Raw genomic sequence first — 144,179 nt, forward strand, 5'->3', positions numbered from 1 at the left:
AAGACACCACAAATTGAGATCCGGTAATATAAATTGAGAATTCTCTAACTTGAAAAAATAACTAACGTATATTGTGAGAATGCATAACCCTAATTGAGAATTCTTTGTTTAAGAAAAAGACACTTGTCACAAATTAAGATCCAGTAACATCAGTTAGGAATTCTCTAACCTAACTTGGGGAAATGCTTAATATATGTTGTAAAATTGCCTAACATGACTTAGGAATTCTTTATTCAAAGAAAATACATGTCACAAATTGGAATCCAGTAACATCACTTAGAAATTCCCTAACCTAACTTAGAAAAATTCCTAACGTATGTTGTGAAATTGCCTAACATGACTTAAGAATTCTTTATATAAGAAAAAGACACTTGACATGAATTGAGATCCAATAACATCACTTGAAAATTCGCTAACCCAACATAGAAAAATTCCTAACGTATATTGTGAAATTGCGTAACATGACTTGAGAATTCTTTGTTTAAGGAAAAGATGTCACAAATTAGGATCCAGTAATGTTACTTGAGAATTTCTTAATCCAACTTGGAGAAATTCCTAACACATGTTGTGAAATTGCCTAATATGACTTAAGAATTCTTTGTTTAAGGAAAAGACACTTGTCACAAATTGGGATCCAGTAATGTCACTTGAGAATTTCCTGACCCAACTTGGGGAAATTCCTAACATATGTTGTGAAATTGTCTAACGTGATTTGAAAATTCTTTGTTTAGGGAAAAGAGACCATAAATTGAGATCTAGTAATGTTAGTTGAGAATTTCCTAACCTAACTTGAAAAAATGCCTAACGTATGTTGTGAAATTGCCTAACGTGACTTGGAATTCTTTATTTAAGGAAAAAATACTTGTCACAAATTGAGATCCAGTAACAAAACTTAGGAATTCCCTAACCCAACTTGGGAAAATGCTTAACATATGTTGTGAAATTTCTTAATGTGACTTTAAAATTTTTGGTTTAAGGAAAAGACACTTGTCACAAATTGGGATTCGGTAACATCACTTGAGAATTCTCTAACTTAATTTAGGGAAATCCATATCACAATTGTACATTTAAGCAAAAATCATGAATGGCTTGTCAAATTGCTTGTACATTTAGCCAAAATACTTTGGATTAATTGTTGTACCATATACATTGAGCCACAGAAAATACTTAGGTATATAAAATTATAATCTACATCATACATATAACTAAAATATAACTTATGTAAGTCCATATTACAATTGTCTAATATATGATTTCAATCTTTTGGGTCCTGCATGCCTAACATTTTAAATAGATGTCATCATTTGAAAGGCTACTCTATTGTGTGGATGAATAATCAACCAATACAATAGCTCACTCCTCATTTGACTCAATTGTTCCTATACAATCAGAGAAAGTCAATTAACAAAACACAACATTGTCAAACATGAATTATATCTTAAATTTCATCGGCTAGCCATTATTAATGAAGACATAGTATAACCACCCTATTTCTTTCATGCAGTATTATTCTACTGTCTAAGGCAAATGATAACATACACTACACAATCAAATCTACACCAAAAATTGGCAACATAAAATCTGTTAAGAATTCATAAGGAAATTTACACAAAATTACATGTACACTTTCAGATCTTTTACTCACATCATTGGTTGCTGGTCTATAGGCATGACTTTCAATTCTAGGTCATAATTTTCATCAACAACTTCAAGCTTCAGTTTCATTAATATTTTGACAAAGTTGTTTTTCTGAGAATAATAACAAAGTGAATGAGAAGCTTTCAGCAATAAATTCTTATGTGATATTATATGGGAAAAGGCATACCATGAAGTAAGTCATTTTTCTTTCTCATTTAGTAACAAAGCTTCCTTTAATTTCTTTATATTCTTTTTTTCTTTAATTCTTTATTAGATGGTAGCATTAAGTCCATCACATATATTGTGGTTGTTTTCAGCTCCTCAACATAACAAAAATAATGTAATGCGAACACTATAAGGAAAAAAATGAAATCGCAATCTCCTACATTATACCCAATGTTATTTGGCATAATGTCCTTTACATAGTTATCCAAGTCCCATCTTTTTTGTTACTGAATTATGATTCCCTATAATGCAAAATTTAATACTTATAACTTATAAGTACCTAATAAAATAAAGGAATTAAGCTATAAAACAAACCATAAAATTTGAATAAAAAATGTGTCACTGCACAACTTGATCCTTTTCCTTTTGGGCATTCACTAAAATTCTTGTAATCAATGTTACAACGTGCATATAAATAATAGTTATATTACAATTTTACTATAATTTGTTCTATTTTAACCAACAGACTTTCTCACCAAATTACTGGTCCATTTTTTAGAATCTAGGCACTTGCATTCATATCTTGTCAGATAATATTGTTCAATCTCCACAATTTTTTGTCAAAGAAAATAAAATTATATCAATAAATGGCTAATGAACATATTAACTAGTAAATTCAAGATCATACTTATATCTTTCATTTGGTGAAATAGGCTTTGTATAGTATTGGTAAACTTTTCTCTTTGTACATTTTCCTTTTTCTACATGTCCTTTTTTTTCCTTCCTTCTATCATCCAAAAAAGGTGAACGAATTGTGCTGACTATTTGTCGCTATGACTTTCTTAGTGTCATTTCCCCTTTCCAATCTTGTTTTATAATTTCTTTTTTGCTTCTTCTTCATCTTCTCTGAATTCTCCTTCCTCTTCATTAACACTTGCTTCTGCTTGTCCTTCCTCTTCTTCCTTTTCATCTTCTCCAGATCCCCCTTCCTCTTCTTTGTCATCATGTTCTAACTCTTCCTCCTATTGCTCTTCATTATCATGGTTGAACAACTTTCTCTCCTCTTCTTTTACCTTGGAGCTTAAAAAATCTTTATGCAATTCCACGTGTGAAGTTCACAACATCTTTATATAGCTCTTTTATGTCCTATACCATATAAAACGCCATATGTTTAAAATTACTTAAAACATGACTTTAAAAGATTAACAATCATTATTTTGCCCTTACCAGATCATAAAATGAATTCATTTTTAGAAGCTCTATGGAGAAGTTGTCATTTCCTCGAGGAGGGTGATATTAAGTGCCATGATCATTTGCCTACTCAAGTTTGACTCATGCTGTCACTCTCTCCTCTGTCCAATGTTTTAAAGCAACTTTTTGTGATGGCACCTTAATTGTCTCTAATGGAAACATTTAAAAATAGAAAATTTGCATATTTACATTAATGTCATATAACCCATGGAATTTCATTCAAAATAATTTAACATATAACAAATTTATCTTCATTCACATACCACGAGAACAAAGAAGCATCTTCCTATAGTTTTTTTATGCCCATCCTTCTTCTCCCATGCTTTATAGTCCGCTGCACCTTTTCCAAGCTCAGAGTACAAAAGATGACCAATCATAACATATAGTTCCCAAATTTAATCCAAACATAACCTTCAATAATTTGTCACTTATCTTGAACTTAGACAAAGAAAATTTCCTAAGCAATATAGAATAAAGAGAAGCTCAAATCTATCATTTTATTTTCCTGAGAGTATCTTATCATTTATTACATTGTACGATACTTTTTTAAAGTCCTTGTTTAAGGACTTTAGCCTATTCTTATCCCCGTTGATATTAACTATCTCCACATCATTAAGCAAGCCAAATAAGACATGAACTGTTTTGTCATTGATTACTTTCTCTTGACCTCTAATGAAAAGGGATGACATAAGAGGATCAAATGCCTTCATCACTTCCTCACATAAATCTCTTGCTAACTTGTAATATTTAATATTTAAAAGCTTGACAAAACCTATTCTATCAACCCTATTCCTTAAGGGTTTTTACTTTTTGATATAATCAAAAACTTTCTTCATCTTTGTCAGAGAACACCTTATCTCAAATGGAATCTATTTAAGAAAAATAAGTCAACACTATTACTTAAATTCATCACATTTTTCATGCTTGAGGTAAAAAAAACATACCTCATATGCTTTTACACTAGCATTTTCCTCCTTGGCTAGACATTTATAGTGATATTGTTCTTTTGAGGATAGCTTTTTCCATGCTGCGATTGCTTCTATGCTTAGTTTTTTCAAATCATTACCTTTGGTTGTATATTTGCCACAATATACCTCTTTAAACTTTCTTAAGCCAAAACAACTTTTTTACCACAAAGAATTTCCTTTTGTTTTAGCCATTGTCTTGTATACAAAAAGAACGAGGGTAAAAAAATAAACTACTATTAAATATATTTAACGTCACTAATGAATACACATAATAATACTATTGAATTTGCCTTACATCAAATCTAAAATTTCCTTATAGAATTTCTCACTACAAAGGACATAAATGTCTTGCCTCCTAAAAAGTCTTGATTGCAAGTTCAATCTATTACACAAACTCCAATCATGGTCCTCCCTATCTAGCTATTTTCACAGCAAGTGATTGTCAAGTATTGGCTTTTAAGGCTTTTATCTCAATTTGATAATTATTTTTCATTTTATGTACCCTTCATTAGGTGCTTTAAACATATTTAAGGTTTTCACCAACACACATGTAAGATGAAGCGTATTATTAAACTATAGCTAGGTTGCTTAGCAAAATCATTTTATTCCTAACTTTGATTAATTATGCTAATCAAATGCATTCACTAATCAATGAGTATAAATAATTAACATTTTTGAAGCATATAATGGAGCAATAGAAGGAAGTCTAAAATTAGCAAGGAAGAAAAGAAAGAGAAAGTATGATTAGTTTAGATGAATTTGTATAGGAGGGACTTCTAATTTCTAGTGATTTTTTCCCCTTTCCTTGATCTTAATCTACATGCCTTCCTCTAAAAGAGGAAATTTGTAGCATGAATGATAGAATTGTGAGAAGTCATGGGTACAATTATGTTACAATTTGCCAAACTTTAATGTCTTTTAGCATATGGAAATATTTTTTAATATAAGTAAAAATTCACAAATCAGAACATGATCAAAATAGAACATAACAACAAAACCCCTATATATATATATATATATAACTGAATGCTCTTTTTGAATATATGTTAGGAGAAAGAACCCAAAAGGGTCACCAAACTCTAATGAAGGGAATATCACTTGCATTAAACATGTAAGTCAAATAATATTTATTAAGTTTACAATTCAAATCTTCATGGACTACATACCACTCCTCCTAGCCATAGGTAGCACAAAGATGACATCCTCTTGCTTCTGAACTATAGGAGCAAGTTCTATGGATGATTTTGTTATTATAATATATGATGTATCAAATATTAATATTTAAATTTTTTGGTATACATAAGTATAGGGAAAAATATAAAATCATTTGCAAATCAACCATCCAAACCCATCACTACATATCAAACAGTTCTAATGACTTGAGCATTTCATTTGCATAATAAATAATAATTGAATTGCTCCTAGTACCCAAATAGACTAATATTTTTTCATATATTTACTTATTTTCAAACTTCAAGGTGTTGGATTTATTTAGGAAAATCTACAAGTCATTATGAGTTTGATTGGACAAGATTACATGCTCAATATATCAATGCCAGTACATATTTTATGTGATTGTGTACAAATGAGTGCATCAAAGGGGGGCAAATTGATATCCTTTGGCTACTGAGAAGAAATCATAAAATCAAAATCAAAATCTTCATTATAATGACAGATGGTTCGCAGGATGAAAAAATAAATTCTTATTATGTATTGTCAATTTGTACACACACATGCATACAAAAAGAACTTGTGATGGTTCAATTTTCTACAAGAATCTAAAATCTTGAAACTGGTGTTGATATAAAGATTCAGATGACACTTGAAATACCTAGTGACTATAAATCTAATTTGTTGGAAAGTAGATAGAAATGAGAATTTGGGAGGGCATTACAATTAACTAGTATTCTAGCAATTATAAATAAAAAAACAGTTATCAATTTTTTTTAAAAGAACATGTTATATTCCTAAGAGTGAAAAGAGATCCTAACCTTATGAAAAAGAATATATTGATTTATCATTCATCATAGTTTGAAATTAATTAATGCCAGCATTTTCAAAGCTCAGAGACGTTTGCTTGGGAAATAAGAGATAATTCAAGTAACTGTTGGTATATTTTTCATTTAAATGGTCAATTTTCTACCTAAAGAAGGGAAGAAAAAAATCTTTGCAACATGAGAATTTTCTAACATTACAAAATTGTTTTGACTAATGACTAATCTATGTCAATCATAAATGGAATCTAAACAATAACTTGCCAATAGCTGTTCAAGCATGAAGTTATATTCTCAAAGGCATCCTCAGTGCAAGGTATTGTAAGGCCACCTATTCGATGATCAAAACCAAATTAACAAGAGGTAACAATTCCCTAAGAACATAATTTTCATGAATCACACATGAGAAGGATATGGCAAAAAAGGAAGCCATCATCAAGACTGGGTTTATACTCAATACAATATTAAGAACCTAGCTCATTCAACTTTTATGCTAGAACAAAATTTTTAAGTTATAATTCAGAGAAAATCTTAGGTAGATGGAAATCCTCACCTTTACAATTGCAAAGTACAGGAGACCTCAAATGCAACCAATGGCAGTTAGAGCTATGGCAAAGAATGTGAGGGAACAACGGCAGAGGGTGCGACGGAAATATAGGGACCAATACTGGAGCAGACCTATCATCGACAATTGACGCAAACTGTAGAGCTAATTTGGACATGCCAAGAAATGACAAAGAACAAGAATGAATGAGAATGATAGCAGCAACAAGACACAGAAACATAGCAAGAACAACAAGAACGAAAGCAGCAATGAGACGCCAAAACAGAACAACAACAACGAGAACGAAAGTAGCAACTTAAAACAAAGTGACAAGAACGAGAACAAAAGCAACAACTCAAAATAGAGCAACAAGAACGAGAACAAATAGGGTAAGAATGAGAACAAATGTGGGTATTTAATATTTTTTCTCAAGGGTATTTCAGACAATCTACATTTGTTTAAACCCCAAAATTGGGATTTCTATATTTTATGGTCCCTAACTAGGATTGGAATCCTTAAGGGGTTCTTAATTGTCATTTTCCCTAGTAAATTTTGGTACTATCTATACAAGGAATAGAATCATCAGTAATGTTAACAAAATCAGCCATGGACTATTTCTGTGAATGTTAACACCAATAGAAGTCAACTCAAAATAATATATTTGCAAATCATTTTTGTTTATATGGTATCATCATTAGCAACTAGGTGTCTTTTCTTCAAGAGATTAGTATGAACCACAAGATCAAATTGAGGGAAACATTGATAACAAACTACAAACTGTTTCTTGTTTAAGTATTTTAACTTTGAGGAAAACTTATATACTTACACAGGTTTCTTGTTTAACAAACTACAAACTGTTTCTAAAATATTTGTAAATATTTTAACTTTGAGGAAAACTTATATACTTATACAAGTTTCTTGTTTCCAATTAAATTAAGATAAGTGTATCATTTATAGATTATCTTGATATTACTATCATTAACATATTAACTCACGCTGATTTGATTGGATTTAATATAAGTATAAATCCACTTATTTTGATTTGAGTGGATAAAAGTATAGTAAATATATAAGGCTAAGTATCAAAGCTATGTCCTTGGCTTTAATTATTTTTAATGTCATATACTTTTAATGATTCATAAGTTTACCATTTTATGTTTGGCCATGACAAAAAGAATAATCACATTTAACGACCTCTCAAAAAAATTATTTATAAATAAAGACCAACAATAAGTTATCATTCAGAAAAAACAAGTATATGATACCATTTTAACAACAAATAATTTTATATTGATCTTTGTTTACAAATGATTCTCTTGAGCTTGGATATGTTTCTTCCAAACAAAAATTTACTACTGTATTTGTTTTTTTTTCATCTTTTCTCGCCTTTTATCCGACCTCTTCATGGGTGCAGGGAAAAAATTGCACCGCTAATGTTCCTTTTTCCGTATATCTTCAACCAGAGGTCTAAATGCTTTTAGTTATATAAATTATTAATATGGAAATAAAAATACATATAAAATTTTAAATTTTAAATTGATAAGAAGTTTTAGTTTGTCATCTGCACGTATTGCTTTTGTTATGAACCTTATGAATTGGCAAAAATTGCATTTCAAGCCCTTTCTTTCAAAACCGTGGTGGACTTAATGAACTGGCCGCGAGATCAAAGCGTCCGAGTTTATCCAATCCAAGTTTGATTTTATTATAACAATAACTGGGTTAAAAAAAAAACAATGAATTCATTTTTTAAAAAAAGAAAAGGAAGTTTTATATTAAAAAAAGGAAAATAAAAAGCAGTTAATTTGTAACTCTGGGTATGTTAAAAATATAAAGAATAAGTTTTTATTTTAAAATTTGTAATCCCTACCTAAATTAAAAATAAAAATTAATAGTTAATTTTAAAAGAACATAAATATAAAATATGTTAATAAAATATCATATATTTTAAAAAATGTAGCAACCCATCTGGTAAGATAAAATTGTTTATTATTGTTGTAATATATTAAATTTTAAAAATAAAACATAAAATTTTTTTAAAAAACTTAACCATGACAACTCTAATTTACAAAAAAAAAGGTAATAAAAAATAATTGTTTCAGATGGAACTGTAGAAATTCAGTGCCATCAGACGCCACTTACAAAGGATGGGGATTAATGCATTTAAAATATTTTTTAAAAAAAGATGTATGGTGACAATTACACATACTCATTATAATTGATAGAATTCATAGTAAGTTTGAACACAACAGCACATATTTGTTGGACAAAAAAGAATACACCATTCATGCCAAGACGAAAAGATCATAGCAACATTTTTAAAGTCGAGTGGAGAAAGTACTTGCAAATAATATGTACGTTATCAAGAACCTGAAGTATGTCCTCTGGTATAACAGGCTATCTCTGAAATCTCTTCACCCTCTTCTTAATTCTATAGGATATATTAACAATTACTATAAGGTCAATAAGAGTTCGTCAGGTAGATGAGCTTTAATTTCAATCAAATTACAAGTTCAAAATTTGGTTGCAGTAAACAAAGGCCTTATTATCTCGCCGTGGAAAGCTGTATAGCCTCTTGATGAGTGGATTCATCAGCCCAAGCAAAGTGATGAGAAAGTGATGAGAATTCCTGATTACTGATCTCTTCCAATTGCTCCCACTCAGCCCATCTCTCTGCCAAACCCACACCCTGAAGCATATTCACTACCTCTGACATGCTTGGCCTGTCCTCTGGCATCCCTTGTGTGCAAAGCAATGCTACTTGAACTATTCTTTCTACTTCTTTTGGATCGTAACTCTCCAGATTCCTATCCACTATATTCTCTAGCCTGTTCTCTCTCAGTAACTTCTTTATCTGTTCATTCAGTATCAACATAAGTATTATGTCCTAAAAGGGCAACAGATTTGGTAAATGACAAGAGAAATTCTTGTAAATAGACACGTAAGTGCTGTTAGATAGAAACCTTACATGATCAAGCAGAAGAACATCCTCCTCCTCTTCAAGCCGAGACAGGTCTATCGCACGCTGACCGGTGACAAGTTCAAGAAGTGTGATGCCATATCCAAAGACATCAGTCTTCTCTGATGATTTTCCTGTGGACAGGTATTCTGGGGCAATATGACCCATCGTGCCTCTCACCTGAGTGGTGACATGTGTCAGCCTTGTATCAACAAGCTTAGTCAAACCAAAATCTCCAAGTACAGCTTCAAAGTCATCGTCTAATAAGATGTTTGCAGCTTTCAGATCTCGGTGTATAACCTTGGGAATACATTGCTCATGGAGGTACTCCAAGCCATGTGCTGTACCAAAGGCCACGCGCTTCCTTGTTGGCCAGTCTAAGCCTTTCTCACCAGGTTTCAAATCTGAAGTAGCATTGAGATATAACGTTATTAATGTGATTTGTCAACAATGGATGAAAGAAGACAGGCCTAACATGTACCTCTCAAGCGATGCGCTACGCTTAGATTTTCCATGAAAGGGTATACAAGGATTCTTTCGGTAGGGGTTGTGCAGAATCCGATTAAGCGAAGGAGATTCCTGTGAACTGCAACACTTATTAGTTGAACTTCTCTTTGGAATGCAGCCTCTCCACCAGGGTTATTATAATCAACCAGACGTTTGATAGCGACTTTAGTGTTATCTAAGAGTACTCCTTTGTAAACTTTTCCAAAGCCTCCTTGGCCTATCACATTGTTCTCGCAGAAATTCTTAGTGGCGAGTTGTAACTCTCGGAAAGAAAATCTTCTCAGTTGCCCCAAGGAAATGTTTCTTTCATCTTCACCTGCAAAATTTTGTTAAGTATATATTACTTTTAAAGCATTAGAAACCTAAGAATATGCTGACAGTTTTTAGGTGCAAAAATTACCTGAAACATCAAAAAAGATTTCATTTGCGTATCTTCGTACGTATAGGTATCTATGTGCAAAGATAGCCCCAAGACAAAGAAGTGCTAATGCACCACAACTTGCAAAACTCACAACCGCTGCAACTATTGATTTGTTGGTACAAGCTGTAGGAAAAGGTCAGGTTCAGGTATCTTCTTTCTGACTTAGACAGTAAAGTTATGTGGTAAACAAAAATAATGCTAAAATAGAAAACCTGGGATGGCAGAATTAGAAACACAAGGCCTCTCCAAGTGTGATCCGCAATGAAGGGGTGTATTTGAAAAGCTGAAATTGATGATTGCAACAAAAATAAACCATGAATAAACAAAAATCAATAGAGTTTGTAACTTAATGAGCTGTGCATGGTTAAACAGAACTCAAACTCTTCTTGCACTGAAATTTACTTGAAGCTTGGAACTGAAAAGAGTTGCATTGGGATATCTCCAGTTAGAACATTAGATGAAAGATCCCTGTCAAATGGAAAAACTAATCAGAACAAAGAAGAACCATGTTTAGAAGCTTTGGAGTGGATAAGAATGCTTTCTAGCCAAAATCCTGAAAATAAAAATACTATAAAGAAATGACGTTCATACAATTCTGCCAACCCACTAATATTAGCAAGAGTGTCTGGTACAGGTCCGGATAAGTCATTCCCTCTCAAGATCCTGAATCACACATGATATCATCTCTTCCAATCAAACACCATTTTTCATTCGTATTATGAGGCAAAGGAACGCAGAAATGGAAAGTTCAGCCTTACAGATTCCTTAGATTTCGAAGCTTGCCCCAGCTAGCTGGAATAGAACCACTAAAATGATTATCTCCAAGGTTTAGATATTGTATCTGTGTCAGATTGGCAATATAATCAGGTAAGGGGCCTGAGAACTTGTTGTTCTTCAACTCCCTGTGCAAAGAGAGTAATCAAAGATCAATATTGTCCATATATATGAGATATGACAAAGTTTTACATTAGCTGTAATAGAAGATCAATATATATATATATATAAAATTTTTCATGCAATCTTCCAGTTTGAGAAGCATTTCTTTGAACATTTATTTTCTGCAAAATTATAACTGGCATGTCTTGAGAGAATGAACAACTTAAAATATGCCTATTCAAGTTTATAGCAGGGAATGAGAACCTAAAAGAAAAGTTTTCACTTACGGGTTCTCAAAATCAATATTCTCTGAAATAATGCACTCTTAAGATTCTTATAAACGAATTTTAAATATCCCATTCCATGTACTAGAAATGCTAGAAATTGGGGGAGGCACAAAAGAAGGGCTTCACATGCAGAGAATCTCAAACAAATCCACACACAGCTCGAACTTTGATGGCAACTTTTTCCTTTATTTTTTAAGATAAAATATTCAACATGTTTATCACACGACTACTGACATTCTGGACAAAAACAGAAGCATTATCAAATTTCACAAATGCAATTTCAACAAGACGACAACTTACAAGCTAGTCAAATATTTCAATCTGGTGATTGAAGGAGATATTGCTCCAGAAAGTCCATAAGAAGCCAGGCTCCTGCAGATTAGTACATTAATAGGCTAAATTACAAGCCAACTTCGGGGAGGAAAGAAAAAACTTTGATGTTAGCCATAAGCATTTTCTGCCCTGCTTATACGTGAATGAACTTACAGGCCTATGACGTGTCCGTTTCTACAAGTGACATGGGACCAACTAACGCAAGCAGACACAAAAAAATAATTCCAATCTGTTAGTTGATGGTTGGGATCGTGGAGAGCCTTCCTAACTTCAACCAAAGCTTCGCCTAAATATTGTCAGACAAGAAAGGTCTAAGAAACAAGAAGAAAAACACAAGGGGGAAGAAATCAAAGATTCAGAAATCACAAACAAGGAACAATAGAAGATTGTTCAGTAAAGCAACAACACTGCATAATCTTCAAACAACATATGCTTCTCCAACAACAACAGCAAAAAAAAAGAAGGTAAAGTTTAACACACCTTCCACATCAGGATCTGTGATTGCAGAACTGAGTCTCAAGACACTGAGCAATAGCAGTAACCTTGTCATTAATTTTAGAGTGTCTCCAATAAATTTTGGGCGAAGCATGTTGTCAGGCTCTTTGATATCCAAGAAAATTTCAGCTGGAAACTTCCTGCTTTCTTGGAGTAAAGGGAGAAACAGAGAAAAATGTATGATTACACTTCAGAAGCTTTAAACTCCATGTAACCAATTCCGTTATAAGCCGACCTTCTAGTACCTCACAAACATTATGACAAACATGAAGCAGACACAAAATCTTCATAAAAGCTCCCAATCAAATAATCAATCAATCACATATCAATCTATGTACTCATTCGAGTATTAGTATAAGAAGAAACAGTTATTACTTCTGGGAAAGCAGAGGAGAAAAGAACAGGGTGAGAAACTTACAGGCTTGAAGCCTGGGCGCTTGAGTCCCCCATGAATCCTGGAAGGAGAGAAGCAAATTAAGAACTTTATTGGTGTCATGATGATGAGTATCAAGATTAAAATGAACTGAGTGATGGGGCTAGTGCAAGGGACCCACAGAGCAATGAGAAACACGATTGAAAAGGGAAAGAAGGGGCAAAATAAAGAAAGGGGGAAAAAAGGAGAATTTGTGAGGAGCCTATGTGTGGGCTAGCTTGGGTAAGAATAAGAGGGCTAGTTGGTAGTGGAAGTGGTGGGATGGGAATGAGAATCCCACTAAATTGTGATTTGGGTGTTCATAATTGTCCCTCCCATCCCTTTTAAGCAATTAAAATGCTCAAAGAGAAGTGGCATATATGATATGGAGAAATATAGATGTGCCTGGTTGTGAAATGAAGGTTCCACTAAAATGACTTTGGATTATATTCCCCTGTTTTTGATAATGCCAATTCGATTTTTTGGCAAAAGGTCAACACAGAAAGAGGGCAATAAATATTTATTTTTTGAAGAAACCAATAATAGTAGGTTCAAAGAAAAACCATTGAAATAGTGAAACGCAAATTACAGGAATACCTCCATTTATTATAATCATATCACAACGTGCAATGATGAGGATAAAGTTGACTCAAAAAAAGCATATATTAATAAAGATGCGTGATTATACTACTATTTTTTATCAAATATTTTTTTATTTAGATTTAAATTTTTATTTTTATTCCACGTGTCATTTCAAAATGTTTAATCCTTATCATCTAATAATGTAACTTGGTTATTCCTTTTAATATACAGGATTGTAATAGAACCTTTTTTTTTTTAGCCTACTTCATTCATAGATAGCAAAGATTAGTCTTCAAATAAATATTGATGAAATCCTCCCTCCATTCATAAAGAGGTAAAGTATTTTTGAAGAATTAAATGTTTAAAAATATAAAATATTTTTAAATCTTTTAAAATATAATCATTGCCTTTTTAATAATGACTTTATATTTATTATAGGGTGTTTAATAAAAATAAATATGAAAAGATAAAAGTTAATTTAAAAATAGATAACTTATTTACTAAGGAGTGAAATTTAATTAAAAATATTTTATATTTTTAAAATAAAGGAATATATTCCTTCAATTAAGATCATAATAATAGATGTTATCAAACGTTTTTCTGTCGCCCCATTTTTCTTTTTTGGCAAATTAAACTAGGCCTAATTAGTTAGGTCTGTCAGTCCTGGAAATAATATGGCACGTTTATTTTTTTTAAAAAAAATTACAGTTAAACTTATATACAGTTTAATATAAATATAAATCCTATATATATATTATGAAATTATGGGGGCATAAATTCACTGTTATTGGTAAAGCAGGGGATTATACACGTGGGAAGACGTAACAGGTAGGTGGAAGTACAAAAAAGGCCAAATAGTAAGACCAACCAATGGAGAAATAAAAACCATTCAATTCAACCCATTTATTTAGTATTCATTCATAAAAGTTGATAGTCAAAGTACTTTATGTTCAAGGAGGTGAAGCACGTGGTGTTGGATAATTAGGCGACAGTGAAGTTTGAAGTGCATGTCGAAATTTGGATTTTTCAATATTTCAAATCCAAAGCATCCCCAAACGACAACAGCCAGCATAAGGCAATAGGATCGCCATGGCCTCCTTGGACCGCAGTGGCTCAATACGACGTCGCATCCCCAAACGACAACAGCCAGCATAACGGCAATAGGATCGCCATGGCCTCCTTGGACCGCAGTGGCTCTAACGACGTCGTATTTGCATTTGACAGTATTTAATTTGACCTCTTCGGTTTTTTTTTGGGCCAAGAATTTGACGTCTTTGATTTGGTCCTTATATTGGCTCATCTTGTTTGTCCGTTTATGATTTTTTTTTTTTTCGCCGAAAAGAAAAGCCATTTAAAACTGCCAAAATTAAAAGTATATACACTGATATATTTTTGATTGTTTATAAGTATTCTTTTATTAAGAACAAGAATATTCAAACACATGGCCTAATACTAAATGTTGGAGACAGATTTGACTACCGGTTTGCTATGTTGAATATGTATTGATATTAAATATAAGAGTTAGTCGAGAAGTTAATTTAGTTTTAAATGTGAGAGTTTAATATTTTTAGAGAAAATTTCACTAAGGACCCCTCAATCGTAGATAATGAAAAAAAGGACCCAAGATTTCTAATATCTCACTGCAAGGCTCGAGGCTTGATTTGATATTAAATTTCAGAACCAAATGACAATATTATCCCTCATTGTAAGAAAAAAAAAGTTGAAATTCAGTGAAGAAAGGTAGAGAAAGAGATGAATGAAAGTGTAATATTATCCCTTATTGTAAGAAAAAAGAAAGTTGAAGTTCAGTGAAGAAGGTAGAGAAAGAGATGAATGGAAGTGTGAGAACACTCTTTTTCTCTCCTTCCCCCTCTCTTGCTTCTTTCGCAGTGAAAACTTATTTGACTTTGTCTAACACCTCAGTTTTATTTTTCAAAGTGCTTCTACTCATTCTTTTTCTTTTCATAAAAGATTATTAGCCTCATGAAAGTTATTCAAAGTGATTCCTTAATTGCAAGTGACTTCTTTATAGTTTTACTTGAGCCATTTTCTTTAAAAAGTCAGACATAGGATTAGAAAGAGAGTTGAGAGGTTCACTCATATATTAGGTTGAGGTTTTTTGGTTGAGAAAGTATTTAGGAGATAATCAAGGAAGGAATTTGGTTTTGCTGAAGAGATGATGATTATTAGGTTGAGAGAATATGAGTTTCCTACTTGCAGGGATTTCGAGGTACAGGAAAGAATGAGACAGAGGCACCTTATAACACATAGACTCATACCAAATGTTACCAATTTTATATGAACAGATGAGATTAAAAGATCAAGATAGAGAAAATAGGTAATGTCTCTAATGTATCGATATGTGTAGTCCATACCAGTATGTACTAATTCTACCTATGAGTATTGGTTTCCATATCATCAGCCTCTGTGATACCAGTTTGTTTGTGTTAATACTGGTACAAGTTATTTATACTAGTATGTACTAGTTCTATCAATATGAGTATGGGTTTCTATAACAAACTTTGTCATACCATTATTCATACCAATATGTATTAGTTCTATTGGTATGAGTTTAGGTTTCATCTAACTAAAAAAATTTCAAATGACTTGTTTGTCGCCCTACTATGTGCGATTTATCACCTACGGTATCTTGTTAATTTTCTTACATCACTTGTTCGTTACATTTGTGAGTTTCTACAATAGCCTTATCATACTAGCATATGTGTTTGAAATCGGTATGAGTTATTTATATCAATATGTACTAGTTCTACTGATATGAGTTTATGTTTCACATAACTTCAAAAATTCTAGTGACTTGTTCGTCGCCTTACTTTGTGTAGCTCATCACCTTATGGCATTTTGTTAATTTCTTTATGTCACTTGTTCATTACAATTGTAGGTTTATATAACAGCCTCTATCTTATCGGTATATTGTGTCAATATTGGTATGAGTTATTCATGCCAGTATATACTATTTTTCGAGTATGAGTTTGGGTTTCACCTAAGTTAAAAAATTTCAAGTGATTTATTCATCACCCTATTATGTGTGGTTCATCACCTTATGGCATCTTGTTAATTTCCTTACCTCACTTATTCACTACAATTGTGAGTTTATATAATAGCCTCTGTCATATCGATTTATTATGTTGATATTAGTATGAGTTATTATATCGATATGTACTAGTTCTATCGATATGAGTTTGAATTTCACCTAACTTAAAAATTCCAAGTAACTTGTTCATCGCGCTACTGTGTATGGTTCATCACCCCATGACATCTTGTTAATTTTCTTACCTCACTTATTTATTATAATTATGGGTTTCTATAACAGCCTCTGTCATACCAATATGAGTTATAGCATGGCATTGTGTTTAGAGTTCTTCTCGTGGTTCCCATCTATAGAGTTGTCAAATCCCATGTGAGCTTCTCTTTTCAAGGTTAACTCTATCATTACTCGTTACTTTGTCCACTCCTTGGCCACTTTTGCATAAGACAATTCGCCCCTTCAACCAATGGCAATTTTTGCAGAAAAAAAAAGCTACACAGAAACAAGTCAAACAATACAAATAAACACTGTAGCAAGGGGATCAATAACTAAACATAAGGAAATGAACAAGTCTTCATACATATCATTAACAAGTATACACAGCCACCAGTGTTTCTTATGCTTTTGGGATGACATGCCTTTAACACTGTTAATGCTTTCTCTATCTCTTGCTTAGCTCTTCCATCACAAGAGTTGCCTCATCAACAACTACTGTTCAAGTAATGAACAACACACCTAAGCAGCAATCCAATTTGCTGATTTAGAAATCAAGACGTTAACTTTCATTATTTTGCCCAATCTAAAACAAAGATTTCACAAATGACTATTGAAATCAAGAGACAATTAAACTTGCATCGTTATGCTTCTACCAGTTTTTCATAGTTACTGGTTCTTCTTCTATCAAATGCTTAACGAAACCCTCTTTTATGTCCAAGCTCAAGAAAAAACAACCCCAACTAAAAGAAGCTACAGGGTCAGAGGCAGTGACTGACCTAGTGATGACTCGTTGAACGAAAATTCTTGGGTAAGAAGTTTGGTAATGGAGGGTTTGTTGATAAACTTTATGAACCTCACTACGTGCTTGCAATGTTTGCAAGATGTTTTTTCTTCCTTCTCTACATGTTTTTTTTTTTTGCAATGAGAGCAACTTTATCATTTAGCTTTCAAAATTAATCAAATTAGCAATGAGATATTAGAAATCTTGGGGTCTTCTTTTTGATTATCTACGGTCAAGAGGTCCTGAGTGAAATTTTACCTATTTTTTATCTCTCACATTTATTATTTTTTTTCCCAAGTTATTCTATTGTTTTCTCAACTTTTTAATTTTTCTATTTCAATGTAAATAATTTAAAGGATAGGTATTTAAGAAAATCAAAACACATTTTTTTACAAATAATTGATTTAAATAATTTTTTTTAAAACATGTGTGAATTAATTAATTAACTTTTACATATAAGATCAAGTAGAGTAACACATCAATTGATCTTATCCTTCTACACACTTGTTGAAGAGTATAGTTGCCACAACAATTAAGGGGTATTTCATTCAATAAGTTAAGAGAGTCAAATTATCTTATTTTAAGATTTCGAGTTTAAATCATATATATGAAAGAATGTTAAATAAAAATGTTAAAAACATTCTCGACATACCCACGATCTTGCCATTGGTTAAAAATGGTTCAACACAATGAGAGTCATCAAGATTAGCCTCGACAGGTATCTCCAAGCTTCTCATAATACCAGATGACAAATAAAAAAAAAAAAAAAAGAGTTGCCACACCATTAGGAAAATGTCTTCTATTTAAAAAATCCTTAAATTTTTTAGCAACTAAAATATGAATGCGATCGCATTTTGTAGAGTGGAATAATTTGCAATTTGTTAGTTGAAAAATAACCCATTGATGCAAGAGTGGCATGGAGGGAGGGAAGCATATAGCACAACAGAGAAAGAATGAATGAGCACATCTTGTTTGTCCGATAAGTTTGTGAATCTTTTGAAATTCCACCATTTGGAATATCTGCATTATTCAAAATGCTGCAGATGCTTTGTTCTCTTTGATGGGACTCAACACCCTTTTATGTGGGAAATATCGTCCTATATATTTCCATTTTGATTCACTGCCCAAATTTATTATTCCTTCTCTTTTTGGCATCTATTTCACATTTCAATATTTGTTTCTCTTGTTTGTCTTTTCCCTCTCTCTTTTTCCCCAACCCAAAGGAGACAAATTAAAGCAAATCCAATCCAATCTTAGCTTTATTTTCCCCCCTCAACTTTAATTGTACGACTTTATGGCAGGGTTGAAAAGGTAATAGAAGTGGTTGGACAATTTGAACTCCTAAAAAAAGTATAAGATTACGAATTGATAGCATTTTATGTCAGTAAAGCAAAATGGATTTTCTTTTGATGGTAAGAAATTACAAGTATATCATGAAGTGAAAAGGGACTTTATTTGCATTGTAAAAGATAGATACGGAGAATAATAATAAAAAAATATCATAGATACTTGAAAAATTAAATCCACCACAGTAATTTTAGATCACTACAGGATAAAAAACAAAACACCAAATAAACAGTTAAATAAATTTCGTCCAGAAAAAGAATAGTCAAATAAATAGTGGTGACACTGTGAACAAAAGATGAAGACATAAACGTGTTGAGGATGTGGTCAGAATGTTGCTTGATTTTGATTCTTGGCCATTTTATTTTAAAAGGAGGGCTATAAATAATTAAGCCCATACTATTGTTGTAAGCATGAGACATCTGGCCCAGTGGATCAATAAAGTTTAGTATTCAGATTTTAGCCGCACCACAAGACGGTGTCAAAAGCCCATTGCTTGACCCGATCCATTTTCATTGATCCGAGTTTCAATTTGATGCCCTAATCACACAGCAGCTCTGCATCTTCGTCATTTCAATCGCCCTCTTTCTTCCGTCACAAAATCATTAAGTGAAGCATCGAGAAGCAAGCAAACATGAACGAAGTAACAGGGAGTTATAGAAGCAACCTGGACAATGAGTTAGTTTTCTTTTCTTTTTTTTTTGGGACCAATAATGAGTTAGTTGAATATTAGACTGGAGAATATAAAAAGATATTAATTCTTAATACTGTGGATATTGCATTATTTTAGTTTGGTTTTGGTAGTTAGATAGTTAAAAAGTAATTGGTCAATACCAAGTGAATGATTTAACATAATTTAACAATTAAGGATCAAGATTTGTGTGATTTCAATCTTAAAAAATACATGAATTTGCAATATAATTGTAACATTATTTTTTAATAAAAATATCTCAAATCATATTATATACATGAGAAAATTTTAAAAAAATAAAATTTTACGAACGTAGTTTTCTGAAAATCGTTGCAAGGTTCTAATTAATAGTGGCTCAATTTTGATTCCATCCAACTCAACAATAAAAATGATTTTATGATTCAAATTGAACCATTAACGATTTAGGTTGACGGCACAACTAGTCAAACTATCCGAACCATTATATGCTCAATTTTTTGCAGTCAGGTTCCTTTTACTTCACCCCAGCAAAAAAAAAAAAAAAAAAACACACCACACACACACATTTAAAAAAGAGAATAGGAAAAAAAAAACAGAGAGAGAGAGAGAGAGAGAGAGCATATATGTAAGCTTCAATGCGAAATTCAGATTGTTTGGGCTCTGTAGTTCGTTTAAATTTGAGCTTTGACCCTAATTGGTTGCCAAAAGAAAAATAAATAAATAACAAAGAATCAATCTGCGTTACCTATTTCATGATTCAGCTAAGCTACGTCAGAGGACTTGAGTGGCACCACTAGATGCTAAAATTCCATGGTGAGTGGTATCGTCAGAATATATACTCAGCTTCTCTCCATCACCCCACAACGCATAAGCTTCTTCTCCGTGAACGGCGTCGTCGCCGATCTGCAATTCCTCCTCCGACATCCTCAGAGGAATTATGAAACGTATGACGACACAAATGATGGATGTCGCCACCAGGTTCCATCCTATGATGAACAGCCCTCCCACGATTTGTTTGAGGATTTGGACTCCGCCGGAGCCGCCGTACACGCCGCCTTTGGAGTTGGTGACGGGAAGGAAGAGAGCGCTGAGGCGAGGCTCGGCGAAGAGGCCAGTGAGGATGCCGCCGAGAAGTCCGGCGACGGCATGAGTGTGGAAGACGGGAGAGTGTCATCGACCATTTGGAAGATCTTGAGTTTCTTGCCTAATACCATCATACTGAGCCATGGTACGCTACCTGATAATATTCCCATAACTATGGCTGCCCATCCTTGAACCAGACCTAATCCACCCCAGTCAACAATCCACGTACGATTAATTAGTCATATTTCAAAAATTATATATGGCTAATTAAATTTGAACAAGATTTTTGACCGTGCAATAAACATTGAAAACTGTGATTAAATTTTAAAATTTGTGAAGAGTATTCTCTAATTAGTTAGCATATCATTATTTTATTCATTAACATAAATGATATTATTTTAAATTTTCTGAGATTAGTTAATTATGCCTGACTTAATTCTAAAAATTAAAATCTAAGCTAAGCTAACTCTCTTAAAAACTAAGTATCACACAATTGAATATTTGAATTACATATAACTAGGTTAAATATAATTAAGATTACGGATATATATTTTTGGGTTAAATAACAAATTAATTCCTAAATTATAGATTTAGAAGCGAGTGTCTAAGACCTTAAACTTGTTTTGGAGTAATGTTTTTCCTTTAATATTTTCAAAAGAATGCAATATTATCCTTACCATTAACAAATGTTAACTCTTATTGTTAGTTAACAAAAATAATTAAAAAAAGATCTCAAATTATAAAAATATACTAAGAAATTTCTTGGTCTTTTTATAATCTTTTTGTCATTATATATAATTTTCAGGTTTTTTTTGTAATTTTTTAATCAACTAAAATTAAAATTAACTTTTATTAAGAGACAATCACGAGGGAGAACATTAAAACAAAAACAGAGAGTTCAAGATCTCAAACTTTTGAAACTTATAATTTAAGAATGAAATTACCATTTAACCCTTTTTTTTTGTAGTGATTGACAAAAATATCTGTTCAACTACAGGCCAAAAAAGAGATGCTAAGCAAAGAACATATTTATTTGGAAGGCCAGCGAGTAAGGATATTTCTTGATTTTTTTGTGACAAATTGCACAATATTTTGGATGCATTGACGTTAATATATAAATTATAATACATGGAAATACATATCTGAGGAGATAGGTGTGTGTATGTGTGTGTATAACAAATCAGGAATGGTCAGTATTAAAAATTCCCAATAATTAAGTCGTGGGCAGCGTGAAGAAAGGCATACAATTAATTACTTAATTAATTAAGTAGTCAACAAGTAGAGTACAAATTAATGCTACTATTATTATTTTCTAAGGCAGCATGATTACTATTTTTTGAAATTATATATCATAGAAATTGAAGTGGGGTATCGTCGATAGGAAAAACGCCCAACCATGTGCAGAAAAAGCCGAAAAAAGGTCAACTATGGAATGTAAGAAGAATTGCATACCCATTTCCAACTAATAAAACAATGAACACAGCCGCCAGAATAATACCAAGTCTTGCGTCAAGTGACTATATCATATATAGTCAAGTGTGAAGGGATCCACAAATTATTTGATATTTTTTATATTTCATATTATTAAAAAAAAGTTAAATCACATATAATAACTAATCTGACGGTACTCCATATTTTTATTTTTTATTAAAATGTTAACGTTCATAGCTTGTCACTTGGAATAGTATCTATCCTCTACAATCTTCATACACATCAACATGTTTCTGTTTGTCTGCTTTTAAATGCTTTTCACACCCACTTGTCATGTGAGTATTAGGAGACATGGAAGAAAAACTCGATCCCATAAATTAACCATGGATATAAAATTTGTCAACACATAATTGTCAAGTTTGTGTTAAAAATACGTTTTTAGCATGAAAAGGAAAGAAAGGAGGGCGGGTAAAATAGAAGCGGACATACCGGCGCCGGGAGTGATGCAGACGAGACCGGTGATCATGCCCTGGACGGCTCCGATGACGGAGGGTTTCTTGAAGAAGATGACGTCAAGGCACGTCCACACCAGCAGACTGGTGGCGGCGCAGATGTTGGTGTTGAGCACCGCCATGGACGAGTCGGTGTTTGCCGAGTAGGGATCGCCGCCGTTGAAGCCAGCCCATCCCAACCACAGCAGCCCCGCCCCTGCTAGCGTCAGCAACACATTGTTCGGCGGAAACCTCTCTCTGTCCTTCTTCGACCTCGGTCCCACCTACGCCATTAATTACCATACCTTCATCAACATTAATGTAATCAATCGAGCCCCAGCATCATCGTCCTCCACCACATATTAATTCCCCTGTATCTACTTCTGTTGCCACAAATTAAATATACCTCCGCATGAAATAAGGGTTTTTAATGTGCCCGTCCCAACTTTTCAATTTCATTTTTTATTTTTTTTAAAATATTTACTTCTACATAAAATAAAAGACATTTAGATATCTTGATATTTCAAAATGATAAAAATTTATATTTTTTATTATTTTTTAAAAATTAAAAGGGCTTATTTGTGATATTTTTTAAAAAAATAATAAAAAATATAAATATTTATAATTTTAAAATATTAAGATATTCAAATGTTTTTTATTTTATGGAGAAGTTAATGATTTTAAAAAAATTAAAAATAAAATTAAAAAGTTAAAATATTACAAAAAAATATTAGAAAAGAGTGCGTTAAAGGCCCTATCCCACCTCCGCATGACTTAGTCGAAGTATGTATGAAACTCATATATTCATTCACATGAAACGAAAAAGTTAGAACTCCGTTTATATTGTCACGAGCATCTTCATGCAGGTCATCTTCCTTTTCCTTCCTTAATATCCACCTCAACATCACCGTAATACACTGTCAAATTTCCATACTAGCCTATGTGGATACATTGAGTACTGACACCAGTTCTGTCAGAAGGGTTAGGCGGTGTAGTGTAGTGTGTAGTGTGTACTGTGTAATAATTACTAATAACTATCTTCATTTTGAATCTTCAATGACGCCATACTTTAATTTGTTTAGAAAATGAAGTTTGTATTTTTTAAAATTGATAAAATAATAATAATAATAATAATGATATGACAGTACAGATACAGCCTACTCACCCAATAAGCAGCGGTGAAACCGGCAATCCCAGAAGAAAGGTGAATGACGTAGCCGCCGGAGTAGTCAATAACGCCCCAGTGAAACAAGAACCCACCGCCCCACAAGCTGAAAGCTCCGACGGTGTAGGAGAACGTTAGCCACAACGGTACGAACATCATCCACGCCTTGAAGTTCATCCTCGCCAGCACCGATCCGGCCCGGCCAGCAGAACCACCGCGATGGCGGCGAACACGCACTGAAACCACACCATCGTCGCCATGGGGTAGAACGGCTCTACCTCCGGCGTCTCCGGCTGCCCGTTCTTGTAGTAATGCGGCGTCGCCGGCAGGGCGGCCTGGCTGATGAGAAACTTCTGGCCCAACGCCGGCCCGGCCTTCCCCAAGAAGGGCAAGAGCTTGTCGCCGAAGGACATCTTGTAGGCCCACGTGACCCAGCATATGCTGACGGCGGCGAAGGCGTAGAGAGCCATGAAAGCAGAGTTGACGGCCCACTTCTTCTTCACTATGCTTCCGTACAGAATCACAAGCCCCGGCATGCTCTGAATACCTACCAGAGTCGCCGAGATCATCTGCCACGCGTTGTCCCCTTTGTTCAGCCAGTCCGGTACGGCGAGACTCGTCCATGCCTGATACGCTATAGGTAAAGAATTCACCGGAGGGGAAGCCATAGCTCTCTCTCTCTCTCCTCTCTCTCTCTCTCTCTCTCTCTCTCTCTCTCTATTTCCCACTGTATAATTCTGTGCGTCCGAACCAGACTTGACTTTGTATGTTTAGATGTATAGTATAGATGATTGTAGGGTCAGGGTGTTGTGCTAAGAGGACGCAGAGTGATGGAGGCCGTCGATCAGAAAATGGACGGTGCAGAGGGGTTTAGTGAGAGTGAGAGGAATGATAGAGGCTTGTTTAAAAACCTATTTTAACAACAGTTTTCTGTTTTTTAAAAAAATAAAAAAAATAAAAAATTGATTTGATAATGTATTTTTAAAAAATATTTTAAAAAACAAAAATATAAAATATTATTTTAAAAATAAAAAAATAAAATAATTTTTAAATATTCCGTAATTATTGTTTTATATAAAATAAGGAAAAATGAAAAAAATATTTATTTTTATTATTTTTTTATTATTAAAAACATGTTTTATAAAATATTAATTTTTAAAATAATAAAATAAAAACAGTGTCAAATAGCTTCAAAAATTTCAGATTTTGAAATCTGAACGCCCACAGAGAATCTGGTATCGGTGGAGAAAATATTATGTGTTGGGGTGGCTGTGTGTGTGAATGACCAAACTGAATTCGAATATTTTGCTTCAAATTGGGCATCTTCTGCCATTTTGAGGGTGCGAGCTGATTCTGAATCTTTTCCTTTTTAAACTCGGATCTTGACGGACTTGTGTGTTAGTTGACTTAAACAAATGAAGCAGCAGCAGCATCATCTTAATTATCACTTACGCGCGTATCAATACATAATCAAGAGAGAGGTCATTAACATTATAAGGGGATTAAAAGGCGTAATAACGACTGCTAAGTGCATAGTATTTAAGTTTTACCCAATGGCTTTAAGACTGAAGGGAAAAAAATAAAAGGAAAAAAAAAACTGTGGCTGCTGGGATTCGAGCCCAGGTCTCCACGGCCACAACGTGGAATTCTTACCACTAAACTACAGCCACGGGGTTGGTACGCTTTTTACATAACGACGTATATTTCTTTACTTCAGTGCTAACTACATACCAAATCAACGTATTGCCTCTTTCTTTTTGTTTTGGGCAGACTAAATTCAGTATGTATCCTAATAATTTCATTAGGTGTGATGCACAGGATTCAATTTTTGAAGAGAAGTCATGTAGAAAACTTCAAATAAGAGGAGCCATACTTTGTGTGTATCAATTTTATTTTTATATTAATTTTTAGCATAGTATGTGCATGCATGTGTGTGATAAATTTTTATTTTATAAAATTAAAAGTTCTTAATACAGTTTTCCAGTCCCAATCAAAATATCCCAGGTATTTCGGGGAAAAACCACTCCTTGTATCACAAAATCATAATCACTCATGTAATTAACACAATACAAACAAAAATCCGCATGACCGTCATATGTGCATCCTCATTTGATCGGAAGCTATAAATTATTTACTGCAGTTAAATAATAGGACCAAAATTGAAACTAGATTCTCTGCCGTGCAGTAGAACATTAGAACTTCATTTAAAAAAAACAAAGAAAGAAAAAGGGTACAACCCCAATTTAGCGAGCCAGATCTGTTCAAGCCATAAGCCATGCAGCATCAAAGCCTCTCAACTTACAAAGTCAGAGAAAATAGCAAAATTGATAGATTCTCTGTACAAAAGTATGAAAGTCCCCATCCCCCATTAACTAATCAGTCTGAAAAATCACATTAGCATCCACCACGTGGTCAACCCCAGAACCAGGGAATTTTCTCCATTGCACGTGTATTGGGGAGAGTGAAAGAGACACCACCCTCTCTATGCCTGCACAATGTAAGTCTCCTGCTAAACCAAATTGATAGAACATCGTAACACGGCTTGAACCCCATTGGCAGGATGTCACGGGATGGGCCTGACTTTAAGCAGTTTAAGTCTCTTACTGTCACTTAAAATGGTCTTGCCGTACTATTGTGATCAAATTAAATGGTGCTCCATCTTCCTCCTTTTGTTTCCAAGGTTCACCATTGCCTTGGACATACCTTTTCACTTTTGGAGACAATGGTGTGTACAAATCTGCACGCCTTGAGAATACCTTTTCACTTTTGGAGACAATGGTGTGTACAAATCTGCACGAGGAGAATAATCAGAAGATAACTTTTCCGAATATGAAAAAAAGATAAAACTTTATTGTAACAAATTCTCTAGAATTCGATACAAATGCTGAATAAAGGGTATCCCATAAGCAGTAAGCAAAAAGATTTACAGAAAGATCAGTCAAATAAAACAATAAATTATACCATTCCAACTCAGCAAAGCAAGAACGGAATAAAGATATGGAAGACCATTAATTACCTCTGATACATAATATTTAAACACAACCAAAGTGCTCAGAGTTAAAAAAACAAAGTCCATTTTTAGTTACGTTGCCACAATTTGAGCTTAGTTTATATCACCAATCATTTAATTAAGATTACTCCTAACAAGTTACTGTGTAAACAATTAATTCCTCACTGATTGAACCATCCAAGGTCCCCCTTTCTTTATCTTGGTTGTGGCTCAAATGGTAGTGTACATCGCCACATTTCTGTTGACATCATCCTGTCTACTCACGGGAATTTCTTAATCTATTACGTTACTCTGCTAAAACTGATTAATTTGCAAACATCCTTAAAACTATGATAGCGCAGAAAGTGTAGGTAGTTAAGAAGCAAGGAGTGCTTTCAATGAATATTAATTTCTTTCAAGAAATCAATTAGCAGTTGTATGATAAACGACTGATTCATATCTCCAAACCCCTTCAGGAATGAATAGACCCGAGAATTCACAACTCCCATTTAATTTTACTAGGCCTCTAATCTCCTTCACGGCATTTGACTTCTGTCATCAACAGCTGAGCTTCAATAAAAGAGCGAAACAGAATGGTTACAGTTTTGAATGGATCAGGACAAGCACGCATTTCTGACATTTTGTTAAAATCTAGGTATTCCATATCAATGTCTGTGTCTAACAAACGACTGTCTAATGACTTTTCTATGTACAAGATATAATTAACGTATTTACTGATTTTACTCTCTAACATTTTAGGAAAAAAGAAAAAATACAATCATCAGTCCCTATAGTTTTATTGGGTTTGCTTTTAGTCTCTGTAATTTCTTTCGAGTGTTTTCAATCCCTATAGTTTCAGTGAGATTGGGTAACATTTGCCTTTCTGGTCCCCATAGTTTCAATGTTTTTAGTCCCTACAAGAACTGAAAACACTGGAAAAAAACTATAAGGACTAAAAACAAAATTCGATAAAACTATAACAACTAATAATTGTGTTTTCCCAAGAAAAAACTATCAAATATTTTGTGGTAATAAAATTACTCATACATATCAGAATGAACCAAGTGGCCTACAACAGGGAATTTAAGAGCAAACTTCCACATTATTAAAAAAGTTAATAATGTTTAAACCTTGAAGGCACTGATAATATACCATAATCAAGCCAACCAATGATGTTAGTAATGATAGTTGCTGAATCCTTGTTAACGACACATGTCTATGAGAAATTTACGTTTTCCAAGTCCTCCAAACTAAAGTAAAAGGCATGAGGTGTTACCTATATTGGCTGGAGGATCAGGTTCTCTTGTACTGTGCAATACAGTTGTTCCAGATAAAACAGTAATAAAACCACAAAGCTCGGATGCAATACTGCTTGCACTTTGACCATTATAGTCCTATTAAGAAGGGAACATATGGAAGGATTGTTATTCGATGAATGAACCATAAAATCTCTCCTTTTCTACACTCTAGTGTTATGGTAAATACCAACCTTAAACATGATTGCACTGGCTAATATGGTAAAAGATGTGAACAAGGCATAATAGATGGGAGAAACAACTGCTGTGTTAAAAGTATCCAGTGCCTGCAACCATGCAAGAGTTGGCTACATCAAATCCAAGTGAATGGTGACAATTGAAGGGCAGGCAACGACACTAGTAATTTTAATCTTAGGAATTCAAATTGCTAAGCATCAGTCTCTGCAGATAATCAGATTAAGCATAACCTGATTGATTACAACTTGAACACCTAGAATCACAACCACTAGAAAATGTTTCTTCCTTCCATTGGCAACTTAAATTTAGAGTGAAAATAGATGCACAGAAATAAGAAGGGGAGTATGATGATAGGCAGTGGTCAAAGTATAGAAGAGTGGCTAAAAAAGCTTATAAAAGGTAAGATTACAGCCAGCAAACTAGATTGCTTCCTCACGTTAATATATCAACACATGATTAGGAAAGCAGAAAGTCAATCCATTAAGCTGGAAATTTACTATAAAAGTAATTGTCACAAACATTTTTATTCCAAACACTTGAACAAATAATAAGAAACTACAATGTGGCAGTCTCTTCTTTAGCTACCTAGTTGATATATAAACTTCTTTGAGGCTATGGAAAAAATTTTGAGCGCAGTATTATTTCACTATTCACCTATTTAAGTAAAAAAATTCTGACGACTACTGAAAATAATCTGAATCACAATGACCTTATTGTTGACAAGTTATTTCAAATTAAACTACTTGTTCACCACAAATGTAAGAAAACCAAACTGTTTGATGTAAAAGGAAGAATACAACATGAGGAAGGGGGGAGAAACAAGATGCAAGAAGAAAAAGAAGGAAGAAAGTACATGTATCTGCAGCGGAGTAAAAACGGGGTTTCAAAATTATCAGCATAGGCAAACGAGTTCTGGGAAGTTTTGAAGTATTTTCGAATGTGGTAATGTTCATTTATCACCTTGAATGAATTGAATGAATCAGGTTACTTTTTGAAAGAAAAACAAATATAAAGACACAAGGTAAGAGAGCATATATTAGCAGGAGATCTGCTAACAAGAACTGAATTCTGGGATAGTTGTTATTCTCATTTTTTTCTCAACAACAACAACAACAACAACAAGCCTTTATCCCACTAGGTGGGGTCGGCTACATGGATTGCAAGACGCCATTGTGCTCTATCATTTATTAAGCTTTTAGAAATATTATTAATTAAGAGATCACGTTCACACGGTATTCTTCATTAATAAAAATGCATGAAGTATTAGCCAGAATCATTTCACACGGCTAAGACACAAACAAACTGACACGCCTTAAGAGATCATCTACTTCACTGGCATAAATTGTTAATCTACAATACAGAAAAATGCAACAGAGTGCCAAAAGAGCATATGAAATATGCAAAATTAATATTCACATTAAAAATCCATCATACTACAAGAAACTGACCATATTAAGATAATTTAACTGAATTATGACACAGGTAACAGCAACCATTGCAAAAATCCATGTTTGGAAGTATACAGCCTGGTTTCTTCCCTCTAATGTAAGTTTGATGGCAGTGCCAATAGCTTTTACACTCATGACCTGTGAAATATGGGATCTCGTTAGCAATGTAAATCAAACAATGGACTTCGGTATGAGACTTAAGATAATTCAAATAATAAAACCATTAGAGACTTTTTAAATGAAAAAAAACCATTAGATAACGCTCATAAGATACTTAGTAGAGTCACTTACTGTCAAGGACCCAATTACAGAGCATATCCCAACATAAACAAAGACATTAGTTTGGCCACATCGGGGGGCACAATATAAGATCAATACCAGTGATACAGCTACAGCTGAAGCCGTATACAAGAGGAAAGCTGTATGCCAGAAGAAAATATTGATCAGGAAAAAATATCCCCTTGTGACTCGTGCAGCCAAGAGACACTACACTGGATAAATGAATCAAACCTCAGAAGTATACCTGTTTGAGTGGCCAATTCCCATATTTCTAGTACAGAAGTAATAGGCCGCTCTTGGGGTGCATGGAGTACAATAATAGTGGATCCAACTATGCACAGAAGACACCCCAAGATGCCCATTTTTCGGAGCTTCTCATTCAACAAGAAATGTGCTAAGACAGCACTACCCATATCCATAATAGTGTTTACCAGAAAGAATAAGCCGGTAAGTAAATCCAACAGGTTATAACAAAGTTAAAAGCAAACAAGAATCAATCATGAATCATTGGAAATAAATATTACCTGACAATAATACTCAAAGCACCAAGTGGTGTCACAAGCACCGCAGGAGCGTAAATATAAGCCACAAAATTGGCGACCTCTCCAACAATCACTTTAAGTAGTAACAACAAGGGAGAAAAAGAGACTCGAAATTACTAACTAGTAACGCATCAATTAGGGTTCTTGACTTACTAGTAATCAATTACAAAATCAAATACGTACAGCAACTTACTCGTAATCATTCCGACCCACCAGAGAGGCTCGAGCAGATAACCATATCCTCCAACACCTAACACAAATGAAGAACGACAAAAGGTCATGCCCAGAGCATAAAGATCTGCAATATGCAAAAAATGCAATCTACAAGTTTTCAAGAGGACTGACCGGCAGGACGGCCGTTGGCCGCGGCTCGACGGAGGCCCTTTTTCTTAATAATGAAGCTGGAGCCAATAAAAGCACTGGAAACGACGGCCAAGATAAACCCCTTCAAATTGTACGAGAACATCTATGTAGTCTATCTATGAATATAATCACATCCGGCGATGACAACTAGGACGACGAAGATAAAAGAAGCTCCTCCTTGATTCGCTAAAACTCGTATCAAATTCATACAATTCGTAACCCTAGATAACAAGTAGAATCGCCTAAACTCTTTGTAGATTCCTTGTTGCTGGCTCTCAGCGCACGCAACGCGACCCACGGTACCCTCTTTCACCGTTCGCTGATTATCTTTGTTGTTTTTCGTTTTTTTTTTTTTGAAAATTGGACGAATTTTTTGGTGAAATTGAATCTGGCGGTCTTATCTCCAGGCGGGCCAATGATTAGGAATCGAGCAATTGGGAACGTTGAGGAAGTTAGGAACAGTGGAGCGTGAACAATGTAAAGAGAAAAGACAAGGTCGTTATGAGAAGTTTTGGTTCCGGTAAAACCACAAGGCTCAATGACACGTCGTCCCGTCTTGTTCAGTTCTCACCTTCCAGTGTTGTTTTTTTCATAAACCTACTTTCTTGTTTCATGCGTCTTCAAGTATAACATGGCCATTGTCTTGGCATGGGATTTTTACTGCATTTTTACTATAAATCTAATTTGTTTAAATTAAATTTGTATTTTTAAAAATTATTAAATCTAAATTTTAAAATTTAATTTAACAGTTTAAATTTATAGTAATTTTTCCTCTATTCTCCTTCCTATAGGAGAAAATTTAACTCCCATTATCTTTGCAAATAGAGCTTCGACATGTACAAATTCCTCACATTCACTATATTAATTTACAAACGAAATAAATTTCAATTTAAAACTTAAAATAAAAATTACAAACCTGAATTAAAAAAATTACTCCTTGATGCTGGTTGATCCAACCTTGTACAATATGTACATGAACTGCTGAGTGAAGATGCAATGACACGCGTAAAGATTGAAAATGATAATTTGGATTTGATTAAAAAAAATGATCGATTGGAGTATTTGAAATTGTGAAATAAATTCAAATATTATTAATACATAAAACAATTATGCAATAAAAAAATCTCTAAATAGCACACTTAAAGGCCCAAACATAACAGACTAAAGGAAAATAAAAAAGAAAACAAACAAATTCAGAAGAAACATATAGACACCATACACCGAATTCTATACAGACATTGTACAGACATGAAAGATAAGCAAAACCCAAAGAGGCAAAAGCTCAAAACTTGATTATCTTCTTGGTGCAAATGTTGTCAAGTTGAACTTGCAATAATGACGTGAAGAATTAATCTGAAAGCCAATTCACGAAGACCTGATTTGAGTGCAGCAGGTAAATTACTCAATCATGCAAGTCTTTTTTTTTTTGGGGGGAGGGTAATGGAGACATTTTTTTAAATATATAAACATTACATAAAATTAAACATCAGCAGCACAAAGGGACTGACTTCCCATACATTCTTTAAACACAAGGTCCCTCAAGAAGGAAAAAAAAGTCGAATCAAATAAAGAAAAAATCAAAATTGCTTCCTTAGCTTGGGAGTTCGCAACCATATTAATCTTCAGAGGAATAAAGTTAATCTGCACAAGGCTCTTAATTTCCAACAAAACTAGACTTCCATTATGCAAACTTGTAAACTCTCCATTGAGTAAATCCACCAAGTTCTTGCAGTCAGATTTAACGACAACCTTCTTAAAGCCCATATCCCAGGCCAACCAAAGCATTCAGCTTCGAAAGGGGAACAAATATTGAGGGAGATGGAAAGGCCTACAATCTAAACACTTACATTGTCTCTTAAGCATTAAGATCAGATTGATCCAGATGGTTGGACCAGTTGAACCGTCATCTGAGGAAGAAAATAGTCTAGATCAATCAATTAGCCTATTTTGACAGTTGACCTAGGTTAGCCCGCTTTGACCTAAGTGGTTCTTGAAGACTTGAAGCAATAACTCGAGACCTGAAGTTGTTTAATTTTTTTGACCCTTTTTTAATATATATATATATATATATATATTATTTTTATTTAATTATTATGTTACCGGTTCAACAAACCGATCTCATCAATTAAATTATAAGACTCGTGACTTATTGATCTTTTTGATTCATTGTCTGATTAGGCTTTTAAGACATTGCTCTCAAGACACCCCTTATCCTGCCTTACCCGAGGTAGATGAAACTACATCCTCCATATTGAACTTAACCTATTCCTCTTGCGTGATAAAGGATCGTCGTGAATTTAGCGCAGCATCTATAAGATTAATTGGTTTGAGAAAATCATGTTGGAAGATAGAACAATTTCTCCATTTCCACAAATTTCCAAATGGTTACACCCTACAGAAGATTCCAATTAGAAGATATACTGGTATTGGTGGGTGGTTTAAAATTCCAAGTCATCCGCTCCTTTAAATTAAGAGAGAAAAAGATTTGATGAAGTCTATTCAGAACCAACTTGCACTAGATCTGTTTTGCATAAGAGCAGTCTTTAGTGATATGAAGAATATCTTTAGCCTCAAGTTCACACCAATTACTTAAAGGGGAACAGCCAGCCTATGAACTTCTCCATTTATTAGTAGGTAGCCTATTATGATAAGTAAGCCACAAGAAAACACAAATTCTCTTATCCCTCTCCATTTTCAGATAATTTTGAACATAGGGTATATTAAATTTGAAGGTGGTTTTTCAATCATAAAATAAGCAATATTGGTGGTAAAAGAACCATCAATAGTTCTATTCCACATCATGATATCATGACCTACAAACAGGGAAGGAGGTAACAAGGATATAAGTTCAGATAAGACCCCTTGTGGCATGATGAATGACAATCTAATGAAATCCCACACTTCAAAGCATCTTCAGTTAGCAACTTTAAACCCTATCTCTTCTTCAAAAAATGGACGCAATACTAGATCCTTAATCTTTTTTATCACAAAATAGCCAAAAATCTTTGAAAAAAATTAATTGACTCCCCATTACAAAGTTACCATCTAGTTCCTTCATCCACCAAATCCTTGTTTTGGCATATAAACTTCCAGGTAAGTGAATCATATGATTTAGCTTCTAGTTAATCTTCTTCAAATTTGAACATGTACTTGTTCTACGAAAAGATCAACTTATAAACCAGTTGAACCTAGGATTAATTTCCATGCTATTTTGGTGCCACAAGCTTTATTAACTTGAGGATAATTTTTTAAAATGAAGCCCTAGGAAGTGTTATTCAATTCCAACTCAAAGGGTGGAAGCCTCTTGAGGTTGCACTACCTTAAATAAAATTCCTTTGGAGTCTTTTAATCTCATTACAGATAGTTGTTGGGATTTTTGCAACCTATATGGGATAGAGAGGCACTGCACTAAAGACGGACTTAACAAGCACCACCTATCCAACAGAAGAAAGGCAACTAGATTTTCAACTAGCAAGCTTTGATTTGACTCTATCAATAATATATTGTAATTTTTTCATTGTTTTCCTTTCATTAGATAAAGGAAAACTAAGATACCGACCAATTTTCACAGAGACCTTCATTCCCACAATCCTCTTGATTTTTCCTTTTAGAGTAAAACTCATATTCTTAGAAAAGAATAGTGAAGATTTAGACTTATTAACCTTCTCCCCAAATGCTTTACTAAAGACATTAAAACAATCCATTATAACATATGCTTGCTGTTTAGTGGCTTCTATAAAGAGTCAAAGATTGTCTGCAAACATAAGGTGAGAAATGGAGGGGCCCTAATTTGTGATATGGATAGGTAATCAAAGTCTTGAATAAACTTCATCACTGATAATATGTAACAGTCTATCCATACACAACATAGATAAGAATGGTGAAATTGAATATCCTTGCCGAAGACCCTTTTAAGGAGAGAAATACCTATTTACACCCCGTTCCATAAAACATTATAAGATACAATAGTAATACGGCTCATAATTAAAAGAAAAAAAATTAGAGCTCATACTAGCATTAATCAAAACTTGCTTCAAAAAGTCTCACTTGATTCCATTGTATGAGTTTTTCAGGTATACTTTCATGGCAAAGAAGACTTTTTTCCTTCTTGCCTTCTTCATGATGTGTATTATTCCTTGCCCAATAATGATGTCATCCTGAATTTGGTGTCCTAGCACAAAGCTAGCTTGAAAAGGGGATATAAGAGTATTCATGCAACCCTTCAATCTATAATTCAGGATTTTAATAATACTCTTGTAGTGGACATAGCATGAAGATAGAGGTTTGAAATGACTTACCAATTTTGGCTTTCTCTTTTGGGTACAAGAGAGATGGGGGTTCTATTAGCTTCAGTTAATGAACATTAGCCCTTGAAAACCTCTTGCACACAATGACAGAAGGAGTTCCCCACCATTTCCTAATTTGCTCTGAAAAAGATAAGTGAGAAACTATCATATCCTGGTGTCTTGTATGGACCCATAGAATTGAATTTCATCCTTGGAAGGGATTGATGCCAAACTAGCAAGAACATCCTCACTAATAAAGGGGAAGGAATTCTTAATATTCAACTAAGCTTCTTCTAAGTTCTCAAAGGAAAATAACTGTTTGAAATGCTAAGTAACGAGTTCTTTCAATTCCACCCCATTCTCAATAGATCTTTCCAAATCATTTTTAAGAGATAGAACTCTATTTCTCCTCCTCTTCATAGTTGGTTTAAGATAGTACTATTTAATGTTTCTATCATTACTATTTATCCATTCAGTCTAAGCCTTTTGAAACCACTTTGTTTCTTCAAATTTCAGAATTTCTTCCAATTCGTGCTGCAATGAGGTTTCTAATTTGCACAGAAAATATATGCATGAATTAAGGAAGCAGAACCCAACACAAACAAGTAACTCGCTTGAAAAGCCAGTTGACCACCAACTCTAAAAGGCCCAAACTTTCTCCAAGAACAAACATGAATTGGTTTTATGGTAATGTTATAAGAATCAATTCCATCTGTCCAACCATGGTTCAAAAATGGTCTAACCTTTTAAATCATGAATTGGTGTCTTAGCAATTTCAGTAGCATATATGATTTTGTTAATATTGGTGAGGATTTCAAGGCAAATATAGATAGGCACGCGCATAAATAAACAAGTGTTTTGTTTAGTGGAAAACACCAAGATTAAAAACTAAAAGAAAGTATTTTTTAAAAAAATAAAGGAAGAAAAAAGAAGATAACAATTAACAAGCCAGTGATGATATCTCTACATATATAAAACTCGAAGGTGATGAGCTGGCCGGAGCTTGAACATGGCGACCAATGATTCTTCTGAAACATGATTTATGAATCCATGCATCAAGCTATCATCGTTGCATGTTCGGAAAGTCCTTTAGTACGTCGTCTATGGCGTGCAAAATGAATTAATTATTTCTTTTTCAGAAAAAAAATTACTTTAACATTGCACAAAAAAGTACGTACAATATAAGATTAGTGAAATGACTGTGAGATCTCAAAATGATCAATTAATTTAAGTTAACTCTCAAGTGTTAAATTTTATGAATTTACAATTCAGTCTTTCAATTTTGTAATTCTGTTTTGAAAAATTTGCAACTTATCTTTTAAATTTTAACAAAAAAATAAATTTTTGTTATTCTTCAATCATGTTAAAATTTAAAAAAATAAGTTACAAATTTATCACAATACAGTTACAAAATTAAAAAATTAAATTATAAATTTCTAGAGTTTGTCACTTGAAACCTAATTTGAATACTACTAGAAAAATAAAATTTAGCGAGGAACAAATTCCTCACTAAATGTCATTTTTCTTGTTAAATAGTGTTTTAGTGATATTCTTTGCTAAATTCATAGCTAAAAAAGTATTTGCTAAATTTAGCGAGTGATCGAATTTTTCTCTTTAATTAGTGAGAGATTTAATGAAAGATTCATTCTTTTGTTAATTTTTAGCGAAGGCCATATTTCTTGCTAATCCAAATTCGATAACTTTAGTTAGGGATAATCTCTCATTAAATATGCCTATATTTAAAATGGTGATGCCACATCACTCAGAGTGTGTGCGTCAACTTGAGGCATATCACCAACATCCCTCATAATTCGTCAGCTGTCATATCACCTACCATCTTGTACCCTATCACCCGCCACCTGTGCAACAACTCCTAACATGCCATTGTCTATTTTGCGCCATATCACTTGCTCCTTACTATATTACATATTATTCCTTATGTTTATGCTAAAATTAAGACTTGAACTCTTGACCTCACATTTTTCATTTTTCAAGCTTCATACTTTTCTTGTTTACTAGTTGAATTGAAAGGCACCTATAGTTATTTTATGAGAAATTAAATATATATTATTTAACTATATAAATATATCAAACAATATATTATAAATATACACACATATATACATATTAAATTTTATTTTTAATTATTAATATGTTAAAAATATTTATATTTTACTTAAATTATTCTTTATATTATATTTTTAATAAAATATTATTTTATTAATGAAAATAACTTAAAATAAAGAAATTATTAAATATTAAATAATTTTATTATGAAAATTTACTTAATTTTTATTTTTAAATAAAAATAATTAAATATATAATTAAAAGTCATTGTCCAAAGTTAAATTTTTTTTATAATAATTAGCTAGAGATAGAATCCCTTGTTAATTATCTTATTTTAGAGAAGGATTGATTGTCACTCGCTATTTTTCTCACTAACTGTCTTATTTTAAAAAGAAATTGACAATTCCTCGCTAATTATTCTATTTTAGAGAAAGATTGACAGTTCCTTATTATTTTTCTTGTTAATTGTTTTATTTTAGAAAAAAATTGACAGTCCCTTACTATTTTTCTCACTAATTTTAAATCGAGCTACGAAATCAACATCCCTTACTAATTTAATATTTTAAATTAGAATAAACGATCCCTTACTAAATTCTCCCTGTAATTTACATTTTTCTAATAGTAAAATTAATTAACTTTTTTGAAACCTTTTTATTATCCTTTCTATAAGATTTAAGCGTGCGTGTGTACAATAAAATAAATACTCGTTATTGAGCATCAATGTGTGTTTTATTTTTAAATCTTACCAAGGTTATTGAGAATTTGGTTTGACTACCTGTGTTTGGTGAATTAAATATAATATTAAATACTATGGGATTGGAATAATACTTAGATAGTGATAAATTAAAGATTAATTCAATTGACAAGTATTTAGTTAATAATTTATAAAATCATAATGTGTAAGTTTAAATTCTACTATCAATATAAAAATTTTATTATGAGTAATATGCAAGTATTTTGTAAATGGCTAAGCATTTTTTATAACCCAAAAAATTCTGACTCGTCTAAATTTTGATTTTTTTAATAAAAGATGCACTTGGTTATGTGTTTACTCATTTTCATTGGACGCATTGTTTATTATTTATTTTTTCCGCTAACCTTCTTTTAAATTGTCTCGAATGTAGCCCAAAAAATCATGATAACACAGCAATTTATATATATATATATGTGCCGAATCATTGAATGGTAAACGATGTCTTAATTGGTTTATTGGTTTAGTAATTGATTTGATTTTTATAATATTAATAAGAAGTTATACAAATATGCATACACATAAAAATAAACAAACAGTTTTTTAAAATAGTGTTAAGATTTCTCAAGTGATTAATTTCATAGTTATTAATTCTGGAGATGCTTTAGAAAAAACGAACAAGCGTGATAAAAACTAAAAAACAGAAGAAAGAAAATAACACTATATGAGTATATTTCAATTTCAACACAATTCAAGGTGGATAGACCTTCACTCTTAAATGTAATTATATATAAAGATTGTATCTTAAATGTAATTACATGAAATTATAAAGATTGTATCTTTATTCAAAAAATTATATATATTATTAAGAATTTATAATTATTAATTGTACATATATAAATTAATTAAACTACTAAGTACTAATGCTCTGAAAGCTCCATTACCATTTACAAAATCACGGAGTTTTACTGTTTTAGGCTCCATCTTGGCATATTGTACGGAGCTAATTCAAAAGAATAGAGTCAAACGTGAAATGGACGCTGTCTCTCTGACATGCCAAAGTTTGGCGTGGATGACCCACTTGGATTCGGTCCCAACCATTTGGACGGCGTGGCCTAGCCGGGATGAGAAAGGAAGGACGGAAGAAACAGTAGCGAAGATGACGAGAAGACTGTGAAGTTTGGAGAGAAGATGACAAAAAAAAAAAAGAAAACCAAATGGTTGAATCCTTGAATTTTGAATACTGTTTGTTTACGTTGTATACAGAGGAAAGAAGAGAAACAGCATTTTCCTCGCCTGCCGGGTAATCCCACGTCGCCTGACCTTTAAACCTTGACCTTAACCCAATCCAGCAATCTTACTTCATCTTCCTACTTTGAAATTATCTTCCCTTGTTCTCTTCCTTATTATATATATATATATAAATATAAATATAAATATAAATATATATATAATATGATTTCCCTTCTACTCTTTCTTTGGTGTTGTCTTTTTATATTTTCTTGGCGCCCAATGGGATGTTTCCCGTGGACCTTTTCTTCTTCGTTTTCCAAGCGGCCAGCCTTCTTCCAAAGGTCTAATTCCAACCCCCGAGGCACACTCTCTCTCTCTGTCTCTCAGTCTTCGTAGTGTTTTGTACTCCCAATCAACCCCAGTATCAAGGAAGGTGAATACAGACAAATTTCGGATGTTCTATATTCATCGCTGTTATGGATGACCTGTGTCAAAGTGCCGTTTGTGCTCTGGTTATCTGAAGCTATGGGGGCTTTTTGTTCAAGATCAGGCAATGATGACAAAGTGCCTGTCCAGAGGGATGACCATTCTGAACTTAATAAATCAAATGAGGATGCTCGGTCTAGTATGCCTAGTGAGCTCGCGACTTCACCTCAGAGTGTGGAGAACTTGCAAGAACCTACTGAAAATAGAGGGATCAATGCCGAGACAAGTCCGTATGAATTATATGACGGAATTCCACGATTTGCCGATTCTTTTCTGCTCAAGTCTTTGTCAGTAAGGTCAAGGCAAAAGGTCGGTCTATCCATGTCAATTTCAAATGTTTTGGTATACTGTTAGTAGTTTTAGAACGTTCTCTCGTTCGGTGTAATTGGTGATGAAGAAAAATACGCAAGTTATTGTACTGCACTCCGACTATGAGGTAGTCGATGATATCATATTTGACAATGGCGGTTAAGTATTATGACCTTTCTATTTCAGGTCTCAGAGGTGAGCTCACGTCTAGGCAGGGCTGGTACAATTGGAATTGGTAAAGCAGTGGAGGTTTTGGACACTCTTGGTAGCAGCATGACGAGTTTAAATGCTGGCACTGGATTTACTTCTGGAGCTTCAACCAAAGGAAATGAAATTGGTATCTTAGCATTTGAGGTTGCAAACACTATTGTCAAGGGTTTTAATCTTATGCAATCTCTTTCTGATGAAAATATAAAACATTTGAAAGAAGAGTTGTTTCTTTCTAAGGCTGTCAAAGATTTAGTGTCAAAGGATATGGATGAACTTCTAAAAATTGTTGCAGCTGACAAGAGGCAAGTTTGTGGTTAAGTCAGATTTCATATGAATGGCTTTTTGTTCAAACAAGTAGGTCACTTATCATGACTCTATAAGATGTTAATTTAAGTGTTTGTTGGATCATCTTTATAGGGAGGAGCTGAAAATTTTTTCTGATGAGGTGGTTCGTTTTGGAAATCGTTCAAAGGATCCTCAGTGGCACAACATGGACCGTTACTTTGAGAAGTAATATAAATTGCACCCACTTAGTTGTTTCGAGTTCTTTCCTTTTTTAACTAGGATTCTGTTCATTGTATATTCCAGAATCAGCGAAGAACATAATTCCCAAAGAGAACCAAATGATGAGGCAGAATCAATAATGCAACAATTGATGACTTTGGTTCACTTTACTGCTGTAAGTATTATATTCATCTAAGAAAAGATTTGATTTATAATCTTGATCCAGAGCCAAAAAGTTACTTTAGAAGTTTTTTTGAAAGGAAAAAAAAAATTAAATCTAAGAGTGCTTTTTATGTCCCCTATTTGCTGTAAATCATAATAATAGTTGATAGTTTGTATGAAATGCGAGCCATGCTCATAGATAAATGGGGAATTACTGCATTCAACTACTTTCAGCTATGAAGTTGCTTGATTTAAATACCTAGATACTGTGCTTTGTATCATCTCCTTGACGCAAGTCTTATATCCTACGCATTATGGAAAAAAAGAAAAGAAAAGCATATATTGCATGCTAGACAAAAGGTGTTGACTCCAGAACTTCACGGTGATACCAATACTTCTGAAATTGAACAAATTGAACAGTTGAACCTGCTATCTGCCTACGTTGGATTGAATCACTCTGTTCTTTGTACAAATTGCTTTCTATTGCAGGGATAAACTAAAATATCATAAATTTCCAATATATATATGATAGAACCCAACTCTAAAATTAAATGCACAACAACAGAAAACTATAAGACAAGCAATTAATGACGGAAATGCTGAGGTTTTGCTATTAATGACTGAATAACCGAATCAATGTTACAAAATGACTTTCACTGATTCTGGCCAAAACCCTATTCAATAATTAGTGCTAAGAATACAAGAACACAATGCTGAAACAGCCCCTCGCTGGTTTCCGAGAGACCAGGACTCTCCTCACTTGTATCTTCTCTCTAAAACATTCTGAATGAGTCCCTCCCAAGACAAAGTAAAATATTAAAGCAACCCAAAAGTAACTCTAGCTTCTACACTGAGTCTATAGCCACTCTACAAGCATCATTACTTACTCCCTATTATCAGGACCCTTAGTACAATAGTCTTAAACTGCTGGATCTTTCCTCTCTGACCCTTGTCTCCCCCTCAATTTCCTCTCATATGTCTTGATAAATTTTCCAGCTCTATCAATATATATATAATAATTGCAAATGCATTATACTCTCATTTATAGTTTGATATTTGTATTAATTAATCTGAAAAGAAGGGGATGGGAGCTGTATTTTGCTCACCTTGTGTGTAGTCTCCCTGTACGTCACTGATAAGCTTTTTTGACAAACCAAAGAGGATTCAGTTTCAACTTTCAAGATGCTAGTTTCTATCTGCACCGTACTATTTTTAATTAATTTTGTTACCAATAATTGCCAAATGTCCTGACTAAATAAACTCTGAAGTGATTGGAGTGTTTTATGTATTGTAGTTTCACTGTTTTCTACATACGTTGTTCTGGTGCCACTCAGTTGCTACCATCTACTGTCTGTCAGTTTGAATATGCTGTAGTTTCTGTCACTTAAAATAGCAGAACTCTTGTTACATCTTGCATTTTGTTCAAATAAATCTTCCAATGGTAAAATACTAGGAAATTTTGTTTGGTTAAGTTATTTACTAGTAATTTAATTATAGAAGGATTTGGAATTATTTTTATTTTTATTTTTAATGGGGACAGGAATTATACCATGAGCTACATGCTTTGGGTAGATCTGAGCAAGATAGTCTGCGTAAACATCTTGAGGAGCAAAAATCAGGTGCAAGTCAAAGAGGTGATTGCAGAATACCAATGACCTATATGCAGCTCTTGTTTGTGGAGCTCTCTAGGACCTTGCTTTCAAAATGCAATGATTGACTTTATTTATTGAAAAATTGTGATAAAATCATATAGGTGATAAGTATGCAATCTCAAGGGCAGGACTTAAAAGTCAAAAGAAGCAGGTTAAACATTTGAAGAAGAAGTCACTTTGGTCGTGCAGTTTGGAGGAGGTAACTTTTGGTGGTTTCTTTAGATGAATCTGTATCTCACATTCTCCTTTGCTCTATATCTGTCTTTCGTGGGTTCAGTTCCATTCATAATCTTTTGGGTTACAGATAATGGAGAAGCTTGTAGACATTGTCCTTTTTTTGCATTTGGAGATAAACAATGCCTTTGGCACTGCAGGTTCACCTACTTGCCCTTGTGTTCTGTAATGAAAGCCACTTTTTTTTTTTTTTAAAGAAAAAGCATAATTGTAATGGTTTTTTTCCATGGACGCATGCAGTTGATCATAAACCAGCGATTGGATATGTAAGCAATCACCAAAGACTAGGTCCTGCTGGCCTTGCTTTGCATTATGCAAATATAGTGCTCCAAATTGATACTCTTGTGAGTTAATTCTTTCTAAGATTTATTTTTCATTGACTGTCTTCATAGTACTGTCTTCATAGTTTTATGGTTTTGATATCTTCAGCCAGATGAAAATATGACAGGTTTCTGTAGCCTCTTCTCTCATTGCGTGTTAGGATCAAATTTCTTCCTCCTTTCTTCTCTTTTACCTACTCATTTTTTGCACCAAAAGTTGACGCCTGGTATTTTCTTTTCACCCAGTTTATCCTTAGTTTTAAAGTTTGTTCATGAATGTTGGTGCTCTTTTTTATTCATGGCAGTTACTTTTTACCCATTAAGGGATCTAAACATAACAGTGCTATGTATATATATTTCCGTTACTTGTTTTGGCTCGCATGCTGTGCTTTACGAATATCTTTAACTAAAAGCACAATAAAGTAATTGGGAGCTAATTCACTCTCTATTTGGTTTATGATTTCTATCCTAAGCTTACACTAGGCTCTACAGCAGTTTTGACTGTTTGATTATGATGAGTGGGATATAATTTACTCAACGTGGAATCTCAGTGTACCTTCCTGGTCTATTGGGGTTAGTGCTTCAGGGCTTGGAAACAATGAGGGTTCTTAACTAATCAAGTTGTGCCTTAAGGTGTGGAAGAAGTGAGAGACTTCAGACTAGCTACTGTGTGCTGGTGGTGAAGAATAGACTTCTACCTGAAGGATGCTGTGATGTGTTTCTCTCATTCCCTTTCTCTCTGCCTACTTCTCAAGTGGTGAAAATATGAGAGGAGTGGAGTTTCCTCAGATTTGACCTTTGTGCTGATAGGAATGTGAGAGCGTGACGTGACATGCCATTTGTAAGGGGAGATTAGGTGTAAAATGGCTGTTCTTTTGTTTGTCATAAATGTTGCATGTCTTGCACAAGTATCTGTTCCTTAGGTATTGTACCCTTTAAATTTAAGGTATGAGGATGATATGCTTATTACTAATGGGCATGCTTTGACCATTATAGACAAAACATCAACTGGTGCCTTTAAGCTAGATCTTCCTCTTGGCTCACCTCAGCTTTTATCTCCTTAGCAAAGCCAGGCATAATGCGGATAAAACAAATCTGGTGGCACATAAAAAAGTGAAGCAAGAATATTTACTTAAACTACTTTGGTCACACTAATTCTAATTAACACATTTGCTGCCTTGTGTTATTGCGCTTTATAAATAGAGCATTGTACTCAGTCAGTGTTGACACTGTCAGGTAGCCAACTCTAGTTCGATGCCTGAAAATACAAGGGACGGATTATACCAGAGCTTGCCTCCTAACATGAAATTAGCTCTGCGATCCAAATTACCATCTGTTCATGTTGCAGAAGATGTATGATCTCATCTGTTACTACTTCATTTTAGTATCACTTTAAACATCATAATTACTTCAGTGCTAAGGAAAGTCTTAAAATTTGTTATTTCTTATGCTTCCGGCTTTCCTCTTCCAACCTAAAGTAGAAATGTAGAATATCTTCCATATTAATCTTCCTTGTGTTCGTGTTTGTCCTCATTTCCCACAGCGCACGGTAGAAGATATAAAAGAGGAGATTGAGAAAACATTGCATTGGCTTGTTCCAGTCGCCACAAACACAGCCAAGTAAGATGCCTGGCTTTTCTTCAAATGGCTTTTCAGTGAGAAGTTTCCTTTAAGCATCAATTTAATTCGTTTCATTTCTAATCTACTCCTATTCATGTTGCTCCAAAATTGAGTCAGAGCGCATCATGGTTTTGGCTGGGTTGGGGAGTGGGCAAGCGCTGGGTGAGTAACAAATAATTGCTTGTTCTATTATGAATGTATATTATCTAACTTTGTACGTCTTTCTTCTGCCTCCATTTTCCATTCCGTTTCTCATACATCAATCTTGCAGCTCTGAGACAAATTTGAAGACTGCGCAGACCTCTGCAATGCGGATTGAGACATTCCATCATGCAGACAAGAACAAAGTAGAAAAATATATTCTTGAACTTCTCTTATGGCTTCAACGCTTGGCCATTCAAAGTGGAGCTGGCGTTGATGTCGGTGGAGTGAGGTCTACCACGAAGTCTACTCATCTGGCTCCCCTGCAAAAAAAACGTCAGCAACCGAGAACTGCCAACACGCCGTATCTAACAATCAGTGAGCAAAACTTGGTGCAACTTGTTAGTAAGAAAGTATGGATTAAAGGGATGAGTAAGAGCTGGGACTTTGACAGGATGGAAGCTAGGTTGAGAGAGAATAGCAGACTCACCAAAAGTTGGAGCCTTTCGTCAAGCAGAAGCATAGATATTTCCTTCAACAGGATTTCATCCAAGCTCCCTGTGATTGATTTTGGTGCCGACAAAGAGAGAGCATTGGATGTTATTGACAGAGTAGGGGTTGTGAGGTAATTTTTAGGAACGCTTGATTGTCTTTGAAACAAAGGGAAGGATGAGTGTTTTTGAGAGCCAAGCTTTGCAATCAAATCACCATTAGTACCCTCTTACCCTTGATGAAATTAATCCATCTTATTTATTTTGTTAGTTGGGAAAATGGCCAATTGGGCATTCTTGCTTGACATGATTGCTAAAAAAAATTGAAAGATTCAGCCTGTGCAAGATCAGGAATAGACACTTGAGTAACCTAGATGTAAATCATAGGAAAGAAATTTATGACAATTTTCCTTGTATTTTTTTAATTGTTCTTATTTATATTTTTCCTTTAAATTTGAGCCGTTTGAAACCTCTTTAGCCATTGCACTTTTGACTTGGATTTTGATTTCTTTTTCTCTTTTAATTGAAAGGAGGCTAAACTAGCCTTGTGAGAGATTAAACTCACCTCCTACTTTATATAAAGAAATCATTTTTTTTCTTTAGTGAGAATCAAGAAATCATTTTGTTACTAAAGCAATGCACCAAGTGCAGTGACTTCTGATCTCTATTGTTCTGAGGGGGTGTGTCACGTGTGTGTGTGTGAACCTCATTCATTTTCAGCCATAACACAGAAGCAACCTCCTCCTCCCCCACTCAAAAAAAACAAAAAACAAAAAACAAAAAAAAAACAAAAAAACAAAACAAAAAAGGAAAAAAAACACACACACACACACACCCCCACAGAGACAGTTTTATGACCCCTGACTCAGGGGTGCAATATAATTAAAAAAAAATAATGTTTAAAAAATTGTTATGGACATTTTTTATTTGATATATGAAAATGAAAAAAAATGGCATATTCAATATAAAATTAGTGAGTTTAAAATTTATATTTAAAGTTTATTAGGTTGTGAGTTAAATTATAACACACACATATAAATTATGTATAAAAAACTATTTAAATAAAATATATTTAGATATAAATGAAGAACAAATGATTTCAAATAATAAGTGTAAGGTATGCAAATATTAAGAACAAGAAATATAAATACTTATATCTTACAAAATCTGATAGTAAAATAAAATATCTGCATTTTTTAATGTAAAATAAAGCGTATCTTGTAAAATGAATGGAAATAATGTGATTGTAAGTGGTCTCTTGAGCAAACACAATAAACTAGCCAAGTGAGGTGCACAATTCAAGCTTTCTCTTCCTTAGGTGGCAGGAATATATTCCTAGTTTCGCTCTCCATGGTCACACCTCTTCTACACGTTAAATTGCCACCAGTGGAGAAAAGGAGAAACAACTGACAGAAAGCAGGTGAGAGGGATGTTGGGCCATTGTTAAAAGACCCTTGAAAAAAAAAAAAAAACATGAAACATGAGTTGATGGGTTAAGCTTTTCTTTTCTTTTCTTTTTTGGACTCATGCCTAAAAATATCAAGAAATTTTAGTATAATCAAGTTTATGGGTTCAACCTTTTAAGTTCTATAAAAACAGGCTCAAGTGATTGATTTTTTGTTTTATTCCTAAAAAAATAAAATATTAAATTTATATTTTAAAATTTATATTTATATTTTAAAATTAGAATTTGTATTACTTACTTTTAATTTTTAAACATTATAATTTATATTTTAAAAAATATAGTATTATAATTTCAAAATTATAAAAAAAGGATTCATTGGGCTGACTCTAAACTTGATCAATAAGGATTGAGTTTAAAAAAATATCACTTTTAAGGTAAATAAGATTTTGGGCTAGTACTCATATAAGCCAAGCCCACAAGAGCTCACCCAATTATTGGCTCTATAAAAAACATAGTTTATATATAATATAATATAAGGCTGTGTCACTTTTTTTATTCCAATTTTTCTGAAATATAGATCCTTATCAATAGATAGCCAAGTTTTGATACACACACATCAATTTCATGTAATATTAGTACCATATATATTTGATATTTTATTGCAAACTTTATAATTTACATGGGAGATGATACCACAATAAAAATATACAATAAACACAAACCCAAACACCAGCCAATACTTCTTTTTTTTTTTTAAGTACAATAAGTAGATAATAAAGATTCTTTTCCCCAAATATTGATCTCCTAACTAAGTAACCAAACGAATACTTCTTTGGGGAAAAAAAAGGAAAAAGAGAGACGCAAATTGGTCATGCAAATTTAGCCGATAGCCCCCTAGTAGGGGATTGTTGAAGCAGGCATCAAGGAGGGCATTAACTTTGGTGTATTTGTAGTTAGGATATAACTGTGAAGCCTCTACATCTTGAGCACTCAATTCAAACATCGTTTCTGTCCCTTTCACGAATACGTTGTGAAGTATAGCCATTGCTATATTGTCTGGAAAATCTAGTGCTGCAGAACGTCCATTGATTTTTTATTAACTAACTTCACTGTCCCAAGTAATTTGCAAAAAACATAATAGCTCAAACATATAATAACTATTATTATATCTTACTTTCACATAGCTTCACCATTTCCTGCTTAGTTATATGTTCCCGTTTAAAGGCACGATTTGTCCTATTCTCCCATAAAGTTATCAACTCCAACTGGGAAATGATGTTCCCTTCAGGTCTAATGATAACCACTCGATTTTCTGCTCTTTCATCTGTTGCTGCTTTCATAGTGTAAAATGCCACATCTTCCTCATAATTCAACACAGCTGCAACATACATATGCGTGTGTGTCCCTCAAGTTTCGCGATTACTTGGAAACTTTTAATCTTGTATGATGTGTGTGTGTGTGTGGGGTTTTGATTATAATAAGAACGTACCCTTAGCTTCACCAGTGCCATAAACAAGAAGGTGTTGGAGTTTGAGGTCATGTGGGTGAAGCAGATAACTGAGGAAGTAGGCTGCAAAAGAGTTGGCAGAGACATAAGTGTAGGAGATTCTTGCTTCTTCTGTTGCCCTTCTTATCTTCCTCTTGTTTTCAAGAAGGGCCTCGAATGGTGGAAGCCCCTTTACTCTATCCACTTCACTTCCATATTCTGAGGGAACAAATCTCTGTCACAACATAATATAACAAGACATGATAATCATTAATACTTGTGTTTGTGTATACACATATGTTACGGTTGAGAATATTGTTTGAAAAAGTAACCTTAATATTGCCGGCTTGTTTGATGGCCTGGATTATCTTGAGTTGCTCCAGATGCTGAGGAACAGCGAGCGTGGAAATGACAACATCAACCTGTTGAAGACAAGAGACTAGCTTCTCCTTCTGATCTAACTCCCCCTATATTTGAGAAACAATGAATTTTACACACACACACACATATTATATGATATGAACATGTAATGTAAGAGAAGATTAAGGAGGATAGGTTACTTGAAATAGGGTAAGGCCCAGAGATTGAAGATGGTGGAGCTTGGAGAGGTGAGTTGAAGTATGAATGGGACGAACATAAGCAAAAGTAGGATGACCCAGGGAAAGGCTTGCCTTCACCATGTATTCCCCAAGATAACCTGTTGCTCCTACTATTAGTATTTTGCTCTTCTCACTATCCCCCATTATTGCCTTTGTTATTTTGATATAAAACTTGATTATATGATTTCTTAATGCTACAAGCAACTCTTTATACAAGAGCTACGTGAACAACAGTAAGTTTAAAAATTCAAGTCATTCTCTTGACATGGACCCTACAGTAAGGTGTCACAAATTGTCAGCATTATCGTAGGTATAGATTTGGAGTTTAGTGCATATTTAAAATTAGGTATATCTTTGGGAGAATCTCACTTAGGGCCTTCAAAACACAAAAATTTACACTGCAGGCCCAATAAAATTCAAAAACACATTACAAGTCTGGGAGTTCTTCTTACAAATTTTGTTGTGGACCAAAAAAAAACACATTTGCCTTTGTCTCAGTAGAATTTTCATGTATATACAACGCAATATCCATAAATTCTCAATATAATGTTCATAAATACACAACACATTGGTAGACATTAACTTAAAGTATGTTGTTTCAATGAAAGTATGTTGTTCATTATATATTTTACGTTTTACAAATGTTGCAAGTTTACATATGTTCATTATGTTGAGAATTGATAGACATTATGTTATGTATCATGGATATTGTGTTGTTCATCATTTTCTTGCTTGTACATTTCACTTTAAATTAAACCATATTTACTAGATGTGTTGTGCATTCATGAATATTGTGTCAAGAATTTGTAGACATCGTGTTGTGTATACATAGACATGCCCTTAAAATAAGGGCAATTGCATCTTTTCATTCACAATAAAATTTGCAAGAAAGGTCCTTAGACCTATAATATAAATTTTTGTATTTTAGAGGCCTTAGTGAAATTCTCCTTATATCTTTTCACAAGCTCTTGTGATGTTACATCATCAATATCACCAATATATATTCTTAATAGTAGTTCCACTGAGCCAGGAGCCTAAAATATAGCTTCATGGCTCTAGACACAATTCACCATTCATAAAGCCAACAACTATTTTTTTGGTTTCGTGCCATGGTGGTTGATATTTTGGGTTTGGTAAGGATTGTTAACATTGGGCTTTTTGAAAAAGTCTACTTCTATCTATTGTCAACATCAAAAGTATAACGTTGACCTTATTTTCAAAATTTAAATTAATTTTTTAATTCTTTTTTGTTTTATCACTTCCTCATTTGTCTTGGTTTTTTTCATTTTGAAAGATCCTCTCACTCATTGGTTTGGGTGCTCATCACATGATGGTGTTTATCATGTGATGAGCAAGGACCATCCAAATTCATAGTTTTTATTTTATTTTTTGATTAATATTTATTAAAATTAAAATTTATTTATTTTTAATCAATCTACCTTATCAACCATTTTAATAATACAAATTTAATTTAAACAAATAAAAAAATAATGAATATCCAATTTAATAATAAAAGATTAATTTTTTTAAATTTTTATTTTAGTAATAATAATATTAAGAATAAAGATAATATCTAAATTGATACTCTAAAAAAATTTTAAAAAAATTTGTGAGTTAAAAATTTTAAAATTGGATTGTTCAGAGCAATTTTGGATAATTAATTTATAAAAATTCTAAAAACTTTTAATATTGACTTACACCATAAGATTAAATCTATATTGTCTAAATTAATAATAAAATAAATTTATTATTTTTATAATTTTTATTTTAATTATTATAAAATAAAAAACTTTGATTTGAACCGTCTAGATTATCTCGATAGTTTAGATTACTTATCACATGATGTTCACCCAACCCAAACCCAAAAAGAAATATAAATAAATTGTTTGGTTGATCTAATATGGGATTCACGGTGAAGAAGGGACTCAAAAATTATGTTAAATAGCTCTGACAAGACCTTCTTCAAACCAAGGTTTCGCCTTTTCTCTTTCTATTTTTCTACTTTTGATTCTATTTCATTAATCCTTTGTTTGGTTGAAAGTTTTGCTCCCTTCTCTTTGGAAATTGAATGGCGAAATATCATCTGGGTTCGATTTTATGAATTTTCTCACATTAATGTCAATTTCCTTTTGAGGATCAAACTAGGTAATCATAGCAAGAGTGTTGTTTGGAATCAGCGATGTAGTGTCTCAAAAGCTAACGGGCACACAAAAAATTCAACTTAGACAGCTTCTTCTCAAAGTGGTAAGTCTGTAATCTCGAGTGTTCATCTATAAGAGACGCATTGGATTATTGAGAAGTGACAAAATGAATTGGGTTGGAAATTGAGTAATTAAAACAAAGTGGACTGCATGAACATAAATTGTTTGTAATAATGCCAAACTGAGTATGTATATGACATATTTTGTCCCTTGGGAGATATTTGTGCACCTTGTGGTTACATTTTAATTTATGAATGAAGAGCCAGGACAGATATACATGAAAGTATATCACACGTTTTCTATCTAATGAAGGTAAAAGAATGTGTGAAACTAGAAAAAAAAAACGTTATAAAAGAGTCTAAGACAAAAAAAAAATGTTATAAAAGAGTTCAAGACCAAGGGGCTTCGTTGTGATTTTTGTGGAGAATACGTGAACTTTGTTTCCATTATAATTTTTTTTCTTCTACTGAAATGCAAAGTTACTTGTAATATCCTAAATTTTAAATAATAAATAAATTATAAAATTTAAATTTTTGTTGAGAATTTAAAATTAGAAATTCATATTATTTCAAAGTTTAGAATAAATAAATTTGTATTCGAGATTACTTGAAGTTAATAGCATATTTAAGTATTCAAATATGAATTAATTTAAGTTCAAAATTATATAAAAGATGTTTACTAACTTGAATTATGACCAAATATATATATACATATATAAAGGGAAAAAAGTCCTCCCTTAGTTTGAAATAATAATAATAATAATAATGAATAATAAATAGTTGTAAAATTTATTTTCTATTATAAATATCTCTCCTCCCCTTCTCGTTTTTGCACCCTCAATCTTTTTTTCTTCCTTCTCCTCCTCTTCTTTGTTTCCCATCTACGTGGGCTATTTTCAAGTTAGGTTTTAACTTTTAAAATGATTTAGGAATTCATAATAACTCTTTTTTGCAAAAAAATTCATTAATATTTTCTACTCATTTAGAAATGTCTAATAGTAGTATTATTTTGATGTATAGAGAAAATTTTTAATTTAAATTTTCTTATAAGATAGTTAATATAAGGTTATGATGATTTAAAAATAAATGTTGAGGTTGCTGAAAGTATAATAAATACTATAAAATATTTTTGAGGTTAGAACTTAAATTTGAGAATTTTTTAGTTAAACTCTAAACTTATATGGTTGAATTTATATTAGATATGAGATGTTAGGATATTTTTTTTATTATTAGATATTTATTTGAATATAAATAAATATTTCTAAGGCTATAAAATGGTAATTTGAGGCTTGAGGGTAAATTTTAAATTTCAAATTTATTTTTGGATGAACTTTTGAAAAAAAATAAATTGATGAAATTTTGATATTATGATTGATTTAAGACCTAGATATAGCCTTTTGAGATATGAGAATTTTAGAAAAGAATTTAGAAAATTAAATGAGGACTAATTTTAAATTAGTGTTAATATAAAAATTAGGCTTAAACTTTCTAACTATTTAAATTAAAATTATTTATTAATTTTTAATATAAAATTAATATTTAGTATAATAAAATTAATATTATATATATATATATATATATATTATTAAATGGCTGTGCAAATTGTGTTTTCCAAGAAAATGACGAAAGAGACGTTGTACAGAGGAACGTATTATTCAAAATATGAAATAATCATTGTTAATGTATGTAATCTATCTTCGTATATTATCTAACTTTGTAGGTCTTTCTTCTGCCTCCATTTTCCATTCCGTTTCTCATGCATCAATCTTGCAGCACTGAGACAAATTTGAAGACTGCGCAGACCTCTGCAATGCGGATTGAGACATTCCATCATGCAGACAAGAACAAAGTAGAAAAATATATTCTTGAACTTCTCTTGCTGGCTTCAACGCTTGGCCATTCAAAGTAGAGCTGGCGTTAATGTCGGTGGAGTGAGGTCTGCCGCGAAGTCTACTCATATGGCTACCCTGCAAAAAACACGTCAGCAACTGAGAACTGCCAACACGCCGTATCTAACAATCAGTGACCAAAACTTGGTGCAACTTGTTAGTAAGAACGTATGGATTAAAGGGATGAGTAAAAGCTGGGACTTTGACAGGATGGAAGTTAGGTTGAGAGAGAATAGCAGACTCACCAAAAGCTGAAGCCTTTCGTCAAGCAGAAGCATAGATATTTCCTTCAACAGGATTTCATCCAAGCTTCCTGTGATTGATTTTGGTGCCGACAAAGAGAGAGCATTGAATGTTATAGACAGAGTAGAGGTTGTGAGGTAATTTTTAGGAACGCTTGATTGTTTTTGAGAGCCAAGCTTTGCAATCAAATCACCATTAGTACCTTCTTACCCTTGATGAAATTAATCCATCTTATTTATTTTGTTAGTTGGGAAAATGGCCAATTGGGCATTCTTTCTTGACATGATAGCTAAAAAAAAATTGAAAGATTCAGCCTGTGCAAGATCAGGAATAGACACTTGAGTAAACTAGATGTAAATCATAAGAAAAGAAATTTATGTCAGTTTTCCTTGTATTTTTTTTAACTTTTTTTTATTTATATTTCTATTTTAAATCTGAGCCGCTTAAAACCTTTTTAGTAATTGCACTTCTGACTTGGACTTTGTTTGGGGTTTGGTGGATTCTGATTTCTTTTTCTTTCTTAATTGAAAGGAGGCTAAACGAGCCTTGGGAGAGATTAAACCCACCACCTATCTTATATAAAGAGATCATTTTTGTTTTGTGAGAATAGAGAGATCATCTTGTTACTAAAGCAATGCACCAAGTGCAGTAGATTCTGATTTCTTATGTACTGAGGAGGTGTGTCACGTGTGTGTGTGTGTGTGTGTGTGTGTGTGTGTGTGTTTTTTTTTTTTTTTTTTTTAGTGTACACACACACAGACAGTTTTATGACCTCCGACTTAAGGGTGTAATATAATTAAAAATAAAATACAATAATTAATTTCATATCTTATAATTGTGATTTCATATTTAAAAAACATTGAATATGAAATTAAAAATAAGTAATGTTTAAAAAATTGTCATGGACATTTTTTTTGATATATGAAAATGAAAAAAATGGCATATTCAATATAAAATTAGTGAGTTTAAAATTTATATTTAAAGTTTATTAGGTTGTGAGTTAAGTTATAACACACACATACACATATAGCATGTATAAAAAACAATTTAAATAAACTATATTTAGATATAAGCAAGTGACTTCCAATAATAAGTGTAAGGTGTGTAAATATTAGGAACAAGAAATATAAAAACTTAAATCTTGCAAAATCTAATGGTAAAATAAAGTATCTGCATTTTTTAATGTAAAATAAAGAGTATCTTGTAAAATGAATAGAAATAATGTGATTGTAAGTGGTACTTTTGAGCAAACATATAACACACTAGCCAAGTGAGTTGCACAGTTCCAGCTTTCTCTTCCTTACGTGGCTGAATTATATTCCTAGTTTCTCTTTCCATGGTCACACCTCTTATACATGTTAAATTACCAACAATTGAGCATTTGGCCCCCGGGTATCAACATACACGCCAAGGAAATGAAAAACAAGTGAAAGAAAGCAGGTGAGAAGCACGTTGGGCCATTGTTAAAAGACCCTTGGAAAAAAAAAAAAACATGAAACAAGGGTTGATCCGTTAAGCTTGTCTTTTCTTTTGTTTTTTTTTTTTAGCACTCATGCTTAAAAAAATCAAGAAATTTTAGTGTAATGAAGCTCATAGGTTCAGCCCTTTAAGTTCTACAAAAACAAGCTCAAGTGATTTATTTTTTATTTTATTATTAAAAAATAAACTATTTTTTAATGTTTAAATTAAATTTATATCTTAAGAAAAAGTCATTCTGCCTCAAAGTCGCACCTTGAGGATTGAAGACTTTTAACCACACAAGTTTGAGCAAGTTCATTCCAGTCACTATCATAGTTAATAAAATTATAAGTTTCCACAAGTATATGGACTAGAATCCATGCACTTGCCACGTGGGGGCTATGCTTAGGATATGTGGTCTAGATCCTACCAGAAGGTGTCACAAATTGTTAGCATTATGATAAGTATAGATTTAGAGATTATTGCAAATTCAAAATCAGGTGTGTCTTTGGGAAAATCTCAATTACGGCCCTTAAAATACAAATATTCACACTACAGGCTCAATAGAATCCAAAAACACACTACAAGCCTGAGGGTTTTTTTTACAAATTTTATTGTGGACGAAAAGATGCAGTTGTCTTTGTCTCAATAGAATATTCATGTATATACAACATAATATTCACAAATTCTCAATATAATATTCATGAATACACAACACATCTGGTAGATATTAACTTGAAGTATGTTATTTCAATAAAAGTATGTTGTTCATTACAGATTTTGTTGTACAAATGTTGTAAGTTTACATATGTTGACTGTATTGAAAATTAATGGACATCATGTTATATATTCATGAATATTGTACTGTTCATCATTTGCTTGCTTCTACATTTCACTTCAAGTTAAATCATGTTTATCAAATGTGTTGTGCATTCATGAATATTGTATTAAAAATTTATAAATATTGTATTGTGTATACATAGACATGCCTTTGAGATAAGGGCAATTCCATCTTTTTATCCACAATAAAATTTGCAAAAAAGATCCTTAGACCTGCAATGCAAATTATTTGTGTTTTAAAGGCTCTTAGTAAGATTCCCCCAATATCTTTTGACAAGTTCTTATGATGTTACATCATCAATATCACCAATATATCTTTAATAATAGTTCCACCAAGCCATGAGCTTGAAAAATGACTTCATGGCTCTAGATACAATTTACTATTCATAGAGCCAACAATTATTTTTAGTTTTCGTGCCATGGTGGTTGATATTTTGGGTTCCACAAGGATTGGTAACATTGGGCTTTTTGAAAAAGCCTACTTCTATTTATTATCAACATCAAAAGTATAAAGTTGACCTTATTTTTAAAATTTAAATTAATCTTTTCATTCTTTTCCCTTTAATCACTTCCTCATTTATCCTGGTTTTTTCATTTTGAAATGTCCTCTTGCTTATTGGTTTGGGTGCTCATCACATGATGGTGCTCATCATCTGATGAGCAATCTAAACCATCCAAATTCATAAGTTTTATTTTATTTTTAATTGAATATTTATTAAAATATAAATAAAATTTTTCTAATCAATCTACCTTATCAGTCATTTAAATAATACAAATTTAATTTAAACATTTTAATTTTAATTTTTATTAAAAAATAATGAATATCCAATTTAATAATAAAATTTTTATAATTTTTTAAGAATTTATTGCCTAGATGTACGCAAAATAGTTTAAATTTAAGATTAATTTTTTTAATTTTTTATTTTAGTAATAATAATATTAAAAATAAAGATAATATGTAAATTGACACTTCAAAAAAATTAAAAAAAGTTGAGTTAAAAATTTTAAAATTGGATTGTCCAAAGCAATCTTGGATAATTAATTTATAAAAATTTTAAAAAATTTTAATATTAAATTACACGATAAGATTAAATCTATATTGTCTAAATTGATAATAAAATAAATTTATTGTTCTTACAATTTTTATTTTAATTATTATAAAATAAAGAACTTTTTGATTTGAACTATCTAGATTATCTGAACAGTTTAGATTACTTATCACATGATAATCACTCAAATTGAACCCAAAAGGAAACAGAGAGATTGGTATAGGTATGGTGTTTCTCAACTACAAACTAAGCTTCCAGTCATACCTTTCAGGCCAAGATGGGATCCATAGCGAGGAAGGGACTCAACAATTATGTTAGACAGCTCCGGCAAGACCCTCTTTGAACCAAAGATTCACTATTTCTCTTTCTATTTTTCTAATTTTGATCCTATTTCTATTGAACCTTTGTTTATTGAAAGTTCCGCTCCCTTTTCTTTGAAAATCAAATGGTGAAATATCATCAGGGTTCAATTTTATGAATTTTCTCATATTAATGTCAATTTCCTTTTGAGGAGCAAACCAGGTAATCATAGCAAGAGTGGTGTCTGGGATCGGTGATGTAGTATCTCAAAAGCTAATGGGCACATAGAAAATCCAACTTAAACGGCTTCTTCTCAAAGTGATAAGTCTGTAATCTTGAGTGTTCATCTGTAAGAAACGCATTAAATTATTAAGAAGTGACAAAATAAATTGGACTAAAAATTAGTAATTAAGACAAAGTGGACTGCATGAATATAAGTTGTTTGTAGTAATGTCAAATCGAGTATGCATATGACATATTTTGTCCCTTAGGAGATATTTGTGCACCTCATGGTTACATTTTAATTTATGAATGAAGAGACAGGACAAATAAGCATGAAAGTATATCACAGGTTTCCTATCTAATGAAGGTAAAAGAATGTTTGAAACTAGAAAAAAAATGTTACAAAAGAATCTATGGCCAAGGCTTTGTTATGATTTTTATGGAGAGTCCATGAACTTCGTTTCCATTATAATTTTTTTTTCTTCTATTGAAATGAGAGGTTAATAACTAGATTTTTTTTCTTCATTATGATTTTGCACAATTAGGAACAATATAAAACCAAATACCATATGTGCAGAAACCAAGAAAACCATGACAGTGTGATCAATTTTGTCTTCTTCATGAGATCAACATCTTAATAAGTTCAACATTTAGATCTTTCTATTCTTTCTTACCTTGTAACTAATATTTGCCTCACCTTAAAACATGATTTACTTTCCTACATTGGGTCGATAGTTTATCCATCCATGCTTTTACTTCTTTTATTTTTCAGAAAATATTCAAAAACAAAGACCTTGCTTTTGCCTTTGGGTTTCTCAGCTAATTGCGTAATATCGATGCTTAAACTTAGATCAACATATTCAATTAAATATATGATTAGATTAATATACATTTTAATTTTTTTAATACTTTTCCAAATACATTGCAATCAATTTGTGTCATTAAGGCTGAGACACTTCACATGAGTCTCCTTACTAGATTTAAATATTACTAAAAGAAGTGCACAATTGTCAAGTGGTGTAACTATGATGCAGGTGAATGTACTATCCTCTAATAATTAATCAATTTTGACTTGGCTCAAGTAAATGCAATATTTATGTTATGGTTTAGGTTAGAGAGCAAACTAAGATTGAGCTCAGAGAAAAGAACTTGAGAGTTGAAGATGCACTAAATGCTATGAAGGTAACATTTTACTTTCCAAACTCCTTTGGTTTAGACATGAATTAGCTATTATGTTGATATATAGACTACTGTTGAAGAAGGCATTATTGTTGGTGGTCCATACATGCTATTGCGACTTGCATCTAAGGTGGATGCTATTAAGGAGGGCCTTCACAATGATGAGAAAAAAGTAAGCCACTTGAATGATTTGAGAAAAATTTGAGTTTCTTAGGCATGGAGATATTTTTGTGCATGTGATTTGAGAAATATACACAGTTGTTGTTTTTTTGTTCAATAAATGTAAGTTTTCTATTGTTTAACTGAGTATGTGTCCAATATAATTTTTATTTATTAGAAGTTGGTGCAAATATTGTGAAAAGAGATTTTAGGTGATGTGAAGAGTGTACTCTGTATAGGGTAGTTCTTTTTAGAGAAGAAAGTAGAGTGATGTAAAATAGTATAATAACACACACACTGCCCAAGTTTCTTTATTACTATATATAGGACCAGGGTAAAAACCCTAATACACAAGAATAAGACATGTGGTAAGATAGGAAAACAATTACAATTATTTACAATAAATATCTAATGGGTTAGCTTCGGTATTGTAACATTTGGGCTTTATTGTTGTTTGGCTTCAATATTTCTTTAATAGGTTAAATAGTTGATATCTTCACATGCCCCCTCAAACGAGAGGTTGGAATCTGAGATTTAGAAATCAAGAGTGTGACATAGCCTTTGTAAATATATTGTAATGTTATCAGATGAAGGAACGTAGAGAACATTAAGTTGTTGGTCCAGTACTCTGTCTCTGATAAAGTGCACATCTAACTCAATGTGCTTTGTTCTCACATGAAATATAAGGTTCGACGCAAGAGCTACAACACTCAGATTATCGCACCAAGCAATTGGGATTGGATCAATCTTCAGACCAATCTCTGAAATTAAAGATTGAAGCCAGGCAATTTTGGTAGAAAGTTCAGCTAGCGATCGATATTCAGATTCTGTGCTGGACCTGGCAACAACTCTCTGCTTTTTCCTGAACCATGCAATTAGAGAATTTCCAAAGTAGACATAGTAACCTCCAAAAGACTTCCGATCATCTACACACAGCCCAGTCTAAATCAGAAAAACCTTATAGATTCAGGTATTTACTTGATTTGATATGCAAATTTAGATGTGATGAACCTTTTAAATAGCGAAGTAGTCTTTTTACTGCTTGCCAATGGCTGTCCGTTGGGCTTTGAAGAAACTGACTGAGCTTATTGACTGCAAACATGATGTCTGGGCGAGTCTTCACTAGATATTGCAATGCACCAATAACTTGTCTATATTTTGTGGGATTAAAAAGAGGAGTACCATCGTATAAAGATAAGTGTTTATTAACCACCATAGGGGTAGGTACAGGGGAACATCTTGCCATGCCACACTGTTTTAGGAGCTCCATGTAACATCCTAATTTTTAGATAAAAAAAATTTATGGAATTTAAGTTTTATTAAAAAATGATAATAATAGGAATTTATATTATTTGAGATTATTTGAAAATAATAATATGGTTAGGCATTTAATTATGAATTAAAAACTTATGTTTAAAATTATATAAGAAATATTTTGTTAAGATATAATTTTAAGATTTAAAAAAAATTTATGTGTGTGTGTGAGTTAAAAAAAAGAAAAGAAAGTAAAAAAAAAGGGGGAGAGGGGCTTTAGTCCCACATCGATTAGATGTGGAAAGAGGAAAAGTTTTCTCAAGTATAAAAAAGAAGCGAAGCACGCATGGTGAAGCAAAAGGGACATTTATGCAATTTGTAAAAATTACAACTAATGGCCCAAGATGCAATTTGTAAAAATTGCAAGTAATGGCTCAAGATGTAATTTGTAAAATTGCAAGTAATGGCCCAAAGGTTTGAATAATTAAATTCAAACCTATAGTTTTTTAAATATAATTTTGGGACCCACAATCTCATTTTTATATTATTTTTCTCTCTTCCTCTCACGTTGCTCGGCTTTTTCTCGCAAGGGGGGATTATTTTCTTTTTCTTCAGGTATATTCCAACTTTCTTGTTTAGATTAGCATTTAAAAATTTATTTAATTACAAAATTAATTTTATAGTTATTTTCTAAATAGTATTAGCTTTCTAGTGATATGATTATTTTTTAGAATAGAACAAATATTTTGATTAAGATTTTTCTATAGAATAGTTAATCTGATGATATGATGAATTAAAAATATAAGTTGAATTTTTTAGAGGTATAATAAATATTATAGAATATTTTCTTGAGGTTGAAACTCATGTTTAAAATTTTTTGAGTTAAACTCTAGATCTATATGGTTGAATTTATGTTGAATCTGAGATGTAGGGATAAACCTCTGATTATTAAATATTTATTTAAGAATGAATAGATATTTTTGAGGTTATAGAAAAGTGATTTGAGGCTTAAATATGATTTATTAAGGTATAAGAATTTTAAAAAAAGAATTTGGGAAGTTAAATGAGATATAAATCTTAAATTAGTGTTATTATGGATTTTAGACCTAAAACTTTCTAACTCTTTAATTTAAAGTTATTTATTAATTTCAATGTAAAATTAATATATAGTATTGTGAAATAATTATGTAGATTATATTGACAAAGATAGTGGTGAAAGAGGAGTTGTGAAGGGGAACTTGTTATTCAAGACACAAGGTAACCATTATTAATGTGTTGTGATGAGTGTGTTTGTGAATGGTTATGTGTTGACGACTTGTTTGGAAAAATTATGAATTATTGAAAATAAATACTGTTATATACTTGTTTGAAATTATTGCCAAGTGGATCAAAAATTTATTTTTATTTATCATGATGAAATATTATTGTTCGGATATATTCCTATTTGGATAATTAAATGATGCATGACTTGTCAGGGTATTTTAATGTATGATGTTAATGGGAATTTCTGTTCGGTTAATTATTACCACGTGGTAAGTCTTCATTGGACCCAATGAGTGGCGTGTTGCTTGGTCCAACTCACCTTTGGCCGGGTGATTTGGCGTCCGAGCATGGCGAAAGGAGGATATAAGGTGCAGTCATGTAATTAAATACTTGTTCGATTTGTTTGGAAATATTATTCGATTAAATATTTTTGTGTGCCCACTTAGCAATCGCATGATTAGTTACATCCGCATGCATCATTACATATTAATTTTTGGTTACTGAGACTTTTAAGTTTCATTCCCCATGGTTAATATTTGTATAGGAGAGAGTCTGGCCGAGAAAGCATCAGAGGCATAACTTTGGTGTATGAGACACCATCTTTTATGTTGCCTTTAATTTGGATTATACAATGTATCTTGTACCAACTTAGGACATATCTTATTTGTGAAGCATGTAAACTCTAATCCTTTTTATTAAAAGTATTTATATGACTAAGAGGATTATGTCTGTCCCTCTTGATTGATGATCTGATTTAAATATCATGCCATGAGGATTATGTCTGTCCCTCATGGTTCTAATTGTTTTTTTTAGATATTTTAAGACTTGTGGTATATTGTCTTGGATGTATTATGGTAGAAATTTTTCTACCATGATAAGGGTATGATAAGGGTTCAATAAAAAAATAATTTATTGAATTAATAATTTGTGAAAAATCAGTTTGTAAATTTTGAGGGTGTTACACTCCAAAATGTATTTTTCCTGCTTTAGATATAACCCAGTATGATCCCTGTAAGCTTCTACTCTAAGGAAGTGATGAAGTAGACCTAAATCTTTAAGAGGAAATAGATCATTAATCTTTCTAATGAATGCCTGAAGCATCTTAGGATTATTACCGGTGATAATAACGTTATCTACGTAGATTAGACAAAACATTATACTATTTATCAATTTGAAGAAAAATAAGGAGCTATCACTCTTAGAATGAATAAAATTCCAGTTGAGAAGAGTGTGCTTCAACCTCTCAAACCAAGCTCGTGAAGCTTGTTTCAACCCATCTATGGCCTTATTTAATAAGCACAAATGATTAGGATACCTTTTGTCAACAAAACCCTCAGGTTGCTTTATCAACACCTTTTCTTGAAGTAAACCATTTAGGAATGCATTGTTGACATCAATCTGTCTAATTGACCATTGAAAAGTAACAACAATAGTGAGAATAAATCTAAGGGTAGAAGGCTTCAAAACAGGACTAAATGTCTCATCATAGTCAATTCCAGGATATTGTTGAAAACCCTTAGCTACTAATTTGGCTTTAAGTTTTAAAAACTTACCATTTGGACCACACTTACTTTTAAAGACCCATTTACAATCTACAGGTCTTGTTTTACCAGTTTGTAGAACTAAAATCCAGGTCTGATTTCTAATCAAAGCATTAAACTCATCAATCATAGCTTTCCTCTAAAGAGGTGAGTTAAGAGCTTGCTGAACACTTAATGAAGAGATGAGTTAAGAGCTTGCTGAACACTTAATGTTCACTTACAATAATATCATTGACAGTAGTAACTACTCCCACAAAAGGTACCTTAGGTTTGAAAATTCCAGATTTACTTCTTGTAGTCATTTAATGCTGATTCTACACATTAATATATGGAAGAACATTTAAATTTAGTGCAAAATTTTCCTATTCAAGAATTAAAACTTCTGCACGTGAATCATCATTAATAGCAAGTGATAATGAATCAGAACCAGATAAAAATGAATTAGATGTGGGAGTGATATCATGATCTTACTATTCTAAAATTTCTTCTATGTGAACACCAGAATGAGAATGAGATGGGCTGACAGAAGCATTAGTTGTGACAGGAACAGTGGAGTCAGACATGTGGCTTGCAGAGTTAGATTTGCAAAGAATCCTATATGCTGGAGGCACAGAAGCTAATAAGGACTTGAAGAAAGCACGAGGATGAACCTCTTCCTCAGTTATAGTTCTTTTATTTAGAAAACCATCTACAAAGGGAAACATGTTTTCGTTAAAATCCACATGTCAAGAAATATAAACTCTCCCTATAGGATTGAGACATTTGTACCCTTTATGATGATTACTATACCCCAAAAAAACACATTGTGTAGTATGAAATTGTAGTTTATGTCTATTATAAACCCTTAAGCAAGGATAGCAAGCAAAACCAAATACCCTTAGGCTGTCATAATCAGGAAGCTTAACAAATAACCTTTGAAAGGGTGAAATGCCACTGAGAATAGGAGTAGGAAGCTTATTAATAAGCTTAGTAGCAGTGTGAAAAGCTTCCCACCAATAAGAGAGTGGCATGTGAGCTTGAGCTAAAAGAGTTAAACCAACTTCAACAATGTGTCTATGCTTTCTCTCAGCTCTACTATTCTAAGAAGAGGTATGAGGACAAGAATTTCTGAAAAGAATTCTAGAGTCTTGTACAAGCTTAGTAAAGCTCCTATATTCACCTCCCCAATCACTTTGTATAGCTTTAATTTTTTTGTCAAATTGATTTTCCACAAACTGTTTAAACTTGGTGAACATGATTAAGGCTTCATCCTTAGATTTCAGTGGAAAAATCCAGCTGTAATGACTGAAATCATCTAGAAACAGTATATAGTACTTATAACCATTTAGGGATTGGATTGGTGAAGGTCCCTATAAATCTATGTGAATGAGATCAAGTGGATGAGAAGCATGGGATACAGAAATTTTAAAAGGGAGAGAATGAGATTTGCTAAATTTACAAGATTTACAAAACAAAGGGTCTCTATTTTCATTAATTTTGACTTTACAATCACTAATAACTTTTTGCAAAATTCGGTCATTAGGATGACTAAGCCTATAATGCCATAATCTCTTAATAGAATTTGAAGTAGGACTATTATTAATGTTGTTTTCAACTTGTTCAGCTGAGAAAACTCCTTGAGAATCACCAAAAACTTTCTGTTGCCTTTTAACTATCTTTACATCCACTTTGTAGAGATCTCCATCACTTCTCATCCCTTGAAGTAGAATGTCCTTGGTTCCCTGTTTTCTCACGAGAGCAATGGTAGAATTAAGTGAAACATTAGCATCATTATCATCTGAAATTTTTAGAATGCTTAACAAATTCTTCTTAGCAGAGGGAGCATAAAGTATGTCTTTAAGAATAACAGATTTTCCAAGCACATTTTGGACAATAAAGGAACTTATTTGTTCAACACCTATAGCCTGACCATTAGCAACAAATAGTTTTATCTTACCATTGTTTTTCACTGAGGTCTCCAACCGAGTAGCATCATTGTGACATGAGTTGTAGCACCACTATCAAGGTACCAAGGCTCATCATTAACCACTTCAGGCATTGCATAAAATGTAGAATTAGGATTAGAGAAAAATGCCTCTAAAGAGCCTTTAGAGCTGGTAGGTGGTTTGAAGGAACGATTGAATTGCTTGAAGCAATTTTTTTACATGGTGACCAAATTTTTCACATAAATGACAAAAGGGTTTATCATTGCCTCTACCAAACCTTTGCCACGATTGCTGCGATCTCCTCTGTTACCCTTCCAAGTTCTACGAGAAGAGTTCGAAACAGTGAGATTGGCAAACTGGGTAGAAATATTCATGTGAGTTACCTGCTGAAGTTGTTCTAAACGAGACTTAAAGGTGAGCAACTCAAATTGAAATTCTATCCAATTAATGTCTTCCTCTTTAGCTAGTTGAACCACAACAGCGTTGTACTCACCATCCAAGCCAACTTAAACTTGAAGAAGAAAATCTGAATAAGGAACAGAACTTCCAGCTAGAGCCAAACTTTTAGAAAGAGATTTCATCTTGTTGAGATATTCTAGCATAGTAGAAGTGCCCTTGCAAGTTCGCTGGAGTTCAAAACGTAACATAAGAACCCTAGCTTTGTTTTGAGCACCAGTAATTTTCTTAACAGCATTCCAGAGACCAGCAGAGGTTGAGATACCAGTCATTTCAGTTGAAATCTCAACAATCATGGTGTTGAGAAGCCATCCAAAAACAAGTTGATCTGTTGCAATCTAATCCTCGAAATCAGGATTGAGCTTTGAGATATCATTCTCAACTACAAACTGAGGCGGACAAACATTAGCTCTAATGAGAAAACCTTTCAGCTTGTGACCTTTAATGGTAGGAAGGACATAGGTAGACATAAGGTGTAGTTTATCCTATCAAGCTTTACTGCACAGCTTTGAGAGATTCCTGCTGAACCTACAAAGGTCTTTGGCAGATTGGCAATAGCAATAAGAGAGCTTTGTGCTTTGGATGGAGTCTTAGGAGAGTTTTCTGAGGATGCATCAGCCATGGCAGGTTTGCCTTTGATGGCTATAATACCAAGAGAAGAAAGTAGAGTGATGTAAAATAGTATAATAAGACACAAGAGGCTCTTTATTACTATATATGGGACTAGGATAAAAACCCTAATACGCAAGAATAAGACATGTGGCAAGACCGAAAAACAATTACAATTATGTACAATAAATATCTGATGGGTCAGCTTGAGTATTGTAACATTTGGGCTTTATTGTTGTTTGGCTTCAATATTTCTTTAGTAGGTTGAATAGCTGATATCTTCGCATTTTTTATTACATTACTTGAGATAGTGCCTTGTAGGACATATATGAGCATAGCTCTCTTTGTTCTTCTTCTTCTTCTTTTTTCTTTTGCATGGGGAGGGGGATGAGCAAATATGATTTCAAAATGGTTGCAATGATTTCAAAATTTGCGTATTACATGTAGCCAAACAACTTTGTGGATGAGTAATTAAAAATCACAATATTTAGTTCAACAAAAAAAGACATAAAAATACTGTTACAAGATTTTAGTCAAAAGGCAAATATGAGCACAACTATTTGGTTAGGCTCCAAGTAAAGCTTAGTGCATATATATTGGGTGGTATCTACTAATTTATACATGTTAAAGATAAGGAAGAGATATAAATATAATTTCTTCTACATAATTAAAGTCACTGATTAGAGGGGGATTTTTGTACCCCTATTTTGTCATTTAAATTCTTATCTCATCTTATATATGTTAAAGATAAGGAAGAGGTATAAATATAATTTCTTCTACATAATTAAAGTCGCTGATTAGAGAGGGAATTCTTGTACCCTTATTTTGTCATATAAATTCTTATATTCTCATCTTGCTAAACTGCTAAATTTGGAAAGCCAATTCTTTTTTTTTTGGTACAAGTTGGAAAACCAATTCTGAATCTTATTTTTGTTGCCTTGTTTTGTCATATAACTTTAAACTATTGCTTTAGTGTCTAAACCCTAGTTTATTGCATTACTTTGGTTGCCATCAATTTCTAAGATCTAATAGCTTGCAAGTATTTTTGCTTCTTCTTTGAGGAGATTAAGAATTTCAAGAGGGATACAATGAAGGTTATAGAAAGGTAGAACTGTGCTTTATTGCATAATAGAAGAAGACAGGAGTTGAAGAGGGCAAGAAGTCTTGCTTTAATAGTGAAACTTGTATGTTTTCTCTTGAGCTGCATTTATGTACACTCTTTTTGATCATTTTGGTCTGACTATCATGTGAATGTATGCATACACTTCTTTAAGTTTGGTCTAACCTGCCTTGCCATGTTCAATGAAAAAATTGTATTCAAATAAAATGTTGAAATGAAATAGTTTTATAACTTTATTTCGCATAAGGTAGCGTATTTCTTGATGCCACTATGGCTTACTTTTAATAATTTTTTTTTTTCAATTGTGTTGTTATTCTAGGTGTAAAGTATTGGAAGTTTAATGTGATATTTGATTTCATTTTTATGTTACATATTATATTTTTATGATTGTCATCTCTAATAAATTAATTGTGATTTACAATATTTATAATTACAATGCTTTATATTTGTCTACTATTAATTGTTGTTATATTAATCAAATTATTTTTTTCTTGATGGTCATCATATTTTCAATTTGCAAGTTTTCAATATGAAATTAAAGAACTTGCTATTTAGTTGCAATTTGTTTTAATCTTCCCACGGGGTAGTAAAGTCTTGCCCATTAAACAAAATATTATTTATCAAAATGAGTTTTTTTTTGTCCAGCCATTAAAAGCATGTCACTCTGAAGAGTATTTAGCTATTGTACATCACTATACATCGCAAGTTTTTTTGGCCATCACTGTACATCACTATATATTAAACAGAAGTACAATATAGTTGAATTTTTTATAAACACAATTCCTATTAATTGTGATAAATATTAAACTTTCATTAATTAAAAAATAGTGAAATTTAATATTTATGTTGTATTTGATCATTATTTTAGTTTAACCTTCTCATGCATTAAATGGGAAGTAAGTACTTGGATAATATGTCCGTTTTTGAGTCTATGGAGATTTTGTTTGAATTACAATAAAGCTTGAATAAATAGTATCCTAAATTAAATTGAAGAGATAATTTTAGTGTTTAGAAAATGAGGGGATAAGATGAGGTTATAAATAGTATCCCTAACTGATTCAAGCTAATGCGTGTTAGGTGAGAAGAAAAAGTGATCGGGTAACATGTTTTTTAACATTAAATTCTTTTTTTTTTTTTGGGTGCGAGAAATGAATTTTTTTTTTTTAAGATGATGTGAAATAATGCTATATAGGATGTACATATTACACATTCTTTTTTTTTTTTTCTTGCTTAGGGGAGAGGAATGAACAAGCATGATTTCAAAGTTTAGTCATGTGAAAGGGAAGGTTATTACATTTAAAATGTTCTTCTAATTTAGTACAACCCTATTATTTTCTCATATCATTTTTTCAAGCATGAAGGTAAATCTAATGCAATAATTTCATATTTTAATTAATCTAATTCATTACAAGATTAATTATAATAACCATAAAATATAAGCTTCCCATGCAACGCACCAAGAAGTAAATGCTAGTTCACCCAATACTGTGGGATTGTCCTGCCATTTAAATGCTGTTACCCTCATAGATTGATCCAAAGTGTGTGTAATTTAGGTTGACAAGCTGACCAGAACTGTGTTTTTCTATTTTGGCACTAAATGAACACAATCAAAAAGATGAGTAGGCCATAATTACATTAAGGAAGCGCACAAGATCTGCATTGTAAAAATACAAATAATGACAATGAGAAATATCAAGCAAAAACCTATAATGAACACTTCAAATTTTTAAATGTACAATGGAATAGAATCAGACACTTATATACATACAACAACCATCTGTGTCTCATTGTGTAAAATTTTCAAAAGCTTGCACCCTCTTCATCAGGTGGAATCACAGTTATAAGAGAGTACTTCACTTTAAGTGATATTTTACCATTCTCCACTAAAAGCCTTGCACCAGACACAACCCAGTAACCTGGTGAATCCTGTGGTCCTCTGGTTATCTCAGTTGTATCAACAAATCTCAAAAGTTTTGGTGTTTGTGTAGGCACAGGAGGTCCATTAGGGTATAAAGCAGAGTTGATATGCACATCAGCAGGGCTAGGAGGCGGTTTCTGTGCAGACGAGAAGTGAGTGCTGAGCAGGGTAGAGATCATTCCGGATTTATGAGTCAAGCCAGGAGAACCGTCCCAGTCTGTCTTAACTTGGGTTCTGCCGATGACTTTGGCAAAATTAAGTCTGAGATATAGAACTTTCTTCAGGCCATGGTCTCTGACTTCAAAGCGTGCGCCAGTCACTATGGAGTTTTCCTCATATGACTCAACTGGGGCTGTGCATACATGAGAGAAACTCTTCCACTGTACCTTCTCGAAGTACCTGCGTGCCAATGCCGCATCCAAGACATTCCCCTTCGGATCATTTTCGAGTTGGAAGGTTTGTGGCTGTGAAGAAAGATGCTGCAGGTGGATTGCCAGGCGATTGCCTTTTTTCCCTTCTAAATATAGTCTAAGACCAGTGACAGGTTTCTCGCCAACATCAACCTTTTCAGTAATTCATCCAAAGTCAGTCTAAATCACAACATTTTTCAACATATTTAACAAGAAATCTGAGAGAATGCACAAATCAGATTATTGACTTTCGTTTTCCTCACAAAGATCTCTGAATGATATCAATTTAGTAAACAACAACAGGCCAATCATTTTGAATCTTAATAGTTGAGTCATGATAAGGTGAAAACACTCTTAAGGCTCTGGACCTCAAACACCTTAAGCAAGAGGTGCTTGTCCATGTGAAGCAAGACGCTAAAGTTGCTTATGATTATAGCATAGTTGTGATCCATCTGTAATTATTAGTTTCTTTGTCTTGTCGATTATGCTTACATGATCCATCCAAATACATGAAAAACATGTGCATGCCAAATATGAAAACCATCAAGGTTAATTCTCTTAAACATGGGACGTTCCAAATTTAAAATTGGAGGAAAGAAATAACTAAATAGCTCCATACCTTTTGAATGGAAAAAAACAAAGAAATCTAACAGCTAATGACACAGGCATTAGCAAGACTATCCATATGTATCAAAGACAAAACACACAGGTCAAAGAACCAAAAGTAAAACCATGAGTATTACCGGTGTTGTGTTTACGTGGAGCTTAGGACCCATGAAACTGAATTGCAAAGATGCCATACTTTGTGGCTTTCTATCAGGACCAAGGGTAAGCTCACCAAAGATCGGAGCCCATTGCCGTGGAAGCTGGAACTCCAAAAATTGATGCAGTTCCTCAATTGGGGGTTTATCTGCAGTTGGAAGTTCCAATGAATGATGGCTCTTTTTACCAGAAGAGAGGTTTCTAAGTTTTTTATTCAACAGAGTAAGAATCACGTTATATATGAAACTGACTTCAAACAAAGTCATATGCCTCCAATAACATTGAACATATAGCTAGATCTGTAACTTCTTTATGATCATTCCCAATGAGTTTTCACAAAGTTAAATAAGCAAAAATTTAAATATTAATAAATTTCAACCTCCAACAGTTGGCTTGTTTCCACTATTCCACCAGTTCCATACTACCCATAAGGCCAAGGCTACACTAGACTCATTTTTTAATTGATCAAATATTAGAATGACAAAAATCACTTTTTCGACCTGAAAAGAATCAGATGTATTTTCACTGCAAACTATTTATAAACATGCGTAAGGCACACATAATATTTTCAAGCATTTAAGGTAAGGACAAGAAAAGGTAAGAGATATTATCATGAGCAGAACAATTACAGATTTCCATGTATTCTGATCACAATCAAATGATCTGAGGATTCTGAACAGCGTGTGTGTGTGTGTGTGTGTGTGTGTGTTTATCTGAATGGTATCTGAGGATTCTTCTCCATTTCAGAGATAAGTCATTAGTTCAGGCAGGCCACAATGAAACTGATGTTGCTACCATGACAGCAGAATTTAATGGCAGCAGCAATCTCAGTGGCAGCAATCTGTTTAGGGTGGTGATGTAATTATAGTTATTTTTGTTGCCGCACTAATGACATCAATGAGAGTATCAAGGTTACACATAAAATCCATAGAAATTACCCTTCTCCCTTCACTGTAGTAAGACCAAACAACAATCTGATGTAAATACTAAATACAGTCTAGCATCAGAATTCTAATTCAACAAAAGTTGATTTGATTGCTTGTACAATATTTACACCCGAAGGTTATGGGTTTCTAATCTACTGACATATATAAAAATCATTTGACATGCTCTAAAGCCAAAAGTAAATAAGCGAATGATTAACAGCATTGTGCTTACAGCGGAGATAGAGGTTTATGGCATGAGTTAAAAATCCACTCCCGTTAACTCCACTAAGTAAAGATGTAATTGGTATAAATGACATTGAGATCACATTAGGTCGCAACGAAACAGTTTGACACCACCCAGTGTGGGTCAAATTCCTTCTGTTATCCCCACCTTTCCTTCGGCACATGAACTTAATATCCTGCTCCTGTGGAAGGTCGAAAAATGAAAACTAAGTCAGTAGTTCGTATTTCTTGTCATTATTATCTGGTTAAAGAAGCGAGAGCAAGAGCAAGCTACAGCAGAAGGCATCACCATGATGATCTTCTTGGCTTGAATGATTAGTTCAATGATGCATGAAGGTAATTCAGTATTCCATCAGAGAACATTAATAGCTTGATTATCAAACACAAAATAACGTGCTGAAGAAAATATTAACATAATTATGTGTGGATCATAAAACTTCTATAAACAGAATTGAAAAAGAAAATTTTTCAAAAACGAAGCTTGAGAGTCACGATTATTATTCATCAGCATGCCATAAAGCAAATAAATAAATTAAAAAAAAAACTGCACAAAGGAATTAATTAGAAATGTATGGAGCCAAAAACCAATTATAGCAGGAGCAAATAAAGATTAAGAGTATATTATCCATCAACACTATAAATAATTGAAACGCTGGGTAAAGGAGTCAATTAGAAATGTATGGAACAAGAACCAATTATAGTGTCATATAGCTGCGAAAGGGGCGGGCTCGGCCCTTAAGCCCGGTTCCCCATTTTTTACCCCTTTTTTGAGGCCCGACCCTTATCTGAAAGGCTTAGAACTAGGCCCACAAGCTTTGTTATGAAAAAGTTTAAAAAAATTAAAATAAAATTAAGCACTACAAATTAATTAAAAAATTATGAAATTGAAAAAAAATCAAAATCCTCATAATCTTTTAAAAATTAAACAACACACATTTAGAAGTCTAGTAATAAAATTCAAATCTTAGTTAAAAAAACAGTTCATTTTTTATAAATACACAAACATAATAATTATAAAAAGATAAAAAATATCATAAAGTTTATACTGTACAATGATATTGATTAAATTATATTAAATCAATTTTAGAATAAATTAAAATTAATAATAATATAATGTGTGTAAGATCAAGGTTTCAGGTGAGTAGGTTCTTGGCTTCAAATGCATGTGCCACCAAAGGAAAAAAAATAATATAACAGGGTTTGAAGGGCCGCCGGGCTCAAGCCCTTTTTTACAAGGCTTATCAAAGCCAGGCCCTCAAACCTGGTTACTTTAAAAAAAATTTCATTTTCAAAACCCAAACCCTTATTTAAACAGGGCCTCCAAGCCCGGCTCTCCAAGCCTGGCTCTTATTCTCGGCTCTAAATTAGTGAGGACAAACAAAGCCTAAGAGACTACTAGCATATTATCTATCAGCATTCAGCATGACATAAAACAGAAGAATAATTGAAAAGCTTAATAAGGGAATCAATTAGAAATGTATGGAGCCGAAAATCAAATATGGTAGGAATAAATATAATATTAAAAGCAGCTCTGTTTACCTCAATAGAGTAGTAGGAACTAGATGTAACCATCACACCTAGCGCATTCTCTATCAAAAACTGCAGACAAAGAAGAGAGAAGACAAGTTATGTATCTGCATTATCAAGAAAGTTCTTTTCTTAAAAAAGATTTGTATGGAAGCTACTAAGTGCAGTAGCTTTACCACATATACATAGTTTCTAGCCATCTATCTGACAGAAAGGTCTTCTACAAATCAGTTACCTAATCTCATTTGATTTGTTTTCCTCGTCTTTCACATTATCATATAGGGGAAATGAGTTCTTTCATAATAATTGCACCTGATTTTCAAAGATTTTGGAGAAAGAACATGAAATTAAACTCAATAAATCTGAAACATTTTTATGTCATCTTTTAAGTTGTAAGCCAGGATTGAGATCCGGGATTCCCTAGTTTATAAGGTGGTAATCCATAACGAACATAGTCTGACGTTTTCAATTTAAACGTTCAATTCCATTAGTGATGATTCAGATATTCTTTTTCATTCAATACCAGAGATTCTCTGAAATTTGGCATATGGCCTACAACTTCCAAATGAACCTTGGGTTCATTGATACCATCTGACTGCAGACTAATTATAAGGCTTTAATTGAGGGGTGTCAAAATTCACTTGATGGAGACAGAAGAAAAATATATCTTAATCCAAAAGCTTCAGACCTTCTCTTTCTGATTAAATTTTTCATCATTCGTGTAATATTGTCCACCACCATTTACAAAGAACTTGTCAGCCATCTCTTTCAATTTTTTCTGTACATCGGCAGGTTGCAGAGAAGATGAGAATTGCTGCTTTGCAAATATTATATCAGTTCCCCCAATTTTTACCCCAACTATGACATGTGTGCCATACTTCTCAATGAACCTGAAGTTATAAGACAAAAGGATGATTAGGGTTAAGCAGAAAAATTGCAATGGAATCCTCCACAATACAAACTGCACAAATTTAAAAGCCGATCACCAAAGTGCAAGAAGGAGAAAAAGGACATTTGAAAGGGTTCTGCAAGAGATACCATAATTCTGAAGGATAGAATTAAACTTACAAATTTAGTGCCTCGCTGAACTCCCATTTATCACACAGAATAAAAAGGAATGTGATAAAAAATAGAACAAAAAATAGTGATTTTGAGAAAGGAGAATACCCTTCCTCTACCTAATTTAACCAAGAAAAAAGAAGCAAGGAATCAACGGTATCAAGTAATGATAGTTCAGATATAATATATGTTATGCATGAAGAATAGAAAAAGAATCATCTCTTTCCCTATTACAAACCAAACAGCGCATCCCTTCTTTACTAAGCTTTCAGGACACTTGTTGGACAGTGGATACATAGATTGTGCATTATACTTTATACATAAAAGGAAAATTGCAGGGCAGCGAGCAAAACAAGCAGAAGAGCGAGAAAGATGATTTTGCTGAACCCTCAAAGTACCTTGCCAATGCAGCCGGATCCCATGATGACGGGACAGCCTGTTTGACATGATCACGAAGAACAGCCTGGGTTTTCTCTAACGCAATGTTGTACAAGGTTATGGATACACCATCAAAAGCAAGACTTTTTGTATTTGCAGCTTCTTTCTGCCAAGCATCTGATAATTCAAATGCTGCGTTGAAATACCCTGATGGAATCTTACCCGAAAGTGATAACTCCTGATTGAACTGCTCTGACATCTAGAGCAGAATATATAGTGCTTTGTCAGCCGAGGGGGAAAATATCAAAATATCAATGGAATCGAAATTCAACTATCAGTCACCAAAAAAAAAAAAAAACAAATCTACAGTTAGACGGCTTAAATTATATCGTTTCCCTTATAAGGACTTGCGAGAATTTCAGTCCTCAAGATTACGACAACAAACTTGCTTCGAGTTAGAAAATAAAAATAAGAGGGAAAAAATATTAAAGGACATGTTTTCAAATAAAAAGTACCTGCTGAAAAGAGAGGACATCGGAGCATAATCTCATGCGCTCCCCTTTATCCCATTTAATTGATCTGGGGACATTAGAGACTGAAATTCCATTCGGAAGCTCAATGGTCCGAACTTGGTTATTGTCTATAGCAATTAATCTTGGGTCAGGAGAATTTCTCTTGCAGGATTTGAGCTTGAGATCACTTGTGAGATCGTATCCTAGCCCAATGGATTCTATGGCAACTTCAGCTATTTGCTTTGCCTGCGAGGCCTTCGCTGACATTTTTCCTCACCACTCTCTCATCACCCTCAATCAAATTCAAAGCAGAGACCAAAGCAAGCTCAGAAACACAAACTTTCCAGAAAAATCTACCACACAAAGACGAATAGTGATGGGTTTTCCGTGGAAACGGAGATTTGTTGAGAATCTACCAGAGTAGAGAAGAAAGGGTCTACGATCAAGGGGAACATTAAACACGATTTAAATATCGTTTTCGCTTTTTCGGTGCCCCCAAAGTAATTGCAAGATGGCTGGTCAAACTAGTAAAGGCCTCAACTTTGAGCTATTTAATTTTCAATTTTTTTGGCCTGATATTTAATTTTCAATTTACATTTAATAAAAATTTATTTATAAATATAACTATTTATTAAATTTAACAGAGATATATTTTAGATCACTTAAATATAGCTTTAATTCCTGAGTATTGTGTGAGGAGCTGTGGAATAATTCTTGTATTAATTAAAACAAAATATTTCAGTTAACACTTTTTAACTGTCAATGTTAAAAATTTAATAACAAGAGTAAAAATGCTTTATTTTATTTATTTTAAAAATAAAATTATTCTTATTAATAATTTAAGGTGTGGGCATTTTTTATTTTTTTTTATTTTTATTATTGATTTATGTTTCACAATGGTAGGTGGCGGCTTGTTCGAGTCTTCCAGATAAAAAAGTCAACCCTTGAGGGCTGCTTGGGGCAGCTCCTTTGTTTCATTGGCGAAGGGTTCTATTATAATATTAACCCTTACATCCAAACAAGAGGAGAAAATTTTTTTTGTCCTAAAAAGTATATAAATTGTTTTTAATTAAAAAAAGTATATTCATTTCATTTAAAAATATAAAATATTTTTAATTAAATATTACCTTTTAATAAAATAATTATCTATTTTTAAAGTAACACTATTTTTTTATATTTACTCATATTAAACACTCTACGATAAATATAAAATTATTCAATAATAGGGACACTTTTAAAAAAAATAATTATTACATCTTAAAATATTAAAAATATCTATATTTTAAAATAGAAAAAATAACTTATTTTAACCGGAAAAAAGTAATAACTAAGTTATTGCCCTGCATAATAACTGAGTTATTTTCTTATCTCAACACAAACACACAGAGTTTTTTTTTTTTTTTTGGGTATTCAGAGTTGTCATCAGCTTTAATTGAAGTCAACTATAATTTTGGAGAGAATTCCTGAATGAAAAATTTATAGAGACATTGATTGGTATTACCCTTAGTTGTAATTGTAAGAAATAAATGATAGTTAAAATTTAATGATTATTTGTTCCATCTGAATAAGGTGGTAGCAGTTAATCCTTATAAGATATGATGGAGCATTGTAAAAATGGATTATCGAAGGAGCTGGGTGCTCCATTTTCCAAATGCTTTGAGAGCATACGTACGTGTTTCGAGTCGTACATCTTTTGGTAAGATTATATTCAACAGATGCTGACACAAAATTCACTTCCTTCGCTGTCTAGTTGCATTGAGTCCCCCAAATAATTAATATATTGAAATCTTACATGAACACACATTTTACAAAATATATCTCAAACATTCAAGTTTACAAAATACATTGAACAAGACATATATATATATATATATATATAATATATTGTAGGAAGGGGGTGAATTCTGGCTGCTTTAGAACTACTTCCTTCATTTAAAAATGTAAAATATTTTTTAAAGAGTTTGATGTTTAAAAATATAAGGTATTTTTAATCTTTTGAGGTGTAATCATTTTTTTTTTTCTCAAAAACGTCCTGAGTAATAAATAATTTTATATTTATTTTAGAGTGTTTAATAGAAATAAATATAAAAAGATAATATTAATTTAAAAGTAGATAACTACTTTATTTAAAAATAAAATTTAATTAAAAATATTTTATATTTTTAAATGAAAGTTGTATATATTATTAGCTGAGTCGAGAAAAACAAAGGAACAAAGATACCAAATTGGCGAGGAACAAAGATACCAAATTGGCGAAGAGGTTTGAATAATAATAGTAATAACAATTGAATATTGAATAATAATAATAATAATAATAATAATAATAGAGGTTGATTCTGGCAGAGAGACTTGGTCCAATGACGTATCCAATGTGTTTTCTTCCCCTCGATCCAGTCAAAGCATCTATCGGGCCCTACTACCAGCCCGCCCACCTGTATTCTTTTTCAATTTTGCATGCGTGTGTGTGGTTTTATACACGATGGATCATACGTAAATAGAGCTATTGATTAAGACTGAATTCGTAGGGTTAATCTTTTTAAATTCAAAAATAATTAAGATCGAGCTTTTACTTAAAAAAAATGATAATTTAAACTTAAAAGGAGCTCTTTTAAGTTTTTTTATTTTTTTAAAAGAAATTATAATAAAAAAAATAAAAGATTAAATATATAATAAAAAATAAATATATTAGACTCATCCGTCCCTCCTTCATTCATTTATTAAGATTTAGCTAATAATATTAATCAAGTTTAATTTTTATTGATATTAATTTTGATGTTACTATTTGATATTAGACCTGAATATTTAAGCTTTTTATTTATTGTTATGTAAATTAATTTAAATTTATTTTCTTCAACTTAATTTTATGTATAATAACTTTTTTTAAGATTATAAATATATTTTTTAAAATTTTAAATTAACAAAAAGTATAAAAAAAGGACTGAGGCCCTGAGATTTAAGGCCAAGCCTTATAAAAAAAATTTGAAATATGATCGAGCTTATTAGGGCCAATTAATTTAGACCTTGACCTTTTAAGGGTTGGTTTTTAGAATTGGGTTGGCTTTAATTGATAATTCCATACATAAGTCTTACAAAAAAAAATAATTATTATAAAAATTTATTAATAATTAAATTAAGATCATTAATAACGCATTTTATCTTTTAAATCCAACTATTAATAATTTTTATAATAATTAATTTTATTATATGAGATTTTAATATAATTCTCTCTTTCATACGCATGCATGTCAGAATGTGTGCGTCCAACATGTGATACTTCGTGGCCAAGGGATCACGTGACTGACATTTTGGATCGTTGTACGTTCTTTTGCTTGCTTTTTGACTAATAAATAACATACCACCTCCTCTTATTACAAAGACCCCTCACATACGCGTTTCGCGTGTCCCACACTTTATTTATTTATTTATTTTTGGTTGATAAAGAGTACTTCTTTTTATGTGACAAATTTTTCAATTTAACTTTTAAAAATATTGTATTGGATATACTCTATTATTAAAAAGTTAATTTTAATTATTAATTAATTTATAACTAAAAATATGTTTAAAAATTATAAAAAATGAAACATAAAATTACTTTTAATTACCCTGTGAGAAAATTAATCCCAATTAAGTTTTATAAATTAAATTATATATAAATACAATGATGCAAATGTTATTCTTTACCCATGTAAAAGACCAAAATGAGATTTTGACCAACCAATTTAATTAGCTATTGGGTAATTAACATATCAAAATTGTTGTTGGCAACAATACTGTTTTTACACCTGGATTGATTGGACCATCACCTAGAGAAGAAAGCAGTATGGTTCAACTATAACATCCTGAGTTCTTAATTCAGACTTATTGCTAATTAAATGAGAAATTAGTAAATAAAATGATTAATTTAGTTAATCAAGTTTTTGGGTTGTTAATTTGTACTTTGGATCATTAGATAACTCTGTGGTCAATTAAAATCTAGATTAGATCGGGTCAAAATAGGTGGAAAATGAAGTTTGGGCTTACTGTACCATACACTGCAAATCTAACTTAATTAGGTCATGATCTAGCTCAAAAAATAGAAATAAATTGGAAAAATCAAATGAGCTTAAAGGAGAAGAAAGAGTTGTGCTAAGGCTTTGATTTGGATAAGGATAGTGGCTTATTTAGATCTCTTATCATTTGGGCAAACTTACTAGCTCTCTATTCTTCCTCTTTACCTTGATTTAAGTGGGTTTTGAAGAGTTGGGGTTTGGACTCTGAGTGGTGGTTGGTTAGATTCGAACCTTAAGGCAAGCATGTGACTTTAGGAGTTTAATTTAAGTTGTTTAGTGTTAAATAGGTGGATGCAATTGTGTGGGTTGATGGATGGAAGATAATAGATGAACCCTAGGCTGGTTTTGGAGTTTTGAAGTTGTGTGAGCTAAATTTAAGCATGAATCAACCTTATATATGCCAAATTAAGATAATGTGAGACTGTAGAAGTTTTGGCTAGCTTAACAATAGAAGTTATGGGTTGTAGGTAGCTTAATTTAGTGGAATTTAGCTCGAGGGTATTGGTGTTGAATTAATAAATTGACATATAGTATTTGTAAATGTAGATTTTGATATCTTAGAGTGATTCTAAGGCTACGACAAATCGAGAGCTTACATTCGATCCATAGGTAACCCTTTTGATAAAAAAAAAGGGTTAAGGCAATTGGTCAATCATATTGTTTGTTGGCTTGTATAATTGTAAGCAAGTTAATTGCAAATTATATATATATATATATATATATTTCTATGCATAAATGTGGTTACTTACTTTTGAAATTTGTAAAGTGTGTAAAATGAGTTTTAGTGACAACAATATTCATAATTGGATTGGTATATTAAGGGTTGGTAATGTGACTTTTAAGAAATGATTTATTAATCTAAACAAAAAGGGCAAATCGATTATTGGTTATATTGAATGCAAAGTATTGCATGGGTATAATTGTATGATTAAGGATGTGAGTTTATCCTAGTTGAAGAGGTAATAAAAATTCATATAGTTACACTGTCACTAAGGATGCTTGGTGCAGCCTATCTTAGTTTTGTATTTATTGAAAAGGTTCAATGGATCGGGGATGTTCTAAATCAACTAAAGGGTGTTCAATGTATTAGAACATACGACATCCCAATTATATAGTTAGGGAAATTTATAATTCTAAAATGATAAGGTACGACTTTGGATGGGTATTTCTACCATTAAAGGTGAGCTTTGGATAATTCATTAGGAATTGATCTTATAGCTTATAAATTCAATCAGGGAGACATAAAGGTTCAGTTAGAAATGGGATCATGCATGTAGTACATGTGATATTTGTGATATATTTATACTTGGCCTATGAATTATATATCATATCATATTTTTATCATGTTGATCTACTACTTGTTTATAATTATACATGTTAGTAGATCATATGATTTTTTGGTTATTGAGACATTGTCTTGTCTTATGGATTTACATTTTTACAAGTTCTGAGGTTGAAAGGAGACAAGGGAAAGAGCCAGGCTAAGAGTGATTGGTTTACTTACTTTGTATGTAATGACCTATGTTTTGAGTTTTTGTAAATGATGATGTATATAAGTAAGGTTGCAAGCTATGATGTGCATGATTTGTTTGGTATATGCTCATATGATGACTTTTGATATGTTAGCCCTAAGTATATAGGGATTATATTCATGTGTGTATGGCTAAGATATTAGTACATGTATGTTATGTATTAAAATGCATATATGATGGACCTTGCATTGATATGAATTTGAATATATATATATATATATATATACACATACATTGGGTAAAAAATGATCTAGAACAAAAACAACAATTTTGGTAAAATACATAGCAGCATAAAATGTGAAACCCATGACATGCTGTCATAGCAGATGGCAAATTTTCTAGTTGAATTTTAATTCATCCCAAGTCTTTGTCCGATATTTGATTGAGGTGATCTAGGTATCCACTGAAAGCTCTTTAAAATTCTAATTAATGGCATTAGTCTCCTTTTCAAACTCTAACCCAATGAAAATTTAGATAACCAAATACAAACCAGTGCATTTTCACCCTTAAATCACAACCTAAGTATCCAAAATTCACACCAAGTGCCAAAAACACAAACCCAACACCTAGACTACAATTAATAAATTTAAGACAACCTATGTAACACACCAAATAACCAAATATCATATATTTCATGAAATCAACACTTAACTCCAAACTCATCAAAAGCAAAGAGGAAGGCAGTTTAACATCAAGTCTCATAATCTTCATTTACAATCATCTTAAAATCAATAGTCATATTTGCACCAATATTTTGGTCTTACTTGAATTTCTCAAATCACAGCACACCACCCTAGGGTCTAAAATACAACCAATCAATATAAACAATTAAATGGTGCAAGAAATATTAAAATATGCATTTTCTTAATTGGTATTATCAAATTAGTTACATATATATATATATACACCAAAATAAAAAGGGCTACATTAGGAAACAAGGTTCCTAAGCCTCTAGTACTTTTCCATTGCCTTGACTTGAGCTAGCATCTGTAAAATATTAAATAAGGGGTGAGTACAACCACTCAGTAACTTAGGTTAATCTAGCCTATACAAATGCATGTTAATTAATCATAGTGATGCAAGTGGCATAATCAAACAAAGCACGTTCGCACATTAAACCACGTAATTCATTCAGTCACAAAAAAAACTAGCAATTATGTGACATCAGAGTACTTAACATGCAAAGGTCGTAATAATAACAATTATGTGCCTTTTATAAGATGTACAAGACTACAAAAATAACAATCATATGGTCATATAATAATATGCATCAAAACACATATAGGGTCACAATACTAATAGTCATATGCCTCTGTGAAATTAAGCCAGACCACAATAAAAACAATCATATAGTTGGGATATGATATGCATAATCAATGCCAATTTTATACCTTACTGATACCTCTAATATGAAATCAATGGCTATTTAATATGTTATGTCAATGAATTCTAACTTCCTAAGCCTTTCACTCATGAGGAGCCACCTAGCTAAGGCTACTGCACTAACTTTTGTGACACGATTTTCCTCAATATTAACAACCATGGGGTATCATACCTCTAATCTAACCTCCTCATCAATCAATAGAGATTAGTTAGGTTTGAGTCGCTCAAAGAACAATTGGGATAGTCCCTAAACAACGATGAGACAATAGCTACCTCCAAATTTCAATAGTTAGCAGTCAGGCTAACTTTTAATTCTAATGGTAAGCTGCCAATACCACATGATTTACAATATATATTCCTCTTCCTATAGTCGAACTGCTGCCTTATATGAACATGTCATGCATAACTACACAACACGTAACATGCACATTCTTATTCATCAATAGCATATAAATCATTGACATCATTTTCATGATAACATGCTCAATATCTTTTCCAACACAATCACATTAATACAATATCTCAGTTCACAATTTTTATCTCATCATACTTACTAAGCAACTCAATACACACACACTAATACAATATTTTCATTACTTCAACCACATTACACATATCACACAAAACTTGTCATTTTGCCACCATTTGCATCAAAACTTAGTTTTGTAAACATCACATGTTTATCAATCAAAACTTTTCAACAATAATCAATTAAACACACAAATGCATAAACTAAATTTTTCTTAGTTATCTCAAACCTTTGAGAGGACAAGGTTAACCCTTAATTACAACTTGCTTTTCAAGTTAAATTTAAGCTCACCGGTACTTCATGAAGTTAATCCACAATTAACATTAATATCTATCACTAATAATCATCAAAATCACCACTTTCAACATCTAATTTCATAGTTTAATAATCAAATTTCTTAACTACAAGATCAACCTCACATTTAAAGAGTTTATTAACTCCCATTAACTTTATTTAATTCTCAATAGCTTAAATAATCACTAATATATTATCTAATAACCCAAAATCATCATCAGTGTCATAAATTATTGACTTCTAACTCTTAAATTTTAATATTTTAATCACCCAAAACTCTCAACTCTTAAGTTAAATCACCACATTAGGTTTATTAGCTCCTATTAGCTTCAATTAACTTTATTAAACCCATCTACCACTATTAGTGGCTTCTAACAACCTAAAACCACTATATCTAGGCTTAGATAATCCAAACAACTCTCATTAGTCCTATTTAGACTAATGGGTTTGGACCCATAGCCTTAGGTTCGAAAATCCTTATCTCTTAACCTCAAACCTCACTTCTAAATGTGTAAAGAGAAGAAGAAGAGATAAGGAAGGCATATCTAAATAAATCAAGCTCTAATCACCTCTAAAATACCTAAAAGTTAATGCTGTAGCATATCAACTACTCTCTCCATCGTCCTCCTTCTATTTCAGGCTTCTTTCTTCTTGTTTCAAACATTTTTATGTTTAAAAAAAGTTGGCTTAGGAAATCATGTTGTAGCGTGAATTTTTATATTGCAGTATAATGCACAGTAGGCCAAAATATAATTTTTCTCTACAATTTGAGCCTGACTGATCCAATTCACTTTCAAACCTAATCGAAAGGCTAAAGCCAAACCCAATAGCTGTATCTAATTATTTTCAAGTCCATTTATACTCAAATTTATATATTTACCCTTTATTATCTTAATTAATAAGGGGAATAATTTTTAAGATGTTATATGGTTCAATACTCAAATTAGGTTAATGGTGCAAGGTTGGGTTTTTGAGCACTTGCTTGTTTGTGAAAATATTTAAAACTAACTTTATACATTTGGATGTTTAGTTTTTAAATGAACCATTGGATCATAATCAAACTTTGACATTATCTAGATTATCGAATAAGCTTTGTGTGGGAGTTTGAATTACTTCAATCTGATATTAGATGTGAAAATGAAGCACGATAGATGTTTGCATCTATGAACTACTAGGACATCAACTTTGTTGTCATGAAAGTGGTTATGCACTGTGGCACACTTAGAACACGTTATGGCGTATGGCACAAAGACAGGTGAATGTTTTCTGTGCCACATACCATATCATGTGGCACCTGCGTTACAGCAAATAAGCTAATTTGAGCTGAATTATTATTTTTAGTTTGTTTGCTTCTGTATTTGAAGTTATTTTATTTCTATGGTTTCTTTACTTTTAATTAATTCTTACTTTGATCTCAAACTATCTATTTTGAAGTTTTAGGATCCCAAATGATTGTTAAATGATTTCTAAAACTTTATTTAAATTAACCTCCTTAGTTTAAGGCATGGTTAGGAGTTCAAGTCTCTTAATTTGCATTGGCTTTCTTTGATTGTGTGCTTATGTATGGATATAGTTAGGTGAACTTTACATCAACCATTTGGCTCATTCTAGCAATTGACTTAGGTTGGTATGCCTTACCCTATATAACATCTTGGATTTTTAATCCTTAGTAAATAAAGTTAAATAAGTAAAATTTAGTGTTAACCAATTAAAGAATGGTTTAGAATGTCTAATAGATCTATTGAAGTTGTTTACAACCTATAAATTGGATTTGGTAGTGTTTTAGGCTACTTAGGCCTAAATTGAGAGATTAAATTTAGCCTGGCCATTTTGTGTCATTCGTCGTGACTAATGGATAAAATTTTAAGTCAGAAACTTGTGAATGCAAGTTGCAAAATAGGAAGAAATAAAGAAAAGAGAAGAGATAAGAGAGAGCGAGAGCTTTGTTAAGGCATCAACATTGGAGCATTTTGTTGGTATTTTGAGCTTGTTTCCACGTACATATGTCTTTCATACTTGTAACCTCCCTGAGGCTAAACCACAATTGACTCCAAATCATGACAATCTAGGATTTAATCCTCAAAGGATTACCAAATTGTAAAATTTTATGAAAGAAATTTCTCAAAATTCTTTTAAAGGAATCTCAATCTCAACAATTTAGATCTCAAACATGAGTTAATAAGTCCAAATCAAAGTTTTGAAAGTAAAGCAGAAGTTTGAAAATTAATTGAGACCCAAAATAATGAGTTTTAAAACTCAAAAATAGATTTTGTATAGGAAGTATCACATGTGCCTCAGCTTACGGCATGTGTGCTGTGGCGTGTGGCACAAAGAATAATTATTTACTTTTTCTTCCTCTTTCCTTGCTTGGGTGGCCTTCCATTGATCCGGACCCACTTTTAGGGCTGAAATCACAATAAATATACCAAGTTAAGGCCCTTTGACCACACACATTATTAACTCACTAATTACCCTCATTAAATTAATAAACTAAGGTTAAATTTTCTTGAATGTTACAATACTCCTCCCTCTTCTCTTTACACAAATTTAGAGTAAGATTTGAGGTTAATGGATGGTCATTTTGGGACCTAGAGCTATAGATTCAAACATATTGATCCTAATGGGATTAATGGAAGTTGTTTAAGTATTCTACCCATAGTTCATAAATTTTCACAAGGTTATTAAATTGTATCTTCCATTTTAGACTAACCCTATGTCTCTAAGGGATAAGTATTATTTTAGTAATTATTTAAGTTAATGGAAATTAAATGAAGCAAATGGGAGTTAATAAACTCATTGAGTAGGAGGTTTAACTTATTATTTAGAAGTTGGTTATTAAAGTGAGAAATTTAGAAGTTAGAAATGTTGTTTTTATTATTAATATTGATTGGTGGTTGATATTAGTTGTAGATTAACCCTGTGAAATACCGAGAATCTTAAATTTAGCTCGGAAGCAAGTGAATTCTTAAGGGTAACCTTTGACTCTTTAAAGATTTAAGGTACTTTATGTTGGAAATTGTGCTTTAGGACTAATCATTGTACTACGCACATTGTTATTTAATGAATTCTCTTTTGTTATCATAACAATTGCATGTTCAATATAATAACTGTATCCCTGGACAAACTACAATAATTGTTTTAAATGTCCCTGGTCAGTCATCTTTGAGATATCATAGATGAAATAAAACTAGTATGACTTTGATTAATTACAGAGATACAAATTAAAGTCATAGGCATTTGAAAGAGTACAAGGTATTGGACCGACCCACTATGAGAAAGCTGTATGATATAAGTCATTAGCTTATCTCATATGTAACTATATCACTAAGCCCTTTGACCTAAGATCAACATGGATTTCTATATGATGATCATTGAACTTTAACCTAATCAAAAGTCACCTTTGATTAGGTGATCATAAAAGCTATGATTGAGTTTAGTGATATTCATGCAGAGGAATATAATGGTCAAGATAGAATTTGTCCCTTACATTAAGTGAGAGATATTACTGGGCCCCTCGATGAGTAAGATTGAGAAAATGTATGGCCATACTACAATAAAAAAGGTTTTTTCATTACTACTGTCAGTCTACTCAGAGATCGAGAAAATAACGGACAGGTAAAGGAGAATGACAATTCCATGTCTCATACTTGACCGAAATATTGCATGACAAAAGGAATGTAATATGATTGCATGATAGGTTACATCGGATCATTGATCCCCATGTGAATTGGGTAGTTGTAAAGTCTTGCTAGAGACTACTTGTAACTTGTGGGCTAATAGCGTAATTAGCCTACTGCTAATTTCATATGGGCCTATAGGATCGCACACAAGAATAGCCCAACTTGAGCTATAATGTCCAAGTTCATTGATTCTAAAATATGTCAAGATTCAATGAATATAATATAGAGTGAATGAATTATATATATATATATATATATTTGAATATTTATTTGATATATATATATATATTTATATGAAATATAAAATTTAAAATATAATTATATATACATTTTCAATATATATATATATATATATCCATATATGTGTATGTATATATGATATATGTATATGATATATAAAATTAAATATAAATAATATAATATATATATATATATATATATTTTCAAAATATATATGTCTATATATATTTGTGTATATATATAATATAATATGTATATGTTATATATATTATATCATATTATATTATATTATGTTAGTTTTAAATTTAATTTTATATGATAGATTAAATTTAATAACTAACATGATATGAGAGAATATCATGTCAGTTTTATAATTTAAATTTATAAGATAAATTCAAATTAGATATGATGTTATGGATTAAATTTATGAGATAAATTTAATTAAATTTTTGTGAGCTTTTAAGTGGAAGACGAAAACCCTTATCTACATACTATATATAGATAGGGATGTCCTTTATGAAGAAAGAGAGACTAAAAAAAGTTCTGACGGCAAAAATACTTTGAGAGTCATAAAACACCTTATAGAAAGGAAAATTAACATTCAAAGAAAAACAGACGCTGAGAGCACTAGCACGCTATTCACGTTAGAGAGCTATTCGTGTGGATACCGATAAAGGGAGCAGATCTACGTTGTCAGCTCCTGAGATCCAAACTCTTGAAGAGAATATGCGTCAAGTTTGAAGAATTAAAAGGTAACTCTTCTATCCACCTTGACTTAAACGAGTTCATTCAGTCTATATCAGGATAGAGACTTTAAAATTTTAATCTTCCACCGCACCTCCCTATCTAACACTTTATTACATGTTATTGCTTGTTAATTAATTATAAGTATTGGTGAAACTGAAAATATACTTGTATATATGTGTGTGTGTGTGTAAATGCATGTATGTTGTTTTAGTCTTAAAATGTGCAAGTAGAACTTTATACATAAATGACATTGTGAAATTTAAAAATAAGGATTTTAATTTTTGAATTTAGTAAGTATTGATGAAAATGAACTTCATAATGATGATCTACAAGATGTGATGAGGTGCATGATCGTATAGATGGAAGGAGTTCACCTTTAGTGGAGTAGTGATTTATGTCCAAGTAGATCATACCAACATCGTGAGGCCTCAGTATATGGTATATTGCTTCACCCTTAAACCCCACCTAGCAAAGGTGGTAATAAGGTTTACTTTTAAACCCTAATTAGTAAAGTTAGTAACAAGATCTTATAACACCCCTATGTTAGAGATGAGGGAATCTATGGTTCGAGAATCAGTGTGGAGCCTTGGCCAAGTCACCTTTCATGGTTGAAGAGCTTGGACTATCTCATTCATATGGGTTTAGCTCTTGATTATTATGTAGCTTATGAATTTAGTCAGTAGTGATAGATGTTTGGAGATATGGATGATTAAGCATTAGATTGTACTATACGATAGTAATGTTAATTGTTTTATAACTACCTACTTCACATGCCTATGAATACTTGGCATGTAAGACCATGTTATAGATGACCTTAGTTATTGAACAGTTATGCTCACCCTATTACTTAATATTTTTTAGGCATAATCTCTGGTTTGGATAAGGGGAAGGCTCTTGAGGCTTAAGAAATCAATTTTCCACTGTAATACATGTCCATTAATTTATATTATGTGTAATGGGAAGTGATATTATTAACTAGGTCATATTTTGTTGTATAAGCACCATTGTATGTGTTAGTGGTTAATGGTTTTATTTATACCATATGTCTTTTGTATGAGTTATTAATTATATAATTACGGCCAAAATACTAGTGCAAGTATGTTTTGAGTTGTTTGAAATGATAAAGCAATTATTTTGGATATTGTATGATAATTTACCTCCCCTTTGCTTTTTGATAATTACTGGGGTTGAGGCTTAAAATTGATGTTTTGAATGTCTTGGTGTGTGGTGGTATGTTGCACAGGTTGTCCTTAGTCTATTAAGTATGTTCTAGGTCGTTGTGTGAACTTATGGCATTTTGCATCGAGGTTGGACACCTTTTTATTAAGAAAAGTGATTAAGTTTGTTTCAGTGTCTAATTCTTTTATATGAATGAATTTGGAAATAAAATCAATGTTATTAGTTAGTTTTCTGTATACACTTTTTGTGTACATTTAGATTGCCTTAATCGAACGTTAGATGAAAATTTAGGACTTGTTAGAAGTCAACCCCTGGATTTATTATTTTTGTCACACCTGTGATGCTCACACGGTGGATGGCACCTTCGCCATGATGAACTACATAAGGGAGGTTTGTTGCGGTGCATGAGTACATTGCCATAATGGATGGCCTCTGCCTAGTTCATTGCAGTGAATACATTGTTAACCTCAACGAATAACCCAGATTTTTGTAAAATGATGATTTTGCCCTATTTTTTCAAATATTTTTTAAACGATTGGTATCCCCTACTTCCATACATTTTATGGCTCTGCTTTAGTTTTATTTGATTTCTTTATTTTTAAAATGGTAAGTTTGGGATACCATTTTGAAAAAAATTGTTTCATTATTATGAAGCATTTTGATTAATCGATTAATTTGAGTTTAGATTAGGCAATCTTACAACCTAGGCGGTTCTTGAAAACTAGAAAAAACCAAAAACTTGAGAACAGTTAGACTATTTTGACCATTTTTTCTTTTTTTACTGTTGTTTTAGTAATAAATTTTTTATTCAATTTTAAAATATTAGTTTCAACTTATTTTTTGTTATTATGATGAAATCTTGAGTATGTAATTTATCTATTGGCATTATATTAATGAAAGCATAAAAAATGAAAACTACTCATTTATTTTAAAGAATAAAGAAGGTAAATACATATATATATATATATATATATATGAGAAGAAATAGAAAATTAAAATTTAATATGTTATGATTGAACCACTCTAAATGGGAAATGATATTGTTAATATCTTTTTTTTATGGAAAAACAACACAGCGGGTACTAATCCCTTAAATCAAAACTTAAAGACTTAGAAATAAAAGTCAACGGATTTGTAAATAACACAACACTATTTGTTCAAGTGAGAGCCCCCTTTGCTAGAGTGTTAGCTATAATATTTGTGTCACAACTACACCATGCCATTTGCACTCTCTAGTCTCTAGTCAGCATGCTTTGAATTTCATCTAGAAGAAGTCGATTAGGGTTATATGTAGAACCACCATCTCTTAGTACTTCAAGTGCTTCTAAACAATATCTCCACCACCATATCTTTCCATTTTGAATCTTAGGCTCTCTTAAGAGCCACTGCACTCCCCAAAGCTTTGCATGCAGACTACTTCCTAGCCCGATATGATACATGAATCCTTCAAGAGTCATTCTTGTGTGATCCCAAGAAACACCTCCACGCCCTATAACAATGTTGTCTCTTCTGCACAATCCATCCATGTTAAACTTGACCACTCCAATCTCAGGTACACACCACCTATCATTACTACATTCCAGTCACTCTTTATCAAGCACAGATCTGACCATCTCACTATAGCTTGTACCTGTATGATGATAACTTGCACCCTAGTCTCTTTTTGCTGGAAAACTTTGATGTTCCTATTTATCCATAACTGTCTACACATGATTGCAAACCAAACACCTTAACGGATGTCCTTTAGAATGACCCTTTTAGATAGATTCTAGTCGATCTAATCTACATAGTGGTGAGATGCTTGAAATGTCGCTTTCATCTCCATTGAAACCCATTCTTCCTAACATTTAGATGCTATAAAACAATCTCGCAATACATGAAGAATATCTTTAGTACAATGGGTGCAAATAGAGCATGAGTCATAAACTTGAAGGCCTTTCACCACATGTAATGAATTGGTCATAAGCCATCCTCTTGAACATAACTAGAGGAAAGTTTTGTTTCTTTATGGAATAAGGACCTTCCACACTTCTCTCCACATGTGTTTATAAGTTATCACCATATTCAGGCATAGCATTTTATAAGTAGATTTTGTAATGAAATCTCCATGATTAAAACATTTCTACCTTGGTATATCATCCTCCTTTCTCATTGAAATTTTATAAATTTCATTAAGGACATTTTCAAGGAGATATTCTACAAAATTCACCCTCTTCCATCCTCCTAAATGTGATAAATATTGATCAATTGTTTCGTCGTGAACTACTTTAGGTATTGGCTTTAAGGCATATTGTAATAATGTTTCATGGTGGGGAAGCCAATAATCTTTCCAAAATTTCACAATTGGACCACGTTCAACCTGCTATGTGACTCCCTTAATAGTTTCCTTCTAAACTCGTTGAATATCTCTTCAAGAATTTGAACCAATTCTTCTAGCTTCCACTTTAGATGTCACATAATTACCACATCTATATTTCTCTCAGATAAACTTAACCAATAAGGTATCTTTTTGATTAATTAGGCCCTAACTAAGTTTCATTATGAGTACTCAGTTTTAATGATGTGCCATTTTCAAACCAAGACTTCCATTTTCTTTTGGTTGACATACGTCCTCCTAAGCTACTAGGTGCATCTTTCTTCTTGAGTTAGTCTCTCCCCAAATAACCGACGACATTTTTTATCAATTTCATTACACGTATGCAAAGGCAAAGAAGTAGACTGAATTCACTAGTACAAAATATAAAATTTATGGGGTACTTTTTACATCAGTTGGAAGGAAAACAGTGTAAAAAATAAAGGCGGTAGTATTTCTGTAATTATGTTGAAGTATTTGATACTTTTTACACTAGGTGGACCTCCACTCAGTGTAAAAAGTTAACTTTTTACATCACCGATGTAAAAAGTTAACTTTTTACACTGGGTGAAGGTCCACCTGGTGTAAAAACACTTCTTTTTGTACTAGTGATTGTATAATTTAGAATAGATGCTATCACTTAAGAGACTAGCATGTGCCTAACTGCCAGGGACAGCGTGTTTACTTTCCAAGAGGACAATTTGCTGTCTATCTTGTTCAACACATGTTGGTATGTGTCTTTAGATACCCTTGTATGATGAAGTGGAATACCCAAATACTTACCAAGATTAGAAGTAGATGTGAAGTCTAAAAAATCACCTATCTTGAGAGTGCCTCACATTATCAAAAAAGAAAATTCTTGATTTTACACTATTAACTTTTTCTCTAGAAATATAACAAAAATTATCAAGACATGCCTTAATCATACCTGCTTGATCCATAGTGGCTTCAACAAAAAGAAAGAGATCATCTGTGAAGAAAAGATGGGACATTGCTACTCTATTTTTTATTAATTGAAATGGCAACCAAACTTTATTTTCCACTTTAGTTTCTATCATATGCCCTGACTTCTCCATAACTAATACAAAGAGGTATGAGGATATTGGATCCCCTTATCTAACTTTCCTTGATGGTAAGAATTGGAGGCCTTTCTCCCCATTCTAAAGGACTTGCATAACAACAGTGGAGAGATATTTAGATGCTAAATTAATAAACATGGTAGGAATGTGTAGCTCCTCCAAGCATCGAACAACAAAATTCTATCTAACACAATCATAAGCCTTTTCCAAGTATATCTTTAAGGCCATGAAACCACGTTTTCCCTTACAATTACAAAACGAGTGTATAATCTCTCATGCAACAATTATATTATCCGTACTTTACCTATCAAGAATAAAACTTCATTGATTCGGGGTAACCACCTTTGGCATGATACTTTTAAGTCTTGTAGCAAGAGTCTTTATAATGACCTTATACACCACATTGTATAGACTAACAAGCTGAAAGTCTTTAATAGTCTTAAGAGTTTCAACCTTATAAATGAGCACAATATTAGTATTATTAATACCACTCACCAAGTTTAAAGTTTGAAATATTTATTGCACAAGTTGGTAAACAGATCCACCTACTACTTCCTATTAGTTCTAAAAGAAGAGAAGGTTAGCCCATCCGGCCCTAGTGCTTTCAAAGGTCTATTGAAAATACTGCTTCCTTTACTTCTTGAAAACTTACATCCCTACCTAGTAAGTTTAGATTAGTTTGTGATATGGGTGGGAATGTCCCATCAATAATAATATCATTAGAAAGAGCTGTTTTCATGGCATATAATCTAGTAAAATATATAGTACCCATCATTTTCAAAACTTCATTGTCATATATCCATTCTCCATCCTCACCTTTTAAAGCTTCTATATGATTTCTTTACTAATGTACTTAGTTGTTGTATAGAAATATCTAGTATTCTTATCACCCTGAGCATACCAGTTACATCTAGACCATTAAAGCCATATAATTTCTTCTTGAACTAGAACACTTTCTAATTTATTCTAGATGGCCATTGTTCATCCTCCAATTTTCTCGAGTTCAAATTCCCACTTAGTTTATGATTAATTCCCTCAAGTTGAGCCAATAATTCTGCTTTTTGCCTGTTTATATTGCCAAAAAATATTTCTTTTCCAATCAGATACATTTGTGATGAATCTATCCACATTTTCCTCTTAACTATGAGATGGACATCAAGAACCCTTGACAAGAGTTTTAAACCCTTCACGTGTAACCCAGGGTGAAAAAAAAAAAGAAAGTCTTTTGTCTTATTCCTTTACCGCGTTTCCCTACTTAGTCTTAGTAAAAAAAGGTAGTGATATGATTTGAATTTTAGTAAGTGCACAACTGAAGCTTCAATAAATTGCTCAAACCACTCTACATTTATAAGTACACGGTCAATTCTGCTTCATGACCTCCCACTACTCCAAGTTTATTTAGGTCCCTGGAACCCTATGTTGATAACTTTTTCTCTAGACACCCAATTGCTAAAGTTTCAGTCAAGTCTCATTATTGAAGAAGTCAATAAGAACCTCTCTTTTTCCTTCAGCATAGCATTAAAATCCCCTCCTATGCACCATCTTTATACACTATGTTCCTCAATATGTCATAAACACTGCCATAAGTTACATCATCAAGCATAACAAGGATTACCATAAATAATTGACAAGTCCCACTCTTCTCTAGTACTAGTGTTGAAACCCCTGCAGTACCTATTCATGTTTTCCTTTCACTCTATACTTCATTTCATCCCCCCAAAAACACCAAATACCTCCATTATAACCCTATGCCTCGGAACAATTAAAGTTCTTAAGTCTAACTCTTTGAGCTATACATTTAGCTTTAGAGTTGTCATGTTTCGATTCAAGAAGAGCCATGAAGTCAAACTTATGATGCTTATGTAAATCAACAAGTAAACCTGGAGTCCTCCCCCACCAACTCCACAAACGTTCCAAATAAATAGATTTTTTAAGACTACTATCCATAACAAATATTTAGGAAAGGAAAGAAAAGATACCATCATGTATGAGCATGTCTTCACTCGAGGTCCATCATCTCTTCCTCATTATTCCCATCAAAAAGCATATTTGAGTAAATATGGAATTCGTCGGTTTGTCCTGTACCTAGGTCTAACAGGTTGTCATCTATCTTCATGATGTCCCTGCCGTAATCTCATTCTCACCTTCATCTATAGACTGCTTGAATTCAGGGTCTATTATGTCCTCCATCACCCTTTCCTAACCCATAGTTTCTTTAGTATTTACTGGTTGCATGCTACTACTAGCCCATTTGTCTAAGTCCAATCTAGCTTTAGCTCGATTTAAAGTCTCCATCCCCACTAGGTTAGTACCCATCTGCTTTGGTCCACTTTGCAAATGCTTTCCCAGTTCGTTATTCGTCCCTTGTTTTGGCCCATTTAAATTTTTATTGTGCATTCTAATTTGTGGACCATATTTTTTTTCCTTCCTGTCATGTCATTACATTTATTTGAAATATCTTATAATGGCACTCTCTCCTTTATTTTCTTCGAGATTATATTCACTTGTTCCATTTCTAACATAGAGAAGCGAGATTTTCGCATACCAATCTATAATTTAACCATGATATCTCGCTTAGAATCGCTCGCCAGACCAACCATTCAACCATCACATCAGAACCATCTTCCTCTCTGCACCAACATCCAGGAGTCATATTAGACATTGAAATTTGCCACCATCCTCCTATCAACTTCTTTCTTTTCTTTTGATTGGGATATCACAGTGATGCCTACTTCTATATCCTTCTTAGTTTGCACCATATCTTTCATCGGTCTCTCTTTTCCTTCAGAGTTATATGATTTTTCCAAGCAATGATCAGCTTCATGTCCGTACTTGCTGCAATTGAAACATATGAGATGGATACCTTCATATTGAATTTTCTTTTCTTTCTCATTTATGCAGAGTAGCAGCCTCATTATGTATTATTTTTATTTAATTATTATATAACCATTTCGACCACCGATCTAACAGGTTAAACTATGACAACTATGACTTGCTGACTTTTCCAGTTCATTGTCTAGTCTAGTTTTTAAGACATTGGGTAACAAAACCAATAAATAGTTAAAAAATATTATATTTGCTTCAATGATATCATATTAAAATATTAACAATGTAATACATAATAATTTAAAAATTATTATTATTTACAAATTTTCACATACAATTTACATGTTAACTTTTAAGATTTACACATTCTCTAGTAATTTACAATTCAACTTGTGTATCTTTTATTTATAAATTAATGAACACGCTTTATTTTGAAGGAGGAATTGTAAAGTTAGAGATTTAATCGATATTAATTTTTTATAGAGTATTTATTTATAATTTTATGAGTCATTTTTTATAACGTTTGATATTATTTTTGTTTTATGTCATTTTTTTAGTCAACTAATGGTTAAAATTAATTTTTTTAATGACAATGTGATTAATGCCCCCATTTTCAAATGTTATAAAAAAAATTACACTACATGTAAGTTTAGCATACTAGAAGCTTCTAAGCAAATAGTTAGGGAGTAAAAATACACTTTAACTCTTCTTTCACTCTAATCTAGATTAATTTGGCTGGCATACTTCTTTAGAAGACATATCTCCCATAAGAATTTAATCGTTGATGTATATCCAATGCTTGAATTTGAGACCTCTAGCTAAACTGGACCAAACCCTTAGTCAATTGATCTAATCATTCGATGGTTATGTATGTAGAAATAAATTGAAATAGAGTAGATTATGACAAACTGAAATGGAATATAACATCTTATTGTTTTAAAGTTTTATTTAATTATTATTAAATTTAAATTAGTTATAATCATGTTTTTTCAGTTTTAGAGTGGATAAGAAGAGTGAACGAGTGAGGGGATGAGAATGAGGGGATAATTTTATAGTGACATTATTTATACAAATTCATTTTTATTTTTAACCTCTCAACTTAAAAGGTCGCGACGTATTAAAAAAAAAAGGTCATAAAAAGAAGAAGGGTTTAGATGACTAAAAATGATTTGGGATATTATTTCAAGCCATTCATCTCTCTTTCAATAATGTTTTTTTTCAAACAAAGGTATAAAGCTTCTAACCATTACAACTCCATTTATTCTATCTTAAAAAAAAAACCTCAAACACTGCCTTAATTTCTAATTATTTCCTTTAAAGCATTATTTTTTTCATTTACTATCCCTAATTAGAACTATAAAAAAATTTATTAATTAAAAAAACTGTTATTTTTTTGGTAATGAATTGAACAAACTCTTCTAACTAATGAACTGAGGAAAATTTCAAAATTTTATAAAAAAAAATACTCCCTCTGTTTAAAAAGATAAGACATTTTTAATTAAATTTCATCCACAATAAAGTAGTTATCTACTTTTAAACTAACTTTATCTTTTCATATTTACCTCTATTAAACACTCTATAATAAATATAAAGCCATTCATTAATAGAAATACTTTTAAAAAAAACAATGATTACACCTTAAAAGATTAAAAATACTTTATATTTTTTAACATTCAACTCTTTAAAAAATACCTTACATTTTTTAACAGAGGAAGTAACTAATTTTAATTTTTTTATAATTTATATAAAGTTGCTAATAAATTATTATTAAAAAGATTGGAGGGAGGGGCAATAAAAAAAAATCTTTAAACAATGCACTCTCAAAATAATTCTCCTAAACTCTGCAAATTAGAATTCTCATAACTAGTAATTCATCACGTAGAGAGGAGAGTTTTCCAGGGCGTTGGGATTGAAGGAATAATCAATTTTTTTAAGCAAAGTAATTGATTTTAGAGAAATAATCCGAACAACTCTGCTTGTACTTAATTGATTATTTGGGCTGGATTCGCATTTTTTATTAAGCTCCTCCTGGCTACTTTTTGTTCATCAATTTTACCGTTACAATGTATAATTATTTGTCAGATTTTCACCTGCCAAGATTACCCTCGTTCAATTCCATTATACGTGATATGTTTGCATTCTCTGTTCTCTCTTCTCTTCCGGAACCTCGAGCTCGTCTCGTCTCTCACTCTCTCCGATCTCCTTCTTGTGCCGTGTCTCCACCGTCAACCTGTTGTCGTCCCACCCCTACGTGGTCACCATCCGCTGTCTCTGATCTACGGCCAGCTCAACAATCTCCAAGCTTCGATCTCCTTCGTGTGCCGCGCTCCTGCTTCTCCTAAGCCGTCCTTCTCCATTCGTCGACTTGGCCGCCGTTCAGCAAGCTTCAGCCATAGTCGAAGTAGGTCCGAGTTGCCTTGATCTAGTCGCCCCATCTCCGATCTGCTGGTCTTCATCCACCATCGATTTGGTCTGTGGAAGAAGAAGGTCGGTGTGCTCCTTTTTCGGTTTTCTATCATTTTAGGTTTCCCTCCACATTCCCTGATTCCAAACCTTGTGGACCACAGTGTGCTAAGATTAGGAATATATTTTTGTTTGAAATTGTTTATTTGTTGGTTAGCAGTTATCCTCCACATTCGGTTTTCTATCATTTGATTGTTTGATTCCAAACTGAATGTTAATCTTGTTTTAGGTTTTGTCTGTGTGTTCTGGATTTTACCTACGGGATGTTAATCTTGTTATGGTGATTGTTCTTCAAGCCTCTGATTTTTCTGGGTTAATAATCTTGTTCTGGTTTTTCTGTTTGATTCTCTGATTGATGAGGTGGAGTGATAGTGAGTCACGTGGAGTGCCAAGTGTACGTTTTTGGTGAAACAAAATTAGTTAAGGTCAAAGTTAACATTAATCGAAGGGACGTGTTCTGTTTTTTTTTTTTTTTTGGGTCAGGTGTACGTTCTTGTTCTGGTTTTTGCCTTCGGTTCTCTGATTGTTCTATTTTATGGTTTGTAAAAAGTTTATGGTTTTTTCAGAGGGTTGGAATTACGTTTGCAAAAAATTTTAGGACTGCGGAGGCTTTTTTTTTTAAATAATCGTGTGTATGCTCTATCGATAATCATAGGGAATAATCATGATCATCATCATGATATCATTAATACTACCAGACGAGTCTTGTATAGATATTGGGTTGTTAATTTTAATTTCGTGTACGAAGAAGATAATATAATGATTAACTATCCTCCTAAGTTGGCTTAAGGTATATTTGGTTTACCTTTCAACTGAGGTTGGGGGTAGCCCAAACCTCATTTGAGAGGTAAAATGCCCATTGTCCCATTTAAAATCTTGTTTGGAAGGGGGGAAAAAAAATCACACGAGCAACAAGACAAAACGAGCGTTATCAATGAAGTTAGGAAAAAGAGCTTATTGACGCTCGTTGCAAAATGGGCTTTAATATCATATTCTCTCTCCTCTTTATCTCCCTTGAAACCCCAAACTGTTTCAAAATGGACTCGCACTCTCAGGTCCAAATCTTCAACATTCTCACCACCAATTCTGTTTTACTGATATCATTGAAACTCATTGATCATGTAATCAGATCCATCTATTTTGAAGATCCCCATCTCGTGCCCTGGCGTCGATGGAATCTGAAGAGATCAACGGCCAAAATCTACACCGTGCAAGCATTGGACACATTGAAGACCATATCAGAGGGATTTAGCTGACTGGTAATCATGGACCAGATTGCGAGTGTGAACAGCATCATTGTAGCAAATCATTTGACCAACAGAGGAGGTTGGTGATAATGTTGCTATGTAGGTGCTTGAATAATGTGAGGAACAGCGAAATGACAGTGTATATGTCATATAAGGTGAGAGAGGGAGCGAGCTTTTTATTTTTTTAAGAATAAGAGAGGGAGAGAGCTTAACGAAGAATCTTTATTAACCTTGTAAGTGTAATATATATCAATTTTTTTGGATTTTTTAACTCCACTTTTTTAAAAATGTAATTTTAATTTACAGTTTAATATTTTTAAAAATGTCAAATTGATCCTAAAATAAAAATAATAAAATTTACTGTGGAAATAGTTTGTGCAACAATAGTAAAACATAGCTTTATTAGGGGAAATTTAATTATCAATGTTCAATTCATACGAAGTGGAGATGAAAGTATAAGTGATCATGAGTGTCACACCCTAATATTAAAAATATGATCGGCATAAAATATGACATGGACTCACATTTCATAAATCTTAATTATCTAAAAGTTAAGTTAAATTGGCAATATATGCAAGTTATATATAATAATAAAGTTCTTAAAGTTTTTTAAAGTTTTTGTAGGAATTTCAGCAGAGTTCCCTTATAATTAGGACCTCCTGAAATTTCACAACAACTACAGAACTTGTCAATCAAACCAGCAAGGAAACTGGCTCCCTTCCAAAAATTTTCACAATAACAAAATAGAATTAGGATCTAACTATATGGTACGTGGAGCACTAGCTTATAATTTGCAAAATACAATATAAGATCTTACCAGTGAGTAATCACCATGTATTTCCTTTATCCGAAAAGCAAGAATGGCCCTCAATGGTCAGTTGGAGGCAAAGGATCAGTTATAATATTTGAGACCAAAAATTTACCAGTGAGCAGCGTCCCGATCCAGATTTTAATAAAGAAGATATATAAAGACAATAAATAATAAATTTAACTTCAAATAATTAATGAAATAATGAATTATCCAAAATTTAAAATAAATAATGATTTTTCATAATAGCATGATTGTGAATTTAGACAAGGCAAATAGAATCACATATGTGTATTAAAAATTTCACTGTTTACAAAATATAAAAACGTACAATAAACACAATTTGATAAAGTATTTTCAGAATATTTTTTGAAAATGATAAATTTAAATTTGAAATTTTAGGAGGACTTTATCAGAACGAATAACAAACGTGGACACACAGTCCATGAAGATAAATAATCAATCAAGCACAACTAAAGGCCACGAAACAAGCGCGATAGAAGCCACGAACCAAGCATAAGCTTGAAGCCTACAAATACAAGTATGAATATGATACTCGCGAATAACTATCCCTCCATTTTACATGCCTTGGCTGTCGCACAAGACTAGCACCTCCAATAGCACCCTGCTAGCTAGGTATACCATGGCGTGCCAAGGGCTAACGGAACTGTTATTAGCAACAACGTTCTGAACTCAGTCCCTCTTTAATTAAAACCAAGCGTGTGTCAAGCAAGAAAGCATTATCAAAATTATCATTTTCAAACACTGTTCAACTATTATTTTCCATTGCTCAAATTTATTTTCATTTCCTCCATACACAAATAATTGCATAAAAAAATTTACAAACATAGAATTAAATAATTAAACTACTTCTGAGAAATAATACCATTTGTCGTATATCCATTTCAATTATTACTTATCAGTAATATAAATCAGTAAAATTAACGCATTTTCAATAATAAAACAATTGTTAGAAAAAAAAAGAATTACAAGAGTATTTGTACAATTTATAAAGGAATAATAGTAAAATTTAAATGAAGGAGATTTATAAACACTTTATTAGAATTGATTTGAAATGCTACCCACTCACTTGAATTCCCAAAAATCTTATGATCAGACTCTCTTAATTTCTTGCTTACTCAATGATGTCCCAATTTAATCTAGCATGTAAACCACCACATTTCATGTCATTATGACTTCCTTTCTTAATATAAGAAAGTGAATTAACATTTAATCTCTTCAATTATTCATTAAATTTCTCAATAACCCCTAAAATTCTCACCAAACCCTTCAACAACCTCTATTAAGTAGTCAACAACACTAGGCACATTCAAGCACAACCATTAATATAACTCTTTTTCCAAACTTAATAAAACTTTAATAATCCTATTTCCATCAACTTCTTCTTTCAAGTATACTTGCAAATACCGTGAGTATATCAAAAATTTGGTTCACAATAATCATCCAATAATTTAATCAACCTTTAACAATAACTTTATTATCACCATTCAGCTCCTCTCCAAACTATAACAATACACAGCATTCACTCAAAGTACAAATCAATTTCCTCAAAATTATAACAGACATTAGGAGAAGCAGAGACACGTTCTTTGGCCAGGGGAAGGAGAAAGGATGATTCATGCTGCCTATAAATTCATAGGAGAAAAAAGGATCGCAATCTAACATTGAATAGAAGTGCAGAAACAACAGCCTCTCCTTAGTTCATAGACTACACCAAAAGACAAAGGAAGAATTCAACCTAGTTGCTCCATATGAGAAAGAAGCAGAATCAGCATATATATATATATATATATATAAAACTTGAGCTTTCTCTATAAACACACACAGTGCCTAGTAGTAGAGGAAAAAGAAAAACTAAGGTTGAATATGCATGCTTACACCCCTTTTGTTAGTCATCAAACAGAACAAAAATTTAGCTCATCACAAGACAAACACGGATGAACAGCAAAAAGGAAGATAATGAACAAGTTTTGTAGCGAGGAGAAGAGAGGATCAACGATTGACCTCAAACTACAGTACATTGATGACAGTTCAAGATTAGCACGTGGTTGAGATTGGTGAAGGAAGCAAGCTCTGTTCTACAACTCAAATAAGGAAGACAGAAACCAAAAATCGTGACTACAAAAATAGAAAAATTTAGCTTATCATACACCTATATAAAACGTTTAGCAGATAGAGAGCAAGAAGGATTGAAGCTACACACAAGCACACACACACAGACGCTCTACCTGGATGGATAAGCAAAAGATGACAGCAAAGGAAGAACAGATTCTAGTGAGCTACTTCTAGTTGCCAAGATGCACCAATTCAGCCATCAGTGAGAGGAAGAGCAAGCCGAAGGTGAAGAGATGGAGTTCGATGGTGATGAGAAGAGAGAACTCAAGGTTGGTGAAGAACAAACGCCAATGCTCCTTTTTTTTTTATTTTCTTTCACGCGAAGAAATACCATCAGATAAGAAAGTTTGGGAAATTACAAGAAAAATACCAAGAAAACTACAAAAAAAGACCCAACAAAAATTACAAAAAGGATCCAAAATTCTCCTATAATCTAAAATAAAATAAAATCAAAGTTGCAAAAAAACTTATTTTAATAAAATATCCCTTAAAAGGAAATTTTGTTTAAATTAAAAAATTTTGGTCGTCACCATGCGTATGATAAAGATAGTGATGAGATATACTTAAATTTACCAAAATTATCACGACAAGTATATATGATCATGAGCATATTTGTGATATAATTAAAAATCAAATTGTAGTTCATATGAATTGCATATTTTATAATTTAAGAATTTATTTTAGTTTATCATAATTGAATATTTTGAATTTTATGATTTAATTTAACTTTTTTAAAAAATTAAGATTTTTGACTTACCAATGTATTTTATATTTGTAATCTACTTTTCTAAAAAACTTGTAATTTTAAGTTTAATATTTTTCCTATAAACATCAAATTAGTCATATATATATATATATATATATATAACAAACTTGATATTCATTTTTATCATTATACATCTCAACTATCTTTTAAATCAAATCATTCAAATAAATTTTAATTTGTCTAACTAACTTTTAAAAAAAGATATCAAAATGTAAATCACATTACAAGCACATATTTTTTTCTAAGTTGATTTTTAACTTTAGTTGCGAATTTTTTAATTCAAATGTATACTTATAATCTTTTCATTAATTGTAATTTGTTTGATCTCCCACCCATTTAGTTAGCTGTGGGGTGATAGTTTTTATTGGTTATGTTTTTAGTTTGCTTCTTTGTAACTTTAAGGGAGACGTTTACCCAAAATCGAGCGGCATTCTAGATGTCCCTCACCTATAAATTCTATAGTAACAAGCCTGAATTCTTGATGAATTGTCCCCAACCCTACAAAATCTTTTTTTTTTTTTGCCAAATCCTGAGAAATCAAGCTACAAGAACTATATATTTGATTGGAAATAATGATCTCCATTAAATCAATTATTAAATTTAAAGTGCCACGTTTAATCTTGCAAAGCAACAAATGCTATCCATCTTCTGCTTGCTTGCTTTTGGACTTAAGTAGGTGAAGAGTTGTAAAGGGCATTGAATTGAAAAAAGGAATTAAGAATTCTTACATATTTGGTCCGTTTGAAAATGATTATTATTCTACCTTAAATGTGAAGTGTTGGACTATAATCAATTTTCTTGATTTTTCATTCAAATTGGAAACACAAATTGTCGGTATACATCTTTATTACAAGATAGTAAATATAAGTATGAATATCAGGTAAATATAAATTATAATATGCTTTTTGAAGTAGAGTGTGCGTGATATCTCTGGTAAAGCTACACAAATTGTCAACATACTTGACAATTCCATCAATAAACTTTTCACATCCACCTTCAAATATATTTGTAGGTTTAATTTATTTATATTAAACTTTTAAATTTATAAATATCAATAATAATTTTCTTTTTACAAGGTAAAATTGATGTGTAATATTTAAAAATTATATTTTTCTCTTTTATTAATGTTATTTAAACATAAATATATTGAGTTATTTATTTACATAAATTAAATTATTAATATTAATATAATTTAATTTTTTATAATTAATCAGATATACAAGTTAAATAATATATTTTATTTTTTAAATAAAATTTAACAAATTTAATAATATTATATATAATTTTATCAATAATTTAATTTTAAAAAATAATGTCCATCTATATAGTTAAAATTGATCATGACTAAATTATTTAAATATTTTTAATTATATTAAAATTAATTTTAAAAAAATAATATGCAAACAGATTATATTCTAACATAATCAATAATATAATCAAAATTAATTATATTAATAATTAATTAATTAATTATACCTAAATTCAAACGAGCTCTTCAACTAATGCAACCGTGCAAGGTCCATGTGAAAAATAAGATCCAAGCAGGCGAGTAGCATTCAAACTGTTATTTGGATTTGACTTTGACAAATCAATGCCTTAAAAAAATTAAAAGAACAAGTGTTCTTGAGAAAATTGCGCTCTTTCTTGGAAAGGGCAAAAGGAAATTGTTCTGCTTCTTAGCTACTTCCTCTTCAGTCTTCATAAAGGTAGTGAAACCCCAAATAAACGACATCGACATGAATATTAGGAGCAGCATAACTATTGCTCCTTTTAACGTTGATCGATGAAACTTACAAGAATGATTCAGAATTGAATCTAATGGTTTCTTCTTTTTCTCAAACCTATCTTCTCTGGTAAGCCTTCAAATTTAGAAATGGCTTCAAGGGATTCACGTCTACGAGCAGGCCGGCAAGCCATTGACTCAATTGGCCAGGGATTTGACATAACCCAGGTCATATCTTTCAACAACTGCAAAAAGGGTTCGAGCTTGATGGTTATCAATGAAGAACAGAGCCGTAATCTGGAGATTCCAGGTGGGGTTTCAATTCCAAACGTTCCCATCTCTATCAAATGTGTCGGAGGGGAATCTCTTAGAATCCATTCCGATGTTCTCTCCTTACAGCAGGTATGTTAGTTATAGTTGCAGAAATTCATGTTTAGCAGGTCAAACGTGCGTGTCTTTGAAGACCAAATTCCTGTATTCTGTTTCAGATGTTGGAGCACTTCAACCAAGAAATGTGCTTAGGAGGCAGAACTGCGTCTGGGAATTTCTGTGCTTCATTTGGGATGTCTGATCGCTGTGTAAAGGATTTTGATAGCATTAAATTTCTTGCTTATGATGGATGGTTCATCAAACGCTACACTGTTGAACTAGAAAAACACCAAGGAGAACTTGATGATCATGTCAAAGAAGCTGTTCCATCATCATGGGATCCTGAAGCTTTAGCAAGGTGAGACCCTGTGACTCTGTACATTACAGTCACCATTCACTGATGCTAGTTCTATACTTTGGTCTCAAAGGAACACGGTTACTAACTTTTATTAAGCTAAAACCTTCCTTTTCTTTTCAATTTTGATTCAGAAACTTTGATGGAAAGCTCTTGCTACATTCAATGCTATCCATTTTAACCCTAATGCCTGTGATAAGATGTTTTTGAGCTGAGGAAAGATTGTGTGTGGAACATGATTTATTTGAAGATTTTGGAAACTGTTAAGAGGCTTCACAATGACGACATTGATTTCTATTAAATCATGCAAGGTTTATAGAGGAGTTTGGAACTCATGTTGTAGTTGGGGTGAGCATGGGAGGAAAGGATGTGTTATATTTAAGACAATCACATTCATCGAACCTCCAACCTTCTGATCTCCAAAAACTTTTGAAGGATAAAGCTGACATGAGGTTTATGGGTTCTGCAGAAAATAGTAGTTTGACTTCTGAGGATATATGTTACAATGACGAGGTATTGCACTCATCTGTATTTATTCACCTTTTTTCAATAACTTTAAATTCGTTGGACTGTTGCCAAATTCTTTCTTGCATTTGCATTCGTTCAATCCAGTTTAAGAATTTTCTTCTCTCTTGAGTAACCACAATTTGATGACAAGACAGCTTGATAAATTCTTGTGTTTGCAGAATGTGGTTGTAGTAAGCAGTAGGAGGGGTGGAAGCACTGAAATGCTATATCATAAGGAATGGTTTGATACTGTCGACTTGGAACCCGATGTCATCTCCATGTTTCTTGTTCCATTGACATCCCTCTTGAAAAGCATCCGTGGAAGTGGATTTGTGTGCCATGCCATAAATCTATATCTTCAATGTGAGCAATGAACTTGTTTGGTACACCTGAAAAACCTGTGAATTTCAACAAGGCATGTACCTCCCTCTGAAATTGGATGAACTGAATCTGAATAAACTTGTTACTCCTGAAACAGATAAACCTCCAATCAAAGATCTGCATCAGTTTTTTGAGTTCCAGCTTCCAAGACACTGGGCTCCTGTTCTTAGTGAAATACGGCTTGGCGCTCGATGGAAACAACAAGTCAACACCTGGCTAACATTTGGTTTCTTTGGTCCTAAGCTCTACATAGACACAATTCCAGTAAGTTCTTTATGCTTTTTTGTGAACAATGAAGAGTTCCCATGCTTCCTACAGGCTAGAGAATGCCTAGCCTGAGAAGATGGTGAAGAGCCATACCTTTGCTTGCTTTGTTAGATTTATGATAGACTTATTGTATCCTTAATGATCGCATGAAAATACACGGCCTATATTAAAGGAAAATAATAAGATTTACATTATCCAAAATGGATGTACCTGGATGTATTTGATAATTATGCATGTGAAAAGTGTTCCGCTTAATGACTTTCTGGGTTTATGAATGTTAGAGGAAAGTGAAGAGCTAAAACCCTTTGATGGTTTGGGTTATGAAGGCTATAAGTAGGGGTTTTGGTCTTTCCCATCCAAGTTTACGTGACTCCCATCGTCTCATAGTCTCAAAAACATTAGTGATTAGATCCTCCCTTCAGTAAGAGAGAAGGCTATAGTTTTATTCTCCCACACCTTGTACATTGCGTGGTACAAACAAATTGCACTTCCCATGCTTCATTCATTGCTTCCCTTGTGTCATTTAAATGGTCTGCATTAGATTTTATTAGAATATCTGATATATCTTCTATTAAGAAACCTATCCTAGTAACAATTGTCAATTGAAAAAATTGTACTGTTATCAACTTTGACTGGTGTGATTGGCAAGGAGCTGGTTTTCTTTTAAATGAATTCTTGGGTTCGACCTTTGTAACTTAAGAACGTACGTGTTGTCAGAGTTCTGCATCGATCCACCTAACCTGACCTGGATTAGTGATGCAGAATGTGAATTCCAAAAGATTAAGGGACTTAATTTGAAAAACAAAACAGTTAGATAAATGCCCATGACATATCCTCTTTCCTTTTATGGCAGGTTGATGTAGGTAACAGACCAGTAATAGGCTTAAGATTACAGTTAGAAGGGAGAACAAGCAACCGCTTAGCAATTCACTTGCAGCATCTGGCTTCTCTACCCAAGTCCTTCCCACTTTCAGACAATGAAAATGCTTATTTGTCATGTAACTCTTATAACTGCACATCCCATCAAAAAGTTTGCTGGAATAGCTTTTCATATGTCTGCACTGCACCTGTAGAGTCAGATGATGCTCTTTCCATTGTCACTGGAGCTCAGTTACAAGTTGAGAACAAGTGTCTCTTTCTACGCCTGCGCTTCTCCAAGGTCATCGGATCTACCTCTCAGAAGAAACCAGAATGGGAGCCGAATCTAGATAACTTGAGCCACAAGTCATGGCGATTCTGTGGAATCTTCACTGAAGAGAGGCAGAAGGGTCATCCAAAGCCAGGAGATGTGACTATAGGGTCAACCACGTACTCAGCAGCGCGACCACTTCCAGTGCACACGCCAAAGCTTCTGAGGTTTGTCGACACAAAAGAGATGGTGAGAGGACCAGAAGATTCGCCGGGGTATTGGGTTGTGTCTGGAGCAAGGCTTGCTTTACAGTATGGGAAAATATATCTGATGGTTAAGTATTCACTCCTGAACCTTGTTATGCTGAGTGAAACTGATGCCTTGTAGTGTTGGTTTTGTGAAATTGACGTCAAGCATGTTGGTGCTGCTGCCATGGATGGTTAGAGGGAGATAATCCTCATCCGCTGTGGCAAATACTATTTTTTTCTTTAATAGTATTCGATGTACAGTTGCTTAATTTTCAATTCAATCAGAATCCTAGCCAGTAATATGCTTGTAATATGTATATAATCATAATATTCAAAAGTTCTTTCTGAAATATATTCTGGAAGAAAATTAAATGTATCTGTAACTAATAACATTGTTTTACTTGAAGATTTTTTTTTTTTTTGGGTGAACTCTGGTTGATATTTTATTGGCATTGTCCTTGAAAGTCACATAAATTTTCAATATGACTTATGACTTCTAAAAGCTTTATTGAATTATTTTTCATATTTGGTTGATTAGGTCTCAGTTATTTAGCTTATCTTTTTTTAAAGAAAAAAAAAATCATTTTTCCAGGTCAATTTTGGTTGCATAATGTTGAGGAAGTCAATCATTTAAAGCAATTTGGTTGCAAGCAAAGCCTATCCTACCCAGAAATACCCTAATCTCCGATGTGCTTCACCCTCATTTCCCTCCTGTGTCTAATGGATGAAAATAAGGCAAAAGCCATATGCTATAAAACAGAGCCTTCATAGACATTTGCCCAATGAAAATGTACTCCGTTCTAGCACAAGTGCATAACCCTTAATTCTGCACTTTAACTGGTCAAAGAAATCACCAGCCAGCTGCAAAATTGATATTCAAAGACACAGTAAGACACAAATATTAATGCATAAAGAGATTTTAGAGTAGAGTGACAAAAACTTAAATCAAGACATCACCTTTGCTAGTGGCAATTCACAGGTGATTGATGCTCTCTGCTTTCAGTGATGAATTTCATTTCTTCAAATTGCCCTCTCATATCTTAAGCCAATCCCTTGAGTGAATCAATCCTTCGGTGTAAGCTTGTCAATAAATTTTTTTTTTTTCAGTACACAAGGTAAGCTAAATGCTTGAAACAAGCGGGATTGAACCCGCAACCTATCACCAATAAGAGTGAATTTCATGTCATTAAGTTATAAAATCGTTGGCTCAATGCATACATTACTCAAAAATTAATTAACATGAAATTGTTACATCACTAAAGAGTTAATATATTTGGCATGGATTACTTCAAAGTTCAAACATTAAGCAGGGATATGAATTTCACAAAGCACTAGAAATAACCTTAACAAATGGCTCCCCAATTGATTCGTTACTCATGATCCCCACTACCTGAAACAACGGGTCATCATCTTAGATGACAATATAATTATATATAAATATTTTTCATGTGTGGGGGGTTATATTACTAATACATGGTCGCTCTATCTCAAAAGTATTTATTTTAGTGATTTTGCTAGGATTGGCATTTCGTCGTCCCTAAAAGACTTATACTACAGGTTTTTTTTTTTTAACGTTAGCGTCTCTTACAAATCTTTCTTTTTTTGTTTTTTCGTTTTCAGGCAGGGAAGATGACAAAACGTTTTTATTTATTTACATAAAACAGACAGGTGAGTTTTTTTTTTTTAAGAGAATGCACGCACGCAGAAAGAGTGACACAGAAGAACGTGTGAACAAAGGTCTGGACACTTGGATTTTGGACAATGGTCCCATTTTTACATCTAAACACCTCCAATCACAAACCTCACTATCTCTCCAGGCTAAACCAGTGTTTTTATTTTTATTTCACACAAAGATTATCTACACCAAGGTTAAATTTAACAAAAAATATTAATATCTCATGACATGTCGAACAATGTTCAAATTCTTGTTAAGAGGTATTCACATTTAATATTTAAAAATATTTCAAACAAAATTACCTTCAATTGAAAGATATATGTGAAAAGCCAAAAAACACGGATTCCCTTCCCGTAAACACTACCACTAATATAATTCAGTAAAAGTAGGACTGGATAGATCATTTAACTTGGTCCCTTCAACAATTTTGCAATTATATCTAACTTAATATGACTTTTTTTTTTTTGTTGAAAACCATAATATGACTTTATCATAACAAAATTCGATCATCTAAAACATATAACAGTGCTTTGTGCTTAAATAAACAAATAAGCATTGTTGCTCGGTGTACTTGTAATGATCTTTCATCATCAGGGCCTGAACTCAATTAACATCACTTCCCTCGTTTCATTTAAAGCTTGACCAGAAGATATTTTGGTCCAGAAACCAAAAGATAGAATTCATTCTATTGAACACTGAATTTAGAACCCGGATCCTTATATATATATATATATATATATATATATAATGGAGACTCTACAGTAAGTGTATACACATCGAAAATCACTTTTTTTTTTCCGCAGAAAAATAAACAGAACATTATAAGAAATAAAAATTGACCGCTTTACATATATGTTAGTCCAAACCCAAATAACAAAAGTCCCAAAAAAAAAAAAAAAAAACACCCAAGACCCCAGCGTAGCACAACGAAAAACCAAATACCATCAAAAGAGACTTTAACCTAGCACTAGGATTTTGCATGTTGCTAAATTTTTTTTTTTATTGCTTAAAGATATCCTTTTATTAGAAACAGAACTTCTCCCAATAAGAATTTCAACCTTAGTTCACTATATTATAAGAAACTAACTCAGTCCACTAAACTCAGTTCCCATTAATCACAACATTTAAAATAAGTCACCCTCCTAATATTCTAAGATTGGTAAGATTTACGTTGACAAGTATATGGATATTGATAGTAATTACTTCGAAAAAGATGCTAAATAGCTAAGGCATAATATGAACCGAAAGTAAAACGAAATTCAGCATCTTATATGCAACTAGTTTCCCTTAAAACAGACATAATGAGGATCATTATTCCAAAATAATGATTATGATACACCAAGATTCTGACATATTTCCCAAGTCAGATTATGTTGCAAGTCATGATATCATATCACCTCCTTTTCAAGTTTCAAGACTGCCATGAAGGCTTCTTGAGGGACATCAACTTTACCAATTGCTTTCATCCTTTTCTTTCCTTCAGCCTGATTACACATGGTAATACACTCTCAGGGGCAATGTCATGCAAATTTGTAGAATCAAAACTATAGATCTCGTCTGCAGATTTTGTTCTCTCTCTCTCTCTCTCTCTCTCTCTCTCGCACACACACACACACAAATAATTTTGCGCCTCCCCTGAAAGCATATAAGTGGGGCCAGAGGTAGCAGTTGTTGCAATATGCAAAATTTTACAAAACATGGATCACCTACCTAACTACAAAATACGGATTAATGCTTTGATAGCCACCTAGAAACCTCAAAGCTCCATAAAAAATAATGACAGTAAAAAAAAAAAAAATTTGACTCATACCTGCTTCTTAAGTAATTTCTTTTTTCTTGAAATGTCCCCGCCTAGAAAAATAATATCAAAAGAGAGAATATAAATAATGATTAATCAGGACGGTCATTATAGAGAAAGGAATTTAATGGGAAACACAATGATTATACGAAACGGAATCTTATTTTCTTCATATTTGCATAGATTTCTTCCCCCCAAAATGCATACACTAAAAGAACAGGAAAGCCTTTGAGAGCCCGGGTAAAAATTATTTGAGGGGAAAAAAGAATTACAATCCAAAAGCTACGCAATCTTTGTCTTACCATAGCATTTAGCTAACACGTCCTTCCTTATTGCAGATAAAGCCTCACTAGCAATCACTTTTGAACCTATACAAGCCTGGCTTAAGATTGCAAGCATATGTTGCTGAGGTTAGCTGAATGGGGAAAAAACAAGGATTCTAAATACTCAGCTAGAAATCTAATGCACAAATTGTGTCAGAGGTGCAGACAGAGAAAGTGAGCCACAGCCTGAAAGTTCCAGCATACAAGGCTAGAGAATCAATTTTTTTTATTTTTTTAAAAGAATCATACGTGAAAGGAGTAAAGAGCATGTAGATCTTACTTGAATTGGAACTTTAAACATTTGACGTGGTATGAGCTCTTTCAACTTTTGAGTCAAAGCCCGTCCTACTGAATATGCCTGAAAATTTAAGCTTCAAATGAGTTTCTGATAATACAGTTGACATGAATTCAAGAAAGTTAATAACTGTAAGATAACTTTTTATATTATAGTGATGAATAGCAAGAATTCATATACGCCAAAACATACTGTGCTTGGAAATGATAGCAAATTGCAGATAAAATCACACCTTTATACGATAAGTACATTCAAAATGAAGTGGGATGACATGAAGTCAGCAAGAAATGAAAATTAATAATGCATTGTGCCACTAAATATCTTTGGGCCTCGGTATTTGGTGATATCTATTATCCTTCTTTTGTAAATGTCATGTAAATACATAATGTCACATCTTGGATTTAAATATATAAAATAAATAATTCTTACTTATAATCTATCGAAAAAAAATATGTAGAGCATAAAATACCCAAATAATTAATAAACATAATTTATATACTCCCTTTGGTCCTATTTATAAAGCGGAGAGATAAAGAGTTTTTTTTTTTTTGGTCCCATTTATAAGCCACATCATCAATTTTTTATCATAATCTACCCCTTTTGCCTTCCCTTAAATGTTAATGAGAGAAAGTATATTATTAAAAGATGTATATTTAATAGGAGTAAAGTTAAGAACTTATTAAATTTTTAGACAGTGCCAATGAATTGTAAAGTTTTACTTAGTTCTAGTGAAACATATTGAAAGTTACTTATAAATAGGACTAGAAAAGTAAATCTCAATTAACATGGTCAAAAATCCATCTTACAACTTATATGAGATCCAATTTTAACAAACTAAAATAAACTCTAAATCCATCTTTTTCCAATACCATTTATAAGATTTATCCATTGGTCCTTAATATAAGAAGACCCTTTACAAAATTTAATGAAACATTTGTTACTCATTTCAATGCCCTTATCTCTTTCACTCTAAGCTTAAAACAATGGCTTTTCCATCCCCCTCTCCCCCCAATGAACTATAACAATCAAAGGATAATTTTGAAAAAAAAAAAAACAAAGTTACATTTAACTAATTTCCTTAATCTCATGAAACTAGTTAAAAGTCTTTTTTACAAGTATGAGGTTCTGATAAACGTGTAAGATATTGGAAAAGGGTAATTTTTCTATTAGGAGTGGAGTCTGCTCTCACAATCAAGAGAAGAGAAATCTCAAAAAATATGACAAACTGGAAAAAAAAAAATCAACAGCATTATTTCCAACTACTGCATAGAGCTATGGACTACTTATATGATGAGGTAATGTCCATTAATTCAGCAAGATCAATAAATTACCTTATTTTTGTGAACAATTGTAGCCAATGGCTCCACTGGATCACCATTTATCTGTATGTCAAGTCTAAGTAAGTCACTTTCTCTGTACCTGAGTCAGCAAACAAAGTGTCAATAACACATTGACAGTTTTTATAGCTCTCTGTACTATGAATTTCTTTAAAAGTCAACAATGGCAATGTATTAGATAATAGTTTGATATTGCTAGTAATGACACGCATACTGAAAGGCCAATTAGAACAATGCTCCATTTACCCAAGCAGTATATATTGTATAATATGAAAAGAAAAAGGATAGAGGTCAAAATGGAACACCTACAGTTACAGTTACATTTGAATTCTTCCATTATCTTTTACAAAAGACAGCATATCAGTTTAGTCACAACTGTAGCCATATCTCTTTTATCTAATGGATAAATAAGGCAACAGCAGCCTTCATAGACATTTACCCGATGAACATATACTCCATGCTAGCATAACCCTTACTTCTGGACTTTAACTGGTCAAAGAAGTCACCAACCATCTGCAAAATTGATATTCAAAAAGAGTAAGACACGAATAGGCCAAAATTAGATAAATATTAATATTTGTGCATAAAAGATTTTAGAGTGGAGTGACAAAAAAAAATAAACCAAGAGATTACCTCCGCTAGTGGTAATTCATAGGTGATTGATGCTCTATTTTCAGTGATAAATTTCATTTCTTTAAATTGCCCTCTTCTGTCTTGAGCCAATTCCATAAGTGGACCAATGTAATCCTTTGGTGTAAGCATCTCAATCTTCACACATTACTCAAAAATAAAGTAACATGAAATTTTACAGCATTAAAAAGTCAATATATTCAGCATGGCCTACTTCAAAAACTCATCAGGGATATGGATTTCATAAAGTACAAGAAATAACCTTAACAAATGGCTCTTCAATTGACTTCCTTTTTCCAGGTTCAGGGAGTATAGAAGGATTTGAGCATTCAACCTTCAATAATTGAGATTAATGAAATTGCGGTATTAATAAAACAGCTAACTAGAAAATATGGAGGGTATTCAACTAGAATCAATAATTTAGATAACAAAGATTACTTTGAGAAAAGTGAGTTTAGGATCGAGAAGAAATTACAGTATCACCATTTACACAGTTCACTCTATATACAACACTTGGAGCAGTAGTTATCAGGCTCAGATTGTATTCTCTCTCAAGTCTTTCCTGTAATATAAAGCTTTTGTGAAGGTAATTTCAAGGTCCAGGGAGTAGATATAAGTTTGAGCATCCAATCTAGAAGATGCAGATATCTAACCTGAACAATTTCCATATGGAGAAGTCCAAGAAACCCACATCTAAAGCCAAATCCCATGGCACTTGAAGTCTCAGGTTCAAACTGGATTCGAGAAAACAAAACAAACTCCCCACATCAGCTTATTATTGATTCTACCAAAGTCAAGCTGAAACGCAAGAAAAATGGATACCAACTATGGAGTAATTTAGTTCAGAATTGAGGTAGCTTGTAAATTCATGACAAATGCACCAAGCACTGGAAAAGATTATGCATGCAGATTGCCCATGGTAAGAAACAAGAAAATTTCATAAAAAGCAGATTGATAGGCAGAAAGATCAACATTCTTGTGTTATGTTGAAACTACACAAATAACCATTTATTTTCAAAATATACCTTTTAGTTTAATTTTAAATTTAACAACTAAAAGACCATCCATTTAAAAAATAAATCTGGTTAATGAAGAAATTTAGTTATTAATGCTCCTATTCTCTTCGGGGGTGTTTGGTTGGGGGGGAGAGATTTTGTTCCCCCCTCCCTGGGGTTTGGCTTAAAAAATTGGAGGGCAAGGGGGTAAAATTTGTCACACCTTGACCAATATGCCCTCCGTGATAAATTCAAAAGATATAGATACACTTTGTCAGTATCTCAACACTAATAAAACAAGGGTAAAATTGTCCATATATCATGATTTTTTCTCCCCTCCCCTCCTAAACCAAACAAGGTAACATCAAACCCCTCCCCTCCCCTTGAACCAAACACACCCTTATTATTCATGTCAAAAATACAAGTATCAAGAGATGCAAACATCTCTACACCCTCCAAGGGGGGCAAAAAGATATCAATGCATAACAAAAGACCTAAAGATCTGACTACATTCTCCTAAAAAAGGAAATAAAGTAACGACTTTGGTGACAAAAACCCACATGAAGTATATTGGTTACAGTGCAACCAACGAATTTCTGTCAAGTATATTAGTGACAAAAAACTGAAATCTGTTTAAAGTGTAGCATAACTTTGTGGTATATAGGAGATTCATGTATAGTTTGAAAACAAAAGGGTGGTTTATGTGATTTCAGCATGACCCAGAGAAGGTCTATGTAATTAACTCAAGAATATATTGAATCAACAATTTTAAAGTAAGCTGATGCTGACACACAAATTGTTATCCCTCTATAAGCGTACACTTACACACATTAACATACTTCCATCGAGCACCAGCAATTAAGAAGATTAAAAAAAAAAAAAAGCAGTTTCATATTTTTACAGCACATAATTCATATACCTTCAGTGCAGCATCATTGAGCTGTAGTTTCTCAAGTGCATCACGTAGCTCAGGAAATCTGATAACAAAATAGAGGAAAGTAATTCATTCCAGGGAACTTAAAGTGCCTAAATCCATCATTTGTGATTTTTTTTTTTTTTTGGGAGGGGGGGAGGGTGGCAGCGACAAATGAGAGATAACATACTGGTCTGCATCAACAGGAAATAGACCACAAAACACCATCGGAGTGGCTTCTTCATATCCAGGGAGAGAGTTCTCTGCTTGTCTGCCATAGTGGGTAATAGTGTCACCCACTCTAGCATCAGCTACAGTTCTTATAGATGCTGAAAGGTAGCCCACCTGTTAAAGAACACAACAAACATCACAGATCTGCATCACTCAAAAATAAATAAGAAAGCCAACCCATTAATAAGTATCACTTTACCTCACCCGCATACAGTTCTTTAACTTGCAGTTGACTGGGAGAAAGAACTCCTACTTCATCAGCAAAGTAATCCTGTTGTATTATAGCATTTAATTACAGTAACAAAAAATGCCAGCACGCTATTTAAATTGCAGTCAGAATGGATAGATGATTGAAACTATGATGGATAAATGGAGCCTAATGATGTAAAACTCAGGCGGCTAAGAAAGAGGATATAAGAGTGGGAAGAATACATCACCTTCTCACTAGCCATAAAATAAACTCTGTCACCTTTCTTTATAGTTCCATCTACAACTCGAAAATATACAATGACACCCCTATATGGATCATAGTAACTGCACAAAGAATCAAAGAATTAATGAAAGCACCTATATAAAGTTGAGTCAACTGTCAAAGGAGAGCCCAACTCACAAGACTAGTTATTAGGTGTGATAGCCTCAAGAACTTGGGTACCATCTTACGTCTCAATGGTTTTCCAATGTCCAACATAATAATGCAATTATTTTGTCTTGCGTCTAAATGTCTATGCATAAGTTGAACAGTATCTAGGAAAAAAGGTCCATACCTATCAAAAATTAAAGCCCTCAATGGCCTTTCAGCTGTTTCAGCAGGAGGTGGAATTCTTGTAACAATTGCATTGAGAATATCAGTTATACCTATTCCTTCCTAAAACAAGAAAATAATTTCAATAAAGACCCACTTGTCTGATTATCAGTCAAAAAGACAAGCCATGTATAAACACAAGTTAATGACAAAGAACTGACCTTTGCAGAGCAGAGGATTGCATTGCTACAATCTAACCCAACAATCTACAGAGGAATCCATTAAAAGTTTCAACATAAGAATCATCCACTAAAACTGAAAGACAACTCCCAGATATAGAACAGAGAAACTTGCAATGATTATGCATGAAAGCTCTAGCTAACACTAACTGTCAAATTTATACTATCCCGCTGGAGGGAAAAACTATAACAATTTAATATCTACAAAAATACAAATTGTCAGACTCTACAATATCAAAAGGTAATTAGAGAATGGATATTAATGGTAAGATATGAAATAAATAAAAGGCAGGAACATAGAATCCTGCCCCCTTGAAAATGGACAAATTTAGAGCCCCAGTAATGGTCTAGGTTGACAAACAGACCTCTTCTATCTCCTTTATAACTCGATTTGGCTCAGCGCCTGGAAGATCTATTTTATTCAAAACCTGCAATGGATAAGAAATTTTTCTCATCAGACAGAAAAACATATGGTTCCATCAATTAATAGTCTTTGCAATAAGTTAAGTCAAAAACTTGACAAAAACCAGTTTCCCATAATATAACATAGAGGGAACGCCCATGAAATATTATCCATATTTAAGAATTAGCCACTTTATTAACTCCAAATCATTACATAAGTAACAGGAATAAAGAAAAATCAATCTATCTATGAACTATTATAACAAGCGTAAATAAGCTACTAGTAAATGAAATATCCTTACAGGGATAACTTCAAGGTTGTTTTCCAAGGCTAAATAAACATTAGCTAGTGTTTGTGCTTCAACTCCCTGTTATTCAGAAAGAAACTTTTTTAACAAAGGCAAAGTAGAATTTAGAACTACCTAATAGTTAAAAACATAAACTTAAATCATTAATAGTTTAACATGAACTTCAAATGTTCAAATCAAAGATGAGCAGTGTGTGACCTACCTTAGACCTAGGAAAAAAAAACACAGTTAAATATGTAAAGATTCACCTGTGATGCATCTACAACAAGAAGAGCACCCTCACACGCAGCAAGTGATCGAGAAACCTAGGCATAGACGAAGACATTAATTGTATAACTATAAAATACACTGAAAAATCATCACCTTCTGATAAAAATATTAGCGCAAGGAAGGAGATGTACAATTATCTACTTGTAATATACGAACCTTGTATGACAAGGTATTATTCAGATTTCAGACGGGCCCAAAGTATGACCAACAAACATACTATGTTTGGCATGTATAGCAAAAACTTTATTGCATTCTAATACATTTTACTATTATTATTTTTTCCAACATTAGCTAAAGCCAAAAATAACTAGAAGGAAATGCATTTTCCGTCAATATTTTCTAACATCTTAAAGAGAACATCACCTAAACTAGTAAATATTTTTACAGATTTGGTTATATCAGAAAAAATAATTTATTGGAAAGCACATGTATTCAGAAGTTTCCATTTATAACTTAAAAAAATCTTTTGAGAAAAATAGTATTTTACAGCAAAGTTAAATGGCCAAATGAGAAATCCATAAGACATTACTTACATCTGAAAATAGCTTCCATATGGATTACAAAGTAGAAAGAAAAGAACAGAGATATGATTGATGCAACGTGGTAATTCATATAAAGATAAAAGTAGTATGCTGCAACAAACATACGTACCTCATAAGAGAAGTCAACATGCCCTGGGGTGTCGATTAGATTTAAGCAATATGGTTCATTTTCAAACACATAACGCATTCGAGCAGCCTGCCATGATCAAGTCTAGTTAAATACTTTCTCTAACATTAAATAGAGGTGACATTCTCCAAACATGAAATAAAAGTATATTTTTCCAATTTCCAGGATCAAATAAAGAAATAAACCCTACTCGGAAATATTGTAGCCCATGAGAGATAAACAATTGGCTATTGAGAAACCATAAGCAATTTTCCTTTCCCATCATTCACATGTACATCCATGAACAACTTTCTTTAAGAGCATTTTACAGCCAAAACAAATAATAGAAACAATATGTAATGAACCTAACGCTAGGGTAGCAGAGCAAGAGATTTTTAAGAACAAAAGCACTACGGTTGCCTAAACCCAAGAAAAACATAACCTACCATTAATTTCCACTTTTCATGTTACGGTGAGACCATATTAAGAAGCTCGGAGAACACACATTTTAACGAGGGCAATAACGTACAAGATACATATCGTAGCATATCAATAATAAAGTAGACTAGAAGAAACACACACACATATATATATATTAGAAAATGTAGGAATGCTACTTAAATGAGAGACAATGAGGATAAGAATACAACAAGTGAACCTGCAGCTTAATTGTAATGCCTCTTTCTCGCTCTAAATCCATATTATCAAGAAACTGATCCTTCATTTCTCGTTGCTGAACAGTACCAGTCACTTGAAGCAATTTGTCGGCTAAGGTTGATTTCCCATGGTCAATATGAGCAATGATGCAGAAATTCCTTATATTAGAGATAGGAACCTGGAAATGGAACAATAAAATCCAGAATAAGAACTTCTCACTGACAAATATTTCCAGACTTAAATCCAGCTCAAACCTTAGAGAGACGGTCCTGGCCGACTTTGGCAGAGAATTCGAGGTCGTAGGTGCCACCAGCAACCTGGCAGCACACTCTGAACCTATTGGCGCCGAAAGGGGTGGAAAAGGAACCATTTTTGGAGAGAGAAGAAGAGAAGCAAGATTCGACAGTAACAGGTGAGAGTGAGGATGAGAACTGTAATTTGCTAGCGGTTTTTTGAGTTCTGGTTCGTCTTGCTCGCCGTCGCTGATGGTGGTGTAACTGAGTTTCACAGGATAAGAGGAGACAGCCACAACCAACTTCTGCGGCCATTCTTTTTGAGTCCACGTATGTTGCGTCCGCTTTTAAATTGCAAGGTTGGTGGAGCCCATGTATTTGAAGTGGGCCCAGTTTAACGACCAACTCACGCGGCGTCGTTGCGCGGTAAAGAAGCCCAGTTTACTTTTGGATTTGTCGTTAAGGCCCAATTACAGTGATGAAGGATTTTTTATTTTTTTTCCAATCATTTTTTATTTTTATTATCTCACCTATTTTTATATTTTATTAAAAAGGTTGCTTGTTATACTATCATAGTATTATTTTTTTATCACGCCCAACCTAATCTTTTCCCATGGGGAAAAATGATCCACTCACACACACACGCTCCCCCTATATTACTTGTGCCTCGTTTGGTATACTATAAATGATTTTGATAGAAATAAAAATAAATATAGAAGAGAATATGGATATGGAAGTGAGTTTTAAAAACATATTTTGTATATCTATGGAATCTTTATATAATTTTTATTAAAAAGACTAAAATACCATGTATACAAAAATTACACTAGTAGAACTCTAACTAGCTTAGAACTTCAATAATAATTAAAATGTTCAATTAATTTTTTAACATTAAATCCCAAAAAAAACCCTACCCACCAAAATCAAACATAAATCAACCCAAGGAGAACCACAATACATAAGGGAGAGATTAACCAGAATCGAATAGAAATTAATAATCTATATAATATGCAAAAATCAACCAAAAGGTAACAAAATTAAATAGATCTTGTTTTTAAATAAAGTGAATTTGGTGTGATTTTTGACAATGGAGGAGGAACCATCAAAGGGGAAGGAGTTCGATGATGGGTAGGAGAGAAATCATAATCAAAGGAGACTAAAGAAAAGGCAGCATTGGCAGTGATGATCAATAAAAGAGATCGTCTTTACTATCACCGTTGATGAAGAAGAGGTTCTCACCGCTGAGATTCAAGATGCCAGATGCCAGATGCCATTATTGGTGAAGAAGAGTGAAGGCAAATATAGATAGGGGGAGAGAGGGAGAGAAGTGGGGAGCTGGATAAGTGATGGTGAGTAGAGGATGAAGATCGATTGGTTGAGCAAAGGTCGAAGGTCTTCTTGCTTGTCTTCTCTTCATCACCCACACCAATCTTCTTGCTACCACAAGGGACTCCCAAAATGGAAGGACAGAATGGTCAAGGGGTTACTAATGGAGATGGAAATGAAATATGGAATTCCAAAAGTGAGGTTTAGTTATAGAAATTAATTCCATCATTTTTTATGGAAACAATTTCCACATAGAATTAACTTCCATCATACCAAACATGTAACATCCTTAAATTTTAATTTAGATTATTTAAGTTTAATTAGATTAATTAAGTTTATTAGAGATGTGTGTGGCCAGAGAGGTCTAACTGGCATGTTTGGTTGTTTTTTCAGCCCTAAAAGTGCATTCAGAAGAGAATCGGGTTACCTAGATGTGAAAGAGAAAGAAAATTGAAGGGTAAGGTTTTGTGCCACGTGCCATGGCTTGTGGATCAAGCCATCATGGCACATGTGTGCTGACTCGCCTAAAGAGATACTCTGTGCCATGTGTTGCAATGCATTGAGCGTCCATTACAGCACATGGTCCCTTTTCTATTTTAATAAGATCATGAAATGATGCAAAAGAGGGGAGAAAACAAAAAAGAAAATGAAGGAGCAATTGAAAAGCTATGCTAGTGCTTAGGAGATTCGAAACTTTGGAGTGATTTGAAATCTCCAAACACTAGAGGTAAGATTCTCAAGCTTAAATCTACCTATTTCTTCCATTTCGCTTGATGATAGAAGTTAGGTTTTGGTTAATAATAATGATTTTTGGTGCATAAAAGCTATAAGTCCAAACCCATTGACTTAAATAGAGTTAATGGGAGTAGATTAAGCTAATGAAACCTAATATTTATAGTTTTATAATGTTTGGTGGTTGCGGAGCATTTAATATGCGAATTTCACTATAAATATAATGGCTAGGAACAATGTGGCACCATTTATTGCTATAAAGAGTTCAATGATGTTAATGTGAATTGGAGGGAGTTAACAAACCCTAGGGGTATTTTTATGTGAGTAAAGAATGAATCTTAAGAGTGAAGTATTAAGTTAGTAATGGAAATTAACCAAAAATTAGATATTGATGAATTAATTTGTGATTCATTGTAGAGTAACTATCTTTCGCACCATTCAAGCTTCTTGAAAGCTTCTGGAGTGAGTATTTAAGGGGTGAAACCTTTGACTTCGCAAAGATTCGAGGTAACCAGGGGAATTCTACCTTGTGCTTTTGTGTGTTAATTAGTTGATTCATTTGTATTTGATGAATTTAAATGTGTAAACTTGAATGAATTGCATGTTTGGCATATAACACTTGCGAAATCCACTAGGTTGAATTGTGCAAAGTTTTAAGGACATGATATTTGCAAAATTCTATGAAATATTATTAGTAAAGTTCTATGATTAATATTTCCTTGAAGTTCAATTATATGTGTGTTGATAGGAGTTCAATGATTAATTGTCATGGGAGTTTAATGATTTTGTGATTAGTGGAGTACAATGATTATGTGTCAATGAAGTTTAATGAGTATATGTATTTGTTTGGAGTTCAATGATTGTGGAAATGTGAAGTTCTGATGATTATGAAAATGTGGAGTTCAATGTGTGTAATTGTGGAGTTTAATGATTGATTGCCATGTAGTGTATCATAACCACGTGTAAATGAGTTCAATGATGATATTTTTCATGCCCGTACAATGAAAACTTGCATGCTATGAATTAATGCATAAATATGCATCGCATGATCATGAGGGATGGAAGTTCACCATAGGAAGACGAGTAGAGAATTAAATCCACGTAATAAGGCTCTCATCTGATCTGATGGCTTGCTAGGGTTGTTTATATACATATTGTCCTACTTGTTCAACAAGGGACTAGAACCTAACTAGCTATTCACTGGTTCAACGAGGAAGTTAGTCTAGGAAAAATGACACTCCATAGTATGAGAAAACAGGAAAAACTGTGTTCAACAAGTGAGTAGGAAAAACCTTAGCTGAGTAACCCCTCACACGTGTTTAGGCTAGGAAAGTCCTAAATCATAGACTATCCCAATATGTTATAGCTCACAGTTTCATGTCAAAACAATAAGGAAGATATAAGGGAGGTGTGATCATATATATAATGAAAAAGAGCATATGGTTTTATGTATCGTGTCCTTAATAATGAAAATGGTGGATTTAGCTTTAATTCTTTATGAGAATATGTCAATTAATCATGTGACTAATTCTTTTCCTATATGGAAGTTATTGTAAAGCAAGTTATTGTAAAGCATCATTTCATAAGTATGTGCTATTATGCTTGAAAATTTAGATTTATGACCTTAAATGTGTTACATGTTGTGAAAATTAAATTGTAGCTTGCCACTTGCATTTAGAATTAATTAACATGTATTAGTATGACTTAGTTCAACTTTGATTACTGAGTGGTTGTACTCATCCTAATATCTTCAATATTTCAAAAAATAGCTTAAGATGATAGGATAAAGGAAAACAACTCAAGGCATAAGATTGTCGTCTTATTAGTAGGCCTCTTTCATTTTGAGTATTTATGTATATATGATGCTTGACATTGCCAACTAGAAGTATTTCCATTTGAAACTTACTTACATCATTTGTTTTATGAAGGGTAAAGTGTATTTTAGGCCTTAAGGTATATGTATGTGATTTATATATATATATATAATAAGGTTAAAATACTAGTACAAGTAAGATTTAATTATGTCATCTGACTATTATAGATGATATGATAGAATAGGTGATTTGAGCTCCCCCTCTTATTTTTTAGATTTAAGGGTTAACCATAAAAAATGTGATTTATTCGTGTGTTGTATAATGTGGTACATTGCACATGTTAGTTTTGATCTATTATATGTGGTTTGAGAGGTGTCTATGGCTTTTAGCTTGAGAGATGTGTTTTGGACACTTTGTTTTGTAAAAAGTGATGAAAAAGTACAAGTTTTGAAATAATGTCTAACTTTTGATTGAGTAACAATTTGAGTATAAAACCTAAACTATTAGTTAAAGCTCAAAAAAAGCTTTTCATAGACATTTAGTTTGTGTCAATCGGACATGGATGAAGAAATAAGGCACGTTAAAAGTTGCCCTAAAAGTTGTCAAATTGACAGTAGAATTTTACTGTCATGGAATGTGCAATGAGCCACGATGCATTGTGTAATAAACCGTTGTGCATGGCACAAAGGCGAATAAGCCACAACACATGCTCAATGAGCAGCAACACATGCCCCTGAAAATTACATAATTGCATTATTTTCTAACTTCTAAGCAAATGCACTAATCTTTTAAATGATCACATGTTTTCGCATAATTATTAACTCTGATTTGTCAAGTATGAAACCTTTTGAAATGGTTTTAGTTTTAAAAACTTAGGATATTATCTTTAAAACTTATTTGCAACTTGGTAAATTTGTTTTTAACTTAATCCAATTTCTTAATTAGTTGAGATTTGGAGTTAATTTGGCAATAGTAAAGGAGGAGATTACAAAACATGCTAAAATTTCATTTCCATCATCAATTTTATTTCCACCCTCCTCAATTCAAGCATACTAAACGAGGCCAGAAGGTTTGATCTCACAACCTCCCATTTTGAGGAGAGCGTGGGATGCCATATAAGCTACAAGGCTCAAGACAACTATCATAGTATTATTTGATAGAATAAAATGTATAGATGTTTAGTCCTGCCGCTATTCTTAAAAAAATGAAAACTATATGACCCGTGTAGGATTGATTAGAAAATGTTAAAAAGTTAAAATCCCATGCTTATACATGATAACGATGTTAAATTTTGAGTTTCACGCCTTTGGGTTATTAACCTTGAGAGAGAGAGAGAGAGAGAGAGTTATTGACCTATTGTCTAATTATTTTCATTTCCTTGCTAGTGTGTATGCCTTTGTGCTTGGCTTATGGCACTTACTCTTGTTTATTATCTTTCATGAATATTCCATTTTTTGGTAAAAATAAAAAAAAGGCTATGTTTGATATGCAAGAATTGTAAGAAAGGAATTAAAATTGGAAACGAATATAGAGTTAACGAGAGTTGTTTAACCTATTTAAACCTAGAATTAATGGTTACACTAGTATTTGGTTGGTGGGAGACATAAATATTTGAAAATGAGCACTTATTGTGGTAGTTGAGGCTTGTAAAATATCATTAATGGTAATGTGGAAGCTTAAGGAAGCTATTGTGAGCTAAAAAAAGTTAATGATCGCGATGGGTGTACCTATGTGTGAGAAACTAATGATTTTGGAGTTTTGAAAGTGTTGAGTTAGATGTTGAGGATTGTCCTAAGAAGGATATTAATAATTGTTGGTGTGATTAATTGTAGATTAATCACGAATTGGCACCATTCAAACTAATTGGAGTTTTAAAAGTGTTTGTAATTAAGAAATAAACCTTTGGCCTCTCAAAAATTTAAGGTAATTGAGGGAAATTAAATTTGTATAATTGCCTGTTACTTGATTATATGTTGAAAGAATTTGTTTGAAAAACCGTGTGATAGTTATCAACTTACATTTGATGCAAAATTGTGGCAATGTGACCAATTATGTGATGTGCAAGTGTATCTTTGAATTGATGATGATGTGCATCTATGATCATAATCATGAAGGGAAAATTGTGAATTGAAATGTGTATTGAGCATGATTGTGTTTGTAATGGTAATTAGCATGATATAAAGAGATTAATGTCAATAAAATTACATGCTACATGTTGATATTACATGTATGACATGATCATTTATGGCAAGAGTTCACCTAAGAAGAGAAGCAGTGATCAATTCATATGGTATTGGTTACTTACTATTGAAATTGAATGTTAACCTAGCTGACAACCATTAGAATCAAGAGGTAGTCATTTTTCTATTATTGTAAAGGGACTATCCTACTTGTTTTTTGAGGAATTAAAGCCTAACTAACCTCTACCAATTCATGAGGAGGCTAGCTTAGGGGTATGAAACCTTATAATTATTAGTATTAGGGGAAATCATGACTCACAAGTAAGTGTAGTAATCTTCACTAGGTGACTCCTCACGAGTGAAAGATTTGGGTAATATGAGTTCATAGACGTAGTCCATTAAATAGCCATTGGTTTTCATATCAAAGATATTAAAAGGGTATAACAATGATATTGATCATGCATATCATATCCAACCATATGATTATTATTATTATGGTCTAGTATAAGTTGATAGGGGCATATGATTGTTAGTATTGTAACCCCATATGTGTTTTGATGATATCATTGATGTGAAATTTGGTATACAACCATATGGTGTTAGTATTGTAATCATGGTAATATTTTGAAAAGTTATTAGGCTTGTAAAAGTAGCATAATTGTCATTGCATCTTCATAATTGATTGACATGTATTTTTATATGTTAAATTAACCTTGGTTGCTGAGTGATTGTGCCTACTCCTCTCTCTTCAATATTACATGGAATAGTTCATTAAATTAAGAACAAGGAAAACACTATAAGGCATAAGATTATGATAATCTTAACTTTAGGCCTCTATAGAATTATTTATGTGTATTTGACTAATATATTACCAACTAGAGGTGCATTATTTTGATTACTTGCACTATTTGATATCTAAAATCAATTAGTGTATTTTGGGCGATAGGTGCAACATTCTCAATGATTTTAAACTGAATTAATTAAGTTTGAATTTGATTAATTAAGTGTATTAGTGAGGTGTGTGGCCAGAGAGGCCTAACGGGCGTGTTTGATTGTGATTTCCAGCCTTAAATGTGGGTTTGAAGGAGAATCGAGTCACCCAAGAATGAAAAAAGGAAGAAATCTGAAAGGAAAGGTTCTATGCCATGTGTCGCGGCTTGTGGATTAGGCCATCATGGCACATATGTCTTGACACACCTGGAGGGATGCTTAATGTGCCATGGTCACTTATCTGTTGAAATACAATCACAAAATGAAATAAAAAGAGAGAAACACAAAGATAAATGAAGGAGGGACGAAAATACTCGACTAGACCTTGAAGAATCTAACTATTTAGAGTGTTTTGGAGCTGATAAACATCAAAGGTAAGCTTCCTACACCTAAATTTTCCTTCCTTTTTCTATTTTTTTAGTATTAGAAGTTAAGGTTTGGTTGATAATGATAATTTTTGATCCATATAGATTATGGGTTCGAACTCATTAATTTAAATAGAGTTAATGGGAGTAGATTAAGTTAATAAAACTTAGTATTTATGGAGTTACGATGATTGGTAGTTGAGAAGCATTAAATATCCAAATTCCTCGTAATGTGTTAGTTAGAACAATGTGATTCTATTAAAGAGCTCAATGATATTAATGAGGGTTAAAGGAAGCTAAGAAACTTTATGGGTATTTTTATATAATTATAGAGTGAATCTTGAGCATGAAGAAGTGCTAAGTTAACAATGAAAATTAGCTCAACTATGGATATTGATAAATTATATTGTAAATACTTGTAGAGCAGCCTTATTAGCACTATTCAAGCTTCTTAGAAGCTTTGGGAGTAAGTAATTGAGGGGTGAAACTTTTAACCTCTTAAAGGTTTGAGGTAACTGAAAGAATTTCATCTTATGCTTTTGTATGTTAATTAGTTTATCGATTGATATTTGGTAATTAAAATGTGTAGGATTTATTGAAATGCAAATGTGGCATGTTTTGTTTGAAAAACCCACTATGAGGTAGTTATCAAATGTAGTTTAATGATCTTGAGATTATAGAGTTCAATGATTGTGAATGTGTAAGGTACAATAATTATGAAAACATAAAGTTCAATGACTTTTTTTGTTTGGAATTCAATTATATGAATTGTGATAAGGTATAACGAGTATGTATTAAAGGAGTTCAATGACATATGTGTTGTGAAGTTCGATGATATGTGTTAAATGTGAGTACAATGAGATGATTGAGTATTTGAGTAGTGAATACTTGCATGCGATGAGTTATTGCATATCTATGCACTGCATGATCTTGAGAGGCAAGAGTTCGCCTAGGTAGAGGAGTAGAGATTTAAATCCATGTACTAAGGCTCCCATTTGAGTTGATGGTTTGCCTGAATTATTGTCCATATATTGTCTTACTTATTCAATGAGGGACTATCCCACTAGTTTAACGAGGAACTTGAACCTAACTAGCTACTGGTTTAACGAGGCAGTTAGTTTAGGGAATATGATACCTTATAGTGTGAGAAAATGGGAAAAATAGTGTTTTACGAGTGAGTTAGGAAAAACCTTGGCCGGGTAACCCCTTACAAGTGTTTAGGCTAAGGAAGTCCCGGATTATAAACTATCCCAATGTGCTATAGCCCACGATTTCATGTATATAGTGAAAAAGGGCGCATAGTTATATGTATTGTAACCTTAATGTTGATAAATGTGAGTATAACTTGATTTTATGAGAAATTATGTTGATAGACTATGTGATTAGTTATTCTATTATATGAAATGGTGCTCACGAATCATGATCCTTTAAGTATGTGCATTTATGCTTGAAAATGTAGATTTTATGTGCTAGAGAATGATTTGTGATTTGAAATTTTATTGTAATTAGCTACTTACATTTAAATTAATTGGCATGCATTAGTATAAGTTAGTTGAACCTTGATTACTAAGTAGTTGTACTCACCTCGCTATCTTTAATATTATAAAGAATAGCTCAAGAAGACTAGATAGAGAAAAGTAACTAGAGGCATAAGACTGCAATCCTATTAGTAGGCCTTTATATTTTTTAGCATCTATGTGTATATGATAATTAAAATTGCCAATTAGGAATAGTCCATTTTGGTTCTTACTTGTATTATGTGTTTTGTGAGTTATAAGTGTATTTTGGGCCTTAGGGAGTGAGTTTATGAAATGCAATATCTATGATAAGACCAAAATACTAATGTAAGTAAGAGTTGGGCATATTGTGTGATGTTTGTGAATTATTTGATGAAAAAGGTGATTGAACTCCCTCTTCTATGTTTTTAAATTAAGGGATTAAGTATTGAAATTATATATTATAAGTATTTGATATGATGTAGTGTATTGCACAGGTTAGTTTTGGTCTATTGCATGTGGTCTCAGTAGTGTCAATGGCTCTTGGCTTTTGGTGAATAAGTTGGACACTTAGTTTTGTGAAAAAAATTAAAAAAGTGTAAGTTTTGAATAGAGTGTCTAAATTTTGAATGAGTAATAACGTGGTTATGAAAACCAAGCTATTACTTAAAACTCAGGAAGAGCTTCCCGTAAACACCTAGTTTGCATCAATCGAACGTCAGATGAAGGTTTGGGGTGTGTTTGAATTTGCCCCAAAAGCTGTCAATTTGACAACAGAAATCTGCTATCATGGAACGTATAATGCGCTGTGGTGCATGATGCCAAGAGCAACAATGCATGGCATAGAGACGAACGAGCCGTGATGCATGTTCAATGAGTTGCAGTGCACACCTCAAACTATTCAGAAATACTTTGTTTTCTAACCCTTTAGCAAATGTATTGATTCTTGAAACAATCTCATGCTTTCGCATAGTTGTAAACTCTGATTTGTCTATTTCAAAATTTTTGGAAATGGTTTACTTTTGCAAACTTGGGATCCTAACTTTTTCATATATTTGCAAACTTGGTATTATGTTATTTACCTTAAACCAATCTCTTTAACTATAGAGATTTGGAGTTTATCATGGGTTAGAGAAGGAGGATATTATAATAAGGTATTAGCATTTAGAGCTTTTTGCTTAGACAAGGCTAAAATACTAATACAAGTATGATGTGTGTGTGTGTGTGTGGTAGATGATTCTATTAAAGAATTTTGATTTTTCATAGATGATTGGCTCTCCCTTATGTTTTTGAAATCAAGGGGTTGAGAGGTGCTATAGTAAAGTAAATTTATCATGTTTGAATCTTTCTATTATGATAGACATATTTTTATCATGATAGACTATTTGTAAAATTTTTTTATAATTCCTTTTCTACCATGGTAAGAGTTTAAAATTATTAAAATAAATGTAACATCCTGATCTTTATATAATAAATAAATTATGAAATTTAGATTTTTGTTGAGTATTCAAATTTAGGAATTTATATTGTTTTAGGTTTAGAATAAATAATTTTGCATTTGAGGTTATTTGGAGTTAATCACATATCTAAACATTCAAATGTGGATTAAATTTAGGCTCAAAATCATACAAGAGATATTTATTTAAATATAATTAATGTATATAAGGAAAGTCAAGCCACCGAAGTGGTTGGAATTTTTTTTTCTTCCTTCGTTGAAAGTTATCCCTTATGTTGAATTTGCTCCCCTTTGTTTGACAATTTTTGTTAATAATATAATAATAAATATTAAGTAATAAATAATTGTGGGACTCACATCTTATTATAAAAACCTCCTTTCCTTTTCATTTTGGTGCACAGCTTTCTTTCTCTTTTCTTCTTTCCATTTCAAACTTTCGCATAGCATTGTTCATTTTATTTAGGTAAGGTTCTAAATTTCTAGATCATTTATGTATACAAAATGACTTTATATTTTCAAGTCTCTTCATAAATATTTTTCACTCATTTGAAATTATATAACAGTAGCATTATTTTGATGTATAGAGAAAATTTTTGATTAAAAATTTTCTGTAGGATAGTTAATATGATGTTATGATAATTCAAAAATAAATATCAAGGTTACCGAAAGTATAATAAATACTATATAATATTTTTTTGAGGTTGGAACTTAGATTTGAGAATTTTTTTAATTAAATTCTATACCTATATGATTGAGCTCATGTTAGATATGAGATATTGGAATTTTTTTCTAATTATTAGATATTTATTTGAATATAAATAAATATTTCTAAGGCCATAAAATAGTGATTTGAGGCCTGCGGGTAATTTTTAAATTTTTAATTTATTTTTAGACGAAAATTTGGAAAATAAATTGATAAAATTTTGATATTATAAATGATTTAAAACTTAGGTATAGTCTTTTGAGGTATGAGAAATTCAAAAAGTAATTTAGAAAATTAAAAGAGGCATTAATTTTGAATTAATATTAATATCTAAATTAATCCTAAATGTCTAACTATTTAAATTAGAATTATTTATTAATTTCAATAAAAAATTAGCATTTAGTATTATAAAATTAATATTATACATATATTATTAAATGGCTGTGTAGATTGTTTTGTCCAAGAGAGTGGTGAAAGAGTTGTGGTACAGGGAAATGTGTTGGGACACGATGTAACTATTATCAATGTGTGGTAGTATGTATGTGTGTAATTAATTGTGTGTTTATTATGTTATTTGAAAAATATTAATTTTGTTGAGAAATAATATATATGTATATTTTTGTTTGGAAATAATTGCCAAGTAGATTAAATTTATATTATGGGTATTTTGTGAATATTGGCACTGTTGAAAACATAAGATAAATTGTTTGATTGATATAAAAATGTGCTAAATGATTTTTGTTCGACTGTTACAAATGCACGACTAGTTGGAGTACATTGAAAATTGTTCGGTAGGAATTTTTATTTGGTTGAGTTACCACATACTAAGCCTTCATTAGAATCAATGTGTGGCTTGTAGCTTGGTCTAACTTACTTTTGGCTAGGTGACTTAGCATCCGAGCATGGCGTAAGGAGGGATACAAGGTGTAGTCATGCTAATTAAATAATTGTTTGGATTATTGTTTTATATGCCCACTTAACAATCACATGACTAATTGCCTCATGTACATTATTACATAGTAATAATTGATTACTGAGACTTTTAAGTCTCATTCCTTGTGGTTATTAATTTTTTTTAGGAGCGTGTTCGAAGAAGTACTGAGGCATAATTTGGTGTATGAGACACCATTTTTTATTTCAGCCTCTTTATTTTCATTAATGATGTATATTATGCCAACCTAGAATGGAGATATATATATATATATATATAAAGCATATAGATTTTATTTATTATTGTACTTTATGTGCCAAGAGAATTCTATCTTTCTCTTATGGCCCTGTGTATCTGTGAAGTAAAATTTCAATCAATTATGCCCTATGTGATAGTTTTTTGTGGTTACTAGTGTTTGAAAAAGTATAATTTGGGGCCTAAGTTAGATATCCATAGTAAAAGCATGGTTTGTTAAATGTTGCTCAATTGACCATGGTTTTGAAATTATAATAGGGATGTACACTTGAAGTATTTAATGATTGCTTTTCTTAATTACTATGGTAAAGTAAATTTATTATGTTTGAATTTTTCTACAATGATAGATTCTTTTTATCATGATAGATTATTTGTGAAATATTTTTATAATTATTTTTTTACCATGGTAGAGTTTAAAATTATTAAAATAATTTATCAAACTATTAATTTGTGAAAAATAAGTGTTAAAATTTAGGGTTTTACAGTTGAGAGGTGAAAATGTGATATATATGTGATTGATTTGTTGTGGTGCATCGCATAAGTCCTTTATAGTTCATTGAGTATGATCTAAGGGTTGGTGTGAACTTTGTCACTTGAATTGAATATTGGACACTTAAGTTTTGTGTTAATAGTAAAAATGGGTGAGTTTGGATATGGGTATCTAACTTTTGATTGGAAAATAATTTCAATATGAAACCAATACCACTCGCTAAAGCTCAAAGAAAACTTTTTATAAACACCTAGATCACCTCAATTGAACGTTAAATGGAAAAATGAGACACATCAAAAATTCTCCCTAAGAGTTGTCATTTAATAGCAAAATTGTTACCATAATCAAGCAATGTACTATGGCACATGGCACAAAGGCAAATATGCTATAGTGTGTTTGCAATAAGCCACAACGCACCTTTATCTTTTGTGCTAAAATGATGTTTTTCAATCTTAATGCAAATGCTTTAATACAATTCAAATTCCCGTGCTTCTATAAACTTGTTTGACTCTAATTTTTTGCTATGATTTGATATTATGATAATTTGAAAGCTTTTAAAAACTTGGGATCTCTTATATGTTAATTTACAAATTTGGTTCTTAAGTTATTCCTATGATTATCTTGGATTTTGAAGATTAACTATGGATTAGTAAGGAAAATCCTACACTTCAAGTCACTATAATTGAAATATTCATAATCAATGAATGAAAACCCAGATCGAGACAGGACCAGTTAGTTCAACCAATAATTTGATGAACCAATTAGTTGGTTGGTTTGATTTATGATCTAACTTGAGGTAGTGTCAACTTGGACTAACCCAGTCGACCCATGGGTGACTTGATCAACCTTGTCCATTTATTTGAAAAAAATTATTTTTTTAATTTTATTGGTATTTTACTGAGTTTGCTAAATTTTTATTGGGATTGTGCTGCAAATATAAGATTTTTCTCTGTTTATTAAATTTTTGTTGGATTATTTGAGCAAAACTAATGATTTTTATTTAAATATTCATTTTTTCATATTCAAATATGAATATTTTTATGTATATAAATTAAATTAAATTATATTATTTTAATTAAAAGCAATTTAACTTCGAGCTAACCCCCATTTAAACCACCAACTCTTGACCCATTATTTTGACTGGTTCAATAATTGATTCAATTTTCAATACTTTGTTCATAATAACACGTTTTGTTTGGAAAGTTCCTCATCCTTACAAATTGCAAAGCACATGGAATAACACTAGTTTAAATCTCGAAGGTTGGAAAAATTTTATGGCTAAAAAAAATATTATAGGTTGAGTTTAGTGAAAGAAACTCATAACATAATAAATTAAAGTTTGAATTCTCATAAGAAAAATATTCATGTTTATTAGAACCACTTTTACAAGGTTGCTTCTAATATAAATATATCTGTATACAGCTAACTTTAGAGAGGATTCAAATCTCAACCCTTATATATGTAATAATTTAGTTAGAAAAGATCTACTATTTATCATTTATATTTTGAGAAGATAATTTTCATTGTCAGGACATTCCTCATGTTATAAAAAGAATATTTGCACACACTAAAAATTATTGACATTTTTTAATTTCAATAATTACATTCACCACCCTATCACCAAAGCAAAGTGTTGTGTCAGTATGTGTGTGTGTGTGTGTGTTTTTTTTTTTTTAGGTTTTTTATTTTCCCGGGAGGGTTGGGGGGGTCAATTTGGATTAGGGAGGATAGCGCCGGAATCACTTTCCCTGAAAGTCAAGAGACAGCATGAGGAAGAAATAACTGTAAAATAACTTTTTTTAAAAAAAAAGAAATGGATTGAAATTAGACCAAATAAAAAAATATATAATTGGGATCACTTTTGGTTGCAGTAAAATAGAAATGGCGGGCAAATTGTAAAAAAAAAAAAACAAACAAACAAAGATAAAAATTAAATAGGAAATAATAATAAAAACAGTAGACAGGGGTTGGCAGATTTTGGTTCAGGATTTGGAAATTTCACAACTCACGGGCAACAGTCCCCCGACACACTCAAGTAACAGAGCCACGTACTGCCAAAATCCTAAATCAAAGACTGGCAGCACTGTTCAGATCGGTTTTGTTTGCCCTCATGCCCAATTCTTCCTATTTCTTGTCAAATCATAATTCAAAGCAGGCTAATTATTTAATAAGTAATATCTATCACTTTCTTTCGTATAATCATTATTTTAAAAAAAAATACCTATGTCATTCTAAAATTAGTTGTTATTTTTAGATAATAAAACTTTTACTCCACAAGTTTTTTTTTTTTCAATTGTTGATTTGGTAGTATTTGTATTTTGACTCCATACAAATCAATCATTATAATTTTTTGAATTAAATAATTACAAAGGGAAGTGAACCCTAGGTTGTATCTAATCAAAAAAATTATTTTAACAATTTATTATTTTAAAATATGATTTGAACTTTGAATTTGATATACCAAATAAAAAAAACTACTTAACAGTACTTGCTTCAGGTCAAATCAAATGTGTATTTTTTAAAAAAAATAAAAAAATGAAACAAAGAATATCTAATATTAAGTAATATCTCGCATAATTTTTAATAATGAAAATAATTTAAAAATATGTAAATAAAGATAAATTAAAAAAGCGCATGTTGGGGACGAGAACGTATATACATATACACATATACGTATACATAAATACTTACAAGGCGGAATTAATGTTTAGTTTTATGTCATATCTGGGGGATTCAGTCTGAGCTTGAGGGACTCGGTGTTATCAAGGGAAAACCGAGGCAAGTTACGTTATTTTTTGTGTGTGGACGGCCTTGGCTAGCCAAGCCAACAACAGATGCCGATCAATCAAACCACTTCTTCCACATTATGGTCCAAATCGGTACCATTGCTTTTGTCGTATATATTCAAAAGAAGCGAAAAAAAAAAAAGGGCATGCCACGCCATTATTTTTAGTCTCTGCTTTTTCAAACTCTGCCTGCCACATTGACAATGAAAGGCCATGAGCCAAGGAAACACACTACATCCCTTTCTTCTGCTTTCTCTTCTTTTCATGTCCTTCTCTCTCTGCCAAAGTTTAAACAAAGAAACAAAGCAAGAAAAACCCGTTTGAATGACAGACATATAGACCAAGGGGTCCTCTGCCTCCAACTTTTCTTTCTTGCTGTTCGGACCAACAATGTCTTTTTTTGATTCCTAACCACACCGCCAAATAAAAATCCCAACCAAAAAATGAGTTCTCATTTCTCAGTTCCATTATCCATCATCTTTGACTGTACAATTTGAATCCCCTCTCCTCCATGCCTAAACCGGTAAATAAACACTACTACACCCTTCTCCGCATGGCACAATCTTCCACCAGGAAAAAAAAAACAATAGGACAAAAAATATACATATGCTTCACGGCTTCACCACATGTCCTGGGATGTACAAGCTAAGTTGTCAATCTCTCTCCCCAAATAAAAAAAACAAAATGATATCCATGCCTCCTTTTTTTTCCCTTCCCTCCCCCACTCTTTTTTTTCTTCTTTTTTAATAGTGAAAGAACAGATACATATTACTTTAATGTGTTTGAAAATAGGTTAAAAGAAGATGATGAAACAACCGAATTGATAGAGCTTGGGACACTCCTCCCCTACCCAATTTCTTTCTGTAACGGCTATGAGAAAAATGTAGCCATCAACAAAAACCTCCAAGTTGTGTTTGTTTCGCAGCATTCACTGATATACATGCCCTGTAGGGTCATCTGAGAATAGGAGTGTTGTCACCTTAAGCTTGCTCAAAATTAGTCATGGTTCAATTCCAGAAGTTGTCACTTTCTTTCCCTGCGTGTCATCTATCCTCTACAAAGATTCTGTGTATGAAAAACCTAAATCTTTTTGAATATAGCTTGGGTTCAACGGCTGAGATGGAGGTGGGATCCACTTGCAGGGACTTGTATGCATGTTCTAGCTTTTTTGTAATATCATAGTCTTGGAGAATGTCAATGATACCAAAGAAGAGGATGACGTCTAATATCTCACCACCGTCATCACCACCATCAGAAGGGGGTGAATTGCTACTTCCACCACCCTTTTGCTCCAATCCTACCCTACCCACTCTCTCAGCCCTGGCCGGCGTGTTTGTTCCTAACCGGATTAGAGGCTCCCTGGTATATAAATAAAAAACGATTATGCTTAAAATCAGAAACCAGCAAGAGAATATCGATTAAACTCAGCTAAAAATTCAAGTTACTACAAACCTAGCTGTTCCATACAAATATTCACGGAGATAACTTTTTTAATAAGGCAAGCTGAGTAACATCTACTTGCTATATGTTTATAGGAGAATCTACTGACAAAATATTTGCATAATCAAGATACAAATCACCTTTAAAAAACAAGGGAGAAAAGGAAGTATCGTGTCTAACATAGCAAAATATCTATTTATGATTCGAGACCCGGCATCTATAACTGATTCATTTACCTACCGTTTGGCTAACAACGAAAGCTTTGCACATATGAAGATCACAAAGACCCCACCAACCATTATTGTCAACAAAACTGACTTCTGTTTTGCCTAGACATCACATGTCATCTTCAGCACATATCAAGCAACAGAACAAATTCATAGAAAGATCACTCAATAGCCCACTCCCAAATCATATTAAAAACGGCAGTAAAATATAGTGCTCATTCATAGACTTTTGTTTGTTTTTCAGTTGTGGCCATTCCCCATTAGCGATTATTTGCATGCGAATGTGCCATTTTGATATTTTAAGATAAAAGTATTCTACTTGTGTTTGTTGAAAACCTGGGTCTTTGTGCACTAAAGCTTAAGCACGTGGCACATGCCAGGAAGTGAAAGGAATTGCCATCAATGGGACCCAAACATGAGATTGTTGACTTGCTTTCCACAAAAAGAAATCATAGGTTGTAATTTTTATACAAACCAAAATTTTACAATGTTTAGCATATAATTGCATAAAATTTTGTGAATCCCACAAACATTTGCTTTTGAAATATACAAGCTAAAAAAAATATTTTTTTCGAATAAAGAGGCAAGCCTGGGGCTTGAGACAAGCTAAAAAAAGATGCAAGGAGAATAACGCTAAAACTTTAAACGGTTCATTTGATAAAGACAACTAGTTACAGGTAAAAAGAAAGAGACATACCGGCTACTAGGTATCCACCTCATATCCTGCATCTCATCGCCAAGAAAATTTCTCTTTCCTGATGCAGCCATAAGCCAGCATATTTTATGTTTCCGGGTAGTTCAATCAAACCCAACATAGAGCATAAGACAAAACTATAAAGCAAGATAAATGAAATATATACCTGAACGCAAATCATATGGTGAACTTTTCTTTTCATCATCTGAGTAATCATCACGAAAATGAAGACCAATCAGAAGACTGTAATCCATGATTCCCTCTGACTCCAAGAATTCACAGTCCCTATCCAGTTGCCTGTGTAGAGTAGAAACCATTAAATGAGACCACTATGAAGTACGGAAGGAAAAATGTAAAGTAGTATGCATCATAGAAACTATACCATTTAAACTTCTGAAACCAAGAATGTTCCAGGCGAAAGACAAAATTAAGATCAAGGTCTTTGAGGGTGGTGGTCTCATCAATTTCTTCCTGGGGCTTATCTGTTGTGCGACCATGAGAAGAACCTTTGAGGTCGAACCTCTTATGGATCCGGTACTCAGAACAGAACACATTGCCCATTACAATAAACCTGGTCTGGTTTTTCAAAGAATTTCTTAATTTCTTTACTTAAATTGCGGCAAACAATTTGGAAAATCAATCACTTCACAGCAAAATTTTCGTCATAAATCATACCTTCTGACCCCCAATAGGCTTGACACAATGAACGCCGAGGAATTTCGTAACAAGGGAGTTCTTGTACTGACAAACATGGTTGTAGTAACTTGGAAGCATCCTGATGAGCACCTGACAAGGCCACTAGTGATTATGGAATGCCCAAAGAATAGTAACCATAGCTCATTCTGAAAGCGAGATCTTACCTCACCAGAGATGCCTATAATTTTCTTTACAAAATTAATGCATTTTCCAAGTATGCCTATGATATTCTTTACAAAATTAACGCATTCCAAGTCTATAGGTTTGCAACTAACCTTGACTTCCGACTTCTTCACGGTTTTAATAATGAATCTGTCATCTTGAGTAAGGTAAAAGAAGCTTCCACTTTTCCCAGGAGATGACATCTCTCTGAGTGAATCATTTCCGCAAATAGCCAGCATATAATCCGCCGGATCTATTGCAAATAAATCCCTTAAATGTCTAAATACCCAACCAAGAAGGAACCACGGAGAAATATGCATAATTAGTTGATAGTCAAATTTTCCATACATGGAAATAAAAAAGAACTAATCATTCAAATTTATCTTCACCTGAAGACAATTGGACAGTAGTCTTTCCACCTGAAGTCCACTGACTGATGCGGAGGCGTAAACTTAGATCCTTCTGGTGGAAACCTTGTCCAGAACTTCTCCTTTGGATCAAAATCTCCCTGCCTGAGTTCTCGCATAACGGAAGCATGCTTCCCAACAGAGTACCTGAATTTTACAACAATTCTGTAACAATTTGAATTTCTCGACGGATTATAACAAGTCAGATAGGCTAACGGAAAATACCTGATACCCAGTTGAAGATTGAGCATCAGATCGTAATTCTTATGCCCCTTCGATACAGTTTGACCTGGTCTCTTGAAATCGCCATCGACTGACCGACATGGACTCTTCTGGAACTCGCCGGCAGTTGCTTCTTCTCCGTGAACAGATTCGCTAACGTCGCTGTATAACTCAGATGGCTCAACGATATCGCAAGTAATATCTCCAGCTTCTCCATCAAGTTCCCAGATGCAAATCCGCGGGAAATTGACATTCTTCGATCCGTCCACCGACGACCTCTTGCTCGCCATCATCATCTGAGCATTCTTCTCCCAATTCCAAGCAGAGCTGCTTCCGTCTGCCCAAGTGAACACTCCCTGCCCCTTCGGAACACCGTTCTCCCAAGAACCCTCATATCGATTTCCATTTGTCCAATTCAAAACTCCTTTCCCTGAGATCGCACCACTCTTCCACTCACCCACGTACTCATTCCCATTCTTCCACACGTACCTACCTTCCCCATCTTGCAAATTGTTCCTCCACGATCCTTCGTACACATCCCCATTCGCGTAGCACTTCTCACCAAGCCCATGTTTCCGATCAGCGACCCACGTCCCACGGTACATCTCGCCCTCAGTACCAATGAATGTGCCGTGCCCATCTATTCGACCCGCCTTGAATTCACCCTCATAGGTAGCCCCAGATGGCCAGGAGAACTTGCCTCTTCCACAGGCTTTACCTCTCTTCCATTCACCTTCATACATGCAGCCATCCGCCCACAGATATTTACCTGTGCCGTGCGGCACATTCCGCAGTAAAGTGCCAGTATAAAGATCTCCGTTCAGGACGGCTTTCTCTACGGTGCGGGTGGTGACATTATTGGGGGCGGAGGCAGAGACGGTAGGTGTCACGCGCCGCAACCCAGCTTGGGTCCGAGGCCGACCGAGCACTAGACAGGGAGGTGGGACCACTAGCTCAATTTCTTGCTCTTTTAGTTCAGATTTTTTCTTATTCACTTCGTTGGCAGCAGGTGTGCTTGGATGATTGATGCCTTCTTCAGAGGGAATGAGGATCGTCTGTTGCATATTTTTCTCGGTGAGTTTGTGGGCGAATCACAACCGACGGACATTCGCCGGATAATGAAGCGCCGGCAAAAGAGAGAGAGAGAGAGACACACACACACAGGGGGGGGGAGAGTGAGACGGAAAAAGAGGTTAAGAAAATGAGAGAGAGGGTGTGGGGTGGAGGCGGGTGGTTGGTGGCGGTGGCGACCACATTGTGGAGGTGGCGTTTGCGCTGCTAGCCTGTGAGAACAAGAGGTAGCCAGAAAGAGCAGACTCGTTTTTGTTGAGCTGGTTCGCTACTCCTTGACTTTAATGGGCGGCATGACCTACGTCGGCCTCTCTCCTCCGGGCGTCTCGTAGATTTTAGCTTTGTGCGCTAATGCCTCTTCCTTTCATGACACAAAAGGGGCTTGGTTTGGATACCCCGCCCTCGTTAATTCACACATTCATAATTCACAATTAGCGACTGGTTATTCACAACCAAAATATATTTTTTTAAAAAAAAAAATATTTTGTGTTTTTAATTATACTTTTTGCCGTAAAAAACTATAAGCAGTTTTCAATAATAATTGATATACCAATAAAATTATTATTAATGATATATATTTGCCCTTAATCCTAATTTATGATAAGTGAGAAAAAGATAATAAATTCACACTAAACACAAGAATTTAGGTTAATAAACATGAGTGAAATGGGGAAAAAAATCTATAAATATCAAACTACTTATATTTTAAATTAAGATTAATTGAGAAAAAAATGGCTTAAGTTTTGAAACGAAAAGTGTGAGACAATTAATTATTAATACTTACCAAATTTGAACTCTCCAGGTACTAGTCTCAGGTTGCTAGTTGTCTTTGTAAAATAATATATATATATATATATATATGATTAACTATTAACATAACGTAATATTTTGGCCAAAATCATAATTAATTATAATTACAATTGATTTATGGCATCACGGTAACTATTTTGGACTTCCTTTCTAAACTAATAGTTTCACATATGTGAATAATTTATTCAGAACTTGAATTTTGAATTAATTATATCTCTCACGCGACGCAGGTGGAAACAACAAATACATGTCCATGTCGAAGTTGGCAATAATAAGGAATTGAGTGAACATTTTGTAGCTGTTCAGGATTTGGTTTAAACCACCAGAGTAACTGAAAAAGGTGTATAGTGCGCTAATAATGAGAACTACAAATTTAAAGGGTGTAGTTGTAATTAAGGCACAAAAGGCGTTACGAAATGCTGGCAGTGAGAGAGGTGGTTGTCACGTAGGAGAGAGATGCGGCAATGTTGATGCGCGTGAGAGGGATGATTCTGAAACTGAATCTCAAGAATGAATGTGAGTGGAACAATAGTGAATGAAATGCAAGGCCTCGCATGGCTGTCTGTATTGTAGAGCCGTGTACTCATGTACTAATTAATAACATAAATAAGCACTGTACTATAGTAACATAAAGTAAGGTGTGCTATTGGATTTGCGCGCCGAAACATAGCGGCTAGACATACTGGTCAACAACATGTGGCCAACTAAATTCCATGCAAGCCAAAAAAAAAAAAAAGTTCATGTCGTTTGTGTTAATTAATTGTCTTTTCTTTCTTCTCATAGCAGTGTAGGGTGGTTCTGCCCAGAAAAACAAATGGTAATGCAGGGTGGTGTAGGCAACTAGGCATGCAGAGTTCCAAATTGTATTGTTGTTGGATTATTTTAAAACGGTTTTAGTTTATTTATAATTATAATTAAAGTGCTAAATTATTTAAATTAAATGGACAACGGAATCTTATTTAAAATAATTTTTGTCTTCACTAAAGATTAGAAAACCCGAGCTTGAATTTGCTCCATTATACATGTCCAATTACTCATGCTTTAATCAAAATTATGAATAATTTAGTTTAATCAAAATTATGAATAATTTAGTATTCATGAGTCAAATGCATCTTTCCAACTTCATACAAAGTTGAGTGCGCAATTCGGAACTGAGTATAAAAATTTATACCTTCTTATAAAAATGTTTTGTATATTTTGGGCAAAAGAGAGTAAAATAAAAAAGTAAGATAATCAAAATTCATGAAATGAAATAAGAGCGAATGAAAATTAAATGCTTCTTCACGGGGGATCCCAAATGCTATACACTACTTTTCCAATTTTTTTTATAAATTATTTTTACTAACGTTATCATTATTAATATAAAAAAGTATAAAAAATAAAAATATATAAAATTTTAAATATGTCTCTATATAATAAATTTAAAAAATAATATTATATTTTTTTATAAAGGATAATTTTAAAAATACATTTAAATATTATATAAAAATCACACCATTAACTTATAAATAAGATTAAATAAATTTTTTAAAATATGTATTATAAATGAGATTAAAAAGAATACAGTGAATGACAATTATTTATGTGTTCGGTTACCAGCCAACCTAGGAATTGTAATTATATAAATAAAATAATTCATTTACATTTTTTTTATGAGGACAATTGTATATTCAGGAATTATCGTTGCGAAGGCGGGACAGATAGAAACATTCAATCAATAGAACAATAAAAATAATTAATTTACATAATTATATATCATAAGACTTTTGAGAGTTGTTGAATACTCCCTCCATTTAAAAATATAAAATATTTTTTAAAAAATTAAATGTTTAAAAATATAATGTATTTTTAATCTTTTAAGATATAACTATTATCTTTTTTTTAAAAGTGCCCCTATTAATAATGACTTTATATTTATTATAAAATATTTAATATAAGTAAATATGAAAAAATAAGATTAGTTGAAAAGTAAAATTCGATTAAAAATATCCTACATTTTTTAACGGAGAGAGAAAGTACTTTTTTTTTTTTTGACGAGCTATTGAATGCCAGACATAGAATAAATCATTAAAAAATCATTCATTTAGGGAGTAAGGAAATATAATGTAACATCCTGATTTTTTTTAAATATTTTTTAAATTATTTAAAAATGTAATGTATTTTTAATCTTATTATGTAACTATTATCTTCTTTTTAAAAGTGCCCCTATTAATAATGACTTTATATTTATTATAAAATATTTAATATAAGTAAATATGAAAAAATAAGATTAGTTGAAAAGTAAAATTCGATTAAAAATATCCTACATTTTTTAACGGAGAAAGTACTTTTTTTTTTGACGAGCTATTGAATGCCAGACATAGAATAAATCATTAAAAAATCATTCATTTAGGGAGTAAGGAAATATATAATGTAACATCCTGATTTTTTTTAAATAAAAAAAATATTGTTGTGAAATTTAAATTTTTATTAAAAATATGATGATAATAATAGAAATTTATATTATTTGAGATTATTTAAAAATAATAATATGGTTAGAAATTTAATTATGAATTTAAAACTTAAGTTTAAAAATTATATAAGAAATATTTTATTAAAATATAATTTTAAGATTTAGAATAATAAAAAAAATATGTGTGTGTGTGAGAGTAAAAAAAAAGAAAGAAAATAAAAAAAGACGTACTGTAGAAGTCCCACATCGTTTAGATGTGGGAAGGTGAAACGCCTCCTCACATATAAAAGGAGGAGGCGCATGCGTAAGGAGCAAAAGCAGAAGCAAAATAAAAAAGTTTGTAATTTATGAAAATTGCAGCTAAGAATCCAAGATGCAATTTAAAGAAAATTATAAATAACGGCCCAAAGGTTTAAAAAATTAAATTTAGACCTATAGTTTTTTTAATAATATAATTTTGAGACCCACAATCCCATTTTTATATTATTTTTCTCTCTTCCTTTCACGTTACTCGGCGTTTTCTCACAAGGGGACATTATTTTCTTTTTCTTCAGTATGTTATAACTTTCCTATTTAGATTAGCATTTAAAAATTTATTTAATTACAAAATTAATTTTATAGTTATTTTCTAAATAATATTAGCTTTCTAGTGATATGATTATTTTGTACGATAGAGCAAATATTCTGATTAGGATTTTTCTATAGGATAGTTAATCTAATGATATGATGGATTAAAATATAGATTAAGGCTCTTAGGAATATAATAAATATCATAGAATATTTTTCTTGAGGTTGAAACTCATGTTTAAGAATTTTTGAGTTAAAATCTAGATCTATATTGTTGAAATTATATTGAATCTGAGATGTAGGGATGAACCTCTAATTATTAAATAGTTATTTAAGTATGAATAGATATTTTTGAGGTTATAGAAAGGTGATTTGAGGTTTCAAGATAATTCTAAAATTTTTAATTTATTTTTGAACGAATTTTTAGAATATAAATGGATGAAATTATGATACTAGAAATGATTTGAGGCTTAAAAATAGTTTATTAGGGTACGAGAATTTTAGAGAAGAATTTGAAAAGTTAAATGAGGCATAAATCTTAAATTAGTGTTAATATGAATTTTAAATCTAAGACTTTTTAACTCTTTAATTTAGAGTTATTTATTAATTTCAATGAAAAATTAATATATAGTGTTGTGAAATAATTATGTAGACTATACTGACAAAGATAGTGGTGAAAGAGGAGTTGTGAAGGGGAACTTGTTATTCAAGACACAAGGTAACCATTATTAATGTGTTGTGATGGGTGTGTTTGTGAATGGTTATGTGTTGTTTTATTATTTGAAAAAATTATGAATTATTGAAAATAAATACTGTATATACTTGTTTGAAATTATTGTCAAGTGGGTTAAAAATTTATTTTTGTTTATCATGATGAGATATTATTGTTCGGATATATTTCTGTTTGGATATTTGAATGATGCATGACTTGTCAGGGTATTTTAATGTATGGTGTTAATAAGAATTTTTGTTCGGTTAATTATTACCACATGGTAAGCCCTCATTGGATCCAATGAGTGGCGTGTCACTTGGTTCAACTCACCTTTGGTCGGGTGATTTGGCGTCCGAGCATGGCGAAAGGAGGATATAAAGTGCAGTCATCCAAATTAAATACTTATTCAATTTGTTTGAAAATATTGTTCGGTTAAATGTTTTGTGTGCTCACTTAGCAATCGCATGATTAATTACATCCGCATGCATCATTACATATTAATTTTTGGTTATTGGGACTTTTAAGTCTCATTCCCCGTGGTTAATATTTTTACAGGAGAGAGTCCGGCCGAAAAAACACCAGAGGTGTAACTATGGTGTATGAGATACTATCTTTTACGTTGCCTCTTATTTTGAATTATACAATGTATCTTGTGCCAACTTAGGACATATCTTCTTTGAGAAGCATGTAAACTTTAATCCTTTTTATTAAAAGTATTTATATGATCAAGAGGATTCTGTCTGTCTCTCTTGATTTATGATCCAATTTAAATATCATGTCATGAGGATTATGTCTGTCCCTCATGATTTTAATTATTTTTTGAAATATTTTAAGACCTGTGGTATGTCTTGAATGTATCATGGTAAAAACAAAAAAAATTTTTACCATGATAATAGTTTTAATAATTTGTAAAAAATTAGTTTGTAAATTTAAAGGTGTTACATATATGTCATGCAGATGGTAGCGGAAATAAATTTTTGATAACATTATTATTAGAGGGTAAAATCTTTACAACAAAAAACTCTTACGCGTAATTATACAGATTATCCGTATTACTAATTGTCTTCGTATCAAAAATAAATGAATGTATTAAATAACTAT

General features: G+C 32.5%; 9 protein-coding genes, 1 long non-coding RNA gene, 1 other non-coding gene and 1 pseudogene across 20 annotated transcripts in view; 3 read left to right on the plus strand and 9 right to left on the minus strand.

Annotated features, from left to right (window-relative positions):
* Window positions 1-8,726: 8,726 nt before the first annotated feature.
* On the minus strand, window positions 8,727-12,989 carry LOC129307818 (probable LRR receptor-like serine/threonine-protein kinase At5g63710). Of its 7 annotated transcripts, none has more exons than XM_054948726.1 (12): window positions 12,854-12,989; window positions 12,421-12,575; window positions 12,094-12,226; window positions 11,908-11,979; window positions 11,203-11,346; window positions 11,036-11,107; window positions 10,847-10,912; window positions 10,657-10,727; window positions 10,424-10,567; window positions 9,998-10,339; window positions 9,526-9,920; window positions 8,727-9,411 (listed from the first exon to the last, which is right to left on the minus strand). In XM_054948726.1, exons 1-12 carry the CDS (start codon window positions 12,883-12,885, stop codon window positions 9,103-9,105), a joined length of 1,935 nt encoding a protein of 644 aa, XP_054804701.1. In that variant the 5' UTR covers window positions 12,886-12,989; the 3' UTR covers window positions 8,727-9,102. The 7 variants fall into 7 exon arrangements, with proteins under 7 accessions (XP_054804701.1, XP_054804700.1, XP_054804705.1 ...); XM_054948725.1 differs by having other exon boundaries at window positions 12,421-12,578; window positions 12,854-12,908; XM_054948730.1 differs by having other exon boundaries at window positions 12,421-12,673; window positions 12,854-12,900.
* A 7,123-nt stretch (window positions 12,990-20,112) lies between these two features.
* On the minus strand, window positions 20,113-24,391 carry LOC129308154 (ammonium transporter 3 member 1-like; annotated as a pseudogene).
* An 863-nt stretch (window positions 24,392-25,254) lies between these two features.
* On the minus strand, window positions 25,255-25,326 carry TRNAH-GUG (transfer RNA histidin (anticodon GUG)). The gene has a single exon. It is a non-coding gene; the product is annotated as a tRNA-His (tRNA).
* A 510-nt stretch (window positions 25,327-25,836) lies between these two features.
* Window positions 25,837-31,236, minus strand: LOC129309972 (probable magnesium transporter NIPA7). Of its 2 annotated transcripts, none has more exons than XM_054951772.1 (9): window positions 30,753-31,236; window positions 30,601-30,657; window positions 30,390-30,480; window positions 30,110-30,270; window positions 29,878-30,005; window positions 29,587-29,724; window positions 28,135-28,227; window positions 27,922-28,039; window positions 25,837-26,393 (listed from the first exon to the last, which is right to left on the minus strand). In XM_054951772.1, exons 1-9 carry the CDS (start codon window positions 30,871-30,873, stop codon window positions 26,263-26,265), a joined length of 1,038 nt encoding a protein of 345 aa, XP_054807747.1. In that variant the 5' UTR covers window positions 30,874-31,236; the 3' UTR covers window positions 25,837-26,262. The 2 variants fall into 2 exon arrangements, with proteins under 2 accessions (XP_054807747.1, XP_054807748.1); XM_054951773.1 differs by lacking the exon at window positions 25,837-26,393 and adding an exon at window positions 27,021-27,210 and having other exon boundaries at window positions 30,753-31,235.
* Window positions 31,237-39,256: 8,020 nt separating this feature from the next.
* On the plus strand, window positions 39,257-45,601 carry LOC129309798 (protein PSK SIMULATOR 1-like). Of its 2 annotated transcripts, XM_054951516.1 has the most exons (12): window positions 39,257-39,842; window positions 40,029-40,358; window positions 40,474-40,562; window positions 40,641-40,731; window positions 42,259-42,352; window positions 42,472-42,569; window positions 42,675-42,744; window positions 42,845-42,948; window positions 44,161-44,277; window positions 44,468-44,544; window positions 44,662-44,706; window positions 44,816-45,601. In XM_054951516.1, the coding sequence occupies exons 1-12, from the start codon at window positions 39,528-39,530 to the stop codon at window positions 45,312-45,314; spliced, it is 1,929 nt and encodes a 642-aa protein (XP_054807491.1). In that variant the 5' UTR covers window positions 39,257-39,527; the 3' UTR covers window positions 45,315-45,601. The 2 variants fall into 2 exon arrangements, with proteins under 2 accessions (XP_054807491.1, XP_054807492.1); XM_054951517.1 differs by lacking the exon at window positions 44,662-44,706.
* A 1,788-nt stretch (window positions 45,602-47,389) lies between these two features.
* LOC129309006 (isoeugenol synthase 1-like) lies at window positions 47,390-55,637 on the minus strand. The gene is made up of 6 exons (XM_054950354.1): window positions 55,630-55,637; window positions 48,628-48,799; window positions 48,400-48,534; window positions 48,071-48,302; window positions 47,756-47,959; window positions 47,390-47,652 (listed from the first exon to the last, which is right to left on the minus strand). The coding sequence occupies exons 1-6, from the start codon at window positions 55,635-55,637 to the stop codon at window positions 47,390-47,392; spliced, it is 1,014 nt and encodes a 337-aa protein (XP_054806329.1).
* Window positions 55,638-67,985: 12,348 nt separating this feature from the next.
* On the minus strand, window positions 67,986-74,609 carry LOC129309528 (MACPF domain-containing protein At4g24290-like). The gene is made up of 7 exons (XM_054951132.1): window positions 74,112-74,609; window positions 73,617-73,855; window positions 72,848-73,049; window positions 72,172-72,231; window positions 70,622-70,814; window positions 69,445-69,611; window positions 67,986-68,854 (listed from the first exon to the last, which is right to left on the minus strand). Exons 1-7 carry the CDS (start codon window positions 74,373-74,375, stop codon window positions 68,174-68,176), a joined length of 1,806 nt encoding a protein of 601 aa, XP_054807107.1. The 5' UTR covers window positions 74,376-74,609; the 3' UTR covers window positions 67,986-68,173.
* A 21,485-nt stretch (window positions 74,610-96,094) lies between these two features.
* Window positions 96,095-97,978, plus strand: LOC129310002 (uncharacterized). Its single transcript, XR_008592988.1, has 2 exons — window positions 96,095-96,486; window positions 97,592-97,978. It is a non-coding gene; the product is annotated as an uncharacterized LOC129310002 (long non-coding RNA).
* Window positions 97,979-103,057: 5,079 nt separating this feature from the next.
* LOC129308077 (MACPF domain-containing protein At4g24290-like) lies at window positions 103,058-106,778 on the plus strand. The gene is made up of 6 exons (XM_054949068.1): window positions 103,058-103,544; window positions 103,631-103,869; window positions 104,178-104,379; window positions 104,553-104,736; window positions 104,852-105,018; window positions 105,875-106,778. Exons 1-6 carry the CDS (start codon window positions 103,293-103,295, stop codon window positions 106,535-106,537), a joined length of 1,707 nt encoding a protein of 568 aa, XP_054805043.1. The 5' UTR covers window positions 103,058-103,292; the 3' UTR covers window positions 106,538-106,778.
* A 2,543-nt stretch (window positions 106,779-109,321) lies between these two features.
* LOC129309182 (translation factor GUF1 homolog, chloroplastic-like) lies at window positions 109,322-118,409 on the minus strand. Its single transcript, XM_054950590.1, has 22 exons — window positions 118,116-118,409; window positions 117,863-118,039; window positions 117,208-117,294; window positions 116,535-116,591; window positions 116,281-116,346; window positions 115,942-116,004; window positions 115,559-115,603; window positions 115,360-115,460; window positions 115,033-115,129; window positions 114,795-114,866; window positions 114,555-114,709; window positions 114,371-114,428; window positions 113,110-113,190; window positions 112,932-113,018; window positions 112,719-112,790; window positions 112,460-112,594; window positions 112,266-112,339; window positions 111,821-111,908; window positions 110,475-110,552; window positions 110,174-110,249; window positions 109,884-109,924; window positions 109,322-109,557 (listed from the first exon to the last, which is right to left on the minus strand). The coding sequence occupies exons 1-22, from the start codon at window positions 118,407-118,409 to the stop codon at window positions 109,462-109,464; spliced, it is 2,100 nt and encodes a 699-aa protein (XP_054806565.1). The 3' UTR covers window positions 109,322-109,461.
* Window positions 118,410-134,066: 15,657 nt separating this feature from the next.
* On the minus strand, window positions 134,067-138,943 carry LOC129309730 (phosphatidylinositol 4-phosphate 5-kinase 1-like). The gene is made up of 8 exons (XM_054951415.1): window positions 137,470-138,943; window positions 137,227-137,391; window positions 136,951-137,116; window positions 136,655-136,765; window positions 136,362-136,555; window positions 136,146-136,276; window positions 135,983-136,040; window positions 134,067-134,977 (listed from the first exon to the last, which is right to left on the minus strand). The coding sequence occupies exons 1-8, from the start codon at window positions 138,528-138,530 to the stop codon at window positions 134,662-134,664; spliced, it is 2,202 nt and encodes a 733-aa protein (XP_054807390.1). The 5' UTR covers window positions 138,531-138,943; the 3' UTR covers window positions 134,067-134,661.
* A 5,105-nt stretch (window positions 138,944-144,048) lies between these two features.
* Window positions 144,049-144,179, minus strand: part of LOC129309572 (oxysterol-binding protein-related protein 1C-like) — a 5,462-nt gene continuing 5,331 nt past the window's right edge. For both annotated transcript variants that reach the window (XM_054951189.1, XM_054951190.1), the window contains exon 11: window positions 144,049-144,179. This exon is cut by the window's right edge. The gene's annotated coding sequence lies outside the window, so the exon portion shown is untranslated.

The sequence above is a fragment of the Prosopis cineraria genome, unplaced genomic scaffold, assembly GCF_029017545.1.
Source record: "Prosopis cineraria cultivar Desert tree isolate PC_DT_omini unplaced genomic scaffold, ASM2901754v1 PC4, whole genome shotgun sequence".
Taxonomy (NCBI): Eukaryota; Viridiplantae; Streptophyta; class Magnoliopsida; order Fabales; family Fabaceae; genus Prosopis; species Prosopis cineraria.

Bases quoted from the DNA above. Each gene is read 5' to 3' on its own strand.
- LOC129307818 (XM_054948725.1), bottom strand. From the start codon at position 12,885: ATGGGGGACTCAAGCGCCCAGGCTTCAAGCCT. The intron at 12,227-12,420 runs GTGTGTTAAACT...GACAATATTTAG, and splicing joins CACAGATCCTGATGTGGAAG to GCGAAGCTTTGGTTGAAGTT. The intron at 10,568-10,656 runs GTTTTCTATTTT...CTTTTCCTACAG, and splicing joins TTCTAATTCTGCCATCCCAG to CTTGTACCAACAAATCAATA.
- LOC129309972 (XM_054951772.1), bottom strand. From the start codon at position 30,873: ATGTTCTCGTACAATTTGAAGGGGTTTATCTTGGCCGTCGTTTCCAGT. The intron at 30,006-30,109 runs GTATACTTCTGA...TCTGGCATACAG, and splicing joins GGAATTGGCCACTCAAACAG to CTTTCCTCTTGTATACGGCT. The intron at 28,040-28,134 runs GTTGGTATTTAC...CCTTCTTAATAG, and splicing joins CCAGTGCAATCATGTTTAAG to GACTATAATGGTCAAAGTGC.
- LOC129309798 (XM_054951516.1), top strand. From the start codon at position 39,528: ATGACCTGTGTCAAAGTGCCGTTTGTGCTCTGGTTATCTGAAGCTATG. The intron at 40,359-40,473 runs GTTTGTGGTTAA...CTTTATAGGGAG, and splicing joins TTGCAGCTGACAAGAGGCAA to GAGCTGAAAATTTTTTCTGA. The intron at 42,570-42,674 runs GTAACTTTTGGT...TTTGGGTTACAG, and splicing joins GGTCGTGCAGTTTGGAGGAG to ATAATGGAGAAGCTTGTAGA.
- LOC129309006 (XM_054950354.1), bottom strand. The intron at 48,303-48,399 runs GTTACTTTTTCA...ATGTTGTGACAG, and splicing joins AACAAGCCGGCAATATTAAG to AGATTTGTTCCCTCAGAATA. The intron at 47,653-47,755 runs GTAAGATATAAT...GACGTTCTGCAG, and splicing joins AATGGTGAAGCTATGTGAAA to CACTAGATTTTCCAGACAAT.
- LOC129309528 (XM_054951132.1), bottom strand. From the start codon at position 74,375: ATGTCAGCGAAGGCCTCGCAGGCAAAGCAAATAGCTGAAGTTGCCATA. The intron at 73,856-74,111 runs GTACTTTTTATT...ATTCTGCTCTAG, and splicing joins ATGTCCTCTCTTTTCAGCAG to ATGTCAGAGCAGTTCAATCA. The intron at 69,612-70,621 runs GTAAGCACAATG...TTCCAACTGCAG, and splicing joins CATAAACCTCTATCTCCGCT to ATAAACCCCCAATTGAGGAA.
- LOC129308077 (XM_054949068.1), top strand. From the start codon at position 103,293: ATGGCTTCAAGGGATTCACGTCTACGAGCAGGCCGGCAAGCCATTGAC. The intron at 103,545-103,630 runs GTATGTTAGTTA...ATTCTGTTTCAG, and splicing joins ATGTTCTCTCCTTACAGCAG to ATGTTGGAGCACTTCAACCA. The intron at 104,380-104,552 runs GTATTGCACTCA...TTGTGTTTGCAG, and splicing joins ATATATGTTACAATGACGAG to AATGTGGTTGTAGTAAGCAG.
- LOC129309182 (XM_054950590.1), bottom strand. From the start codon at position 118,409: ATGGCCGCAGAAGTTGGTTGTGGCTGTCTCCTCTTATCCTGTGAAACT. The intron at 117,295-117,862 runs GTTCACTTGTTG...TGATCATGGCAG, and splicing joins GCATTACAATTAAGCTGCAG to GCTGCTCGAATGCGTTATGT. The intron at 114,429-114,554 runs GTATGTTATCTC...TTTTGTTATCAG, and splicing joins TTTCCTGTTGATGCAGACCA to ATTTCCTGAGCTACGTGATG.
- LOC129309730 (XM_054951415.1), bottom strand. From the start codon at position 138,530: ATGCAACAGACGATCCTCATTCCCTCTGAAGAAGGCATCAATCATCCA. The intron at 136,556-136,654 runs GTATGATTTATG...TTGAAAAACCAG, and splicing joins AGCCTATTGGGGGTCAGAAG to ACCAGGTTTATTGTAATGGG. The intron at 136,277-136,361 runs GTATAGTTTCTA...TACTCTACACAG, and splicing joins TGGTTTCAGAAGTTTAAATG to GCAACTGGATAGGGACTGTG.